The sequence below is a fragment of the Hippopotamus amphibius genome, chromosome 11, assembly GCF_030028045.1.
Source record: "Hippopotamus amphibius kiboko isolate mHipAmp2 chromosome 11, mHipAmp2.hap2, whole genome shotgun sequence".
Taxonomy (NCBI): domain Eukaryota; kingdom Metazoa; phylum Chordata; class Mammalia; order Artiodactyla; family Hippopotamidae; genus Hippopotamus; species Hippopotamus amphibius.
In genome coordinates this window covers 63,796,288-63,918,183 of record NC_080196.1, presented here as the reverse complement: position 1 = coordinate 63,918,183, position 121,896 = coordinate 63,796,288, and the positions used below count along the sequence as shown (strand labels likewise).

At 40.8% G+C, this 121,896-nt stretch overlaps 4 protein-coding genes and 1 pseudogene across 13 annotated transcripts; 2 read left to right on the top strand and 3 right to left on the bottom strand.

Moving 5' to 3' along the window:
- Positions 1-5,317: 5,317 nt before the first annotated feature.
- On the top strand, positions 5,318-6,206 carry LOC130831621 (thioredoxin-dependent peroxide reductase, mitochondrial-like; annotated as a pseudogene).
- Positions 6,207-20,972: 14,766 nt separating this feature from the next.
- On the top strand, positions 20,973-63,788 carry ZNF397 (zinc finger protein 397). 7 transcript variants are annotated; one of them, XM_057700234.1, is made up of 5 exons: positions 20,973-21,027; positions 22,116-22,160; positions 22,319-22,813; positions 23,083-23,224; positions 26,047-29,865. In XM_057700234.1, the coding sequence occupies exons 3-5, from the start codon at positions 22,400-22,402 to the stop codon at positions 27,093-27,095; spliced, it is 1,605 nt and encodes a 534-aa protein (XP_057556217.1). In that variant the 5' UTR covers positions 20,973-21,027; positions 22,116-22,160; positions 22,319-22,399; the 3' UTR covers positions 27,096-29,865. The 7 variants fall into 7 exon arrangements, with proteins under 7 accessions (XP_057556217.1, XP_057556218.1, XP_057556219.1 ...); XM_057700236.1 differs by lacking the exon at positions 20,973-21,027 and adding an exon at positions 61,090-63,788 and having other exon boundaries at positions 22,097-22,160; positions 26,047-27,087; XM_057700235.1 differs by lacking the exon at positions 22,116-22,160 and having other exon boundaries at positions 20,977-21,027.
- On the bottom strand, positions 37,625-45,206 carry LOC130831825 (zinc finger and SCAN domain-containing protein 30-like). Of its 2 annotated transcripts, XM_057700241.1 has the most exons (4): positions 45,151-45,206; positions 39,982-40,476; positions 39,568-39,706; positions 37,625-39,053 (listed from the first exon to the last, which is right to left on the bottom strand). In XM_057700241.1, the coding sequence occupies exons 2-4, from the start codon at positions 40,387-40,389 to the stop codon at positions 38,989-38,991; spliced, it is 612 nt and encodes a 203-aa protein (XP_057556224.1). In that variant the 5' UTR covers positions 40,390-40,476; positions 45,151-45,206; the 3' UTR covers positions 37,625-38,988. The 2 variants fall into 2 exon arrangements, with proteins under 2 accessions (XP_057556224.1, XP_057556225.1); XM_057700242.1 differs by lacking the exon at positions 37,625-39,053 and having other exon boundaries at positions 39,700-39,737.
- Positions 63,789-77,661: 13,873 nt separating the features above from the next.
- Positions 77,662-88,163, bottom strand: ZNF24 (zinc finger protein 24). Of its 2 annotated transcripts, none has more exons than XM_057700238.1 (4): positions 88,059-88,163; positions 85,675-86,177; positions 85,279-85,426; positions 77,662-83,226 (listed from the first exon to the last, which is right to left on the bottom strand). In XM_057700238.1, the coding sequence occupies exons 2-4, from the start codon at positions 86,092-86,094 to the stop codon at positions 82,688-82,690; spliced, it is 1,107 nt and encodes a 368-aa protein (XP_057556221.1). In that variant the 5' UTR covers positions 86,095-86,177; positions 88,059-88,163; the 3' UTR covers positions 77,662-82,687. The 2 variants fall into 2 exon arrangements, with proteins under 2 accessions (XP_057556221.1, XP_057556220.1); XM_057700237.1 differs by lacking the exon at positions 88,059-88,163 and adding an exon at positions 87,367-87,666.
- Positions 88,164-102,570: 14,407 nt separating this feature from the next.
- Positions 102,571-106,742, bottom strand: ZNF396 (zinc finger protein 396). 2 transcript variants are annotated; one of them, XM_057700240.1, is made up of 4 exons: positions 106,246-106,742; positions 105,839-105,983; positions 104,587-104,928; positions 102,571-103,864 (listed from the first exon to the last, which is right to left on the bottom strand). In XM_057700240.1, exons 1-4 carry the CDS (start codon positions 106,663-106,665, stop codon positions 103,803-103,805), a joined length of 969 nt encoding a protein of 322 aa, XP_057556223.1. In that variant the 5' UTR covers positions 106,666-106,742; the 3' UTR covers positions 102,571-103,802. The 2 variants fall into 2 exon arrangements, with proteins under 2 accessions (XP_057556223.1, XP_057556222.1); XM_057700239.1 differs by having other exon boundaries at positions 103,761-104,928.
- Positions 106,743-121,896: the final 15,154 nt, after the last annotated feature.

The following is a 121,896-nucleotide window of genomic DNA, read 5'->3' as shown; positions in this document are numbered from 1 at the left end:
ACACAGAAAATAAATTTACGGTTACCGAAGGGGAAAGGGGTTGGGATAGGGATAAATTAGGAGTTTGGGATTAGCAGATACAAACTACTGTATACAAAACAGATAAAAAACAAGGTCCTACTGTATATCACAGGGAACTATATTCAATATCCTGTAAAATACCATAATAGAAAAGAATATAAAAAAGAATATGTGTGTGTCTGTGTATGTGTATATATATATACACACACACACCTGAATCACCTGAATCGCTTTGCTGTACACCAGAAACTAACACAACATTGTAAATCAACTATACTTCAACAACAACAAAAATACTTTATTGCTTAAAAATGCTAACCATCATCTGAGCCTTCAACGAGTTGTAATGTTTTGCTATAGTAACATCGAAGATTAGTGGTCACAGATCAATGTAACAAATATAATAATAATGGAAAAATCTGAAGTATTGCAAGAATTACCAAAATGTGACACAGGGACACCAAGTGAACAAATGCTATTGGGAAAATGGCACCAATAGACTTGCTCAATGCCGAGTTGCCACAAACCTTCAATTTGCTAAAAAAGAATAAAAAAGAAAAAAAAAATTTGCAAAACATAATAAAGGGAAGTATGCCTGTATCTAGTTTCCCCAGTGGTTATGTTACATATTGTGTAATCATTGGGGAAAACTGGGTAAAGTGTATACACAGGACCTCTCTGTACTATTTTGCAGATTCCTGTGAATCCTTAGTTATCCCCAAAACAAAACAAAGAAAAAACTCTGCCTAAGTTCACATCCAGGCTCCACCACCCTCTGTGTGAACTTGAGCTCATTTAACCAATCTGTGCCTTGGTTTTGTCATCCATAAACCACAATAAAAGTATCTACCAAAGTTATGGCAAGAAATAAGTGAAATAATACATTATAAGAAAAACTGTTCTATGAGTACTAAGTGATTATTCACATATTTCTGACTTTCCTTTGTTGTAGAGCTGGGCAAGATCAAGTCCTTTTTTTATCTTTGATTATTAACATGATCTACTTCATGTCCAAATCATACAGCTATTATCAGGGAACCTATATTGTGGTGTTTTAGATCACCGAGTGTACAGAAGAAAGAATTCAAACAAAATATTGCTGTTCTTCAGTTTTGTTTGTGGAATTTGAAATTACTCGAATTTAAAATAAATTACTGGACTGTGGGAAAGAAATAATAATAATAAAATGTTTTAAGCATCCCTTCAACACATCTAAGAAAACGTTGGCCTGAAGGATGAAAACAAGAGAACTAGACATGAGCATATCAAGGGTAGACATGGGCAGCTCTATTCTCTGACTTTATTCACACTCTACCTTGAGAATCAAAATATGATTCCCAAAGCACAGGATGTTTACTATCCATATTATTCACTGAACAAAAGCAAACAAAAATCATACTGTTTAATTAATCAAAAGCCAATTAGAGGGCTTCCTAGGTGGTGCAGTGGTTGAGAATCTGCCTGCAAATGCAGGGGACACAGGTTTGATCCCTGCTCCAGGAAGATCCCACATGCCGCAGAGCAACTAAGCCCGTGCACCACAACTATTGAGCCTGCGCTTTAGAGCCCGTGAGCCACAACTATTGAGCCCATGTGCTGCAACTACTGAAGCCCATGCGCCTAGAGCCTGTGCTCCACAACAAGAGAAGCCATGGCAATAAGGAGCCTGCGTACCACAGCAAAGAGTAGCCCCCACTCACTGCAACTAAAAAGGAAGCCTGCGCACAGCAAAAAAGACCCAACACAACCAATTAAATAAATAAATAAATAATAAATAAATAAATAAAAAAGCCAATTAGAAAACCTGACACATAGATAGCCAGACAAACCCAGAGGAACAGAATAGGAAACCAAGAAATACATCAAATACATATGAGAATTTAGTATATGAAAAGGGTGTTATCTGAAATTGGTCAGAGAAAGTTGGAATAGTCAATAAATTGTGTTGTAACAATTGGACAACCATCTGGAAATAAAGGTTAGATCCACATTTTACATCAGGATAAATTCTAAAGGGATCAAAGACTTAGGTGTGAAAACAAAGCAATGAAAGTACTAGAAGAAAACAGAAACTTTTTTTAAAATTTCTTTTTAACCTTGCAGGAAGGCAGGCTTTTCTTACCATGATAAAAAATAAAGAAGCCATAGAAGAAACAATTGACAAAACTGACTGTATAAAATCAAAAAGTTCTGCATAGCAAAACAAAAAACAAAAAACACCTCAAAAAAAAAAAAAAAGAAAAAGAAAAGCAAAAAAGCAAAGAATAAATGAGGAAAAATATTCACAGAAGACAATAAGATCAATAATACTATTTAAAAACTTATCTGCTTATTCCCCTAGCACTGTTTAAAACAGCAAAAAATTAGAAACAACCTAAATGTCCATCAGCAGGAAACTGATTGGTTATAGTTTAGTAAATTTTACATGATAGAATATTATACAGTTGTGAAAAATGGAAAAGTTCTTTAAGGCTAAATAATACAGAAAGATATCTACTAATATAAAACTATTATTAGTATTTTTAAAAAGTAAACTGAAAACAGAATATATGGTATGTTTCCTTTTGAGTAAAAGGGATAATTTAAGAAAAAAATATATATTGCTTATATGCATAAAGAAACTCTGTAATGATATATAAACAAACCACTTACATTGGCTATCCAGAGGGAAGGCAGGTAGTTGGGAAATGAGTAGATAAGAAATTTTTTTCATTTTATACTTCTCGCTTTTTTTTTTTGGAATCATTCAAAAATTTATCTGTTCAAAACATTGGATTAAAAACAACTTTTAAGCAGATTAGGAAAAGTGTATTTTATTAAATTTTTTTTCAAAGGGAGATCAATTCAATGATGGGTATTTTATTTATTTTAACCTCCATTAAAAGGTATCCCAAACAATTTGTATAGACTGGAAATGTTCTGATAAACACCTAGTCAGAGACTGGAAGTTCTTAAGATGCTACCAAGCGCCCCTGAGTCAAAACACTGAAAGATGACTTCCCACTTAACAGTCTGAGAAGTTAGTTTAAATTCACTTTAAAATAGGAATGATCATAAATATTTTAGCAAATTCTAGAAATGCCACACTATTTTAAAGAGACAAAATATATATATTTTAAAGACAACAGTGAAGGTGGGCAGTTGGCAGGGGTGGGGGAAGCAGCGTTTGCTGTAAGAAGATGACTAGTAGGAAACACCAAAGAGCTACAGTTTATTACAGCAGCAACCTAAAGTCGGAGAGAAATATTCCAACAGCTTATTGTCTGTGTTTATGTGTACTGTGTGTGTTTATCTACTTATTCATTTGTTTGTTTATTTACTTATTTTAGTCATTCATTCATTCACTCATTCATTCATTCCAGACTAGCAACTTTCATTTTATTTTTTTTAATTTTTTTTAATTAAAGTATAGTTGATTTACAACGTTGTGCCAATCTCTGCTGTACGGCAAAGTGACTCAGTTATATACATGTAGACATTCTTTTTTTTATATTCTTTTCCATTATGGTTTATCACAGGATATTGATTATAGTTCCCTGTGCTACATAGTGCTATACAGTTATTCATCAATCCTATATTTAATAGTTTACATCTGCTAATCCCACACTCCCAGTCCTTCCCTCTCCCATCCGTCTACCCCTTGGCAACCACAAGTCTGTTCTCTGTGTCTGTGAGACTGTTTTTGTTTCATAGATAAGTTCATTTGTGCCATATTTTAGATTCCACATATAAGTGATATATGATATTTGTCTTTCTCTTTCTGACTTACTTCACTTAGTATAATAATCTTTAGTTCCATCCACATTGCTGCAAATGGCATTATTTCATCCTTTTTTAAGGTTGAGTAGCATTCCATTGTATATATGTACCACATCTTCTTTATCCATTCATCTGTTGATGGACATTTAGGTTGTTTCCATGTTTTGGCTATTGTAAATGGTGCTGCTATGAACACAGGGGTGCATGTATCTTTCTGAATTATACTTGTGTCCAGGTATGTGCCCAGGAGTGGGATTGCTGGATCATATGGCAATTCTATTTTTAGTTTTCTGAGGAACCTCCACTCTGTTTTCCTTGTCCATCATTTTAAACAAAATAAATTTAAAAGCTGAAGGGAATTACATTCTTAAAGCTTTCAGACCTACAGAGCTAAAAATATTTAAAGGTAAAGGAGCAATTTTTTATAGAATATTAGCCTAAATTACAAAATGGGAGGGCAGCATAATTACAGCATTGGTAAGTGATCATAAAAAAGTAAAAGTTGTCATTCCTAAGACACTGAATATTAAACCCAGAGAGACTGTAAATATACACACTTTCATAGCCTCTAGTCATTTCTGTCTAAGCTTTAGTTATTAAATGACATATCTTGGGAATTCCCTGGTGGCACAGTGGTTAAGAATCCACCTGGAAATGCTGGGGACATGGGTTTGGTCCCTGGTCCAGGAAGATCCCACGTGCTGCGGAGCAACTAAGCCCATGCACCACAACTACCGAGCCTGCGCTCTAGAGCCTGCAAGCCACAACTACTGAGCCCACATGCCACAACTACTGAAGCCCGCATGCCTAGAACCCATGCTCTGCAACAAGAGAAACCACCACAATGAGAAGCCCATGCACCGCAAAGAGTAGCCCCCGCTCACCACAACTAGAGAAAGCCTGCGCAGCAATGAAGACTCAACACAGCCAAAAAAAAAATGACTTACATCTTATTTATGGAAAGAATACACAAATTTTCCTAATTTAAATACTATACCTTGAGAGAAGAAAAAGAAGGAAAGTTTACAATGAATAATAATACACTTTGGATAGAAACCTGACAATATAAAACTGGGGCGTAAGTTTTTATGGGAGACATAAATGTAAGTCTATTTGTCAGCTGCAAACTGGTGTGCCTATTAAAGAATATTTACATTAATTTGCTTTCTTTTATTTTCCATAAGCCAAGCTGGGGTTGAGAGTTCCTCCTCCATGCTCCCAAAGTACTCCATGCACAATACACCTTACTCTGTTCTAGAATCCTGTTGATGTCTCCATGACACCCTCTAGACAGGTTTCCAGAAGGCAGGACCCTGTGTCTTCTATTCAGTGTAATAGTCACATAACCTAGTAGAGTGTTTGGCTTATGATGATTAAAAAATATTGTGGATTTAATTAAACCTAGGCATTGTGGCACATATTTACTATATTAATGATATTTTTACATAGCCAACGTTTTCATTTAGGCCAAGGTTATTTGGTTTTTATGTATGTCATCACTTTTAAAAATAGAGGACAGGTCCCACGCACACTGAAGATGGCGGCCGCGGTGGGAAGGTTGCTCTGGGCTTCGCATGTCCGGCACGTGAGTGCCATTCCTTGGGGCATTTCTGCCTCTGCTGCTCTTAGGCCTGCTGCTTCTCGAAGAACGTGCTTGACAAATGCGTTGTAGTCTGGTTCTGGTCAAGCAAAATTCGCCTTTAGCACCAGTTCCTCGTACCATGCCCCGGCCATCACCCAGCACGCACCCTATTTTAAGGGTACAGCCGTTGTCAACGGAGAGTTCAGAGAAATAACCCTTGATGACTTTGAGGGGAAATATTTGGTGCTCTTCTTCTATCCTTTGGATTTCACCTTGGTGTGTCCTACAGAAATTATTGCTTTCAGTGACAAAGCCAATGAATTTCACGATGTGAACTGTGAAGTTGTTGCGATGTCAGTGGATTCCCACTTCACCCACCTGGCCTGGAAAGACACACCAAGGAAGAATGGCGGTGTGGGCTACGTGAACATCGCGCTCTTGTCAGATTTGACTAAACAAATTTCCCGAGACCACAGTGTGCTGTTAGAAGGTCCCGGCCTTGCACTACAAGGTCTCTTCATAATGGACCCCAACGGAGTCATCAGGCATTTGAGCATCAATGAGCTCCCAGTGGGCCGGAGCGTGGAAGAGACCCTCCGCTTGGTGAAGGCATTCCAGTTTGTGGAAACCCATGGAGAAGTCTGCCCAGCCAACCGGACACCAGATTCTCCTACAATCAAGCCCCATCCGACTGCTTCCAAAGAATACTTTGAGAAGGTAAATCAGTAGACCATCCCATGTGCACCTGCAGCTTCCCACACCAGAAAAGAACCACAGTTAGAACACACTTTTAGCATTTCAAGGATTATTATTTATAGAAGGCAAAAAAATAATTATGCTTGTATTTGTCAATATGACTCTAAATGTTTTGTTTTTGTAACATTGGCAAGGCTTTTAAAATGTGGTTAGTTACTAACGTAAGGAGTCCTTTATTGGCAAGCACGGCTGTTTGCTATAGAATGTGTAGTTCATCTATTTCTTGGATCATGTCTTCAAAGGGAGAAGGAAACAACTCTTCTTTCTCAGCCTTATTTGAACCTTGGTGCACACCAGAGTAGTATGACAGGCGTCAAAGGCTTCTGATCAAGGGTCCTGAAACTTTCTTCTTGAGTTTCTTTGTATTAAACAATTTTCCTTTACGATCAGAGTTTTAAGTTGTTAGCATCAGTAGTCTAATTTAACAGTTGCAGGACTTCCCTGGCAGTCCAGTGGTTAAGACTCTGTGCTTCCAATTCAGGGGGCATAGATCGATCCCTGGTTAGGGAACTAAGATCCTACATGCCTTGCAGTACAGCCAAGGAAAAAAAAAAAAAAACACTTGCAATGAATGTGTATGTGATTGAAGCAAATGTGCATCATGTTTTTTGAAAATAACACAGTGGCAAAGTGACTTAACTGATCATGCATGTTCCCCAGTCCTGAGATTTATACTTTATATAGTTATTTTACTTATTTTGTTAGCTGATTTAGTGTCTACACACATTTCTAATATTGATTGGGTATAATTATAAAGGATACTTATTGAATCCAGGGATTGCATTTTGAATTTGAATCATTCATGCATTTGAATCATTGTAATTATTTTCTTTCCTGAAGTGCTCAATGTAAAAAATATAATAAAAAATAAACATTTTAAAATACAAAAAAAAAAAAATAGAGGACAGGGACTTCCTAGGTGCCACAGTGGTTAAGAATCTGCCTGCCAATGCAGGGGACACAGGTTCAATCCCTGTGCTGGGAAGATTCCACATGCCGCAGAGCAACTAAGCCTGTGCGCCACAACTATTGAGCCCTTGTGCCACAACTACTGAAGCCTGCGCACCTAGAGCCTGTGCTCCACAACAAGAGAAGCCACCATGAGAAGCCTGTGCACCGCAATGGAGAGTAGCCCCATTCGCCACAACTACAGAAAGCCTGTGTGCAGCAATGAAGACCTAACACAGCCAATAAATAAATAAAAATAAATTTTTTGTTTCATTAAAAAATAATAATAATAAGTAAAAATAGAGGACAAACTTATAAGACTGAATAAGCATAAGAGAAATTGAACCTTAAGAGTTTCACTATAAAATTCTCCAAGGCTAATTTTCTTTCTGTTTTATACAACTCAAAATTAGCTGTAATAAGAGTTTACTCTTTTACAACATACTTGTATAACTCTGTGGAAAGTATTTCAGATTATTTGTTCCTTTGGCTGTTATATGATTTTTCTTTATAATTCAAATATGAATCCTCTAGATGTTGAAAATCCAAATTACTATGTTCGCAAAGTGTTACATGACAGTGGGAATGAGGAATTGCACTGCAGATTCCACTGTGATTCTAAAAAGTTGCCCTGCTTTATCTGGCCAGCAGGTGGCAGCATCCTCCACGAAAACGTCCCGAAAATCCTGAGACTGTTTCTCCTAAGTGTTTAGAACCACTAAAAGAACTGCTGGACTGTGGGACACAGAGTAAATGCAAATTTAGCTACTCTGTTGGTTCCAACCAAGCTGTATGTCCAAAGTAGTAGAGGTCATTGGATGGTTTCAACCATTTTACAGCTAGATGTACAGCTAGCACCACTGTTGCTAATTATCACCTGCTTGTTCATTCACAACAGGTGTAACACAACAGACACTAGCAAGGCTCCTGCCAAGCCAGAGAGGAGAGAGAGAAAGGAAAAAGGGGAGCTTGGGAATAAAAGAAACTGAAAAATGCGGCGGTGTTCTGGAACACCTCTTATATGCACATTTGATGACCTTTCAGTCTAATAAACATGATTCATATGTGATACATTTCTACAGTTTATAATACTAACCCTTTATATATAACTTTATTATTAACGTAGATACTAACAATAATAATACAATCAAATAACTACAAAAACTAGTGAGGGTTTTAAGGTCGATTAATTTACTTGTTCTTTGTACAAGTACATGATTTGGTAAAAATAGAAGAATTTAATTCCATGGCATAGGTACTTCTGCTTGACTGATGTTCAACATTTTCATATATTTTATTATACCTGTAGGATATTACTAGCATGTGATCCTTTTATAGAATAATAAAAATTATGGTAAAATATAGGGCAAGTTAGATATTAAAGATAAACAATTACTTGTTTGGGTTTATTTTGTTTGGTTTGGTTACCTTCAGCCATTAGCTGACTTTATTTCATTCTGCCATGTCATCATGCTTACCTACACAGGCTGTTAACAGTGTCCTTGCTTTCACAGACTTAAGAGATCCTGACATGCTCTTGATTTAAACGGTTATTATTTGAGTTCCTAGTTGCCATGCAGTTTCCTAGGAGACAGAAATCTGTTGCTATTTAAACACAAAACTAAACCAACTAGACTTGTTTAACTGCAAAATTGACTTGAGTCCTGTTTAAAATTACATAAGGGAGTAGCCACTAAGCTTTGAAATGTGTCAAGTGTGAGTCCGGTTAGACTTTGAATCTCAAATGAGACTTGGAGACGTATGTAGTAGATCACCTCCCGGTGCACAGTCTCAGTTAGGACTCACCACAGGCTGTGTGGTAGCACAGCACTGGAAAAAGCATTAACAATCACACATCACTCCAGGGTTACCGTGGAGCTGACTGAATTGGTGAATGCAAGACCAACTGGTAAATCCTGCACCCTACTTGCCTGCAAGCAGTCTAGACATCTGCTGAATGTTTCTCAGAGTGATGACAATGATTGATATTAATTTGGTTTGCTAAGAAATCGAACAAACGAAATTTACCAGATAAAGGACTAAGTGGTAGTAAACACTACCTTCCAACCATCGTTTCTAAAAATAAGGTCTTTTAATTCTAAAAAGAAGTTAATAGTATGCTCAAAGTGCTTTGCTAGATCCTAGGAATACTAACATATACGAGAGGAGCAACTCATAGCAGAGCCCTTCTTAGGGAGCTGAGGAAGGTTTCACAGGGAAAACAGTACCTAAGGCAGCCTTGAAGGATGCTTAGCATCCCATCCAAAAGCAAAAAGGTGATTAAAAACAATAGTCGGGGTAAAGGCAAAATGTTGAACAGAGCAGGATGAGAGAGATGATGCCTCAGGTTCGGTGCCCGAGTACACAGGGGACAATAGCGTTGAATGGCATGGTAAGGGTATCACCTTGTATTCTGAGAACACAGCAAGACAGCAAAGATTTATAAATAGCATGATCACATCATCAGATTCATGTTAAGACTCTGGCAGTAATCTGCAAGATGCACTGGAATAAAAGGGCAGATGTGAGTCAGGGAGATCAATTAAGAAGCCATTACCAGAAAGATAATAAAGGCTTGAATTAAAACAGTACAAAGGAAAAGAAGAGAAATTTCAGCCACTTCAGATGATGATTCAACACTAATCTTGGGTGGCCTCGGCCTGCAGCAGCTTGAAGCAGGATTTCAGTTCCAGCCAGCGACTGAAGTCAGGCCACAGCAGTGAGAGCACTGAACCCTAGCCACTAGACCAGTGGTCAGTGACAAGGCCCTGGCCTTTCGGCTTTGCAGAAATGAATTCCCACAAAGACACAGAAAGTAGTGAAACAAGTAAAGTGTTTATTAGGAGGAATAAGAGTACGTGTGGATAGACACGTGGGTGGGCTCAGAGAGTCGAGCTCTCATGGTAGTCTGAATCACTTTTATGGGGCATTTCTTCCAGGTTTCTCTTGGCCTGGTTCTGAGCCCGTATTTGGTATCTCTCAGGGTCCTCCCATGGATGTGTGAGCATCTCTTAGCCAAGATGGATTCTAGCAAAGAGGCCTACGGGTAGGTTGGCATCATTACTATGGGATGGTGCCGCCTCCTTTTTTGACCTCCAAGGAGCCTTTCTGTGCGTGGGTAGTCAGGAATGTCTCCTTGACTTGGAGAATGAGGAACATGTAGTCTTCTATCTCTTATCTGGGCAGGGCTCAACTTCTCTCCCTGCTGCTATTTTGGAGTACCCGTCCACAGGGAACGAAGAGCTCCGGCTGCTCAGCCTGGGGCCCATCCATCTCCTGCCTCAATAGGACCAAAGCTTTTAAATGACAATTTTTCCCAGTCCCTTCTACTGCCCCTAAAACTTCTACTTAGTCATGATGTGTGAGGGTAAAAAAGCAAGTTAATAAGTAATTATTCTATTAGAATAATTCCATAATATAACCCTTAATTATTAAGATTAAAAATTGAGGAAGGTAGTCAAATTGGGTTTGGCTGTGTGAATGTTGAAGCATTGGTGAACTCTCCAGGAGAGATGTCCTCACAGGCTGGAAATTAAGATTTGGGGCTTGGTAGATATAATATTGTGATATAATAAGAAGTACATATTTGGTCTTCATCCCCAGTTCCTGGCACAGAGCTCCTAAACCCCCAGGAATTTCCCGAGTGGTGGGGTGAGAGGAGTGTCTTTTGTTATTCATAATAATCCCCTTTCAACTTCACCTGAGTATGTGCTAAGGGAGTGACTCTTGGGAGAGCTGGTTGCCAGAGAAACCAACCACATGATTAGAGGATTGGAATTTTCAGCCTCTGTGACCTGCAGGGAGAGGAGAGGGACTAGGGATTAAGTTAATGGTTGATGATTTAATCAATCACGTCTATGTAATGGAACCTCCATAAAAACCCTAAATGATAAGTTCAGAAAGCTACCAGTAGGGTGGCACGACCCCAACTCTGTGGGAACAGAAGCTCCCACACTCAAGACCCTTCCTGACCTCACCCTATGTACATCTTCATCTGGCTGTTCATTTGTATCCTTTATAATAAACCAGTAATAAAAAATAAATAAAAATAAATAAAATAAACAAGTAATAGTAAGTAAAGTACGTCCCTGAGTTCTGTGAGCCATTAGAGCAAATTATCAAACCTGAGCAGGAGAGGTTCTGGGAACCTCCAATTTATAACCAAGTCAGACAGAAGTGTGGATTAGCTGGGAACCTACCACTAAAAATTGTTGTCTCATGCTGGGGGCAGTCTTGTGGGACTCAACCCTTAACCTGTGGGGTCTGTGCTGACTGGGTCGTTAGTGTCAGAACTGAATTAAATTGTAGGACACCTGGGCTTCCTAGGTGGCGCAGTGGTTAAGAATCCGCCTGCCAATGCAGGGGAAATGGTTTGATCCCTGCTTCAGGAAGATCCCACATGCCTCAGAGCAACTAAGCCCATGCGCCACAACTATTGAGCCTGCGCTTTAGAGCCCGTGAGCCACAACTATTGAGCCCATGTGCTGCAACTACTGAAGCCCACGCGCCTAGAGCCCATGCTCTGCAACAAGAGAAGCCACGGCAATAAGGAGCCCGCGCACCGCAATGAAGAGTAGCCCCCACTCACCACAACTAAAGAAAGCCTGTACACAGCAAAAAAAAAAGACCCAACACAGCCAATATAATTAATTCATTAATTAATTTAAAAAAATTTGTAGGACACCCAATTTGTTTCCACAGAGAAATGGAGAATTTCTTGGTGTGGAAAACCCACATACTTGGTGTCATCAGTGCCACGGGTAGAGAAATGGTCTTCCTTTAGTGAACAAGTCAGGAATGAAAATACAAATTGGGGGATTATTTATGTATGAGTAGAAGAGTGAAATCACTCCCCCAACAGAGGGAATATACATGGAGAGTGTTGAAAATGAGCTCAGCAGGAGCCTAAAGAAAGGAAGTAGGTGGCAAAGTGTGGCTGGAGTAGTAGAGAAAAAACAGTGCCCTAGAAACCAAAAAAAAAAAAAAAGGATAGGCTGTCAACAGTGACAAAATGCTCGCGTTCAGGAAGGATAAGGATTGAGAAGAGGATTCAGCAATCACAAGGTCACTATCTTCAAAGGTTCGACTTCAGCAGAATGGTAAGAGGAAATTGGATTGAGTGATAAGTAAGTATGTATTCTTATCTCCGCACTTCCGTAATTCCCCAAAATTGTACTTTCCATGTAAAAATAAATTGTAGCTTTAAGTTTTTTCAATATACTCTCTTTCAACAGGGATGGGAATGTGCAGCACATTTAGAATGTGCAAAACTGTGATAACTTTGGCTCTTGAAGAGGTAAGCATCAGCTGTCTTAAATGTCACTGGAAAGAACACCCCCTTTTCCCCAACAGTAACGTCCAAAATACTGTTTTTGTTTTTAATGTTTGTTTTTTGTACTGTACTTAAACACAAAAAGTAGAAAAAGCAGTAAACCACTACAACCAGTGTGAAATAAATCCAGAACCTGCAAATCAAAGGATAAAAACAGAACCATAAACAAAACAAAGACAACCCTCAGAATCGGAGAAGATATGTGCAAACAGAGCAACCGACAAGGGATCAAATTATACAAGCAGCTCATGTAGCTCTATGTCAAAAAAACAAACAACCCAATCAAAAAATGGGCAGAAGACCTAAATAGACATTTCTCCAAAGACATACAGATGGCCAAAAAGCACATGAAAAGATGCTCAGCATCACTAATTATCAGAGAAATGCAAATCAAAACTATAATGAGGTATCACCCCACACTGGTCAGAACTGCCGTTATCAAAAGGTCTGCAAACACTAAATGCTGGAGAGGGTGTGGAGAAAAGGGAACTCTCCTACACTGTTGGTGGGAATGTAAATTGCTACAACCACTATGGAGAACAGTATGGAGGTTCCTTAAAAAACTAAAAATAGAACTATGATATGACCCAGCAATCCCACTCCTGGGCACATATCTGGAGAAAACTATAATTCAAAAAGATACATGTACCCCAATGTTCACTGCAGCACTATTTATAATAGCCAAGACATTTAAGCAACCTAAACATCCATTGACAGAGGAATGGATAAAGAAGATGTGGTACATAATACAATGGAATATTACTCAGCCATAAAAAAATAACAAAATAATGCTAATTGCAGCAACATGGACTGACTTAGCAATTGTCATACTAAGTGAAATCAGACAGAGAAAGATAAATATCATATGTTATCACATATGTGGAATCTAATTTGTCTGATGATATAAATGAACTTATTTACAAAACAGAAACAGACTCACAGATTTCAAAAACGAACTTATGGTTACCAAAGGGGAAATGTGGTGGGGAGGGATGAATTAGGAGCTTGAGATTAACATACACACTCTACTATGTATAAAATAGATAACCAGCAAGGACCTACTGTAGAGCACAGGGAACTCTACTTAGTATTCTGTAACAACCTATATGGGAAAAGAATCTGAAAAAGAATGAATATATGTATAATTGAATCACTATGCTATACACCTGAAACTACCACAAGATTATAAATCAACTGTACTCCAATAAAATTTTTTAAAATTAATAATAAAAACAAAAACAAAAAGGATAAAGACAGAGACTCAAAAGATTCAAAGAAAGCAATATTTTGCCTTTAATACGTATTTTTTTTAACAGAAGTAAATTAAATAGCATTTCTACATCAGTTGTAACCCTAGTTTTCTTTAATTTTACTGAAAAACAAACTAAACAAAATAGAGTCCCCGCATTGTATTTGCTTTCCTGTGGTCAAGAGGCTCAATTTCTCGTTTAAGGGTAAAATCACTTGGACATCTTCACCCCCACCAAACCACCAATGCCACCACTTTTTTTCCTATTCTAAATTCTTTTACTTAATATGAACATCAGGCTTCTGGACACTAAGGCTTTCCCTCTCCACTGTGAGCTCACTGGGCTGTGGCTTATAATTTTTGACTTATTTTTTTTCTTTAATGGGCTCATAATGCTTTTGTGACAAGGGACAGAAAAGCTTTTATTGTTAAATTGTTCATTCAAGTCACTCAGACAGGCCCTGGCTGACATTTTAGAGTAGGAATCCCAGTAGACTAAGGTCTTAAAAGGACAAAAATGAGAGATTTTCATCGGTTTTAGTCTCTGCTGTATGCCCAGCAACTAAAACAGTTCCTGGTACATGTGGACATCTGGACACAATTGTTTAAGGAATGGACCAGAATCCACATCTGTCTGACTCTGAAGTCTACACTCAGTCTGCCATATCATAGTTTCCCAAACTAATCTGATAATAAGAATCATTTGGGGTATTTGTTAAAAACATAAATTCCTTGAATCTTGCCTAGGTGTTCTAATTGAAGGCCTAGCAACATGTATTTTTAACAAAGACCCTAAATAATTCTTACCGTCAGGCAAATCCAGACCTGCAGAAATGTTCCTTCTTCCAGCTTCCATATTCCTCATCCAGTCAATCCCTCCTTCCCCAAATACCAACCACACACATTCATTGAGCACTGTTCTAAATGTATTCCAACAGCCTTGTGAGGTAGGTACTATAACCACCCCTATTTTTCAGAAAAGGAAACAGAGGCACAGAAAATTTAAGAAGCTTGTGGGGAGTTCCCTGGTTGCCTAAAGGTTAGGGTTCCGGGCTTTCACTGCACTGGCCCAGGTTCAATCCCTGGTTGGGGAACTGAGATCCCACAAGCCATGCAGCATGGCACCACCTCCCCCCCGCCCCCTGCAAAAAAAAAAAAAGAGAGAGAAGCTTGTACAAGGTCACAGAGCTAGTCATTGAGAGAGCAGGGATTTGAACCCAGTCTTGCTCCAGAACCTGAATTTGTAACCATTAGATTATTTTGCATATACCCACTTGTCCCATCCTCTGCAAAGTGCTGCTTCCAAGCGTTCCCTTTGGGTAACACTTCCACATCTAGTAATGAAAGTCAACTTGTAGTCTGTATACGTGATCAGAAATTTCAAACTGGTAGGTTATATAAATAAAGGAAGTCCCATCAAAAGGCATTCAATTGGATCTTTTTAGTATAACCAAAAAAAAAAAAAATTGCCATTTATAAGAAAGTGTTACCTGCAGCAGAATAATCCCAGTCACAAAAACATGATATAAAATAAAGAATTTTTAAAAGCAAGACAAATCCAGAAAAAGTAAGCAAACTGGATTCCACCTGCTGAAAAATGTTTTTAAAATAAAAGTATATATTGGCATTTGGGAGGCTGGAGGTAATATTGGGTAGTATATAAATCAGTCATTTCCCACCATGTTGCCTAACAAGATTAAAAGAAATGAACTTCTCATTAGGTGTTGCCAAATAGAAACCCAATGAGTATTCAATAAGTTCACCGTTCGGTAAAAAATTCAATTAAAACCTCAATCTCCTTCTAGTAACGATTACTACAACAAAAGGAAATGTAGGCAAATCATACAAGTTCAAGACAACAAAATTAGATTTTTAAATATGTCCCGCTTACCACAAATAATAGTTACAATGAAATGACATGTCTTTTAACACCCAAGTCCTACAGCTTTAAAAAAAAAAAGCTTCCCCTCCACACTCTGTTTCCTACCCACAAAACCATTAGAAAATATTTCATTCAGCTTCTTTAGCAGAGTTCTTCTTTTCCTTACTCATAATCCATTCATTTAGAAAGTCACTGCCTCCCCCTCCACCCAAGGGATCTTAAAATGTATCTTTCTTTGTTGAATCACCCCTAAGGCAGAACAGAATCCTGGTGGAAGATCCTTCTGAAGTGGCTGGCAGGACTAAGATCTAGAATGAGATTTGTCATTGTGGTTAACCCATAATGGGGAAAAAAAAAGTAAAACAATAATAAGAGCCTGTCTGTAGCTTTAACTCTGTTTTAGGCATGGTACATGCAAGAATGCACTTCATGAGCAACCTCAAGGTCTTTCTTTGACATTGAGGCAGAGGAAACAACTCAGTAAATGAGGCCTTTGTTTACTGTCTTGGGTGTAACAAATGAGCATTGTCTTGTTCTGCTAATACATCTATTATCTGTCTCTAAAAAATACTGAATACAAAGCTAAGTTGGTGATGCAACAGTAACAGTAATAGAATTAATAATGTAATAATTAGTCTTGATATTTTGTAATCATGATTTGGCATCTTAGAGTCATGGAGCCATGCTAATGACCCAAGGTTTTTTACAAACACCTCCACCATCAGACACTCGGAAATCTACCACAAACCCTCCAATCACAAGCATCAGCTGTGTGTTTTGCTTCCCACTCAATAGGGGATATCCCCACCTAGATCTTCTCAGCACTAAACAAAGGTTTAGTCCCAGTTCTCTCTACTTCTCCCTATAAGTGACCCCATATGGCCCTGTGTGGCATGTGGTGTCTCCCACCCTCTGGGTTACTGGGAATAATCAACTCTTCTTTCAAAGGTTGTTGTCTGTGTGTCCGTCAAAACCTAATTAAAATAAATCTTGGGTTAAAATAAACAGTCTAAGTATATTATTCAAAATTTTCCTTTCTGAATATTCTACGTCTTTGAATCCTTCAATTACTATCCCTAGATTTGGTACTGTTAAAAGGTAAACCAAGGATCATGAAAATTTTGGAGAGTTTATTTGAGCAAACATCAAAGTAAATCAGGCAGCACCAAACTGAAAATGGCTAGGAGCACTCCACCAAGGTGCTAAAGGCTTTATAGAGCAGACATGGAAGCAAAGCAAGGAAATTGTTTGACTGACTATACCTTAAGTGATAGTCTCATTTGAGAAAGGCTAGTTGGCTGTTTGTGATTAGTTGTTCTTAAGTTTCAGTTTCTTAACCTTGAAGCATTTACAGGAATCAACTCTGGCTTAGGTTCTGGTTTGCTTATATGGGCTGCCAAGATATTAGAGCCACCTCAGTCAAACGACCTCCCTGTTTAATCACTTTAACAGCATCAATAGTCTCTCTTGCATATATCTGTATGATAGTCATACTGGAGAGACAACAACAGAAAAACAAAACTCTTGTCCTCATGAAATTGATACTCTAGGAGTTATAGTTGTAAGTGAAGTGAAGAAGTTTATCTTCTATTTCATTTGAATCCCTCACTCTTCTTACCAGTGTTTCACATATACTAATATTCAATAATATTTGCTGGGGACTTCCCTGGTGGTACAGTGGTTAAGAAACCACCTGCCAATGTAGGGGACAGGAGTTCGATCCCTAGTCCGAGAAGATCCCACATGCCATGGAGCAACTAAGCCCATGTGCCACAACGACTGAGCCTGCACTATAGAGCCCACAAACCACAACTACGGAGCCCACATGCTGCAACTACTGAAGCCCTCACACCTACAGCCCGTGCTCCACAACAAGAGAAGCTATGGCAATGAGAAGCCCGTGCAGCGCAATGAAGAATAGCCCCCACAACTAGAGAAAGCCCATGCGCAGCAACGAAGACCCAACGCAGCCAAAAATAAGAATAATAACAATTGCTGAATGAAAGAATGATCCATTTTCCATGAAGCATCAGAAGCCATTTTCTTTATCTTTATGACTGAATAGTGGTTTACAGTTAAGTTTCTCTCACTTGATGAAGACCACGAAGTATAGCACTGTTAAATGATACATAATTCAAGCAGTTGGACTTTACTGAATGGCGTTACTCACCAATCACTAGTTTATGAATGAGTAAGGGGGTCCTCACCAGACACTGAATCTGCTGATGCCTTGATCATAACTTCCCAACCTCCAGAACTGTAAGAAATAAATTTATGTTGTTTATAAGCCACCGAGTCTATGGTATTTTTGTTATAGCAAAATGGACTAAAATACTATGTAAGTGGAAATTGTCGACTAAGCCTCTTAAAAGTAATCAGTTGCTATCCCACTAGGAATTGAAACCAAGTCCTAGAAATTTGCTATAAATCTCTGGTCTACGTCTCTTGAAACTAAGTAATTGGTTTTTTTTAAATATCTGTACCATCTTGTAAGGAATGATAGGAATCTGAATTTTTTCCCTAGTGTCTCACTTTCTTACTCATACAGACTTATTACCTATAATAAGATTACCTACTGAAGTAGATGCTACTCTTACACACTCATCACTCCTCTATCTATCCCATTTTTCTGTCTTTTAACATAACGCTAATTTCACTCACCTTCCCCAAACTGTGTCTTTCAGGAGAGGCTGGGATATGAATCGCAATCAGCCAAGCCTATCTTGGAGGCCTCTCCCCCTTGTCAGGGAAAGGCATAGACAGGTGAAACAATTTTAACTAACGAGACGAGGGAAAACCTGGAGGGAAAGATTGTCCTCCTTCTTAAAAAAAGACAGAATATAAGGGTGTCCCCCTTTTCTTGCCTCTGGATATTATCTGCAATTGTAACCAAAAGTGGGGTCTGGCTGCTCGGTGCTCAAACACCAATAAAGAGGTCAGGTTGGTGGAAAGAAAAGTTTGCTTTATCTTGGATGCCGGCAACCAGGAGGGAGGGCAGATGCCTGTCCAAAGGCCGACTTCCCCCCTACAATCAGGGGGCAAGAGCTTTTATAGACAGAGGGAGGGGGCTACGTGCAGAAACAGCACAGTCAGCTCTGACAGGCATCTTGAAATTGGTCATCGGTGGTCTGACCAGCGTCATCTTGATTGTTTTAGGTACAGTTAATCTTCAGTTCCAGGGTCGGTTTGTTCCCATTTCTTTGAGGCCAGTTCCCAGAATTGTGGCAGCTTATGTCATGGCTACAGCCTGGTCATCACGTAGTTAACTGCTCCATCTGGAGGGGTTTTTAGTATCTATAAGGCAGCTCACAAGATATGGCTCAGAATATTGTCTGTAGCCCTCGAGAAGGAACTAAAGGTCCTTAACTAGGCTTAATGACTAAACTATTATTATTTGATCTCCTTTGACTGTTTTCCTTTGTTTCTGCATTTTCTCACTTCTCTGATTAAACTTATTCTTTGGCTAAAGTTTTTCCACAGACAAAAGGCAGGCTGAGGACATGGCGGGGGAGGGTCATAGGGTTCTGTTCCGTTTCACAATCTGGACCTGAGACCACTTTAGGACCATAAGGGAAGCCAGACTGGAGAACAAGCCAACACACTTAAAGATGGAGGAGCAAAAAGAGGGAAGGGACCTGGGCCCTTGACAACATTGTCAATTCATTGAATTAACCAACCCTGGGGATGGCGTGACCTCCGCACAACCTAGCTATGTTAGACAACAAAAAGGCTTAAACATTAAGGACATTTAGTAAGGTATTCTACCACTGCAACTGAAAGCATTTCTTCTCTCTCTCTCAATAGCTCCACTCCTACTAAATAGTAGGCTTCCCAATATGACAAGATGTGGTAGGTTGAATTCAATGATAACTGCCTAAATTTCCGATGTTAAAGCAGCTCTTCCTATTAAAAGGTAGAGTCTACTTCAAGACCCTCCCATGAGACTAGTCCTGCCAACAGAATACAGAAGTATTATGTATATATAAATATAATGCCAGTTCCAGACCTAGGTCTTAAGAGAGCAAGCATCTTCCCTTCCTCCTTCACTCTATTGGAAACCAGGACCACACGAGAAAGCCTAGGCTAATTCCCAAATGATGGGCCACTACATGGAGAGAAACTTTATGGAGGAGAATCAAGTAACTCCAGCCAAAAGGCAGCACCAAGACCACAACAATGTGAGTGATACCATCTTGGACCTTCCAGTCCCAATTCAGCCAAGTGGGCTGACACCTCATGAAGAATCTGCGCTAAGCGCCATCTGAATTCCTGACCACAGAATTGTGGACAATAAAACACCAGCTGTTTTTAGTCACTAACTACCGGAGTGGTTTGTTAGGTAGCCACAGCTGAAAAACAAGGTTGTGTTATTTGTTCTCTTGCTTTATAAAATTGCCATGGTCCGTGCACAGCTTAGTGAGCCACTCTGAATGCTAATGAATATTTTTTTCCCAAATATGTTTCAATTGTCTTAGCTCACAAAGGAGAATTTGTTTCTAAGCATGCATCACCTTGTACTAACATTTACAAAATAAAAAAGAAAATGTTTGTAACAAATGAGTTGATATCCTCAGCAAGTAAAAACCTCTCAAATGCAAAAGAAAAATAGTCATACCTCAATTTAAAAAACGGGAAAAGCCATTTCCTTGAAGAACCATAAATGGTCAATAAACATGTGAGAAAAATACCGTAACTCAAGCTCACTAATTTAAAAGATACTAGTTAAAACAACACAAGGCATCATTTTAAAATCTACTGAGTGGCCAAAGAAAAATTTAAACACTAAGACTTAAAGCCAGCGAAGTTCCAGTGAAAAATGGAAAAATCCTACATTAGAGGCGCAGAGTCTGGGACAGCAGCGTGTCCTTGAACTACGGCGACTTCGGAGTCTCTGGTCATTAGCTGCCTGACTCTGGGCAGAGTCTATGGCTGTAAAATGGGCATAAACAGCTACTGCACTGAGCAGTTTGTAAGGCTCAAACGATGCGCATAGGGAAAAGCAACATAAGCGGTTGTTACTTTTTGTTCAGCCCGTTCATCCACGCGTTTACTTCAGTCGACAGTACTGGAAATGAACAGAAATTACAGGAAAATCTGTATTATTTGCTGGGAAACTGGAGGTGAGATGACTCGGGAGTGACAGAACACAAAGTACGGTGGGTGGCGGTGGAAGAAAGCCAGGGTAGGAGGTGGTCGAGACGGGCAGCGGTGGTCGAGACGGGCAGCAGTGCCCTAGGAGAGCGCCGCCTTCCCACAGGGACCCCGGCCTCTAGAGCATCCTCGCTCCGGTGTCGACGCTCCGCGGGGCCCGCAGCCACCCTGGGAAGACGGTGGGAGGGCCAGGTCCACGCGCTGATTGGCTGCCAGTGAGCACAGGGCGGGGCGGATGGAGGCTTGGGGGCACTCTGGAGCGGAAGGCCTCCGGCGCGCACTTCCGGTCTTTGTGGCTGGCTGCTGCAGGTCCGGGGCTCCCGCTCTGGCCGCTCGTGAGCTTGGTGGTGAGGGACGCGGGGCCCGCGGCGGAGGTGGGGCGGGGAGGGCGCGCGGCCCGGGCGGTGGGCGCGGGGTGGAGGAGCTCTGCTCCTCGGCCTGCCCATCCCCGGGTCTCGGCACCTTGTCTGGGCGGCGTCTCCGTGCGTCCTGGGGACGCAGAAGAGGCCAGCGCTCAAGCCCCTGCCTTCCAGCGGGCAGGGCAGCTATTCCCCCACCGCCGCGATTTCGCAGATGCTGCAGTTTAGCCGGGATATAAAAATAGAAAGGCTAGTGCGGCAGGGCTGGTTAACAAACCACAGATTTGTAGGCTAAATATTCTGTTCTCTAAAGTTAACTGTAGTGTTAGGGTTAAATTGTAGTGATCTGTCTCGAAATTCAAGGGCATACCCTTCTGTCGATATTCTCCCATCCAAAAATCAGATCGTGATCCATCTGTATTACAAAATTCAAAGCACAATTGTTTGTTGCCATATTTCACTTTTTAAAATGTTTACTCCCCTATAGTCTAAGCTTTTTGAGAGTTGAGGTTGACGTTTTTGCTTTTGTGTCTCTATAAAATCTGACATGTTTTTATGCACATGGTAAGCATTTAACAAATAGTTCTTAGTTAATTCCTCGGTAGACTCATTTATTCACGAGCAAAAACCTTTGTATCCTAATACCTGGCTCAGGACAGACCCCATAACAAGTGCCTCAGTGTTTGTTGAAGAAGCGCATTAAATACTAAATTTGATCAAGTGACAAATGTCCAACAATGTATTTTAAATCGACTCGTGTTTAATATGGATTTTTAAAAATGTTTTATTACTACCTAAATGAAAAGCACTATTATTTGCCATAGGTTAAAGGTAACTAAAGATAAACTTTTAAAAACTAGCATATCAAATCCTAGCTAGATACTGTTACTCATAGAAGTCTGAGGCCTATACTGTATTTAAAAGGGAATTATGTAAGTAACATCTTCAGTGGATGTTAAAGACAGACTATTCTCCTTGATGCAAACAGGGTTGAAAGAGAATTGAAAAGGAAATTCCTCAATATGTGATTCATGTTAATATCGCATTCTTCTTTTGCCTCAAATAATTTCTCATAGCATAAATGTGGTAGGAATTCTACAAAATGAGAGACATTGAATGAGGTGAGTGATTTTTAGTTTTGTCACTTGATTATTACTTAGTTACAGTCTCAAACCTGATTCCCTTTCCATATATTACTCTGATGACTGGTCTTTATTATTATAAGTTCTTAGAGGTTTTTTTCATTGCTGTAAGTTAACAGTGCTTTTATATTCTTCAGGAAAGAAGAGATTACTCAAAGAAACTCTGAAGTACAGGACCCAGTTTTAGTGAGCTTTTTGCTAAGCTGTTTCAGCCCAGTATGGCTGTGGAATCCAGAGCAGTTTTAACCCCGGTACCTCAGAATTCTCAGGAACAAGAGCTAATACTAGTGAAAGTAGAAGAAAGCCTTTCTTGGGGTCAGAAACTGAAGCAGAATGGGAGTACCCGATCCTGCCAAGAATTGTTTCGCCAGCAGTTCAGAAAGTTTTGCTACCAGGAGACACCTGGGCCCCGGGAGGCTCTGGGCCGACTCCAGGAGCTTTGCTGTCAGTGGCTGAGGCCGGAAGTGCATACGAAGGAGCAGATCCTGGAGCTACTGGTGCTGGAGCAGTTCCTGAGCATCCTGCCTGAGGAGCTGCAGGTCTGGGTTCAGCAACATAGTCCGAAAAGTGGCGAGGAAGCTGTGACTCTGTTGGAGGATTTAGAGAGGGAATTTGATGAGCCAGGGCAGCAGGTGAGAACAAGGAGATGTCATGTGTTTTGGGAAAAGGAATTTACAGACCAGAGTATGTGGCGGCATCATAAGAATGGGATGAGAATTTGTCTCTACTGAACCATAACCCTGAAGTGACTACTAGGGCCATACCTTTCTCTGTCTTTAAATAGCTCTTTTGTTCCTGTCCCTCATCCCTGGAGATGGCTTTGTTGACCTCTTGGAGATTGTTACTAAGCATTTTTCCTAGGGATCTTCTCACAAAGCTAACCATATTTTACTGATTTCAGGTCCCAGCTAGTCCACAGGGACCAGCAGTGCCATGGAAGGATCTGACACGCCTTGGAACATCCCAGGAGTTAACAAGCATCCAACTCCACCCTTTAAAGACACAACTTAAACCGTGGGAACCTTGCCTTTCCACCAGGAGTGGTAAGAAATGGAAACTCATCTGGGAACTGTTAGCAGGCCTCTGGTCTTGAGGATAGAGCATTGACTACATTTTACAGCATGCCCCACGTGAGCCTCACGTGTATTATTCTAGAGCAGAGGTACTCGCTTCAGTAACTCTGTATTCAGCAATCCTGATGAATTGTAGTCAGCCCTCCTTGTGTCAGTTTTTCAGTCATTTATTCACTTACTTCTTCATTACACAGCTTAATAGGTGCTAGTATATGTCCGTACTGTGGTGGGCACTGGGTCTCTACCTTCAAGGAGTTTCAAGTCTAGATGGCGTGCTGGACGAGCAGAAAGGCAATTACAGTACAGTGTAGGGTAGTAAATTATAGACTAAAAGTAGGTACTGTGTAAACAGGGGCACATATAAAAGCACGCAACTCAACCTTAGAGGTTCAAGGAGTACTTCCTGGAGGGAGAGACATCTAAGCTAAGACTTGAACTCTGAGTAGAAGAAAGCCAGGTAAGTAGGTGGGAGGAGGAGCTTCCCAAGCTAAAGGGAAAAACTGTTTCTCTGCTCATACTTGTGACACTGTATATGTGGGGTTTTTCCTCCCATTAAGCAATTCTGACGTGAACTACCCAGAACCAGTGCAGACCCCACAGGTTAAAGTTTCAGTCCCACAAGACTGCCTCCCTACCCACACTTCTGTCTAATTTGACTGCAAATTGGACATTCCATGACCCCCTTCTCAGGGTTCATAATTTGCTAAAATGGCTCACAGAACTCAGGAAAATATCTTACTTAACCATTACAGGTTCATTATAAAGGATACAAATGAACAGCCAGATGAAGAGTCCATAGGGCAAGGTCCAGGAGGGTCCTGAGCACAGGAGCTTCTGTCTCTCTGGAGTTTGGGCTGCGCCCGTCTCCTGGGTTGCATTCACCATCCCTGAAGTTCTCTGAACCCTTTAGTTTAAGGTTTTTATGGAGGTTTCATTGGGTAGGCACGATTAATTAAGTCACTGGCCATTGGTGACTAATTAACTCAATCTCTGGCCCTTCTCCATGGAGCAGGGAGGTCAGAGGGTGGGACCAAAAGTTTTGACCCTCTAACAGTTGGTTCCTTTGGCAACCAGCCCCTCCACCCTCCGAGAGGCAACTCATTACTGTAAACTCCAGTATCCACTCATCTCTACCACAGAGGAAATTGCAGCGTTTTTAAAAGCTCTGCCAGGAACTGGGGATAAGGTCAGACATATATTTCCCATATTACAGTATCACACAAGCAAAGGCCACAGAGTCCTGAGGGTGAGAGAATACAATCCATTCTGGGAATTGCAGGTAATTCAATTTAACTTGAAGAGAGAATTCCTAGGGGAAGGATGGTGGGTTAGAAACTGCAGAGGGGGCTTCCTAGGTGGCGCAGTGGTTAAGAGTCCGCCTGCCAGTGCAGAGGTCACGGGTTCGATCCCAGCTCCAGGAAGATCCCACATGCCGCGGAGCAACTAAGCCCGTGTGCCAAAAAAATAAATAAATAAATAAATAAAAAAAGAAACTGCAGAGGAAGCTGGGACGCAGGTTGTGAAAATGTGTCTGTCGTCCTCATTCGTTTGTACAGTGCAATGGGGTACAGTTGAAGGGTTTTAGATGAGGCAATGACATCATCAGATTTGTGTTTTAGGACTTAGTTGCAGAACAGAGAACGGATTTGAAGAAGGCACAATTAGAGTCCAGTTAGAGACAGTTGTAATCCAAGCAGCCACAGTGCATAAATCAAGATGTACTGTGAGAGGTGGGGAAGATCACAGCTGACTCCTGTTGATCAGCATTTAAGCTGCATTGCAGTAGCTGGTCATTGTTAAATGTGGAGCATGTGGGAGAGGAGCTGAGAATGATACTTAGGTTTCAGTCTTAAACAGTTTGGTTAATGGTGGTTAATTCATATAAATGGGAAAACATAAGGGAAAAAATACATCTAATGATGTGTTTGGTTTAGGACATTTTGGTCCTTGTCAAATATTTACAGGTAATATGGCCAATTAGCATTGGGTATGAGAGTCTACAGCTTAATAGAACTGGGATAGGACTGGGGATCTGGGGAGACATTAACATATAGCATAAGTAATGACTGAAGCTTAGGAGGTAGAGAGTTGGTGGAGTGAGGATACATGAGAGCTCAGGGCAAATCCCGGAGGAACTCGTGTTCGAGTGATTGACCTTGAATCTAAGAAGGAACAGCCATAGAAATCAGGCTAATGTATTTGGAAGAGAATGTCTCTGGAAGGAAGGTATGGTCCCAAATGTCAGTGCTACGGAGAGGCCAACTAAGTAAGATCCAGAAAATAGCCATTGGATTTAGCAGCTAAGAAGCTGGTGATTTTGATGAGAGTGGTATGGGGGGTGGAGGATGCACAGGTAAGGCAGAAACCCAATTACAGAATGGGGATGAGTACAGACAGCTGTTTGAAGAAGGTTTACTCTGAGTAGGAGTGAAGTTGCATGAGGGAGAGGTGTAGGCAAGGAGTTTGATTTAAAAAGATGAGAGAGACTTGAATTTATTTAAATGCCAATGAACAGGAGTCAGTGGAGAAAGAGATTGAAAACAATAAGAAAGGAATAGTAGGTAATTGATCAACTGAAGTCTCAGAGGAGGCAGGAAAGGATAAATTTCAAACTGTAGATGTAGGCCTTAGTATTAGAAAGGAGATGGGACCCTATTTTGACCAGGTAAAGAAAAGATACATGCAGGCAGCTATATCTCTGTGGGTAGAAGCGTCTGTTTCTCTCACATAGAAAGTAAGTACTGAAAGTGACTGGAGAAGTAAAACATTGTTTTTGGCTGTTATCATTTCAGACCGTGAGAACAATGAATCAGCAACTAAAAAGGACATTTCAGGAGAGAAATCGCAAAGACTTCCCCAGGAGCCTTCATTTGGAGGAAGTAGTGAACACAAAAGCAGTTTAGAGTGGCAGCAAGGAAGTGTTACAGGGGAGAAATTAAGAAGATCCCCTTCCCAAGGGGGCAGTTTTAGTCAAATAATCTTCACACACAAACCTCTAGGAAGCAGAGACCATCCTGAGTCCCAGAGAAGTTTGATTCTAAGTACAAACTCTATAACGTATCAGAAAGTTCCTACAGAAGAGAGACCTTACAGGTGTGACGTATGCGGGCACAGCTTCAAACAGCATTCTTCTCTAACACAACATCAGAGAATCCACACTGGAGAAAAGCCCTACAAATGTAACCAGTGTGGGAAGGCCTTTAGCTTGAGGTCCTATCTTATTATTCATCAGAGAATTCACAGCGGTGAGAAGGCGTATGAATGTAGCGAATGTGGGAAGGCCTTCAACCAGAGCTCAGCCCTCATTAGACATCGGAAAATCCATACCGGTGAGAAAGCTTGTAAATGTAATGAATGCGGCAAAGCGTTCAGTCAAAGTTCATATCTTATTATCCATCAAAGAATTCACACTGGTGAGAAACCCTATGAGTGTAATGAGTGTGGGAAAACCTTTAGCCAAAGCTCAAAGCTTATTAGACACCAGCGAATTCATACAGGAGAAAGACCTTACGAATGTAACGAGTGTGGGAAAGCTTTCAGGCAGAGTTCAGAGCTGATAACCCATCAGAGGATACACAGTGGAGAGAAACCCTATGAATGTAACGAGTGTGGAAAAGCCTTCAGTCTGAGCTCAAACCTCATCAGGCATCAGAGAATTCACAGTGGAGAGGAACCTTATCAGTGCAGTGAATGCGGCAAAACCTTCAAAAGGAGCTCAGCCCTTGTTCAGCATCAGAGAATCCATTCTGGGGACGAGGCTTACATATGTGGTGAATGCGGGAAGGCTTTTAGGCACAGGTCAGTCCTCATGCGCCACCAGAGAGTCCACACTGTAAAGTGACTTGTGAATATGCTGAATACTGTAAATACTTCAGTCAGGCTTCTCTCTGTTAGTCAGAAGAGTTTAGTGTACTTTGGAGTGAGACTCCATGGAGGCGGTTGTAAAGTACTAGGTCTCAAGTCAACCTGACTTTATACAGCACTTCCCGACACTAATGCACATTGTCCTCCAAAAGCTCTTCCTGTGACGACTCAGAACAGAAGACGGAAGAATCACTGCTTCCAGCTTTTCTCTTACCATTAAGAATACTCAGGAAATGTGAAACATGGGACTAACATTGAAACCTCATTTTCCATGAGAATGTCACGAAGAGGGCACAGCAACTATGTCACTGCATCAGATCGTCAGTGGGTCAGATTTGGGGGATGGTGTGGAGAATATGAGGGACATTTTGTTTCAGGAATGCAAAAATTTTACTGACCAGTTACAAACAGTGGCAGGGCAGCAATACATGGGAAAACAGTTTGACCGATGACTTACTGAGCCCAGGGCAGGCCAGAAGTGAGATAGTGAAAAGAAAGAATACAAGTGAAGTTATCCAACAGCTATTTTTGAGTGGCTGCTTTGTGTCAGGCGCCAGGAATACAGTGGAAAATAAGAGCATCTCTGCAATTTCATGGACAAAGCAAACAGGCAGTGGCACTGGTACCATCAGTGCTGTGTGACGTTGAGTACCTGATCTAGCCTGGTATCAGGGAAGGCTTCTGAGAAAAATGACCTGAAGGATGAGTGGGAGTTAGGCAGGGAGGTAGGCCAGCCAGGAAAAAAGTCTGGCACATCTGAGAAATTGAAAGGAAAAGGCCACCTGGCGTGGAGCCTTCCTGTTGAGTTCCTTTTGAAGTGGATTCATGTCTGTTAGAAAAGCATGGATGTAGCCAGAATCTCTGTTTACTACAGTGCCTGCAGTAAAATACCAGCCAGTGGAGAAGCTTGGTTGTAGACAAAGCCTGCAGTCCTTGGAACACAGGGTGGTGAGGAGCTTTGTCTTGATTTGTGTGACCGCAGGCTAAGGGTTAATATGTAGTTTCTTTGTCCACCCTGAAGGCTAGGCCTTCCATGTGGGTGAGGATGGGGGGTACGGGGGCCAGAAAGAGCCCAGCTTAGAAATTAAGTCTTAGGAGTTCCAGATCTCTCTCGCAGACGTAAGGACTCCCTTTGGTTCTTAAGAGTTGATTAGAGCTGCTGTCAGCTTCCTCCTAGCTCCCAAGGCTCTGGGTCAGAGGCTGCTATGGCTGCCATATCATTTGTTTCTGGGGCTGTGCCCCTATAGTTCCTAGTGCACGCCCCGAGGCTCAGGTGCTAAAAAGTGGCCATTGCTGGGCGTGTTATTCTCCAGGCACCTCACGTGTGTTCCATTTTGTCTTATATCAGCAGTATTTCACAGCCTTGGGAATTTTGTTAAAGACCATGCTGGAGGGAAATAACAGCAACAGTCAGAGTCCATCCGGAGAGACTCCTCTGCTGAGGGACTCAGCTGGAAAAGCAATGCTAGACTGGTGCTTCTCAGTGCAGGAAGGTGCATCGGTTACTCAGCAACAGAAAGACATGTTATTTAAAATACCTAACAGGTCAGAGTTAAGACACACCACATCTTACCAAAAATACAAACATTTGGGAATCTCGAATCCTGTACAAAGGAAGAGTTTTCATGAGGATAAATAGAAAAGTAATATTCCTGTTGGGGCATGAGCAGGTACTAACCCACGCTTGGAAAGAGAACGTACAAAAAGAAAGGGATAGGTTAAATGTAACAAAATAGCATGGTAAATCTGTTCAACTCTTATATTCCTCTTCCACAGAGGAAGACCCAGTCAAATTGAAAAGGGTAGAACAAACGTTAAGTAGGAATTGATATAACATGTTACAAAAGGCGGATGTACTTTATATAGGGATTTCTTACACATATTGGTAAGAAACATAATAGGTACTCGCAAAGGGCTTTGTATATATGTATTCCTTCTCAGACAGCCCATATTTTGCAGATGAGGAAATGAAGGCTTAGGATCATGGCTTACTCAAGGTCATGTACCTAAAATGTGATGAGGTCAGACTTTACACCCAGGCAGTAGGAATCCAGAATGTGTCTGTGGAGCCACTTCTCTATACTTTCTCCCCATGAAAAAGTCCCAGTAGAAAAAATAGTACTTAAATAGGCAAAGCACAAAAGAATAAATGCCAACGGACAATAAATGTTAGCCTTGCTAGAATTAAAAATGTGTATTAAGTCAAGAGTTGAGATAGCACTTTTTCCCCTTCATAAAACTAACAAAGATTCAGGAAAATTGGGACTCTGGTGAGAAGTGAATAGATGCTATCTGTGGCAATCAGTACCAGAAGCCTTAAACATTGCCTTTTGACTTTAAAATTCTACCTGGAAATGTATGCTTCAGAAACCATCATGAATGTATACAAAATCTTAAAAACTGTTAAAAGTGATGTTGATTAATATTAAATGACAGAAAAGGTTAAATGACAAAACATTCATATCTTAAGTAAAAATATAAGATATGTACAATACGATTTGTGTAAAAATTTATGCATTAAAAATATTGGAAATATATATAATCTTAATGTGCTATACTGGTTATATCTGAGTAGTAAGATTATAGGTAATTTAATTTTTTCATGTGTTTGCCTGTGTCTTCCAACTTTTCCTACAATAAATATCTAAAACTTCTAAAGTCAGAGAAAAAAGATTTAGAAGGGAATGGATAGTTGAGAAATATCAAGAAAAGCATGTGCTTTCTATAGCATCGCTGTGCCTTCTGAGTCCCAGGTAGTTAGCTAACTCGTTAACTGACCTGTTGCTTCCTCACTGATAAATAACAATGGCAGATGTACTCGTCTCACTAGTGTACAAAAAAGTCTGCAAATTATATATCTCTGTGCAAATATAAGTTATTTGCATGAAGGTGATTTATAATTGAGAAAAGCAATAGCCTTGAAGACTTCTGTTCTCAGTGCTTTTCCGTGAATTCTGCAGCCATAAGCAAGTGACCCCACAACTCTGGACCCTCGGTTTAAAGGAGCTGAAGTAGATGATCCCTTACAATTAAAGCTTCAACAGCCTATGTTTATGAAACAGGGGGTGCCAAATAAGGTAGATGTCAAAGGTAATTGTTTTTTCCTTCACCAGACTTGCTAGAGGAAAAGTAATCCATCCCTTTACTTTCTGCTCAGAGCCCTCATTTCTCTTGGTGTAGAGGCAGTCAGTCCACTATTTAACATAATAGGTCCTGTGCAGATTCATGGATTTTAAAAGATGTGGAATTTAGGCAAAGTGCTCAATACCAGTTTCCTACCTCTCCCCTCCTCCTTCCTCACTTCCACAGGCTACAGTTCACACTGTCCCGCTGAGAGGATTAGAAATTTAAACAAGTCTGACCTTGGTCTCTTCAAGCTCCCCTGTGAACAGCTTTACTTCTTTTGCCCTGTAACGTGAATCCTCAGAGCAAGGAGGCTTGCCAATCATTTCTATGCAAAAGGAACTGACCTGGAAAGCATTTCTGCAAAGTCAAGAGGAAGGGTGAGCGGGGGACGCAGACCTACGCCCTGCTTCCTGATGGGCCAGGACCAGATACTGCTGCTCAGTAACTTTATTGTTCACAGCTGTCTTGTTGGCAGGCGCAAATGATGGCAGATCTAAAGGGTCATGGGCGTTTCCTGCACATGTGTTTCTATTAAGGACCTGCTGAGAGGAGAGGGGAAGGCTGTGGCATCCTCCCAGGCTCTTGCTCCCAAGGCGGGGGAAGCGTCCTGATTCTGATGGACACAATGCGTGTGTGTTTATAGAGGCTACTTGCTGTCATTCCCATGTTCTTTCAACCATAGTGCAACCCCAGATGTCCCCTCAGTGTTGTGACTTCACCTGGTGAACTGCAGCGCCAGGCACTCGCTATCGTTTCCAGACACGTTTTGGCCCAGGAATCGAAGCTAAGACCACCAGTCCCCTGCCTTCTCCCCACAACTCCTTCCTCTGTTCTCCCAGCACATCGCCACTTGTGTTGTGATGCTCCCTATTACCGAATGAGTAATTTCAAATCAAAACTTAAAACTCAAATTTTATTACAAGACATCTTGCATTACATTCTAATACTAAATAGTTGAAGTATAAACAAGATGCTGCTGTATAGCACAGCGAACTATATTCAATATCCTGAGATAAATCATAATGGAAAAGAATATTTTTAAAAAAGAATATATGTATGTATAACTGAATACTTTGCCGTACAGCAGATATTAATACAACATTGTAAGTCAACTATACTTCAAAATTTTTTTTTAAATAAACAGTTGAAGCATATACTCAAAAGTATGTGTTAAAATCAGTTACTAAAAATGACTTACCAAATGGGATTTTTACAAAAAAAAAAAAATCATATATATATAGGGTTGGGGGTTAAAAAAAACTAATAGAAGTACTCCAAAATGTTAACATTGTTTCTATGGATGGTGGGATCGTGGGTGATTTTACTTCCTCATTTTCTGTACTGTCCACATTTACAATTAATTCACAATCAGGAAAAAAAATTAAATGGTATTAAAAACATGAAATCAGATGATTGTCACCTACAGGGAAAAGCAACTCTCTATCCATTTGAAAGATCCTCTTAGATTTCTGATTGACCTCACTAATAATCCTACAACCTCTGGACACAAAGGCTGTCCCCCCAGTTTCACTTCCCCTATTACCCACAACAGCTTTGATCACCACGTCTTCTTCAGAAGTGACAGTATCCAGAAGGGAAATCAGGGCATCTTAGAAGAGGACTCAAAGTTTCTTTTAGGTGTTAACTGCCCTCAGCAATTAATCGTGAGTGAATTAAAACTGCCAAAATGAAAACTAGAGAAGGAGGTAATGTGAGGGGGTAATTCAACAAATATTCATTGCCCTCAAGTAGCTTAACATCTGTGAGTCTGCTGATGAGGGAAGGGAACAGGGAATGAGGAACAGTGGAGCCTAGGAAGACAGACCTCCCATTCCCGTGTTCCTGGGCCCTAGGGTCATGGGACACAAACACTCCAGTCCCCATTGTCCCTCTAGCCTCCAATATGTGTTCTTTCCTTGGTGTATAAACATGTGTTTTTCCATACAACGCAGCAAAGTCTTCCATCACACTAATTCTGAGTACTTAAAGGGACTGGGATAGGCCACCCAACTCAGTGACTAAATAGGAAGAGAGGAACCAGCACCTGTCCTGGCTTCTGAACCAAGGGCTACTAGAACAAATTCCTGCCAGAGAGAAGATTCCAGAGGAAGGGATGTCTCCAGACCCTCTCTACATGCCACTGCACGTGCTATAACCTTTGCCCATAATGTTCTTCTCTTCCTCTTGCCTTGATCTGGCTAACTTCTACCCAACTTTTATGTCTCAACTGAGATTTCATCACATCCAGGAAGCCTTTAATGACTCATGGACCAGAGTAGGTACCCCCTACCATCCATGCACTTCAACAGAAATTAGTCTTTAACTCTGGGAAGGCAATGGCCATGTCTGCCCCTGATGGCTTGCACATACCAGGTACTCAGTAAATAAGGAGACCTCAACTGACCTCAGCAGGAAGGCGAAGGCTAAGGCTGAGGAGAGAACTGATAAAGGAGCAGAATGAGCCACCATTCCCCAGATACTACTAAACTGATCCAGGGCGTAATTCAACATTTCACAACCTCACAATTCAACATTTCAGAGGACTGAGTATCAGCTCTCAGCATGTGCCTCCACCTGCCAAATGCACAGATGCTCTTGCTGGATAGAGATCTTTGCCACTGGAGGCATCACCTCCCTAGACCATCGTAAGGAGCTCTTTCAGGATCTCTTCCCCAATCCCAGATTCACTGTGAAGGTACCCATTCAACACTTCAACAAACATCTTTGTGTGCATCTAATCTTACAATACTTAATTGCACTGAAAGGACAGGAATTCTGCTCTCAGGAACCTCAATCTGTGGAATCTCACCCCTGAAGTGAATTCCTAGTATTTCACAATTGTACAACTCTTACCCAAAGAGTTAAACTCTGGTGTGAGTTCTCTGATGCTGCATAAGGCCTGATCTATGCCTAAATGTTTTCCTACATTCACTACATTCATAAGGCTTCTCTCCAGTGTGGATTCTCTGGTGCTGGGTGAGGGCTGAGCTCTGATTGAAGGACTTGCCACATTCATTACATTCATAAGGTTTCTCTCCAGTGTGAATTCTTTGATGCTCAATAAGGATAGAACTTCTACCAAAAGCCTTACCACATTCAATACACTCATAGCCTTTGTCTCCAGTGTGAATTTTCTTATGCTGAATAAGGGCTGAGCTCCGGCTGAAAGCTCTCCCACATTCACTGCATTCATAAGGTTTCTCTCCAGTGTGAATTCTCCGATGTCGAATGAGCTCTGAGCTGCCCCTGAAAGCTCTTCCACATTCACAACATTCATAGGGTTTTTCACCACTATGAATTCTCTGATGTCTAACAAGGTCTGAGCTCAGAGTAAAGGCTTTGCCACATTCTTTACATGGATAAGGTCTCTCTCCAGTATGAATTCTCTGATGTCTAATCAGCTTTGAGCTCTGGCAAAAGGCTTTCCCACAGTCATAGCACTCGTAGAGCTTTCCCCCAGTGTGACTTCTCGGTTGTGTGACAACATTTGAGCTCAGACTGAGACTTCCTTCACTTTCATTACAGCCCAGGACACTCTCTTCTGTGGAGATTTCCTTGTTGAAGCTTGCCAGGCTAAAATGTCTTTCCTGGGAAGGGAGCTGACCCATTTTGTCCCCTGAAGCACTTCCTTTTGGCTTCTCAAAGTTGTCCAGACCTCCCAAAGCTTCTTCAACTATCTGTCCTGAAGGAGTTCCCCCAGGGAGTTGTCTTGGGGATATCATGGCTGCTGATGCCACACATTCAATAATTTCTTGCTTTGCTGTCAGTACTTTGTCAGCCACCAGCTTGCCATCTAAAAAATGCAAACAAAATGCAAGTGTCATTTGTTCCCCATGTTGGAAGAAAAGAATTTATTGTAGCAGAAACAGAAAATAAGCCAAATGAAATAGGTATTTACCAATTAGAAGGAAACTCTTAAAAACTAGCTTCCCAACCTAGAATTTAGAAGTGGCCTGGGGTAGTGAGAGGTGGTATGCTCAGAGAGTAATATAGACTAGAATGAGAGTCAGCACTGGAAAGGCGGGAGAGTGAACAGGGAAAGACATTAGTTAAAGGAGATGGTGATAAACAGTAGCAGTGAGAGACCAGGAAGCTGGGAGATGACCCTGGGTTAGAGGAGAAGATGTGTTTTTAGGTAATGAGGGAAAGGAAAAGAGGAGATAAGGAGTAATTAGAATAAAGAAAGATGTCTCAGAATCTTGAATCAGCAGTGCTTCTAGAAAAATAGAAGAGCAGAAGATACAATTAGGAAATGCTTTAGGGGTTAGAAATGTACAGAGGTAGGTGGTGCAAAGGTAAATTACAGATTCTGGACGGTTCTAAGTTGATCAAATGATTACAAGCAAATAGAATAAGCCATGCAGAGCATAAGAAAAAGAATATCGTGAGTCCCTGACTCATTCTGGGGTCAGGTGGGGGTCTTATATGTTGACTTTTCTATGGATAAATGGTCAAAGAAGGTGGACAGAAACAAGAGGCAGATGTGACTGCCTGGTGCCAAACCTTCAGCTCTCACACAACACACCCCTCTCATTTCTAGATTTCTAGTAACTCAGAACAAGAGACTACTAGATGATGTCTCAGGTAACTTGAATTATTTTGAATGGGGAAAATCTGAAAAACTAAGTTACTTTCATCCTTCCCAAAGTCCTCTAAACTTATATGCATTTTACAGATCAGGAAATGAAGGCTCAGAGAGGCTATGTCACCAATGTAAGGGCACAGAATTAATAACAGGTCTGGATTCAAACAAAGATGCTTAACATCAAGGCTTGCAGATTCCTCCTATGTCATCTGTCTTCCCTATTGGAAGGAAGCAGGGCTGTAGCTGCACTGAGGAGAAAAAAAATTTAAAAACTACTTACCTTCGGAAAAGTCATGTTTTTATATGAAAATAAATCTTTCTGATACCCTTGGAGTTCATCACACTTCAAACACAATAAAGTCTCACAATGATTACCTTACCAGCTGCCCTTTTCCTCATTCCTTACCAGAAATCACAGAGAGACAATAGTGCCTCTTAGATGAGGACAGAACACTGAAATTCACATTGTTTTTGGATCTTAAATAGAAATTTAAATTATTCAAGGCTGTGCTTGTTGAAAAAGGGAAAATTTATGAATAAAAGCATAATATATAATAAAGGCAGAAGAATAATAAGCACCAACTTGGTCAAAGTCAGAAACTTGACAACCTAATGAGAAATTTTCTGAAAGTAGTAAATAGGTCTAATTATAAAGAGTATAGATTATAAAGGGTATAACGTGGCAATAAAATTGTGTAGGGACAAATTTAGGGCTGTAAAAATTAGAACAGCAATGTAATTTAGAGGATTTAAAATACCTCTTCAAATTCTCTAATCACATGAAGACAAATTATGAGACCAGAGAAAAACTTTGACCTTAGATGTACAGATCAGGAAAATATCAAGACTCTTATTCTTTCAACTATATATGTATATTATACAGAAAAATATTAGGATAAACAGTTAACTAGAGTAATTCCTGGAAATGACAAACAGAGATTAAAAGTAGAATAAGGGACTTCCCTGGTGGCAAAGTGCTTAAGAAACCACCTGCCAATGCAGGGGACACGGGTTCAATCCCTGGGCTGAGAAGATCCCACATGCCGTGGAGCAACTAAGCCCGTGTGCCACCACTACTGAGCCTGCACTCTAGAGCCTGTGAGCCACAACTACTGAAGCCCGAGCTCCTAGAGCCCATGCTCTGCAACAAGAGAAGCCACCACAATAAGAAGCCTGCCTACTGCAACAAAGACTACCCCCTGCTTGCTGAAACTAGAGAAAGCCCACATGCAGCAACAAAGACCCAATGCAGCCAAAACTTTTTTAAAAATAAAAGAAAATAAAAGTAGAATAAGATGATTACTTGAATATTTAGAAATATTGGTTCAAAATTAATGCAAATAAATTCATACCTTCCAAGAATGAATGATAATTTATAATCAAGCCCAAAGTCCAGATGCTGGAGGGCGGAGTAGAGATTATAGGAGGCACTTTGGAAGAGAAATAAGCCATAGGTTCCTCTGCAGTAGAGCTCTTCTATGTAATATCCTCCCATCCCAGCCCACTACTTCCCTACCTTTTCAGTAACCTATATAATCTAAAACCCTCTTAACTAGGGACTTGGCCTTTAATTGCACATGGACAAATATGCTTTTAGCCTTAATAGTACATAGATGATGCTCCACTGCCCACCGAGGTCCCTTGCACCAACACGGTGCCCCTGTCCCCCAGCTGCTGTGAGTGTTGGCTCCTAATGACCCACGGCTGCCCCTTCTCTGGAGCGTTGCGTCTCTGATGAAAGCTACCCAGCCTAGGAAATTACTTCCACCCTCACTGCCCCCCCACCCCGCCTCAAGAAGGGACAACTCAGCAGTGCAATTATGCTCCGGGAGGTCCCCCCAAAACCCCATCACATGGATTAAGCCAAGGCTAGGTTTTACCCAAGACCATATCATTGCTTGATCTTTTCCCTTCCTAACCCTACGTCTCATACTCCATCACAGAGTTCTCCTTAAGAGCGTACCCTCAGTAAAGCACCTGCACGCAAATCTCCATCTCAGGCTCTTCTTCTAGCAAAACATACCGCTAGGCTAGTGAAGAAGCTTCAGGAAAATTATATATTATTCAATATAGTATATATTGTATAACCAAGAGTGTAAGGTTGTAAAAATGACATGATGACTCTTACAATCTTATCAAGGTGGATCCCTCCAATGATTTAAACCTTATGACCTAGGTAAAAGATGTGAAATGATTTACATTAATTCTTCACTGGTGGAGCTAAGGAGCTCAAGACTAAAAAGAGATCAGCATAACAAGACTTATCAGGAACCCAGTCAAGGCCACTCAAGACCATATACTTAGGGATGAGGCATAAATGGAGGATGAGGACATTTTGCTAAGGTGAAGGAAGGCTGGAAGATGAGTCAACAACATAATACCACTGTGAGGAGCAAACAAATAAAAAGATATAGCCTGCCACAAATAAGAGTTGGGGGGGGGTATGGATATACCTTGTAAATTAACTAGGTCTTCATTAGAGTATTTTTTTTACCCCTGTATTTCAAATGAATGTGGAGAAACTGAAGCATGTCCAGAGGAATGAGCTACGATGACCGGAGAGATGGAACACAGATGGAATCAGAGGCAGTGAGATGCTTAAAACAAAGTCAAAGGGCAGAGTACCCACTACCTTCAAGAAAAGGTTGTGTTTTATTTGGACTCTGCTAAACAAATAAAATAAAATGAAATTAAAGCTGGAAGCATTTCATATGGACACAGAGAAGAAGTTTAATACCGTTTTAGTTTGCTGGTCTGCCTGCTATAACAAAATACCGTACACTGAATGGCTTAAACAACAGAAATTTATTTTCTCACAATTTTGGGGGCTGGAGGTCCAAGATCAAGGTGTTGGCAGATTTGGTTTCGTTTGAGATCTATCTCTCCTTGGCTTGCAGTGGCTCCTTCCCTCTGTGTCCTTATATGGTGGTCCCTCAATTTGTGTTATGTCCAGTCTTCTCTTCTTATAAGGACACCAGTCATACTGGATCAGGGCTCACCCTAACAATCCCCTGTTAACTGATTTACTTCCTTAAAGACCCTACCTCAAATACAGTCACATTCTGAGGTACTGGGGGCTAGGGCTTCAACACAGAAATTTCAGGAAAATTCAGCCCACAACAAATATCAATATGAAAAAAGCCCAAGAAAGACTTAAAAAATTACAGCATAGTCTCTGTTCCTCAAGACCTTAAAAGAAGGAAATAGAAATAATCTACCCTAACTGATTTAGATACTTACCTACTTTAAGGCAGCAGGTTTGAGGAGATGATTCTTTAAAATCCACTTGAATGTAGATCCTGCTTGATGCAGAAGATATTTAAGTGGGCTCTCTTGGCTAATGATGTGTGGGGGAAGGCTGGGAGAGAGTTTCCCAGGAGGTCTCAGTGTACAGATGCATGGATTCCTTTGGTAAATTGCCAAGGTCTGAGATATAGCCCTTGACCTTGTGGCCTCATAAATCTAACTTTATCATCATACAATGAATAGATTTACCTCTTGGGGTTAAGTCTCATTAACCAAGATCATGATACTGAGGAACAGAACCATAATAAGAATTAATGAGTAATGTAACTGTCACACAGACCAGACTAGACTAATGCACTTTTTTATTATAGCTAAACTTCACGGGAATTTAAGAAGATTGCTTGGTAAAGATGAAATCAGAAGGGCAGTTGCGTGTAACAAACTTGTTAATGAGAACAAGTTAATAAGCCTGATGTATGTGCTGCCCATAGGCATGATTTTGCCAATAACAAAATCAAAGCCCTTTTGGTCAGCTTCAAATCCACCCTTCAGCGCCCAGCCTGTGCTACACTTCTCCCTGGCCAGCTGACGCAATGTGAGCTTTAACAATAGGGGGGCTGAACAGACACTGGAGAAGGAAGGGGCTTTTCTTCCTGGTTCTGGGGTGCTCTCTTTTTCCCTGCAACATGTGGGGCATCCAGCAGTGCCAATCACTTTCAGGGGCACCATCCCTGATGATGGCTTTCCAGCAAGTTCTGTGTCATGGTACCTCCCCATGGGGGGCTCGTGGCATCCCAGAGGGTGGCTTCTCAATGAGCTCTGCCCCCTAGAACACACACTTTCCGCCCACCCGTGAATGGCTTTCCTTCGTATCCCAAAGAGCAGTTTCCCAGCAAGTCTGCCAGCAAGCACTTCAGGGAACATCTCCATCCAGTGAGCCACAGCTGTGTCCTCTCCAACAACATCTGGATCTCAGCTCTGCCAGGGGAGGGGGAAGATGTGACATCCTCTTGCAGATTTGTTCCATTCTTGGGCACTCCGCCTCAACCCTAGAGATTCCCTATATATGTTATTTCCGTATACTTTATGGGGGTTTTAAAAACTAATTAGTAATTAATCCCCCGTCATAGTTAATAATTCTTAATACTAAACTTTCCCTGCTCAAGTTACTATGTGGTTTCTCTTACTGATACGTTATTCATCTCCATCTTAGGAACTGCCTTGTCAGTAGGACCATAATATTAAAAAAACAGAATACTAGTCTTTGAATGTTATAGATATTATTAGAGAATTTTATGAGAGACCTTAATTCTTAACCCAAAATTAGAAATCATATTGGAATTTCAGATTCTAAGAAGAGCCAATGGAAGAATATTTCTAGGCAAGGCGGCTTTTCCACAATACTTAATGACAGTTGCAAGAAGCAATCATTAAGAAAATGACCCCAGCCCTCACCTCTGTCGTCAACCCCAAATGGACTGTGGCTCCTCACCTCTCTTACAGAAAGTCTGAGGCTCCTGAGGCTCATTTTTGCCCTGATTCTCCAAGGGCTGGAGCTGGATACTCAGTGACTTCAGTGCTCCAATAGATGTCATTTCCTTCCAGATCATACCTTGGCCATGAGCTGTGTCCTAGGAGTAATCAAGTACCAACACTATGATCCTGAGGACACACAAGAGGTAAACCCCTAAAGTAACAGGGCAGGGCAGCCAGAGGCAGAAACTCATTCAGATCATTAGATAGAAAATAATAAGACTAAAAGCTCTAGTGACTTGATCCCAGTGGACAAATAATAACCCAAAAGACAACAATGTTATAGTTCTCTGGTAGCCCAGTCAAGCCCACTCAGAATGGCTCCCTCATTAACTTACAATCAGTAAAACAAGCAAACAACACACCTACTCACCTGTTGTCTTGGCTCGTCAAGCTCTTTCTCCAGCTCTTCCAGCATCAGCACGGCCTCCTCTCCATTCTCTGGCCGGTTCTCTCGAAGCCAGGTCTGCAGCTCCTCTGGCAGGATGGCCAGGAACTGCTCCAGCACCAGCAGCTCCAGGATCTGCTCCTTGCTGTGCACCTCTGGCCTCAGCCACTGACAGCAAAGCTCGCGGAGCCGGCTCAGAGCCTCCCGGGGCCCCGCGGAGTCAGAGTAGCCAAACTGCCTGAACTGCTGGCGGAAGGCCTCCTGGCTGCAGGCATTTCCCTGAAGGCCAAAGTCCTGCCCCCAAACGTAATTTTCTTCTTCGACCTTCACAATTATGAGTCCTTCCTGCTCTTTTGGAGCATGGTAGGCCAAGGCTGTAGACTTTCCTGCCATTCTGGGCAGAGATAGTCTGAAGAGGTCTGTGTCTGAGAGATTCTTTCTGAATTCCGATTCTCCAGGGAGCTCCTGAGGTGGACAATGCTAACGTCACACAGGGGAAAAAATGTGTTTAGAATGTAAATTCAGGTGTTTGAAGACCAGCTGCCACAGAGCATAGCACTGTAAAGAAAACTGACTAAAAGGGAGCATCCGTAAATGATACATTTATAGATGATTCAGGATCCTTCTCAGGATGTGAAACAGAAAATTTAAGTATCACTGAAATAAATTCCACTTTTGGTACACAACACTAGGAATAATAAATAATGCTTATCATGGAAAGCAGGGAAAACACTATAGTATATTATTACCTCTCAGAATAATAACCACCATTTTACTGAGCACCTACTAGATGCTAACATAACATACTTAACATAAATTTAATATAATTTCCCTCATAATTCTATAAGGAGAATCATAATTACTCCCACTTTCCAAATGAGGCTACTGAGAATCATACGGGGACCAAAGACACACAGCCAGTAAGCAGCAGGCCTGCACTCTGCAGCCAGAGTATTTATTAGCTCTATTAAGCCATGAAGAAGGGAATTTGCACTTAATAAACATAGTATGGGGGACCTCCCTGGTGGTGCAGTGGTTGAGAATCCGCCTGCCAATGCAGGGGACGTGGGTTCAATCCCTGATCCGGGGAGATCCCACATGCCGAGAAGCAACTAAGCTCGTGTACCACAACTACTGAGCCTGCACTCTAGAGCCCATGAGCCACAACTATTGAGCCCACGTGCCACAACTACTGAAGGCTGCGCACCTAGAGTCAGTGCTCCACAACAAGAAAAGCCACTGCAATGAGAAGCCTGTGCACCACAACAAAGAGTAGCCCATGCTTGCCGCAACTAGAGAAAGTCTGCGCGCAGCAACAAAGACCCAATGCAGCCAATTAATTAATTAATTAATATAAAAAAAGTAGTATGGGCCAGGCACTTTACAAATACAATTTTATTGAGGCCTATTAGTGTAAATAACACTAATAGGTATGCATTATCATCTCCAGCTTACAGATGAGGAAACTGAGGTTCTTGAAAGTTAAGTAATTTGCCCAAGGTCCCAAACTAGTATACAGCAGAGTCAAGACATGAACCTACAGTAGCCCAACTCTAAAGCACTTGCTTTTTAATTTTTTTTGTTTTTTTAAATTAATTAACTAATTTATTTGTTGGCAGTGTTGGGTCTTTGTTGCTGCACGTGGGCTTTCTTTAGTTGTGGTGAGCAGTGGCTAATCTTCGCTGTGGTGCGCGGGCTCCTCATTGCCATGGCTTCTCTTGTTGCAGACCACGGGCTCTAGGCACGTGGGCTTCAGTAGTTGCGGCACATGGGCTCAATAGTTGTGCCTCACGGACTCTAGAGCACAGGCTCAATAGTTGTGGCGCACGGGCTTAGTTGCTCCGTGGCATGTGGGATCTTCCTGGAGCAAGGATCGAACCCATGTCCCCTGCATTGGAAGGCGGATTCTTAACCACTGCACCACCTAGGAAGCCCCAGCACTTGCTTTTTTAAATTACAGAATGGGTTAATGCCCAGGACAATCCTGGCTGATATTATAAATTAAGAATGAGGGTGAAAATGTTAGGAAAAGGTCATGGAAAATGGCCAGGGTGAATGTACCAAAAAAGAAGAATTATTCTTGACTTTGAGTCACAAGGTTCTGAGACAGCACAAAGGAAAAAGGGATAGATTCCTTCATCCATTATCTCAACATTACCTGAGCTATGTGCTAGGCAGTATACTGAATAGGACTCTCAGGATTCAAAAGTCCATCCTCAAGGACTCCTAATTCAGTATGAGAAAGTGACAGGGAAACAGGCAAACACAGTGCAATACATTCAAGGATGGAGGGAAGCACACAAGTTAGCCTGGAAAGATGACTGAGACCAGGAAGAACTTCCTGCCTGGGGAAACCATCTCAGCATAGTCTGGTACGAGTGAGCTGGGTGAAGCTGTAGAGGAAGGTCATTCAGGCAAGGAGCAGTGGATATGACAGGATGCGGCCCATTGAGGAAACTGCAGATGATTCAGAAACTCCAGACTCAAGGAGCACGGCCCTCAGGACAGACTTGCTGAATCAGAATCTCTATGGTGGGACTTCGATAAGTGCCACAAATGCTTCTGCTACGCAGCCAGGGTGAAAAACCCTGTGCCAGAGCCTCGGCAGAGTTAAGGAACAGAGAGAGTAGGGACCTAAACAGAGAGAAACTTGAGGATATTTTTCTTAATTTTGTGGTATTTTGGAAAAAACTAAATACATTTCTTTAGTTATTATGACACTTGACATTTAAGAAATCCCATGACAATGCACTGTCAGATCTGTGCATCAACATAAACATTATGCCTCAGCAACTTGTCCTCCATTGGGTGGCTGAACAATTATCACTGTTCCTGCTCCATCTCCTTCACAAGTCCACCCTCCTCAACATCAGAGTTCCACAGGTCAGCCCTAAGTCCACCACTGTTTTCACTCTCTCCCAAGCAATCTCATCCTTACCTTTGGTTACCAACCATCTCTAGTCCATCTCTAGTCAGGACATCCCATCTAAGCTCCAGCCCTATTTACCCATTGTGACTCACATCCATCATAACTCTTCTTGAATTCTCAAAAGGACTTCAAACAGCACATTCATGATCAACTGATGATTCCTCCCACCCCAACCTGCTCCTCTCCCAGCGATCCCCTCTTGAAAGTAGGAACAACCATCTGCTACACTGCCAGAAACCTGGAAGCATTCCTAACACCTCCTTCTTGTATTTAATGCAAATTAAGTCCAATTGATTCCATTTCCTATTTCCAGAATCTGCCCCTTCCCATCTCTGCCAGCACCTTCTTCATTCCAGCAACTAGCCGTTCTGTCATACTGTACAATAACCCACAGTCTGTTTATAGTATAACCACAGTGACTTCTTTAAATTGCAAATCTGATCCCATTCCTCTGACTAGTTTTTAAAAAGCAAACACAAAAACAATGGATAATCAAGAAGGACCTACTGTATAGCACAGGAAACTCTGTTCAATATTCTGTAATAACCTAAGTAGGAAAAGAATTTGAAAAAGAATAGATACATGTAAAACTGAATCACTGTGCTGTACATCTGAAACTAACACATTGTTAATCAACTATACTCCGACATAAATTAGAAATTTTGAAAGACAAAAAAAAAAGAAAAAGAAAAAAGAAAACAAAATCCTTTAGCCAATGTGAGGCCTTCTTTGACTGCAGTCTTCTCACTTTACAGATGCCTGGGCCACACCCCAGCCTGGGCTGGAACCCTACAGGTGGGGTTTTAGAAAAGTAAAACATTCCGCAAGTGATTCTGATGTGTAGGCAGGCTTAAGAACCCTGGGCCAGTCAAGGAGTCATGAGAGACACCATAAAAGAGTACTGCATTCCTTTCCCTCAGAGCACCTCTCTCATTTTGTCAGTATATATACTTCAGTGGTACTACTGGGGTAATACATGTCTTCTCCATGATAGATTGCAAGCTACATCAACATTTTTGCTCACCACCGTATCTCCATCACCCAATCCAACGTGAGGCATAAGTTGACTGCTTTGGACCATAAGCGTGGATTTAAGTGTCAGTTGTTTATGGAGTTGTCTAGCGAACCCAGGTTGGGGGAGGGAGGGGCGGGGGAAGCACCTCTGGGAGATAGAATGCTGGTCCCAGTTAGCTCTTAGTCCAAGCAACCCAAGAACCTCCAGGGCACTTTTGGAAAATCCTGCTTACTGCAGCATAATGTATCTGCATTGTTCGCTTACTTAATTGTAAAGGAAAACACTAGTTGAGCTTTTATTATAGTCAAGCACTGTTTATCTGTTTTAAGTGTCTTCGTTCATTTCACCTTCACAGAACTCTGTGCTCTAGTTTTACAGAAGAGAAGCAGAGAAGTTCTGTAATTTGTCTCAGGTCACATCGCTAGTAAGTGATGTAAACTGGACTGTTTTGAAACCAAATGATCTGACTCCAGTCCATACTCTTAGATGTGCATTCTGCTGAATTGCCCTCCCACATCTGCCTTCCCCACCAAATCAAGAGTACTTTTGAGGACAGCCTGTGTTTTTCGCACATTTCTCTAACAAAATTTATTGAGTGTCTACTTTGTGCTGGCACTGTGCTAGGCACTGAGCGAAGAGTTATAAACAAGACAGTGTCCTTGCATTACAGAACTTTAAAATAGTAGGGCGAGGCAGATGCTAAACAAACATCACATGGAATTACCTGATTTAATGATGACAAGAACTCCAAAGGGGAGAGTAAAAACTGCTCTGAGAGTGGCTGGTAAAAAAAAAAAAATCTAACCTAGACTGGGGAAGTCAAGGAGGACGGCTGAGACCAGACTCAAGAGCGAGCTCTGGGTGCATGAACTGGAAGGAAAGATTCCATCAGTGCTCCTCCGACTCTGCTAGCGGCCTGGCACACAGGAGGCGCCCGGTAAGTGCTTGCGGCGTCAGTGGATGCAAGGGCGGCGGGGAGGGGGGGAGATGAACCGGCAAGCGGACAAATCCATGAAAGGATGGACTGGCTGACTGATGGCTGATGGACGGATGGGCGGGCGGACGGTAGCGTCGAGGGGCGGCCACCTGACACAGCCCCAGGCTCTGCCCGGGGCCGAGGCAGGCCGAGGCGAGGCGGCGGGAAGGGCCGAGGCCCGACACGGGCGGTTTGGGAAACCCCAGGGCCGCGCTGCCAGACCACCTCACTCACCCTTCGCTCCGCGGGCTGCGGGGACAGACCCCAGGCGGAGAGCAGAACGGCTTCGGGCCGCGCGCGCCGGAAGTGGGGGCGACGCGCCCCTCTAGGCCGCCCGGAGGACTGCAGCTCTGTGGCGGGCGCGCGGCAAGGTTTGGAGGGCCCGTGAGCGGTCGGGGAGAAGGAGCGCGTCTCTGGGTGGGACCTAGTGGGGACGGCCCCAGATCGAAAACGGTTGACAGGCGACTGAAAGAGGAAAAAAGAGTTAGAGACGGAGGTTAGCATAGCATCAAGGAGATAAAAAAGAGAACCCACCATCTGTGCATCTGGGGAGGAGGACCAGATCACATTCACACAGCACAAACACGTTGACTGTATGCAGTGACAGTTCTAGAAGTTACGGGAATGAGTGTAGGGGAAGGGGCTCTACCCCCGCATGGCGCGGGTGCAAGGCGGAGATCGACCCTACGGTCGACTGCAAGGGCGTGGGGGGCCACGGCTGAGCAGAAGGTCAATCATTTTCTCCTAGGATGCGCTACTCAAGCTGAGCCTTGTCTTCTGAGTAAAATGGAGATTTGGAGGAGCACCGTGTTTCTCATGTGGGTAGGCGGCGGCAGGAGCGAGAGCACAGGGGTGGGAGGTTCAGGGCACCCTGGGGAGTTAGCCCAGCATCTTGGTTGGCCGGAACATAGGCTAAGGGATGGGTTGGGGTCAGATTTGGAGAGTTTCAAGTGGCAGGCTAAGGAGTTAGGAACGCATTTAGTAACAGTGCAGGCCATTTACATGTGAGATGGCTAGAACTGTACTTCAGAGCAGTATCTGGCAGTACTTTGTAGAGAGGGTTAAAGGGCAAAAGAGATTAGAGAAAGAGAACAGGCAGTTAAAAATGTGAACGTAGGGGACTTCCCTGGTGGCTCAGTGGTTAAGAATCCGCCTGCCAACGCAGGGGACACGAGTTCAGGCCCTGGTCTGAGATGATTCCACATGCCGTGCAACAACTAAGCCTGTATGCCACAACTACTGAGCCTGCACTCTAGAGCCCACAAGCCACAACCACTGAGCGCAGAGTTCTGCAACTACCGAAGCCAGCCGGCCTGGAGCCCATGCTCAGCAACAAGGTGCCACCGCCATGAGAAGCCTACGCAGCACAACAAAGAGTAGTCCCTGCTCGCCACAACTAGAAAAACCCTGAGCACAGCAGCAAAGATCCAACGCAGCCAAAGAAAAAAAAAATTTAGCAGGTTTTGCTAGTGTCTGAAAAATATGATTGAAGATGGGGAAGGGAATGACATTACCAAGGAAGAGAATACAGAAAATAAACAGGGAATTATAAAATACTAGTATCTGGAGGTGGGAAGAAGAAGAGCTGGTAAAGAAGAGGAGCTTCTCAGAGAAGTTGGGCCCAGCTGGTTCAAACATCATAAAAGCCGGGAGAACCTCTCAGGAGAAGGAACAGGTGACTAGGAGATGTGCCAGGGAGCTGGAGATGATGAGAACTAAGGTGATGCTAGAATTAAGGCAAAGGGCAGAAGGGCCAGAGAGAGATGTTACCTGTGGGCTGTCCTTGCCGGGGGTTAAGAAGTGTATGGTAAGGTCCTAAGAATAGATAATAATTCTTTGAGGGACTTCCCTGGTGGCACAGTGGTTAAGAATCTACCTGCCAATGAGCCCTGGTCCGGGAAGATCCTACATGCAGAGGAGTCACTAAGCCTGTGCAGCACAACTACTGAGCCTGTTCTCTAGAGCCTGCGAGCCACAACTACTGAGCCTGCATGCCACAACTACTGAAGCCCATGCATCTAGGGCCTGTGCTCTGCGACAAGAGAAAACACTGCAGTGAGAAGCCCACGCATCACAACAAAGAGTAGCCACTGCTCGCCACAACTAGAGAAAGCCCGTGTGCAGCAAGGAAGACCCAACGCAGGCAATAAATAAATAAATAAATTTATTTTTAAAAATAATAATAATTCCTTTCGAGAAATGTGGCAATGCAGGAAGGAAAAAGAGAGGACACTGGTTGGTTTAGGCAACAGGATTAAAAGGTGTTTATTTGTTTTCTAAGGAGAGTAGAGACCTAATTATATTTGTAGAAAAAATGTAAAGTGTGAGTGGGGAGAAAAATTGAAGATAGAAGAGAGGAATGGCTGACAGGGAGAGAATAAGACAAGATAGGTCTCAGAAAATAAGATGAAGTATTATAATTAAAAATGGTGCATTTGGTCTATGTTGTCATGCTTTGAATGCAGACCAGCCAAGTAGTATCAGTTAGTAATGCTGATTTTACAAGTAAATATATGCACGTACCGTTTGTTGAATTGTCACAAACTAAACACACTTATGTTACTAGCGCTCAGATAAAGAAACAGAATGTTATCAGTCCTCAGAAGTCCCCCTGTGCTCTCCTCAAGCCACTACCCTCCTATAGCCCTGAAAGATAGACTACACTGAACCTTGAACATGATAGGTTGGTCTTGCCTATTTTTGTATTTTATATAAATGGAACTCAGTATGCATTCAAATCAGACTTCATTCAACATTACTTGTGAAATTCCTTCATATTGTTTTGTGTAGATGTACACTGTACATTCTCATTTCTAATAACATTATATTGTGTGATTCTGCCAACACCTAGACATTTTATTATTGCTAAACATTATTAAGAGTGAAGAATTTAAGTCTCTAAATACATTAATTTACTTTTGGATATTAAATCAACCTTGTGTTACTAAGATGAATTCCACTTGATTATGGTGTATAATTTTTTAACATATTAATGAATTTAATTTACTAATTTACCACTGTCCTTTTCACTTCCTTCTGAGCCCCTGCCAGAGTCACCTTTAATGTCCATATTTCCACCAACAGTCTCTTCAAGGCAACCTAGACTTTTTGTATCATGAGCCTCAAAACTCTTCCAGCTTCTAGCCGTTACCCAATTCTAAAGCCACATCTACATTTTTAGGTATTTGTTAAAGCAGCACCCCATTTCTGGTACCACAAACAGAGTGGTTTAATACAACAAAAATTTATTCTGTCACAGTCTGAGGGTTAGAAATCCAAAATCGAAGGTGGTGGCAAGGGCCCTGCTCCTCGGAAGGCTCTAGGGAAGGGCTGGTCCCGTGCCTGTCTCCTAACTTCAGGTGGCTGCTGTGGTCCTTGGCATTCTTTCCCTTGTGGATCACTTCAGTCTCTGCCTCCACATTCACATAGCATTCTCTTCTCTCTGTGAGTTTCCTCTGTGTCTGAATTTATCTCTTCTTATTCAAATACCAGTCATTGGATTAGAGCCTACCTTCAACCAGTATGACCTCATCTTTACTTGATTATATCTGCAAAGACCCTATTTGCACATATAGTCACATTCATAGGTACCAGAGGTTAGGAGTTGAACATATCTTTTGAAGGGCGAGGCACAATGCAAACCACAACAATGTGATAAGTACAAACTAAGAGTTGTTTAAACCACTGTGACTTGGTTTTGAAGTTGAAGACTCTTCAGATTGCTGCCAATAACCTCATTTGACTGAAGACGAAAGAAATTATTTGATCTGTAGTCAACACTAAAGGTCTTGGAGAATTCTGGTGTTTCTGATACAAGCATATCCATCTCTGCAAAGTGAACCTAGGGAACGCTGATTATATTGGCCATTATTTCCCTTCCTGAATCTGAGTTTTCAGCACTCGTTCTGTTTTTGAAAAGTCAAAGTCAATTGGATATGCACATTAACATGTCAAAGGTGTTGTATTGTTGGGACATCCCTGGTGGTGCAGTGGTTAAGAATCCGCCTGCCAATGCAGGGGACATGGGTTCGATCCCTGGTCTGGGAAGATCCCACATGCCATGGAGCAACTAAGCCCATGAACCACAAATACTGAGCCAGAGCTCTGGAGCCCACCAGGCACAACTACTGAGCCCGCGTGCTGCAACTACTGAAGCCTGTGTGCCTAGAGCCTGTGCTCTGCAACAAAAGAAGCCATTGCAATGAGAAGCACTGCAATGAGAAGCCCGCGCATCACAATGAAGAGTAGCCCCTGCTAGCCACAACTAGAGAAAGCCCATGCGCAGCAACAAAGACCCAGTACAGCCAACAAATAAACAAATAAATAAATAACCTTTTTTAAAAAAGGTGTTGTCTTGTACGTAATTCAGGTGTCTTATTCAAACCAAACAGCAGCAGCCTACTCGTTTAATATTTACTTGATCAAAAGGAAAGTTAATTTTTTTAAATATGGCTTCACAATTTGGATTTATATCCCTTTTTTACCTGAACCTAGAGGTTGATTTTTAAATTGAAGTTCATACTTTGTGAAGATTGTCTATATAGTCTAAGTATCAAAGGAAATTAATTTCCAATACAATATAATGCATGATAAGCAAAAGTTCTCATGTAGGTCTTCATGTCCAACTTTCTGAGGAAGAGGTCCATAGTTTTCATCAGATTCTCAAAGGAATTATATTATCTCAAAGAACCACTGCTCTACAGTCTATGCCTAAATCAGATATATGTTAGGTTGGCCTAGTTTCTCCCAAAAGGAAATGGAATAGGAAATAGAAATCAGGTAGAATGTTGGGGGGTAACATATCAGTTTCATTCTTGACGCGCTGATATCATTTTCATGCCTGTATTACCACCCCTGAGCTCGCTGGAAACCTCTGAATTTCTTTTACCTTACTGAGAGGAACCTCTTCAGCGTCAGCTGGAGTGGCCCACAGTTGGATCTAGGTTTGTTTTGGCCAGTCCATCGAACTGTTGAACTCCAAGCTGGCTTCTCAGACTCACTCACAGAATGTAACATCTCTGGTAAGACTCCACAAAGCAATAAATCTAGCATAATGTTAAAGAATAGTTTGGTTTCCTTGGTTGAACACCCAGAAAATTTATGTTCACTTCATCACTTCTGGGTAAAGGATTAACAAAACCCTTACATTTGTATGTGAGAATTAACCTTAGTTAGTGTTCCAGTTCTCTTTTACTGGAAACCTGTTACAAGCTGCATGTCAACTATGGCATCTCATACACTGCTGGTGGGAACACACAATGATTCAGACACTCTGAAAAGCAGTACAGCAGTTTCTTAAAATGTTAAACATACACTTAACCAGGAAAAAGAAAAAAGCATATATCCATATAAAGACTTGTACATGAATGTTCATAGCACCTTTATTCATAATAGTGAAAAAACTATAAATAAGCCAAATGCCCATCAACTGGTGAATGGATAAACAAATTGTAGTGTGTACATCCAATGGAATATATTTCAGCAACAAACAGGAGAAGGCGTGCACTATTGATACACACAGCATATAGATAAATCTCAAAATAATAATGCTCAGAAAGAAGTCAGTGCAAAAAAGAGTGCATTATATTTAATTCCATTTAAATAACTCTCTAGGAAATGCTAACTAATCTATAGTAACAGAAAGCAGAACAGCGGTTTGGGGGCTGTGGTAGGAAAGGGAGGGATTACCAAGGGAAGGAGGAAACTTTTGGGGAATGTGTTCACAATTTTTATTGTGGTGATGCTTTCACAGTTGTATACATATGACAAAATTTAGCAAACTGTATACTTTAAATATTTGGTGATTACTGTAGGCCTGTTATACCTCAGTAAAGCTGTTTTCAAAAAGCATCTGCACTCCCCACTGGGGAGGGCCGGACCCAAACAAGCTCCATACATTTTATCAGGGTCTCATTCACATATCCCTAAGATTTCATAAATTGCAACAGGGTCTTAGGCTGGAACAGAAAACCCTCTTCCTGTACCTCAATGATCACTTCTGCCAGCCACCATTTTCTCAAACCTATACCTTTTCTTCCAACATCTTAACCCAAGTCACATGTCTCACCGGTCTCAATACTTCTATTATTTCCTATTTCTATATACCCCCCCCATCCCCACCCTTATTTCCCAAGATATTTCCAAGGACACAGCAATATCCTTTCCTACCCTGATGCCCTCCCCTGCCCCCTTTCGGGTCCTTCTCACCCTGATCCTTTAGCCACAATGAGGATTGTACTGGCAAGCAAACATTTTAGAAAGCGACCCCATGGCCTTTCTTAACAGCAAAGTAGATGAAAATCCAGCTTCCCAGCAATTCGGGGGTTAATCCCTGAGCATTATTTATTTTTAGGGCAGTGGTTCTCAAAGTTTGGTCCCAGGACAAGCAGATTCAGCATCACCTGAGAACCTGGGCTCCCACGACAGACCTACTGAGTCGGAAACTGGCGTGGGGCCCCGCAATCAGTATTTTAATAGAAGCATGCCCCTGTTCTGAGGGAAACCAGAGAGGACAGAAAGAAAGGTAGAATGGAAGCACGCCTGTGAATCTGATCGACAGATTTGGGGGCGGGAGTGGGGGGGTGGGGGACAACGGATTTAAAAAAGAGAGAGATAAGGGAGAACTCATTATGTAGTCAGAAAACCTACCCTGCCCCAGAGAGCTTTCTCAAAAGATGCTTTCCAACAACATTCACGTCAAGAATGGGTAGACAGGGCCAGCCAGACCCCTCACTACGGCTCGGCTGAAGCCAGCTCCGCGGATGCTCAGGGGTTAAATCGCGGCAACTCCCGGTCCCCACCTCACCTCGCCGCCTCCGCCGCGCGCGCGCGCGCTGGTGCGAGGCCGAGAGCCATAGAGCTGAGCGATCCTCCCAGATTCCTAGAACGGACGGCGTGATGGCCGGCTTACCGGGTGTGCGTGTTGACAGTGACCTGGAGAAGACATCGAGGTATGGGTGATGTCGGCTCACGGAAGGCGGAGGAACTCGGGTGATCTGACCTCCCGAGCGGCCTCGCAGCGCCGCCGGGAAACCGTGTGCGGTTTCTTGAGTCCGTGGGGAATCGAGGCCGCCGCCGTGGCCCCCAGGCGCGGCTCCTGGGCGCTGCGAGCTGGTCGGTTCTTGGCCTGGTGTGCTTTTGGTACCCGGTCAGCCCTTGACTGGCCTTAGGTTCAATTGAATGAACACCAGAAATTTGGGGGCGGGTGGAATCCAGAGCTTGGATGCGTTCACACGAATCAGCCGACAAATGTGTGACTGGGAGAAGAACGGAAGGAGGGAGAGACAGATCACGATGATGGATCAGAGTGCCATTTTGGTATAGGAAAGGCTGCGAATAACATAGAGCTCAGCGCTAGGGCAAAATTCTGAAATTCCCTCCCCTGCCGTATCTTTCCAGTTATATCCTTATTTTGGTAGGATTAATCCTCGGATTATCTTTGAAGATCTCTAGATTTGGAATGGAGAATACATGTCCAAGAGGGGTGATGCCTGACTCCTGGATGATGAGGGAAGAAGCGTTGTAAATTTGAAAGAAAAGCGCTTGAAAGTTAAATGAGATTTTGTTTTCTCTTTAACTTCTTTGCTATCTAGAGGATGTTTCTGGCGGTCTAGTCTCAGAAATTATATCTCCAGTCTCCACAATGATTTCCTTCCAAGTTCAGTGGTGCCCAGTTGCCTCCAGGTCTCAGACTCCTACGTGGACAAGAAAATCTTACTGAGGAAATGGTAATTCTCCAGTTGCTCCCTGAGGTGTCAGGTGTCCAGTTGCAGTCCATGGATAGCCAATTCAATTATGAAGCTCAAGAACACCTTCTGTCAGGTGAGAAGCACTGTGTATCTTTCTTAGTGGTTTGGGTGGGTTGGGGGGTGACGCTGTGATACTTCGCTTTGTTAGTGTCTTCACGTGCTGTTGGTATTCCTCATTGCCTACCCCCCACTATATTAGGCAGTACCATTTATTTTGTGCTCCAAGCCCATGGCTTTATTGTACATTCTAGTAATCAGATTCTCTTAGATTTCCTTCCTCTCCTTAAGTCCCCGGTGTCATCCATTTTTTTCCCATTATAATCAGCTTATCACCAATCTGTCAGTGTTTGGTATTTGCCCTTTAAAGTCTTTTCAAGTCATCTTTCTCATGTACTATGGGGGCATAGTTAAAAGTTTTGGAGTCTTGACACCTCGATTCAAATACTAGCTTTGTTGTTTATTAGGTTTGTTAAGTTACTTACATTTTTTAAAATAATTCTGTTTCCTCACTTTATAAGTGTATGATGACTCATACCTTGGAAGTTATTTTGAGGATTGTGTCTCTCTATTACTCCATAATAAAGAACCCCAAAACTTATTGACCTAAAACATCAGACATTTTTCAACCGTGTATTTTCTTATGGTTCTGTAGGTCATCAGCTTGGGCTGGGTTCAGCTGGGCAGTTTTTTCCTGGAATCACTCATGTTCAACTAGGGTCAGGGACTAAGTTGGTATCAATCATATATGTCTGGCTGTTGGTGCTGGCTCTGGCTTGGGTCACGTATCTCCAGCAGGCTAACCTAGACTTTTTCACAGGGCAGCTAGTTTTTAAAATCAGGGAGAGGGCAAGCCCTGGGATGGATAAGTACTTTTCTAACCTATGTTTGTGTTACATTTGTTATTATCTCATTGACCAAAGCAAGTCACATGACCAATTCCAGAGTCATTGTGAGAGAAAGCTACACAAGGATATAGATATTGGGAGATAGGCTCATTGGGGTCCATTACTACTATAACAGACACAACAAGCACTAGATGAGATTCCATATATAAGGCTCTGAGCACATACCTGGCTGGTAGTAAATTCTTTACGAATGGCAGTCACTGTTACTTTTAGTAAGATAATTTTGATCTTGACTTTGTTGAGATGTTCTGTAGGCTCTCATTTCCACATCATATTTTGCTGCTTTTTGATTTTGGTCTTCCCATTACTGCTGTTTTGCCCATGAAATTCACCTTCTATTGTCCCCTTTTTTTTTTAACCCTAAATCTTTTGCCTGTCTTTAGTTTTGGAGTATCTTTATTTTATTTTACTTTACTTTATTTTATTTTATTTCTCCTATATTTAGAATTTGTCTTACCTTAAGAGTCTATTCTAAAGCACCTAGCTCTCTTCTCTCCTGAGAATCACTGCAGAATTGAGAATCACTGAGAATCACTGCCTCCTCCTTGTTGTTTTACATAAATTGACATACATACTATGTATGTTTGTGTCTCTTAGAGTGTGTATAAAATAACATTGTTATGATAAAGCAAGATAATTTTATTAAAGTGCATTTATAAAATATAGAAAGGCATAAAATAGAAATTTTAATAACCTACAACTCCACCCTTTAGAGATAGTCACTGCTAATATTAATATAGCCGTCAAGTCAATTAACTATTCAACAAATACTTATTGTTGATACGTGTTTATTAGTTAATAATATCATAGCTTATTAATGATTATTAACCATATAATATTATTAGTGACTGAGCGTTTACTTTGTGCCAGCAACTGTTTAAGTTCTGGGGATGTAGCAGTGAACTAATCAGCGAAGCTTTTGCCCTCAAGGAGTTTACATTCTAGTAGGGGAGACAGGAAATATGCAGATATACAGTATAGTATCAGATAGTGATAATGGTTATAGAGGATATATCAGTCAGGATTCTGGTAGGAAACAGATGGCTCATTCACATTGGGTAATTCCAAGTTTCATGAAGAGGATGGGAAGGATTACAGAAATCAACAAGGGATGGAGAACAGCCTACACAAAGTCTAAGCTGATAGTCATAACTATCTTCTTCCATCACCCATTCCATATTGCCCTTACCTTCTACCAGAATCTCAGTGGCAGAGTTTTTTGTTTAGTCAAATAACATAAACCTTCTTTCCTAGATGATCTGAGTCCTTGGTGATCCTGTCTCTTTCAGGTTACTTCAGTGTACCATTGACTGGGCCTATTAAATATGAGAGAACTAAGAGGCACCCCACTGAGTCCTCTGAGTTCCAGTAGCAGCAACCATTTCCCCATTGGTAATTGGTATCAGTCATTCTGGCCAGTAGAGTGACCCCATCTCTGCCTGCTGCTTTGGCAGTTTGAGGAGCCCAAAATGCTGAAGCAGGAAGCAGTCTCAATTTCGAACTTAACGAAATTATGACTTTGTCCCATGGTAGAAGTATTTTTCCTTTGAGAATAAGAACCCTAAACTCACCAAGCCCAAGATTATAGGGATAGAAAGCAAAAATAATATAAGTGGATTATGAGGTATATAGTAAGAAGAGACATTATTACTTTCTCTGCCACCTTGGCTCCTATACCCATTTATTATGGCCATGGGGAAGACAACGCTATTATCATCCTCTAGTTTAATGCATGTATTGCATACTGTACGACAGCACCCCAAACTTATCAAGCTGTTGTTTCCTAGTTGGTATTGTAACTAAGCCTTCATTTAATCATTCCACCATTATCATAATTCACTTACTTCTGAATGATGGAACATGTGGTAAGACTCATGAATTATATGTGTGTGAGCTCGTTGCTGAACTTCCTTCCCTGTAAAATGACTCCTCTGGAGGTAATATTGTATACAATACCATGATAATAAATACAGCAGTCTCTTAAGTCAATGCAAATTTATATCTAGACTGTGTATTTAGTCCTTTGAAAATAAATTGCTGTCCTCTCCATAATAAAAGGGGTCAGGTGTAATGAATCTGTCCCCAGATGGCTAGCTAGATCCTCTCTAGGAAATGGTACCTTATTAGGGCCTTAGCGGTTGGCTCCTTGGGCACCTAGCAGTGGTTATAGGCATATCCATCTTGATAAGTGGAGGTCCTTATTGTTGAGCCCATGTATAGCCTCCATCCCTGCTTCCATAACCTCTTTGTACATGAGTCCATTGGGCAAACATTGGTAAAAAGGCTGATTGACATTCATAATATGGAGCACCGTGTCCATCTGATTAAGAAGCTTCTCCATGGTGGATGCCCTTTGGTAAGGATTCACATAGGCCACAAACCTATTCAGCCTTTGGTTCATCCTCTTACTTTTCCTCCAGAATTCTTATTTTTCCTCTTCCAATCTTGTTCTTTCCAGGTTCCTAACTAATCAGATAACCCACTAGTCACTACCCATGAATCAGTACATACATGTATCTTAGGTTATATTGCCTTCCATGGAAAGTAGCCAGCCAGCTATATACCTGAAATACTGCCCACTGGAAGGATTTGCTTTTACCAGTGTGTTTGAGGCCACCCCTGAGTAGGGATGTAAGTGAAAGCTACTCACTTTTAGCTGGTGTCCACACACTGGGCAGGCCCACCTCTAAACCAATTCTGTACATTTTCCTCCTCTGTTAACTGATAAGGGAATTCCCATGGGGCCATGAATATAGGTTGAGGGGGAGCAGTAGTGAAGCAATAGGAACAAGTGCTATGGGAATCTGAGTCACTAGCACATGGACTTTACTTGGCTTCCACATTAGCTTTTATAATGGAATACTGGTTTGTATGTTCAGTTTTATAAATTGATGGGTCAAATAACAACTAGTACACAATGGTCAGTTTGTGATAGTTATTTGGTGCCCTATGGGCAAACATTAAGTCTCTATTAGTGCCCAAAAGCAAGCCAGGATCTCCTTTCACTTAGAAAATTGTTGGCAGAAGAGAATATGGCCTTACTCCACTGTGGTTCTCTTATAGATACTTGCAGGAGGCTTCATACAGCAACCATGACTGCTGTAGACACTTCCATTACCATTGGTTATCCTGGTTAATAAAGTCCTCTGACAGGACAGCTTGCATTGCAACATGGTCCTACTGCAGAACCTTTTTTCACTCTAAGCCTCACTCAAAAGAAGCAACCTTACAAGTTACTCAAATTGGTCATTTCAGCACATTTACTATGGTATCTGTTGACTCAAAAATGTAGGGTCCACCAAGCATTGTGCCTCTCTGAGGTGGTAACAGTTGGTTAGCGATATAACCGAAGTGAAAGAGTAAGCCATGCAACCATCTGAGAAAGGAGTCTTCTAGGTGGAAGGAATAGCAAAAGTCAGAGGGCTGTAGATACATCAGGAACAGAGTCAGCCGAGGGTAGACAGGTAATAGGGATGGTGTAGAAAGAAATGAGGGCAGAGAGAAAGACAGGAACCAGATCATATGGAACCTTCTAAGCCACAGTAAGGACTTAGAATTTATTCCCAGTGAAATGGGAAACCATTGAAACTCTTCACACAGGATAACATGTAAAGATCACTCTGTTATATGGAGAATAGGAAAAAGGTAACTTATCAGAAAGAAAGCAAATGATTTAAGAGAGTAATCAACACTGTCAAATAAATCAAGAATAAGATCGAAAATTGACCACTGGATTTGTCAAGATAGAGCACGTTAGGGACTTATTAAAGTGCAGTTTTTATGGAGTTACAGAGATAAAAGCCTGATTGCAATGGGTTAAAAAGAGAATAGACTTGATTTTACTTAGACTATAGAGCAATGTGAACTATATACACCTGATGGAAGTGTGAATTGGCTTAACGACTTTGGAAAAGTCCAGTTGAAGACCCAACAATTCTGATCCTAAATTTATATAACCTAGAGAAACATATGGATATGTGTACCAAGATAGATGTACCAGCATATTCATATCAGGATTGTTTGAAATAGCAAAATGTTCTTCTCCATTGAAGAAGAATGGATAAATCACTTTTGGTATATGTAACACTATAGTAATGAACATGAATGGACTACAGCTACACACATGACTGTGGATGAATCTTCCAAACATAATGTTGAGTAAAAAAAAACAAGTCACAGAATACATGTGGTATGATTCCATAAATGTGTAAAGCTCAAAAACATGCTATATTTGCCTGCTAGGGCTGCCATAATAAAACCACAGACAGGGTGGCTTAAACAACACAAATTTATTTTCTCAGTTTTGTGCATTAATTTTGGTCATCTATGCTTTGCTTCCTTCTAGAAGTCTTATAATTTTAGCTTTTATATTTAGGTTTATATTACATTTCCAGTTAATTTTTGTGTATAGCATAAGGAAAGAGGCAGAGTTAATTTTTGCTATTATGATATCCAGTTGTAACACTTTTTTAAAAAAAGATACTACCCTTTTTTTAAATAAATTTATTGTATTTTTATTTTTTATTTTTGGCTGTGTTGGGTCTTTGTTGCTGTACGTGGGCTTTCTCTAGTTGTGGCAAGTGGGGACTACTCTTCATTGTGGTGTGTGGGCTCCTCAATGCAGTGGTTTCTTGTTGCGAAACATGGACTCTAGGCATGCAGGCTTCAGTATTTGTGGCATGTGGGCTCAGTAGTTGTGGCTCACGAGCTCTAGAGCTCAGGTTCAGTACTTGTGGCACACAGGCTTAGTTGCTCAGGGCTTGAACCCATGTCTCCTTCATTGGCAGGCAGACTCCTAGCCACTGCTCCACCAGGAAAGTCCGAGAATACCCTTTCAGCATTGAATTTTCTTGGTAACTTTGTGGAAGGTCATTTGTACATATGTGTTTGGATCTATTTATAGACTCTGTTCTATCCCATTAATGGATATATCTATCCTTTGCCAGTACCTCACTGCCTTGATTACTGTAGCTTTGTAGTAAAGCTTGAAATCAGGTAGTATAAGCTCCCCAATTTTGTTCTTCTTTTTCAAAATTGTTTAGACCCTTCTCTGCCCTTCTACACAAAGTTTAGAATCGGTTTGTCAGTTCCTGCGAAAAGGCCTGCTAAGATTTTGACTGGGGTTGCATTGAATCCATAGATCAGTTTGGGGAGAATTTCATCATTTTAACAATATTAAATCTTCCTCTCCATAAATGATGGCATATCTTTCTATTTATTAGGTCTTTAATTCTCTCAGGAACATTTTGTAGTTTTCATTATGCAAATATTGCACATATTTTGTTGAATTTGTTTCTAAGGATTTCATTTTTTGGTGCAGTTGAAAAAAAGTTTTAAATTTTAGGTTCTAATCATTGCTAGTATACAGAAATACAATCAGGTTTTGTGTATTGCACTAATAAAACCATTTACAAGTTCTAATAACTTTTTAAAGACACTTTGGGATTTTCTTTATACGTGATTACATAGTCTGTTAAGACAGTTTGACTTCTTTCTTGTATGTCTCATTTATTTTTCATGTTGTATTGCATTGTCTATGAATATTGAATAGAAGTTGTACAATGTTGAATAAAAGTAGTAAGAGAGCGCATCCTTGTTTTCCTCCCTTGTTCCTAGAAGAAAAGCATTTAATGTTTAACCGTTAAGTATGATATTAGCTGTTGGTTTTTCTTTGCTTTTTGTTGAAGTAGTTAATTTACATGTAATGTAATTAATGTTTGGATTTAAATATACCATCTTTTTGTTTTTATTTATTCCATCTTTTGTTTCTTTTTTGTTTTTCTTTTTTCTCCTTTTGTGCCTAATTTAATTATGTTATCAAGTTTTCTGTTTTTCCATTTTTTTCTCTATTAGCTTATTGTTTATACATCCTTTTATTGTTATTTAATTGGCACCTCATAGCTGCCTTTCTCAAATGTTATTCTGTGAGAGAATTAACCAAAATGCTCTAAGGCATCCACTGTAAATTATGTATTAATGTTTCTCCTATACATCTATTGATTTACTAGCTATCTACCATCTTTGGGAAAGTTAAGAAAATGGTCACTCACATTATTTTCTTTTTATTTTCTTGTGGAACCCTGGTTGAAAAAGACTGCCTTAGAAATTGCAACATACACATTTAATTTATTACAGTTTATCTTAATTTACTATTTCTAGGATAATCCAAAGACCTTGTAATATTTTAGTTCTATTTACCTCCCTCCTCTTGTGCTATTTTTGCCACATATTTTAATTCTACATATATATTATAAAGTCCATGAGACATTCATATTGCTTATATCATTCAGTATATACACATTTAGATTTACCCCAATACTTTACTTTTTCCACTACCCTTTGCCTCTGGCAAAGAGGATGAGCCTCCACTTGGAGGCTTGGGATTTTGTATTTTAGCCCTTGAAATTAATCTTTGTCATGTTTGCAGCTCTCTAAACCATTTGCAGTCTGAGAACCATGTGCCTTTTATAGTAAACACCACTTAACAATGGGCTGATCGTCTCAAGAATTTCAATGGAGCGCCCACGTAGTCTAACATTACAGGCCTCTGGTATTGTTGAGCATAGGAATAACCTCCTCAAAAAACAACTGAAAACAGATTTCTCATCCTACCTCCCTAATCTTTTTCTGGTCCACACACCTTAGTAAGGAAGTTTGGTCACTAAATATGGCCATTCCCAAAAGGATCATGTTTTCTTGGTCACTTCCTTCTAATAACCAGGGCAAAAGAGGTGGAGGACTATGTAGACCTATTTTTGGAAATTCAGGCTTCTTTCCTAACCATTCCTGGGCTTGATGCTTCTTTCTTACCCCTAATGACAGCATGTGACCAGCCTGGTTGGTATACACTCACAGTCACAGCCTGGCTGCCACTGCCTCCTCCGCCTCTCCCTCCCTTTCACCTCCTTCCCCACTCCCTCACCCAAGTATTCATTCATACTGCCTACTTTACATACGTCAGTAAGTTGCTTATGTATTAGCTCTAATATAGTCAGACTTTCCTAATCACTGTAATTAGGTTTGAGTATTCCCAGATTTCCTGTGAGAAACATACATAGAACATATCTGATAAGCCACTTTGATAAACGGTTATCCATTACTTGTTGATTCTTCTTAGTTTCCCTCTCGGAAGATAATTTTCAGTGTTTTAGAGCACTCCTATATTGTGACAACATTTCATAGGAAAATACTAATCTATTTCACCTGAAACTTTCTTACAGTATGGAGAACACATTCCATTTATATTTCACTTATTGTTCTAGATGGTGAGACTAAGGCCAAGGTTGGGGAGCTGGCTTCCAAGCAGGAAATTACAACAAAAGTTGAACAGTTGACTGAAGAATCTGGCAACCCCAGAAATGATATTCTCCAGGATTCTGAATGTGGAGAATCCTGTGGATTTGGGGATAAATTCAGTGAAAAGGATCAGAACCTCTTCAAAAGAAGACAACATAACTGTGTTGAATGTGGGCAAAGCTTTGCTTGTACTACAAGCTTTATTAGGCATCAAAGAACTCATTGCGAGAAACCCTATGAATGTGATAAGTGTGGCAAGGCCTTTAATGTGAGCTCAGCCCTGGTTCTGCATCAGAGAATTCATACTGGGGAGAAACCCTATCCTTGTAATTGGTGTATTAAAAGTTTCAGTCGGAGCTCAGACCTTATTAAACATCAAAGAGTCCACACTGGTGAAAAACCTTACAAATGTGATGAATGTGGGAAAGCCTTCAGTCAGAGCTCAGATCTTATTATACATCAAAGAATCCATACAGGAGAAAAACCCTATCAGTGCAGTCATTGTAGTAAAAGTTTTAGCCAGCGCTCAGACCTGGTTAAACATCAGAGAATCCATACTGGAGAGAAGCCTTATACATGTAACCAGTGTAACAAACATTTTAGTCAGAGTTCGGATGTTATAAAACATCAAAGAATCCACACTGGTGAGAAACCGTATAAATGTGATGTGTGTGGAAAAGCCTTCAGTCAGAGCTCGGATCTTATTCTACATCAGAGAATCCACACTGGAGAGAAACCATATCCGTGTAATCAGTGTAGCAGAAGTTTCAGTCAGAACTCAGACCTTATTAAACATAGAAGGATCCACACTGGAGAGAAACCCTATAAATGTAATGAATGTGGAAAAGCTTTTAATCAGAGCTCAGTCCTTATTCTGCATCAGAGAATCCACACTGGAGAGAAACCCTATCCATGTAATCAGTGTAGCAAAACCTTCAGTAGACTTTCAGATCTTATTAATCATCAAAGAATTCACACTGGAGAGAAGCCTTACCCATGTAATCAGTGCAGTAAAATGTTTAGTCGAAGATCAGACCTTATTAAACATCATAGAATTCATACAGGTGAGAAACCCTATGAATGTGATGAGTGTGGGAAAACTTTTAGTCAAAGCTCAAACCTTATTCTGCATCAGAGAATCCACACCGGAGAGAAACCCTATCCATGTAGCAATTGTACTAAAAGTTTTAGTCGTCGTTCAGACCTTGTGAAACATCAAAGAATACACACTGGAGAGAAACCATATGCATGTAATCAGTGCAGTAAAAGTTTTAGTCAAAGCTCAGACCTCACTAAACACCAGAGAGTGCACTCTGGGGAAAAACCCTATCATTGTGATTATTGTGAGAAAGCCTTCAGTCAGAGTTCTGACCTCATCCTTCATCAGAGAATTCACACTGGAGAAAAACCGTATCCGTGCACACAGTGCAGCAAAAGCTTCAGTCAGAACTCTGACCTTATCAAGCACCAGAGGATCCACACTGGGGAGAAACCATATAAATGTAATGAATGTGAGAAGGCTTTCAGTCAGTGCTCAGCTCTCGTCCTGCATCAGAGGACCCACACTGGGGAGAAGCCATATCCGTGTGATCAGTGTGGCAAAAGCTTCAGTCGGCGCTCTGATCTCATTAACCATCAAAGAGTCCACACTAGTGAAAGTCCATATAGATGTGAGATGTGTGGGAAAGCCTTTAGCACGTGCACTGATCTTATTGAACACCAGAGAATCCACACTAGAGAGAACCACCACAGGTGCGTCCAGTGCAGCAGAAGTTTTAGCCAACTCTCTGATCTTATTAGTCATGAGGAAGTCCATTCTGGGAAAGACACTCTAAACGTGATGCATATGGGGAAACCTTTAGTGTACACACCATCTTTATTCAGTACCAGAGACACTCTGCCAGAAAAAGATCTTGTGAGTGCTATGCATGATTATGAAAAAGGTTTTAATCAATGCTCAGCTCTTGTGCTACATTAAAAAAAACACAGAGAGAAAACAATTAATTCAATTTTTATAATGAAAGTTTAACTCAGAGCTCAGACATTACTAAAGAAAACTGAGGAGGAGGAATACTGTGAGTTGTTGGAAAACCTTCAATGTGAAAAAAGTTTTACTGAATGTCAGCAACAATGGAAAAAATTTCTATCTGCTATAGTGTAAGAAAAGCTCTAGCCTTTCATTCAAACACAATTCACAAAAGGAAAGTTTATCACTAAAAGAAATGTCAGACTATTAATGCATAATTTTATCAGATATTGTAAAACTCATTGTGGTGTTGTGTGCAATCAGAACTCAGAAGGAAATATATTAATGTTATAATCTCAAACCTTTAGTGAGCCCAGAGCACCTGTCGCATATCAGAGAAGTTATTTTAGAGAATGTAGGGAAAATTTAAACCCTTCCCACATCTTAATTGGCATTTGCTCTGATCATTGGCATACCATGTATCTCCTACCTTATGCAGACATTAGTTATTGAATTACCTGTGTGTGAACATGCTATGCTATTCTGGTATTAAACTTATTAACTATGTAACTCTAGTGCCCCACTTTCTGAAAGATCCTTTTTTTTTTTTTTTTTTTTTGGCCAAGTTTTGGTCTTCCTATTGAGTGTGAGTTTTCAGGTTCCTGTGATGTTCGCAGCAAACATGAGTTTATTTTGCTCTTAATAATGCAACCCATCCATAAACTTTAGTGGTCTGACATTACTTCTTCAACATGACCATTTAATTACAGTTTCTGAATATGTGAAACAACTTTTAAAAAAATAATTCCATATGTTAAAGTGTGAATATTTCTCTACTGCTCTGTTTATCCTGTCATCTATAGATTGAACAAAAATGTTAGCAACAGTAACACCCACATGACTAACTTATATAGCATATTGTCTAAAAATAAAAAGACCTATTGATCTTTTTTTAATGGCAACATTCATCAGACTTTGTTTTGTTTGTTGATTTCTGACATATGTGTTGATAATAGGCTATGTATACACAATGTTTTCAACTGAAAAACATTTTTTAAAAATAAGAAAAAATTGTCTTTCTGGTATTAACCATTTGTTAAAATCCTGCTACTGTCATTTACTTTGAATATTCGCCATAATTAACCAATTTTTAATTTAACATACATTGTTAAATTATTATGTGCAAGGCATTTTTTTAGGTTTTGTAGTATATGCAAAGAATATACTCCCCAAAATCATGTATTGTGTTGTGATAAAGGCTGATGTATACAGAAGACATATGGCTCCATACAATCATAGAAGTAGACAAGATGCTTATAAGAGCTCACAGGAGGTAGGGTTCAATTCTGATTGGAAAGAAAAGGAAAAGCTTTGTGGAGCTCTGAGATTTGAGTTTTGAAGGATGGAAGAAGCAGAAAGGCAGAAAGGGAATAATAGTCAACAAAGGCATGGAAACAAGAAAATACAAGAAATGATGTAGAGTATGGTGCTTAGTCATTATTCAATAAATGTTCAGTTCAGGCATTGTACTGAGTGGTGCTCAAGAAAAACTGATTCCTGCCCTCGTGCTCAAATGTTTAGGAAGATAATGAATGAAACATGTACTTAAAAGAGTAAGAATAAAGTGGAAATTAAAATGAAGTAGGAGAAAGGACAGTTAAGAAATGTGATGCTAGGCAGAACACTCTGTGACATACATCAAAGCAAGATCCTTTTGGACCTACCTCCTAGAATAATGGAAATAAAATTAACAATAAACAAATGGGACCTCATGAAACTTAAAAGCTTTAGCACAGCGAAAGAAACCATAAACAAGACAAGAAGGCAACCCTCAGAATGGGAGAAAATACTTGCCAATGAAGCAACGGACAGAGGATTAATCTCCAAAATATACAAGCAGCTCATGCAGCTTAATACCAAAAAAGCAAATAACCCAATCCACAAATGGGCGGAAGACCTAAATAGACATTTCTCCAAAGAAGACATACAGATGGCCAACAAATACATGAAAAGATGCTCAATATCACTAATCATTAGAAAAATGCAAGTCAAAGCCACAATGAGGTATCACCTCACACTGGTCAGAATGGCCATCATCAAAAAATCTAGAAACAACAAATGTTGGAGAGGGTGTGGAGAAAGGGAACTCTCCTGTACTGTTGGTGGGAATGTAAGTTGGTACAGCTGCTGTGGAAAACAGTTTGGAGGTTCCTTAAAAAACGAAAAATAGAACTACCATAAGATCCAGTAATCCCACTACTGGGCATATCCCCAGAGAAAACCATAATCCAAAAAGAAACATGTACCATAATGTTTATTGCAACACTCTTTACAATAGCCAGGACATGGAAGCAACCAAAATGCCCATCAACAAATGAATGGATAAAGAAGATGTGACATATATATACAATGGAATATTACTCAGCTATAAAAAGGAATGAAATAGAGCTATATGTAATGAGGTGGATAGACCTAGAGTCTGTCATACAGAGTGAAGTAAGCCAGAAAGAGAAAAACAAATATTGAATGCCTGCTCATATATACGGAATCTTAAAAAAATTGGTACTGATGAACCCAGTGACAGGACAAGAATAAGGATGCAGATGCAGAGAATGGACTGGAGGACATGGGGTTGGAGGGGTGGGGGGCGAAGGGGAGGCTGGGATGAAGTGAGAGAATATCATAGACATATATACACTACCAACTGTAAAATAGATAGCTAGTGGGAAGTTGCTGTATAACAAAGGGAGATCAACTCGATGGGTGATGCCTTAGAGGGCCGGGACGGGGAGGGTGGGGGGGAGTCACGGGAGGGAAGGGATATGGGGATATGTGTATAAATACAGCTGATTCACTTGAAAAAAAAAAAAAGATGTGATGCTAAACAAGCAGACACAAACTTTCTGGGGTTTTGTATCATATGTAAAACAGAAGAGTACTAGGTATTGTTGGAGAAAATTTCATGTTTCTGCATTTTATTCTCAAGGTAATTGGGAAGCCATTAAGATCTTTGAACCAGGGAATGGCATGGTCATCTTCCGGCTTTCAGAAGCATCTAAAAAGGAGGAGCAGACAGGAAAACTATTTCGGAAGTCTGGGAATAAAATCACGAGGTCCAGAAGTTGAAGAGCTAAAAGGCATAGACATGATGCTAGGTTGAGAAGTGAGTAGGGGAAAAAAGCATACAATCAGTTATCGTCTGTTTTGGGGGCAATTTTAAAAGTGAGGAAGAAAAATAAGATGATCAAATTTATATCTGACGGTTGGCCATTTTTCATGAGAATAAATATCAAGAGCCAACTGCTTACTGCACATTACTATCTAGTGTCCTACAGGTAAGCTCAAATTCATGAAGTTGACACACAGCCATGATACCTTCCTCCTGAATCCCCTACTAAACACCTTGCCATCCAGATAAAATAACTGGTGGCTGTCGCAGAGCAACTGACTAAGCCCACGCACCACAACTACTGAGTCTGCACACCACAACTACTGAAGCCTGTGCGCCTAAAGCCCATGCTCCACAAGAGAAGCCACCGCAATAAGTCCATGCACCACAACATAGAGTAACCCCCACTCGCCACAACTAAAGAATTCACACAGCAATGAAGACCCAACACAGCCAATAAAATTAATTAATTTTTAAAAACTGTCAGTTATCCTACACCCTTCACACTCCCCCAGTTTTCTAAATCTACTTGCTCACTACATCATTTCTGAGTTACAAAAATAACACTACTTACTGTAAAAATTTAAACAATACTGAAGTATGCAGAGTTAAAAGGGAAGGGAAACACAGAGAATTGGGCCTGACATTTTATGCCAGTTGATTTCCCCCAGGCATTTGCTGATTCTCAAACTGGCAGGGCAAAAGGCCAAGAAATCTAGCCAAAGGACATTAGAAAGTTAAGTGGAACTCAGCAGACTCACTGTGATAGTGGATAAAAATTGGAGTACAGAACATGCCAAGTAGAAGGTGTTCTTATAAGCACCCCACAATTTCAGGATAAACATTAAAAGTCTGTACCCTCGGAATAAAAATGAAATCTGTGTGGACCAAGTCTAAAAAAAGTCTGAAATGCAGTCTCAGGTCAGGTCAGCCTTTTATTAAGTTATCTGCTCCTAATCTAGCTGTCAATGTGACGAGAAAAGAGGGTGAGTCCCATCTGGAGAATGACAACCTCATCCAGAGACTATAACTTTTCAAGCAGAATGTCCAGTGTTCAATGAAAAGTTACCAGGGAACATTATTATAAGTTCACACACCCGCACAGATGGATAGACCAGAAAATTATAGAATGTGTGCATACATGGGTTAGTAAATACACACACATACACACCACACACACACACACACAACCTACGTCTGTTTACAAATAAAAGGAACTCCAGGGCTCCTTTGAGAAATGGCTGATTCTAGGGCTAGGGAAGGGAAAATATAAGATGAGCCTGGAGCATCTTATAGCACCAGAAAGTAAGCAAGAACTCAAGAAACAAAACACTGGGGGCAATTCAAAGGAACATAGAGGCCAACCTGAAAGTGTTCCCAAGGCCAAATAAATATACATGGGTCCATACTGATATAAATAAGTATGGGGGAAGAGACAAATCTTCCTTATGGAAGAATTCCAAGTAATATATGTAGATTTCTCCCATCAGGATGTGGAGTATAATCCCCACCTCCCACTCCTAGAAGAGGCAGGACCTGTTGACTTTCTTCCGAGGAACGGAGTACGAGAAGGGAAAAATAGTAACCACAGTGGAGAAACCTGGCAAAAACTACTTTAAGCTAAGGTTTCTTAACCTCAGTACTGTTGACATTTGGGGTCAGATAATTCTTTGTTGGGAGTGAGGGCTATTCTTACCATTTATAGGATTTTTAGTATCATTCCTGGTCTCTATCCACTAAATACCAGTAGCAATTCTCCCCCCAGTTACAACAACCAAAAACAGACATGCTAAATGTTCCCTGAGGGCAAAAAATTACACCTGCCAGAGCACTGCCTAAAGTTTAAAAGTACCAGTGATGTGTAGATATCATGAACCACTTCGTACGATGTGATAAAGAAGGTCACTTCAACTCTGTAGTATTCTTTTCAAAAACCTATAATCTCAAAATAAATTGAGAAATGAGAGAAGGCATATTACTGTGAATATTACAAAAATAAAAAGGATTATAAGAGAGTACTAGGAACAGTTGTACACCAACAAATTAGATGAAATGGAAAATTCCTAGAATTACACACCCTGCCAAGTGAATCATCAACAAATAGGAAACCTGAATTAGAACTATAGCTAGTACAGAGATTCCCAACAAAGAAAAGCCCAGGACCAGATGGCTCCACTGGTGAATTCTACCAAACATTTAAGGGAGAAACACCAATCCTTCTCAAGCTCCTTCAGAAAATTAAAGAGGAGGGAACAATTTCAAACTCATTTTATGAGGCCAGAATCAACCTGACACCAAACCCAGACAAAGGCACTACAAGAAAACTACAGACCAATATCTCCTATAAATATTGATGCAAAAACCCTCAACAAAATATTACCAAACAGAATTCGACAACATATTAACAGAATTATACACTGTGACCAAGTGGGATTTATTTATTTTTTAAAAATATTTATTATTTATTTTTTATTAGCTGTGTTGGGTCTTCGTTGCTGCACATGAGTCTCTCTAGTTGCAGCAAGTCGGGGCTACTCTTCGTTGTGGTGTGCAGGCTCCTTATTGTAGTGGCCTCTCTTGTGGAGCTCGGGCTCTAGGCGCATGGGCTTCAGTAGTTGCAGCACATGGGCTCAATAGTTGTGGCTAATGGGCTCTAGAGTGCAGGCTTAAGAGTTGTGGTGCACGGGCCTAGCTGCTCCGCGACATATGGTATCTTCCTGGGGCAGGGATCAAACCCATGTCCCCGGCATTGGCAGGTGGACTCCCAACTACTGCACCACCAGGGAAGCCCAAGGAATTTATTTCTGAAATGCTATGATGGTTCAATCAATGTAATACATCATATTAACAGAGTAAAGTATAAAAACCACATGATCATCTCGATGCAGGGAAAAAAATTTTTTTTGACAAAATTCAACATCTTTTCATGATTAAAAAAAAAACAAAAACACACTCAACAATCTAGGAATAGTACTTCAATATAATAAAGTACCTCAACATAATAAAGGCCATATATGTAAAACTCACAGTTAACATCTACTCAGTGGTGAAATACTGAAAACTTTTCCTCACAAGAATGCCTGCTTTCACCACTTTAACATAGTACTGGAATTCCTAGCCAGAGCAACTGGCAAGAAAAATAAATAAAAGACATTGAAATTGTAAAGGAGGAAGTAAAATTATCTCTCTTTGTAGGTAACATGATCTTATATGTATAAAATCTTTAAAATCTCTGTTTCTCTCTCTCTCTCTCTCACACACACACACACACACAACTTGTTAGAACTAATCAATTCAGCAGAGTTGTAGGATACAAAATCAACATGCGAAAATCAGTTGTGTTTTTATACACTAACAATAAACAACCTGAAAAATAAATTAAAAAAGCCATTCCATTTACAATAGCATCAAAAATAATAGAATACTTAAGAATAAATTTAACCAAGGAAACAAGAAACATTTACACTAAAACTACAAAACATTCTGAAAGAAATTAGACATCAATAAATGAAAACATCCCATGTTTAATACTACCCAAAGAAATCTACAGATTCAGTGAAATTCCTATCAAAACCCCAACAACAATTTTTTCAGAAACAGAAAAATCCATCCTGAAACTCATATGAAATATCAAGAATTTTCCAACACTCATGAATAATCAAGTTATACATTAAAGAGCACTACAGACATCAAAACTACAAACAAAAGTATACCCGGGACATCATAGTACCTAACAAGACCAAAGAAAAAGAGAAAATCTAAAAAGGGGGGAAAATATTACATTCAAATAAGCAATAAATAGATTGAGGTTTAACTTCTCAACATAAAGCCAGAAGGTAATGAAATATCTTGGAAGTATAACTTTCAAAAGTAAAGGCAATGTAAAGACATTTCCAGATAAACAAAAATGAGAGAATTCACTACCTACAGACTCAAACAAAAAAATACTAAAAGGAGTTCTTCAGGCACAAGGAAAAAACAGTTTAGGAAGAAATGAAGAGCCATGGAAAGTGTAAATCTGAAGGTAAATCTAAATGAATATTAACTGTAAGAAAAGATAATAATGCTGAAGTTAGGCCCTAAGTACATTCTCAGGGAAATGGTAGAAGTGCTAATTTATATTAGGTTCTAATAAACCAAGAATGCATGTTGTAATCTCTAGAGTAAAAGAGGAACATAACTAACAAATTAACGAAAAGTAAAATAGAGTAATAAAAATTATTGATTAATCTGAAAGAAGGCAAGGGAAGAAGAGTATAAATAGGCAAAACAAATAAATAACAAATAAGAACATGGCAGGTTAAGCCCAAATACACCAGCAATTATATTACATGCAAGTGGACACAAGACAGTTTCTTGACTAGAATTTTTTTAATTAATCATGCAGTACTTACTTGAGATACAATATAAATATCAGGATCCAGGAAATTTGAAATACAAGTATGGAAAAAGATACTCCATTCAAACACTAACCAAAAGAAAGGTGCTAATAGCTGTACAATATCAGACAAGACATAGGCTTTAAAGCAAAAGTCTTACTAGAGATAAAATTGGACATTCCTATTGATGAGTCAGTTTACCAAGAAAACAGAAATATTCTAAAAGCATATACATCGAATAATTTTGCTTCAAAGTATATGAAGCTAAAATTGACAAAACTAAAATGAGAAAGAGATAAATCTACAATCCTAGTAGGAGACTTATACACAAGTCTCTTAGTAAAAGAGGACAAGCATAAAAAATGTCTAAGAATATAGTATATGTGGACAATATGATTAACAAAATGACCTAGTGGACATGTTAGATAACAATACAACCAACAATGGCAGAAAACTGGATCCTTTTTAGGTGCACAGAGAACATTTCCCAAAACAGCATATGCATATTTGAAAAGCAAGCCTCAACAAATTTCACCAGATTGAAATCAAGAGTAGGGCTGTGCAATAGAATTTTCTATGTTCTATCTGTATTGTTCAATACAATGGACACCATAGACAATATTGATAATCCCCGAGCAAAACTGATCAAGAAACAAAGAGGGAGAAGTCCCATTTGTCAATGTAAGGAATGTGAGAGCGGCCATCAGCACAGATCTACAGCCACTGCAAATATAACATAAAGGATATGACTACTAATTTTACCTTAAAAATTAGAAAATTTACCCCAAATTAACACAAAAAGAAATATAAAATCTGAGTAGCTCTGTGTCTATTAAGGAAATTATCGGGAATTCCCTGGTGGTCCAGTGGTTAGGATTTGGCCCTTTCAATGCCAGGGCAGCCAGAAACAAAAACAAAAGCAAAAAAAGGAAATTATCTGTAATTTAAATTTTTCCCATAAAGAATATTCCAAGCCAGATATCTCAGTGGAGAATCCTTCCAGACATTAAAGGAATAAACCAATCTTACACAGTCTCTTCAAGGTAAAAGGAAAAGACAATACACTACCCAACTAATTTTCTGGAAGCTGTGGATTATGTTCCTTACAGAGGAAGATTTCCTTCCTGGAACTAGACCAGGAGGCATGGCTTCCCCAGGATTTCAGCACACCCATCTCTCCACATCTCCCTAGGATGCCCTTAAGGCCTTTGATCACTCCAGCTGTCAGGGAGCTGCACCTGAGCCTCCAGGGCACATTAAAAGGAATCTCTTTCCAACAGTTGGGATCCAGTTCTCTGGCAGGCAGACTGAATCTAACTGCAGTATCATACAATGCATATTTATCACTTACACTTCTCCAGACAAGGTGTTTGTTATTTGTTTATGCATGTGGTTCTGTTTAAATGCTTTCATTAAATTTTATTTAGTCTGCTTACTCAATGATGTAGCTAATTACAGGGAGCTAGTGGAATTCTCAGACTGTCAGTTGGTTAAGAGGGCCCTATAGAAAATTCCAGAGGAACGAGAATATTTCTTTCCTGTAAACCATGCTTTAGGGCAAAAGTACTTGTCTAAACCAGGGGTCTGCAAACTACTGCTGGAAGGCCAGCCAGCCACTGTTTTAATAGAACATACCCTCGTCCATTTGTGAGTTATATAGGGCTGCTTTCTGCTTTAAACGCAGAGTTGCATAGTTGCAGCAGAAACTGGCCCACAAAGCTGAAAATATATATTTACTATCTGGCCCGTTACAGAAAATGTTTGCTGACCCCTGATCTAAATGAGAATTTTTTTTAACTTTATTTTCTTTTTGCTGATTATAAACGTGCTGCTAGCTTGCTGTAAAAAAAAAAAAAAAAAAGGTAGCGACTTCCCTGCTGGCACAGTGGTTAAGAATCCGCTTGCCAATGCAGGGGACATTGTGTTTGATCCCTGGTCCAGGAAGATCCCACATGTCGTGGAGCAACAAAGCCCATGTGCCACAACTACTGAAGCCCTCACACTCCAGGGCCCACGTGCTACAACTACTGAGTCCGAGTGCTGCAACTACTGAAGCCCATGCACCTACAGCCCATGCTCCGCAACAGGAGAAGCCACCGCAATGAGAAGCCTGCCTGCCACAATGAAGAGTAGCCCCCACTCGTCACAACTAGAGAAAGCCTTTGCATAGCAACAAAGACCCAATGCAGCCAAAGAAAAACAACAAAAATGTAATATGCAAAAGAATTATTATAAAAGTCATTTATCTCCAGAAACCTGCTTAGCAAACTGAGTATTTTGGTGAGTACCACTCTACATATATATTTGTGTACTTTTTTCCAAATATGATATTGATAATGGCAAATGAAAAATTTCCCATTGTTGTATCATAAACATTTTACATGTCCATAAACATAGCTCTCCATCATCATTTTAAATGTGGCTGTAGAGGATATTCATAATTGCTTTCCCAATATTCCCTTCTCCCTCCCTGCCCCAAGCTTTCTCAATAACAGAAACTTAGCTGATTTTCCTTTAGTAGTTCACTCTCTCCCTTTCGGGGCCATTAAGTTTTCTTTAACTTTGAATTTTGAGATGATTTCAAACTTATAGAAAAATTGCAAGAATAGAACAAAGAATTCCTATATATGCTTCACCCAGATTCCCCAAATATTATTTTGTCACATTTGCTTTATAATTCTCTACCTACTCTGTATACCTAGTATATTTAATCTATATCTATCTATGTCTATATATATGTTATTTTTTCCTGAATTGTTTAAGTTGCAGACACAATGCCTCTTTGTCATTCAAACAGAGTGAGGAGGAAGAGGATATTGAGCAGAGAAGTGACAGTCTGACTTATATGTATATCTGGCTGCTGTGTGGAGACTGAGTGGAGCAGGGCAATCAGGGAAGCAGGGAGGCTATGGCCTGAGCAACTGGGTGGACAAAATTGCCACTTTCTAAGATGAAGAAGACTACAAGAAGAACATGTTTGGGGAGAAATTAAAAGTTTGATTGGGGCATGTTGGGTTTAAGATGCCTAATTAGTCACTGTGCCAAGCCCAGTTTATAAGCCTCCTCCTATCTTCAGGGCCAGAGTTTCTGCTCTGTGATACTGATGACCCTCTAAGAAGACTGCCTGCACCATCCACCCTTGAGGTTGCAGGCCCACCAGGCTGCAGGTAGAGGGAGCAATGGACTCCCCTGGATCTCTGGCCCATCACTCCTCCTGTGCTACTGCGTTGTCTTGGAACTTGTCTTCCTAGTGGTGGCTGCTGGAGAGGCTGAATGGAGTTACCTGCAAGTGTGGAGTTGATGTCCTGTAGTGGAGGCTGATCAGAGGGCAATCGAGGGGAGCCTGCAGAAACTTCTTCTCCCTCCGCCTACCCCATGGTGAGGTGAGATGACGTAGTTCATGCCACTAGCACTCTGAAGACAGTCAGTGAGACTAAGCAAACAGCTGTGCCTTCACTGTAGACACTCAGTAACACCCACTTGCATTTGTTCTCTTTTTCCCTGCTTCACCGCCCATTTACCTTCAGTCATCCTGTTCTGGGATTGCATCACCCCAAGAAAGTATTAACAATAAGGTTTAATTTTAGGCTCTGTTTTCTAAGGAATTCAGATTAAAGCAGGTATCAAAGTGGAGATATCTGGTAGGCAAAGGGATATATGAGCCTATAGTTCAGAGAAGAGATCTAGGCTGAAATACAGATTTTGGAGTCCTAGGTAGTAAAGATCTAAGACTAGATGAGATCACCTAGGAAGCAAACATAGGTAGAAGACAGAAGAGATTTGAACGCTGAGCCCTCAGGCACTCCAACATGCTGAAGTCCAGAGAGATGAGGAAATGTCCCACGAGGTAGAGAAAAATCAAACATGTTTTTTCTTGAACCCAAATGAATATATCAATTATGCAAAATACTGCTCACAGTCCAAGCAATGTGAGTAATAAATGAATATTGAAATCAGCAATATAGAGGTTAGCAAATTTGATTAGCACTCTTTTTTGTTTGTTTTGTTTTGTTTGGCCAAGCCATGCAGCTTGCATGCGGGATCTCAGTTCCCTAACCAGGGATTGAACCAGGGTCACGGCAGTGAAAGCGCAGAGTCCTAACCACAGGACCTCCAGGGAACTCCCATTAGCACTCTTTATGTGGAGAAGAATTCATGTAATGTACAGTAATGTCATACCTCTCGTTCCTGTTATAATTTGTATCTTCTATTTTTTTTCCTGATCAGTCTGACTAGAAGTTTATCAATTTTATTAATCTTTTTTAAAAGTTAGCTTTTGGTTTAGAGTATAGAAATTGATTTTTCTCTTGTTTTTCTGTTTCATTGATTTCCAATCATCTTTATTTCTTTTCTTCTTTACTTTGGGTTTAATTTATTCTTATTCTGGTTTCTTACGGTGGAAGCTGAAGTAATTTGAGTTTTTTTTTTCTAATATAAGTATCTCATTGCTAAAAATTTACCTGTAAGAGCTGCATCCCAGATATTATTTTTTCAAGTATTTCTCTATTCCTCCTCCCTCCCCTCGCCTTCAGGAACTCTAATTACTCTTACACATATTAGGCTGTTTGAAGTTGTACCACAGCTCTGTTCAATTTTTCTGTTTTTTTTTTTTTTCCTGTTTTTCATTTTGGATGGTTGCTTTTGCTGTCTTATCTACCATAATTTTTAAATTCTTCTGTTATGTTTAATCCACAGTTAATCCCATCTGTACATTTTTTTAAAAAATATCTCAATGTTTTAATCTCTAAAAGCCTCATGTGGCTGCTTTTTTTATAGCTTTCATGTCACTACTGAGCATGTTCGATACTTCCACTAGCTTCTTGATCATATGGAATACACTTTAGTAATTGTCTTAATGAGCTTGTCTAATTTGTCATTTCTGGGTCAATTTGATTGAGTGGTTTTTTTATGGGTTGTATTTTCCTGCTTCTTTGCATGACTTGTGAGTTATCCAATTTTTGATTGGATGCCATTCATTGTGTATTGTATGTTGTCGGGTGCTGAATATTTTTAATATATATATTCTTGAGCTTTGTTCTGGGATGTGTTTAAATTACTTAGACAGTTTTATGCTTTTAGGTCTTGCTAAGTATCTTTCAGGCAGTGTTTAAGTCTAGGGTTCATTTTTTTCTCCTATGGAGGCAAGACGACTATTGGAACCCAGAGTTTCTCAGCCTAAGCTGGATAATTCGTTGTAGGATGTTTTGCAGCATCTCTGGTCTCTACCCACTAGATGCCAGTAGAGCCCATCTCCTCTGGTTGTGAAAACCAAAACTGTCTCCAGATACTACAATTGTCCCCTGGCCGGGCGGGGGTTGGTGTGTGAAGGGGAGGCGCAAAACTGCCGGCGTTTCAGAGCCACTGCTCTAACTGATGTCCTGTGACTTAGGAGGCTTTCTGCTCTGGCTGAGAGTACTATTTCTGGCCCTTTGTGAGTTCCGGTGACTTTCACCCTAATCCTTCTGGATGATTCTTTCCCCCACCTCAGGTAGTTTCTTTACACACGTGTTCATCAGGACTCAACTGAACACTTGAAGGACCCTCTGCAGATCTCCAGCGTTTAGCTCTCTCCTTTTTGGTACTCTGCCCTGCAAATCTAGTCACTTGGCCTCTCAGAGCCCCCTGCTCCATCTTCTCAACTTAAGGAGATTGTCAGGCTCTGCTTGAGTTCTCCCTCTCTTGAGTTCTCCCTCTCTGTGCTGTAGCCTAGAAACTCTCTACAATCAGTAAACTGAGGGAACCCACGTTTGCTCCATGTTTCCCATTTCAGGGATCACGTCTCTCAGCCTTCGCTTCTGTTTGATGTATTTTGTCGGATATTAGGGCAGGTTAGTCATGTTGGTCTGAAGGATTTGTGATTTTTCAAAAAGTATATTTGCATGCTTATCTAAAAAATTCGAGAGGAAAAATTGATAATGCAAGAGGTGAGGATTATTGGAGTATGCCTTTGACTAGGTGTGAGAGAGTGGCTTAGATCCAGTGGAGGCTAGCCTCAGGCAGAAGCACAGTTGATCCGAAGAGGAAAGAGGCACTAAGATGAACAAACCAAGATATGGACACTTTGTTTACTGTTTTCTAGATTTTTCTTTCCATTGTAAACATGGTATAATAGGTACAGATGGGGACAGATACACAGAGAATATTTATATAGGTGTAGAGAGAACATAAAAATGTTAATGGGATGTTACTAGGACTGTGGATTCATGGGTGACTTTTGGGGTGATTTTTATTTCTAAACTTTTCCTATTATATAACTACATTATATATTAGTTTATATATTAAAAGTATATTATAGAATTATATAATACATATTATATAAAGAAAATATGTAAAGAAACGTTTTAAGAATTTAAGAGAGATAGTTGAACACTTTGTTCTGTTCTCAGCACCTGCTCATTACACTCTTCTGCCCAAAACCTCTAATACTTTCCCATCTCATTCAAAGCAAAAGTCATAGTCCTCACCAATGGCTAACCAGGTCTTCCATGATCCTGCCCTACCCTCCACCTTTACCTCAATCCTCTGGCTTCATCCACTGCTTTCCCTCAAGTTCATTCTGCTCCAGCCACACTGGCCTCCTTGCTGTCCCTTAAACAAATCAGGCATTGCTCCTACACCAAGTTCTTCGCACCTGCTGTTCCCATGCCTGGAACACCTTTCCTCCAGAGTCTCACGGCTTGCTTCCTTATGCTCTTACCTTTTCTCAAACTTTACTATCAGGGAACTCCTTGAATGCTTATCTAAGTTGCAATACTTTTCCTCCTTGTTTTGTGATCCCTCCTTCCCCAACATATTTTCTCTTTACCATTCGTCATGACAAGCAATATGCTTTCCTTTTTTCCCACCGCCATCTGTGGTTTCCAAAATCAATAGATGTAAACCCCAGAACAGTCTTGGACCTGAGCAACTTCAAATTCACAGGCCTGAACATTTTAAAAAGAGGGCTCCAGAGAACCATGCTGGGGGGAAGAGCAGGAGTGGAGGCTATGGGCAGGAGTGCCAAGGGTCATATACAGGGATGCTTAAGGTGAACACCCCAAGAGCAATGGTTGGAGGTGGGTACAGCATAGACTCAACAGTGTAATCCCCAGTCTGAGTCCCAAGTTAATGAACCTGCAGGAAGGATGGAAGAGAAAGGCCAAAGACATGACTGTGTGAAGCTTTTCATCTACAGACATTCCCAACATCAACGTTCAGTTACTGCTGGAGTTTAAAGTACATGTGTGCTGTGTGGTGTAGAGAGTAGAGTAACAAATGGCAGAGGTTGACAGAGGCCAAATCATGGAAGGCCGTGCTAATTTTATTAACCTATGTAGTGCATAAAGTGTACGTCTAGAATTTAAAATTACAAAGGTTTTCTACAAATTAATAAGAAAATACAAATAACCTGTATTAATCAGGACAGAAACCCAATTCAATTATCTTAAACAAGAAAGGGACTTTATTGGCTCACAAAACGTTAAAGTCCAGAGGTAGGGCAGGCTTTAGGCACAGCTGGATCTAGGGCCTCCGGAAAATTGACATCAGAACTTAGTTCTCATTCCTTTCTGCTAGCCTCTGAGTTTCCCCTCAGACTCTATCCACATGATACAAATTTTCAGGCTTACACAGTCCTTAGTTCGTGGGATCTCTGTTGAGCGTTCTTTCCAAGAGTTCCAGCAGAAGTTCTGTTGAGGGCTTTCTTTAGCCTGGCTTGAGTTACATGCCCATTCTTTAATCACTGTGGCTAAGGAGCTGTGGGACTCAGGAAGGCCAGGCTGGTCATGTACTCACCTAAGCCACAGGGAATGGGTTCCCCACAATAAATAAGGATTCTGTTATCACAAGATGGGGGAAAAGAGATGAACAAAAACAACATATATCCACATATAACCCAACAGAAAAGCATGTAAAGGATACAAACAAACCATCCATGATAAAACTACAAATGGCCAATAAATACATATAAATGCAAAATGATCCTTTTTTCTTTTTTGCCCGTCAGATAAAAGTTATAAAGTGTAGGTAAGGCTATATGGGGAACTGAGCAGAAAGTTATGAAGGCCTTTGGGAAGGCTAAGGTGGGTCTACCAGAGAGCACACCCTTTGACCCAACAATCTACCTTATACTCCACTCTAAAGAAATACTCACACTCATGCACAAAGAGATATGAAAGAGATGTTTACTTTGGCAATGTAATAGCAAAAGAAAAAAATAAGGGAATAGTTAAATAATGGTATTTTCATAGTATTGAATACTATTCAACCATTAGAGAAATTTAAAGACCTCAGGATCCATTTTTTAGACCAAAAAAAAAAAAAAGAAAAAAGAAAAAGCAAGCTGCACAACAATACATATATATAATCCTATTTATGTAAAAACAGCATTTACGTGTGTATGTATATTCACATGGAGTTTATGGAGAGGAGACCAGATGACTGTATACTAAACTGTGGGCAGTAGAATGTGAGGAGAGGCTGCAGAGAAAGGTCTCCCTTCACTCTTGTGTAAAAGTTTCGTACATTGAAATGGTACTCAGACTTTTATAATTTAAAAAAAAAAGGGGGAAATGCAATTCACAATAGGAAATGCAAATGGCCAATAAATATGAAGTTCCCCCCTTATTAACAAAGAAAAGAAAGATAAATTTTTGCCTATCAGAGTGGCAAAAATATTGAAGGATTCAGGGTTGGTGGGAGTGTAAGCAAAGAGGCACTCTAACTACTGATGGAGATGTAAAGTGGTACAATCTTTTTGATGGTATTTCTCAAAATGTTAAACGTGCATGTTTTCTGACCCAGTAATTCCACTTATAGCTATTTATCCTACAGAAATACCCACAAAGGTAGCAAAATATATACGGATGTTAACTCTACCTTTATCTATAATAAAAAATTGGAAATAACCAAATTACCTACCAATAGGGGTTGGCTAAATAAGTTACAGCATATTGATGCAATGGAGTAGTATGTAACCATAAAAAAAAATAATGTCCACATCAAAGTGGGAGGGAGAGGAGGCAATTTTCAGTGCAGTACATGTGAAATGGGGATATGCACCTACCTCATATGGTCGCTGTGAGGATTAAGAGTTAATCCATGGTTAAAGCGCTTCCAACAGTGCCTGTATAGTGACAAGTGTCAGCTATTAACACATTTTTGCTTAATTATGTATATGCCTATGTTTGGAAGACGAGCAAACCAAATAATTATTACTTCTGTGTTAGGACCGTGAAAAGGAATGTCCTTTTTCATTTTACATTTCTGTACTGTAGAAAAATCAAACGAGCATGTTTTACTAGCTTTTACATTTGTTAGCCATAAGATAAAAGCATGAAATTGATCAATCAAGGTTTAATAGCCATCATTCATTGCATTGTGAAAAAATATACATCCCTGGAGTTCACAGAACTAGATTTGAATTTTAGCTCTAATTGGCCACATGCAAATCACACGATCTCTAAATCTTGCTTTCCTAGTCTAAAAATCTAAGTGAGATAGGTATAGTGTCTAATCCAATGCCTGGCATGCAGATTATTTCAGTACATAGAACCGTCCCTTCAACTTACACAAATGTGATAGACATATTGCTAAATGCTCAAGTGCTAACTGGGTATGAATGTGGGGAGTTCAACCTCCAAGAAAATCAAAAGAAAACTTAGCAGTAATGAGCAAATGCTCAGTGGCTATTGGACAGGCATCTGCAGTCTGCAGGCCGTTAACGACTGCTCATTTGATACCCAACAGATGCCCCTGCTTGGCAACTGCCAGATCACTGCTTCATCAGAGGCTGGGCACCCCCCAGAATCACCTGTGTGAACATAAATGAATGTCTGGATGAAATCAAAAATCACTAAATAGTTATTTAAAATCAACTTGTCCAGTGGGAACTTAGACTAACCAGAGATGGCGAGACCATTACTTCCTTTTCATGTGTATCGTCATCCAGTTTTTTTGGGTCCAATCCATTTTCCCCACAGAGCCTTGCCTTAGTTTCAGAATTCTTTCTAAACAACACAAAGGTATCAGAGATGGCAAGACAAACTCCTATTTGCCAACTCTAATACCTTCTCACATTATACCAAACATCTTTGGCATTTATGACAAATGTACCACAGAGAAGCTTCTTTGTATATAGGAAAAGATATAAGATTTAAAAAAGCATGAAATTCTAGCCACTAAGAGGTTACTCCCTTCTTACCTACTCTGATAAAAGAATTCTGTCATCCCAGCAGCATTCCAAATATGCCACCTCAAAACCTACTTGGAAAGAAGCCAGTTATAAATAAATAAATCAATCAACCCAAGACCGTTTTATCTTAAAGCAGAGGAATTTATAGCTTTATTGGACATTGACTTGTTTCCTCTTAGCCACAAAAAGACCCAAACAAAAGTCCCTACATATTCTTGTATAACTTAAAATACATTATATCATTACTACATATTTGTACTTCAATAAATCTTAATCTATAAAGCACATTTCTTATAATTAATTGTTATCAGAAAATCTATAAACAAGCTCCATTATGCCTCACTTCTCCACCAGCTGGCCTCGCATTTATTACTATGCTTTTTAACAGGCTCATGCAAATCTCACCTTCCATTTTCTAATTTGATCCAAGCACCAGATGTAATCAAATCTCTGGAACTACGAAATATTTTTATTCACATGGGTCATTTTCCACACAATTATGCCCACTAAGAAAGCTTTTTCTCATATCTATATTTTAACTTCCAGAGTTTCCCACTAAACAGAACCACAGTACTTGGGATTCTCAGCCAAGGAGTATATAATCCTACTATTACAATGTATTACTTTTATACATTAAAAAAAATGTGTTAAGACTTAAAATTAGAAAAAAAAAGGTCCACCAACTCTGACAGTTAATAAACTAGTTAACCTAGTTCTTTTTTTTTTTTTTAAATAGAACAATCCATTTGACTTAACATGTAAGTACAACCTCAATGCTACTAGAGATTGATTAGTTTTTTTAATAAAAGACCCACAAACCTCCAAACTGTGATAGTTACCTTAGACTCACCTCTGAAGACTGCTGGAGAGCTGGCTAGCTCTTTGAGCTGAGTCTTCCTTTCCCCAAATACAACGCCCTGGTAAGAGAACTATGGCTCTAGATATCTCAGAGGTGACCTCCTCCAGGACTATTCAGACAGGGAGAAGAGGCTAACTTACATGAAACAGCTTTGTACCAACCCCCAATGATTTACAGTGGAAGATATACCTACCTAGTTATGGCAGGGTTACAGTACCTAGCACAGTGCCTTATCGGTATAAAGTTTAATAAATGCATGGCTGCTTTGTTAGCCTGGTGTTCAACCCTTTTGTACCAAAGGAATAAAATCGCAAACCTGATACTTGTTGCCCACCTGTCAGGGATTTTTTTTATCCTCAACAAAAATGAAGCAAAAATAATAATGACTTAGATCTTCAACTCTTGTTTTCTAAAAGCCAAGACAGACCATCGCTCTTGTTTACATTTGCCCTTCAACACTGCCATTCACTACAAATCCTTCCCTAGTGTTATAATTTCTACCTTCATAGTTTTACAACTGTTTATCGTTTAGACTGTCCACTTTCTAATGATACAAGAGAGGACATTATTTTCATTAGTGGGATGCTTCCCAATTACAGGTAAGATGAGCTATTTTTGAGTTTTCCTGCAGGTAGATGATTATACCTAGATAAATTCTTGATATACTTCAATTCTTGGATCAAAGTATTTGTCAATCTTCCCCAATCTAGATGTCCCATTCACTTTTTGATGTTTTATCACCGTAACTTCTTATTTGAGTTTTAAGGCTCATTTCACTTTGAGGTTTTTGGTCATCCTTTATCTTCTATTTTCTGAAATGCATATTCAAATTAAGTAAAAGGAAACTGGTAAATTTGGAAAAAATGGTTTCAGTTTTCAGATTTTATAATTCCTATGTTGCTTTTCAATACAGAAAGGAATGTATCCTTGTAAATAACATTTCAATGATCAACACAAATAACGTATCTGTCTAGGAAGGAAAGTTTTAACAAAGGGACAAAGAATCAGGTAGTTCATCATTTGGAAAAATAATAATATAAACATCACATGGAAGATTTAGGCATTAACACCTGAATTAAGTTTAAAATTTCAGTTTCTAGGCAGGTATGACACCATCTTTTTCAAGAAAAGATAATAATAGTGGGTGAAGATTTTCTACATTTCCCAGTGGATTTTCTAACAGTCTATAGGAAAACTATTATGTATCATTTCATGTTTTTAATTTTGTCTTCATTTCAGAAGAAAAAGACCTGAGTGCTGATTTTTTTTTTAAATTTCTTAAACTTTCACAACATTGAGAAGTTTTTCTGCATTGTGTCTTCGCTGATGTCTAAAAAGATTTGAGCTTTGACTATAAGATTTCCCACACTGAACACATTCGTAAGGTTTCTCCCCAGTATGAATTCTCTGATGATTAATAAGCCCAGAATTCTGGCTAAAGGCTTTTCCACATTCAAGACATTTGTAAGGTTTTTCTCCAGTATGGACTCTCTGGTGTTGCACAAGGATGGAACTCCTGCTGAATGCTTTCCCACACTCAACACATCCGTAGGGTTTCTCCCCACTGTGGATTCTTTGATGAAGAATAAGGGCTGAGCCCTGACTGAAGTGTTTTCCACATTCATCACATATGTGTTGTTTCTTTCGGGAGGGATTTCTCTTTCTTTCAAACCTGCCCTTAGGGAAACAGGTTTCTCCATATTTAAAAATTTGAGGAACACCTATATTGAGAGTGCCAGGAACTTCATGAGATTCTACTGCTGAAGGAATCTCCTGCTTTGGAGCTAGTGCTCCATTTTCAGTCCTAGTATCATCATCTGAAATAAACAGAAAATGTAAATATCACTCATTTCCTCTTCTGGGAGGAAAGAAACCTGAAGAAAATTTTTTTAAAAAAATGAACTAAAAGTAAATAGCTTGCATCTGTCTATAAACAGCACTATGAAAACTGGTGATAAGATTACCTACTCTCAAAAAAGAAAAAAAATGAAATGGCTGACTATGAGGTTAATGAGGTGAGAGCATGAGAACTTAGGAGAAAATAAAAGGCTGTACCCTAATAAAAGTGGTAACATAAGGGAGTAGGTTATACAATGGTAGTCAAAAACCAAAGGGCAGAAAAATGGCAGACTTTTTAGAGAGTCTAAGTTTGTTAGAGACAGTCAAAGTGATGCAGCTAGGTCTGGAGAAAAATAAAACTGGCCACTGGAAAACATTTTAATATTCTTTTACTTTGAAAAAAGGAGAAAGTACATCAAAATACAACGTGTAAAAAGTAACCAATCTGTCAGAAAATGACTATTTCTAAAATGAGGAAGACAAGGCAGGTCACAGCCAAGATCAGACTAAAAGGAGAACACAGGTGTCCTGACAAGAAGAAGCTGAAAGTAAGCTAAGAGTATCCTATGTTAACTCGGGACATGACACTCACAAATTCAATGCACCTTTAATAACTGAAAGTTTCCCTGTAAAAGCAGCTTGCCATATTTGGTATTTGCCATGGTATTTAGACAAGTTGTTATGAGGCCTCAGATAGATGTGTTCAGTGAAAGAACTGCCCGAATTACCGACAAGAAGTACCATCATCACCCACCTGTAGGCAGGCAGCGGTATGAGCAAGCCTCATTTTAATACCTTCCTGAAACTTCAAGCCTTAAAGTTACTAAAGGGTGAACAGCAGCGCTCAAAAAAGTTGTAAATAGTGAGCAAGTCTGCAACAAATGGTTAAGAAACGGACAGTCAGGAAAGAAGGCTGACAAAGAGACACTGCAGAGTGAGACGGGATTGCTGGGGTCTGGAGATGAAGAGCAGAGCAATGCGCGTGAAGGTGACAAATGGCACAAAAAGAATTGAGTTCCCAAGTGTGGTAGAGATCAGACTGCTAGAATGAGGCTAGTTGAAAAGAGGCGAGGATCATTCTACAGTCAGGCGGGGGAGAAATTTTCCACCGAGGAGGATGCCACCTCCAACAACCAAAGGCAGTGCTTCTCAAGCTTTACTGCACAGAAGATGCCCCATAATTCAGAGAGGAAGCCGGCTCAGCGCTCATTCTGAGGCACACCAGCATTACCTCTTACTACCTCAAGGAGAGATTCCCAAAGCAGCCTCAAACAAAATTTTTTAACTTTAATTCATATAACTATGAAACAGAAATCTAGCAGTTTTAGGAATATATGCGGTTGTATCAAAATAAATAAGACTTGCATTAACTGCCAAGATATTGGGAAAGAACAGCCTCAGTGAATTATGAGTTTTCTATTTAATTTTCCTGTACTTATATTTATTATAGCTAGGGGGCATACGTTTGCATAAATACTTAGAAAAGGTGAAGAACTTTCTCTAAGTATCACTTCTACAAAAGAAGCTCCTTAGAAAAAAAAAATTGACTTTAGGTAGGATGTTTGAAGAAAAAACAAAAAAGGCTAAAAATTCAGAAAAGGCTTCAGTGATAAACTATTAACAAAAAAACTAGCTTTGAAGAGGTATCAGGTAAGCTTATTGTACCCAGAAGACTAGGCAGAAGACTGAAAGGATGTGAAACAGAAGGCAAATTAGCAATACTGCAAGCAAAACGGAGGGACCTGGTCTACAGGTGGGTGCTGCCTCAGAGCAAGGCAATGGGTAGGCCTTCAAAGAAAAAGATAAAAGAGAAGAAAAGGAAAGGCTGGTGATTAATGTCAAGGAATAAAAGACTTGAAGTTAGCAAACCAACTGTTATTAGAAAAGAATCAAAATCCTAGTGTGTCTATGTCTAAGCAATTAGGTTAAGGTGATTACCCCCACCCACCCTAGTAAAAATAAGCAGAGTTCCAGAGAAAAGGACCGCACTCTCTTTCACCCACCAGCCCACATGGAATTCTGGTCCTTACCACAGTGCCTTAGGGAATGGAGCTCCCAGGATGCCCACTTGAGCTGGTTTTCCACAGCATCAAGCTCAGAACTTGGTAATCCCTGAGCTTCTTCTTGAGATACTATCTCCTCTACCAGCACTTCCCGTTTTCGACGACGAAGAGAAACCTGGAAATGATAAGGGCTGGTTCAGCTGAGAAGGAATTTGATAAAAATCAAAACTAAACCGCACACAAAAGAAACCATACAAAACATATGCTGCAGAGGCCTGGATGGCAAAGAAGCAGAGATAATAGGAAGAGGGGGAGGGGGACACAGAAACATAATTCTAACTTAGTTGAGTGGAATTAATTCAGCAGCTGCGCCTAGCACTATGCCAGTGCTCCTGACCCAGGAACGTGACGCGGCAGGCTTACCGGCTGTCCGGGGTCATCTAGCTCACTCTCTAAATCCTCCAGCACCGTCACTGCCTCCTCTCCATTCTCTGGATGATGCTCTCGAACCCAAGTCTGTAGCTCCTTGGGTAGGATGGCAACAAACTGCTCCAGTACTACCAGCTCCAAGATTTGTTCTTTTGTGTGTGTCTCTGGCCTGAGCCATAGACGGCAGAGTTCTCGAAGCTGGCTCACAGCTTCACGGGGCCCAGGTGAATCCTGGTATCCAAACTGCCTGAACCGCTGCCGGAAAACCTCCGGGTCAGGGAGATGGTTCCAGGGGATACTTGACCCCTCTTCGCCATCAGGATCCTCCTCCAACTTCACTCTCAGAATTTTTTCCTCTTCATCTGGAGTTGGGATGATAAGTATTGAATCCTCTTCCACTGACTGTGCGGACATCCTGATTTATAACACTTGAAGAAAAAACAATCAAGGTAGGATATAGGCCTCAGGGAAATACGCTGTTTTCTTCACAGGCACTCCTGAGGCACAAGAAATGAAAAATGTATATAAATGACCAAATACTCTAAGAAGTTCGATACACACTGATTACAGGAAATTAAAATGTATTCTCTTACTAGACTGAAAATTCCAATCAATAACCTAAACCAGAAGTTGGCAACCTACTGCTCATGGCCACATATAGCCTGCTCCCCATTTTTGTATAATGCTTGTTCTAAGAAGTTTTCACATTTTTACATGGTTGAAAAAAGTAAAAAGAACACGCCATGTGAAAATGATATGAAATTAAATTGTCTCCATAAATAATTTTATGTATTTGTTCACCCTACAATAGCAGAGTTGAGTAGCTGCAACAGACACTATAGGGCATGAAAAACCTAATATTTATTCTGGCCCTTTAGAGAAAAAGTTTGCCAATCTATGACTTACAAAACCTATTTCAACAATCAAAGGAATCCAAGTAAGCACCAGCCCACTTCGGTGTTATTTAAATGCATTTGACCCTTGAACACATTATTTGCAATTCAATACCGCTGTTCCCTGATACACTTAGGTCACCTCAAAAGCACGGTCTGCTTTTTTATTAACGGCTTAAAAATTTTTTTTTGACAGAATGTTTTTTAAGGGCTAAGAAATATTTTCAAAATGTTTAAGAACTCCCTGGACTTAAAATATACGTTAAAAAAAATACTCATTTGCTCAGTAACAGATACATCATGTTGATAAAAATTAACCACTATGTGCCATAAAATTTAAATGTTAGTCAGTCACCCACCACACCGGAAATACCTTTAAATCTGTAATGACAGGCAAATTCTACGAAAAAAAGGCACCCTCTCGTAACCTCCTGCAGTGGTGCAGACTCTCGTTCTTACATTGGATGACTCACAGTCTCCCCGGCTTCTACCTTCAGGGAAACCTTGTGCTATTTCTGATCCTTTCCTTAGTATTTGCACAGTCATGCCCATGCCATTGTTTACAACACCGATTTGGAATGAGCCCCGCAGCTACTCAATGTACCTATTCAGGGCCCGTAATCTGAAAGCCAGTAATTTCCAAAAAGCTTCCTGTAACCCTATCAACATCAGGAATCAGAAAAAAATCTTATCAATTAATATACAGATTTAATTAAATACTCTAGAGTGTGGCGGTCTTATAAACATGTAGGTTTGGCTTACAGATTCATTTGCTCCTATCCCAAGACCCTACCTTATCGGCGCCTCAAACATTCTACAGAAAAACAAATTTCTCTTCCTTTCACGTTCTCATACAGCAACCTGCCGGGGGCACGTGAGGAGGTGCGGGGAGCGCAGGCCTGCGGTCCCGACGTGTTTGCGCTGGAGCTCTGTTTCGGGTGACCTCCCCACTCACTCCTGCAGAGTGCCGCTGCGAACCCCGCCCCCGCCGCAACGACTCCAGCCCCTCTTCCCCTTACTCGCGGCGGCGGCGGCGGCAGCTTTCGTTAGACCAAAGGCTCCCCTGCCAAAACAGCGTCGGAGCCACGGTACTTCCTCCCGCAGCCGGCTGAACTACAAGTCCCGGCAGGCCCAGCGCGAGGCCCGCCCACTCCCACCTCCTCCCGAAAAGAATCCCAGAACTCTCCGCGAGACGCCAGGGCCTCAAAATAGAACAAAACCGACCGATGGGGGGAGGGGAAGGCGAGGGTCGCGGAGGACACAAGAGATGGAGGACTCTCTGAGGGTGCTGAAAGCCAGCTCTGGCTCTCCGTCCACCCCTCCCCGTCTCCCAGATGCCAGGCACGGAGACCGCGGCCTGCCCCCCGCGCCTCCCGGAAAGCCGAGAAAGGTCCCTGCCAGGCGTCTTCGCTGACTCTTGCCGAGCGGCCCGCAGCCCCCAACCCAGCGTTCCCCTCACACCCTTCCCCCCACTCTCACACAAACCTCGGGCTCGGCAGCCGCAGCTGCTTCGCTGTCCACGGCGGACGCAAAAACGCCACTCGCAAGCCGTTTCCCAGCAGCCCCCGGCGCGGACTGCTTCCGGTCTGTGGGCCCCAGGAGGCGGGGCGAGGCGAAGCCCCGCGTTGCCATGGAAATGCGCTCCGGGCCGGGGGGAAGGGCTGTCCGTCGACAATGACTGCTTTGAGGCTGCGCTTGGCCTCGCGCCTCTCTCACCCGATAGTCCAGCCTTCTGTGTTCCGCTTAAAAGGCAGGGAAAAGAAAGAATCCTGCCACTAAGATAGTCTTACGGTTTCCTAAGCCTTTTCACATGCATTATCTCATGTGATCCTCACAGTAATCCTCTGACAAAGTAATGAAAGCTTATATTTATGAATGCGAACTACATTGTACCAGGAACCGTCACCATGGTTTACATGTATTGTAACTTAATTTTCAGAACAACCGTAAGATAGTAAGAGCTTTTATTATCCCCATTTCACAGCTGAGATAATTGAGGCACAAGTAAATAGCTTGCCGAGAGCTCAAAACTAGTAAGTGGGAAGCAAGATTTGAAACCAAGGCAGGACTCTTTTTGCCTCCCACTTGTTATGCTATAGAGCTTTATTTTGACCAATTTACTTGTCAGGGAAACAAGATGAGACTCTTAACCAAGAGCTTTGGCGATGATCGCACGTTGGATTTGCAGAATGCGTGGTCATCTGACTTCAGGCTTGACATTTTATACTACAAAACAGCTGCCAAAGTGATCGTTTAAAAACGTAAATCAGATCATTTCATTCCCCTATTAAAAAGCCTTCAGTGGAGCCCTATTGCCTTAATTACGACATAAAAACCCCATACATTTGCCTGTAAGGCCCCCTGTAGTCTGTTCCTTACCCCCACTCCCATCTCCACCCCACCCCCAATCCCAGCTCTTAGGCTCTTTGTGGCCCAGGATCTCATATTTCCTCCTGGAAGCCTCCCCACTCTCATAGCACTGGGTAGAAGTGATCTCATTTATTCATTTCTTTGTTTTTTGTTTGGTTTTGTTTTTCTCCATAAGTCCCATAAGGGCAGGGACCTTGCTTATCTTGTTCACCACAGAATCCCCACCTAGTAGTCCCAGGATGTTGACTGCCTGGTACATAGAGATCTCGATAAATATTTGTGGAATAAATGAATGAAGCCCGGGCTGCTCAGATTGCTGCCTTTGCTAGGTCACATGTCAGGCCTCAGAAACCACACAAAAGAGCCCTGTTGTTTAAGGTCTGTGTTAGAAGTGCAGGTCCAGCCTGCCAGAAGCATTCCAGGTTCCTCAAAATTCAGCTTTCTACCTCTTTCAGGAAAGTGCCCTTTGTAGAGAGCCCTCAGTTTCTGCTGGGTTCATGAATGAGAAAGCAAGCGAGTTAGAAGCTGATGGTATAGCACTATTCTACTCTCTGACCAGAACTTTGCCTCCCTAGAACCCCTGCTATTTCTGATGCCTCTTCTGTCTTTTTTCATTTGGGAGGTTGCCGAAATCCAGACTTTTTTCTCTCCTGCTTGGCTATTGCCACCAACCTACTTGGCTGCTCTTCCCAACCTTTCTCTCTTTTGTGACTCTAAAAGCTAGCTCAAGGCATTTTTGTTTTGTTTCGTTTTGTTTTGCTTTAAGAGGGTTTTTGTGTTTTGTTTTGTTTTCACATCTAATTAATGTTGGAAAACTAAAAAAGATAAACATCAAACAGAAATATTTGGGGAGATTAACAATGTTACAAAATTTTACAAAACCCTTTGCCCAGGATTCATTCTATCATTCCTAATTCTTTCTGAGAGAGTAAATGGAAACCACAATGAAGTTTTCCTCTCTAATTTACTCCTTTCAGGGCAGGGACTACCAATCCCTGTTTTGAAACACCATGTTTCTGAGCCCCACTATGTGAGCTATTTCATGTATGGTGGCCCCTGTTGCTATCTTAAAGATCTAGTCAAGATAAAGCATCATGATTCTCTGGGCAACTGAGTGTAGGGGATAGCTCCACGCCAGTGCCTGGCACATGACTGCAGAGACCACAGAGACGAGGCTTGTGCTGCAGCTGATCTGAGTCTTGGCAGAATACCTGTGATCCTCCTGGAACACGAGAGGCTCATGAGTAGCTGCTACACGCCATTTGCCACTCAGCTCCCTGTCCTCCCAGGAGGCTTACAGCTTCTCCTGGCCTCCCATGCTGTGATGAAGCTTTCTGCCTCACGGCCTAGAGTAGGGCTGCAGACTCTATAAAGGCTTAGCTACAGTGTGGCATTAGCCCCTTAGCAACAAGAGGTCCCACAACTCTGGTTGCAGTCACCCAGCTCCTTTTTGTTCTGGTGTCATCCTTCTGGTTTGTGAGACAAAAGCTCATGGGAGCTGACACCTTTAGCTACTCATGCTTTAATTGTTTATATAAGTGAAAATCTGTCTAAATCTTAAAAGGGCTCATTGTTTCTTTACCAGCCAAACCTCTTAACCTTGCCTTGAAAGCATCTCATCCATTAATTAATGGTAAAAATCAGAATAAACAAACAAATTTAAAAAAACCCCAAACAGACAGATGCTACCTGGCTGAGTTCCAGAGACCTAGAGATTATTAAAATGAAGTCATGATCCACTCTTTTAACATTACCATTTAGTTCAGGAGATAGACAAAGAAAACAAGTATTAACAAGACAATGTAGAAGTGCTACAGTGAAAGAGTTTAAGAATGCCAGCAGGGGCACCTGAATGACAGCATGCTGAGGGGGAAGGGAGGCACCCTGAGATGGAAGAAGTGAAGTAAAAAAAAGTTTTCACACTGGAACAAAAACACAGACCTTCAGATTTGGTGTTATCATATTTCATCCGAAAGTAATCTTTTCTAGGATTTTCTCTAACAATTATTTTGGAGCTCTCATTCCTTCTTCTCAGCTCAAAAGCATCTCCCTCTGGACAGTTAAAATATAGTGGTTAAAGATTCCATTTTAGCTCATAAATGCGCTGCACCAGGAATCTTTTCATTGCAAATGACTAAAAGGCTAACTGTGGGAGGCATTGTTAGCTTCCTACTTAAAGCACTCCGCCTTACTTCTAAAAAACCCCTAATTTTTTGGATTTTGGGGGGCTAACACTGTGCCCAGCCATAGGTAATAAGTTGTGATTGAGCTAAGCCATCCATGACTTATCTGTTTCTCTTTGTCATGTACTCCCTTTGCCTCTCTAGCAGCTACGAATGGCCACGCGATTCAATTCTGGTCAATGAGATGTAAGGGAAAGTAGTCTGTGTCTTTCAAGAAATTTATCTAAGTCATGTAAGTTGTCAGATGTATTAGCATAAAATTGTTCATAATATTTCCTTAACATACTGTCTATAGGATCAGTAGCAATGTCCCCTTTTTCATTCCTGAAATTGATACTCTTGTTTCTTTTCCTTTATCAGTTTTGTTTGAAGTTTATTGATTTTATTAATCTTTCAAAGAGACAACTTTTGGCTTTATTTGCTCTATTATGTTGTTTTCTATTTCATGGTGTTCTGCTCCTTTAAAAAAAAATTAATATACAGTAAATTAGTTCTGTTTTTAGCATATAGCTCTAGGAGTTTTAACACATGTATAGATTGTGAAAATACCACCAAAATCATGATACAGGATAGTTCTATCATTCTTCAAAACTCCCTCAAGATGTACACACAACTTTCCTACTTCCTAACCCATGGCAGTCACTGATTTATTATCCATCAAAATAGCTTTGACTTTTACACAATGTAACATAAATGTAATCATAAAGTATTTAACATTTTACATAGCTTTCCTTAAGTATAACACTTTTGAGATTCATCTTTGTTGTTGCATGTCTCAATAGTTCATTTCATTTTGTTGCTGAATATTCCTGAGCAGTATTTTACTGTAGGTATCAGTTTGTTTATCCATTCAACCATTGAAAAACTTTTGGGTTGTTTCCAGATTTAGCTGATTTTGAATAGGCCTACTATAAATACTAATGGACAGGCTTTTGTGTGACCATAAGTTTTTATCTCTCTAGAGTAAATATCTAGAAGTGGAATTGCTGGGTCATATAGTATTATGGACTGAATATTTGTGCCTGCCTCTCAAACCCACACTCTGAAGCCCTAATCCACAGTGTGATGGTATTTGAAGATGGGTCCTTTGGGAGGTAATTAGGTTTAGATATGTTCCTGAGAGTGGGGCCCCAATGATGGAATTAGTTCCCTTATAAGAAGAGACACAGAGAGCTTGCTTCCTCCCTCTCTCTCACTCTCTCTCTCCCCACCATGTGAAGACAAGGCAAGAAGAAAACTGGCCATCTGCAAGCCAGGAAGAGAGCCCTCACTTGGGAACTAGATCAGCTGACACCTTGACCTTGGACTTCCCAACCTCCAGAACTGTAAGAATTAAATTCCTGTTATTTAAGTCATCCAGTCCATAATGTTTTGTTATAGCGGCTGGAGCTAATATACTATGATTTTTTTTTAGTTTGAATAAATTGAATTTTAAAAACTGAAAAAAAAAGAAGAATATTGAGCCAAAACCAATATTTGGTACATAAAGTATGAATCTAGAAAATCACTATTAAAAAGTATGTCTCTCTCTATATTTTCCTTTCTTTCTTTCTTTTTTTTTTTTCTGGCCATGCTGCATGGCATGTGGGATCTTAGTTCCCCAACCAGGGCTAGAACCCCTGCAGTGGAAGCACAGTCTTAACCACTGGACTGCCAGGGAAGTCCCTCTATATATTCTTTTAACAGTGTGGTTCACAGAGAAAAATGTTTAATTTTGATGAATTCCAATTTATCCATTTTAAAATTTTATGGCTGGTGCTTTTGGTGTCATAGCTAAGAATACCTAACAAGACATGAAGATCCTCCCGTGTTTTCTTTTAAAAGTTTTATATTTTTACATTTAATATTAGGTGTATGATTTATATTACATTAATTTTTATATAAGGTATGAATTATAGGTTGAGGGTTTGTGTGTGTGTGTGTTTCCATATAGATGTCCAATGGTTCTATTTGATAAAAAGTTTATTTTGTTTTTATTGAATTGCCTTTGCATCTTTATAAAAGAATCAATTAGCCATATTTGAGTGGATCTTTTTCTGAACTCTCTGATCTGTTACATTGACCTCTGTGTCTATCTCAACACCACATCCTTGATTAATGTAGCTTTATAATAATTGTTTAAAATCTGGTAGTGTGAGTTCTCCAACTTTGTTTTTCTTTTCAGAATTATATTAGCTATATAGTTTATTTAGCATCCTATAAAACTTTTAGAATTTGCTTGCCTATATCTACCAAAAATATCCTACTGGAATTCTGTCAGAATTGTATTAAATCTATTGATCAATTTATGGATGACTGACGTTAATCATATTGAGTCTACCAATCCATGGATACACATTATATCTCTCCGTTAAAATTTTCTTTGATTTTATTCATCAGCATTTTGTATATTTCAGTGTGCAGATCCTGCCCATGTTTTGTTCAGTTTTTTTTCTGAGCACTAACTGTTTTTTGGAGCTACTTAAAATGATATTTTAAAATATCTGGTTGTTCACTGCTGTATTTACAAATATAATTGATTTTTGTGTATTGACCTGTATCCTACAACCTTGATAAATTCTTGTATTAGTTAAGGTTCTCCAGAGAAACAGAACTAATAGGATATATATCCATATATCTCTATCTATCTATCTAATATTTTTTCTAGAAACTAGCTTACAATTATGGAGGCTGAGAAGTCCCATTGCTGTCTGTAAGCTGGGGAATCGGGAAAGTTGGAGATATAATTCAGTCTGGCTGATGTCTGAGAGGCAGGAGAAAATGGATGTCCTGGTTCAAGCAGAGAGAGTAAATAAGCCCATCTTTGCCTTTTCAGGCCCTCAAGAGATTGAATGATACCCACCCATATTGATGAGCATGAACTTCTTTTTTTTTTTTTTATTTAGTTTATTGAAGTATACTTGACCTCCAATGTTGTGTTAATTCTGTGTACAGCAAAGTGATTCAATTATACATATATACATTCTTTTTCATATTCTTTTCCATTGTGTCTTATCACTGAATACTGAATATAGTTCTCTGTGCTATACAGGAGGATCTTGTTGTTTCTCCATTCTATATACAATAGTTTGCCTCTGCTAATCCCAAACTCCCAATACAAAGGTGGACTTCTTTACTCAATTATTGATTCAAATGCAAATATCTTCTGGAAATACCTTCACAGACACACCCAGAAATAATGTTTACCACCTATCTAGGCATCCCTTAGCTCAATCAAGTTAACACATAAAATTAACCACCATAACTCCATCATTAGTATTGAAGCTTTTTTATAGAGTCAGTGAATTTTTCTATGTTGATAATCATGTTATCTGCAAACAGGGTAAATTTATTTCTTAATTTCCAATCTGTATTACTTTTATTTCTTTTTCTTACCTTATTGCATGGGCTAGGACTTCCAATTCAATTTTGAGTAGGAGAGGAAAGAGGAGATATCTCTTAGGGGAAAAAGTATTCAGTCTTTCACAATTAAGTATGATATTAACTCTAGGGGGGTTTTGTTTCTCTTTTTTGTTTTTCCTTTATGTAAGACTCTTTTTTAGAGAAGTTTTAGGTTTACAACAAAATTGAGAAGAAGATATCCCCTGTTCCCACACATGAACAGCCTCTCTCATTCTTACCATTACTCACCAGAATGGCAAACATTTTTTTTTTTCTTTTTTTAACCAAGGATGAACCTACATTGACACATCATAATCGCCCAAAGTCCATAGTCTACCTTAGGGTTCACTCTTGGTATTGTACATTCTGTGGATATGGACAAATATATAATGACCTATATCCATCATTGTGATATCATAAAGAGTATTTTCATTGCCCTAAAAATCCTCCATGCTCTACCTATTCATCTCTTCACCCTCCACAACCCCTGGCAACTTTTTTGGGGGGAGCTGTGTTGCATGGCATGTGGGATCTTAGTTCCCTGACCAGGGATCAAACCTGTGGCCCCTGCAGTGGAAGCATGAAGTTTTAACCACTGAACCACCAGGGAAGTCCCCCTGGAAACTTTTTTTTTTTTATTTATTTTTGGCTGTGTTGTGTCTTCATTGCTGCGTGTGGGCTTTCTCTAGTAGTGGCAAGCAGGGGCTACTCTTCATTGTGGTGCATGGGTTTCTCAGTGCGGTGGCTTCTCTTGTTGCGGAGCATGGTCTCTAGGCATGCAGGCCTCAGTAGTTGCGGCTCATGGGCTCAGTAGTTGTGGCTGGCGGGCTCTAGAGCTCAGGCTCATCAGTTGTGTTGCACGGGCTTAGCTGCTTCACAGCATACAGGATCCTCTAGGGCTTGAACCCGTGTCCCCTGCATTGGCAGGCAGATTCTTAACCACTGCGCCACCAGGGATGTCCCCCCTGGCAACTTTTTATTGTCTCCATAATTTTGCCTTGTCCAGAATGTCATGCAGTTGGAATCATACTGTATGTAGTCTTTTCAGATTGGCTTCTTTCACTTAGTAATATGAATTTACGGTTTCTCCATGCCTTTTCATGGCTTGATAGCTCATTTCTTTTTAGCACTGAATAGTATTCCATTGTCTGGATATACTGCAATTATCTTTTCGAATTAATGTTTTCATTTTTTTGGATATATACCCAGAAGTAGAATTGCTGGATCATATGGCAGTTCTATTTTTAGTTTTTTGAGAAACCTCCATACTGTTTTCTATGGTGACTGCACCAATTTACATTCCCTCCAATAGCGTAGAAATGTTCCCTTTTCTCCACATTCTGGCCAACATTTGCTATTTGTGTTCTTTTTGACAATAGCCATTCTGACAGATGTGAGGTGATATCTCATTGTGGTTTTAATTTGCCTGTCTCTAATGATTAATGATGTTGAACATTTTTTCATGCACTTGTTGGCCATCTGAATGTCCTCTTTGGAAAAATATCTACTCAGGTCTTATGCCCATTTTTTAAATGTGTTCATTTTTTTGATGTTGAGTTGTATGAGTTGTTTATATATTTTGGATATTTACCTCTTATCGGTCATATCATATGCAAGAGAATATGTTTAGTTCTGTAAGAAACTGCCAAACTCTCTTCCAAAGTATCTGTACAGTTTTGCATTTCCACCACCAATGAGTCAGAGTTCCAGTTGCTCCATATCCTCATCAGCACTTGGTGTTGTTTGGTGTTCCAGATTTTGACCATCCTAATAGGTGTGTAGTGAACTAGCTTTTTAATAGATGCCCTTTATCAGTCATTGATTTTGAGTCTTTTGTCTCTTCTAATATAAGTATATAAAAGAATGGTACCTCAGGGCTTCAGTCCTGGTTATCTGTAGTGTTCTTAGCTCCTCCCCAACGTGGGTCAGCTTCCTTTTCCAGCTGTTGGAGCACTGCCTGCTGTCATAACCAGTCACAACAACATCTGAAGATGGAAAAGTATCATCTCTTTTTTATGTCTCTTTTTTAGAAGACAACAAACTTTTCCAGAAGCCATGCAGCAGACTTCCCGTAATTTCTCATTGGCCCAAACTGAGTGATATGTCTGTTTCTAAATCAAAGTTACTTGCAGGTGGAATAGGATTATTGTAATTGGCTTAGACTAGTCATTTGCAGTTGAATGAATATTAAGAAATCAAACTGTAAAACAAGACTCCTAATAGCCAATGAATTAAAAGTAACATTTAACAGACCAATTCAGTTCTGATTCAGCCTCACTGACATGTCCAACTGGAAATGTTCTACCTGGAATCCTAACAACTCCTTCAATAGCCTGGAGCTAGCAGAGCTGCACAGGGAAAGATGGCAGATGTCTACCTGGCTGAGCATTACCTCTGACCGTAGAGTTCCTTTTTTTAGCTGCCACTCAATGTCATTGTAGCCGTTGAATAAAAACAATCCTTCATTTGAAGACAAACCAGTTAATCTTAGCTAAATTCAAACTCAAGTAAGATTGAGATCCAGATAATAAGATACATCCATTAGGTTAAAACATCAGGAATCAATAAAATAAATAATTTAGCATATAGCTTTATAAAGGCAAATATGTTGAATCCAAGATGGAAATTATAACTAATTTTAATATTATTTACTAGCCATCCAGGATTTATAGCCTATGTAGTCCATTCAAATCTTCTTCTAGGGCTGCTGGGATAATCTCATCAATGCCTGTCCTGTGTTAGTGATAAAGAAAATTATTCATCAGTCCCTTCACCAAACACTCGTCTGGATTTTATCTTCTGATCTTCTGCTTTTCAATATTCCATAGGGTTTTTTCTTCTCCTTTTTTTTTCTTCTAGAAAATCAATGTTATTAAGGCAGGATTATAGAAAAGTGATTTCTTTTGTGTTTCCGCCAATGCTCTTGTGGTAAAATATACATAAAGTTTACCATTTTAACCATTTTTAAGTGTACAATTAAGTGGCATTAAGTACATTTGTAATACTGTACAACCATCACAATTATCCATTTCCAGAGCTTTCTCATCACCCCAAACAGAAACTCTGAACCCATTAAACAGCTCCTCATTCCTCTCTCCCCCCAGCCCTGCTAACCACTATTCTACTTTGTCTCTATGAATTTGCCTGCTCTAGCTACCTCACATAAGTAGAATCAAACAATATTCATCTGTTTGTTTTTTGTTTTTTTTTTTTTGATCTGGCTTATTTCACTTAGCATGTTTTTAAGGTCCACCCATGTTGTAGCATGTACAAGTTTTCTCCACTATCCCAAAGCAGAGAGTTCCTATGAACCTTTCAGAAGCTGAAATGGTATAAAGCAAAGAAGCAATTACCTTAACGACACATCTTCCTAATGGATACACAAAATAAATCAAGATAAAGCACATATGTTCACAGACACTGTTCAAAGCTTTATGATAACCTGATGCTGAGATGCTGAGTGTAGTTCTGGCAAAGATGCTTGGCTGTGCCAGTCTTGCTGTTCAGGGTGTGTGCTGTCTGTATAACAGTGGGTTAAATCAGTACTAATGTAGGTCTTTCGTAAAAGTCAAGTAATGGAAAGCGAACTTTCAAAAAGCAGAGGATACCTGTACCTGTTTTCACTGACCAAAATAAATCTGAGGAGGATTTTCACTTTTAAGGGAAAAGGCAAAAAGCAATGATAACACTCAATGTCTGTTTTGCAGCAAGCTTTTATAAAGGCAGCAAGCAGCCCACGCAGTGAGAGTGGCACTGCCAACGCCTTCCTGGAGAACTACTCTCAGCATCTCAACATCAAGCCGCCATAGCTGTGAACTGTGTCTAAGGTAATTGCTTCTTTGCTTTACACCATTTTGGCTTACAAAAGGTTTCATAGGAACACTCTCCTTTCAGATAGTGGGAGAAACCTGTACTAGTGTAGGTCTTTTGTAAAAGCAAAGTGGTGTAAAGGGAACTTTTGAAAAGTAGGGGATACCTGTATCAGAATTTCATTGCATTTTAAGGCTCAGTGATATTCCATTGTATGTATATACCATATTTTTGCATATCCACTGATTTATTGATGAACATTTGGGTCGCTCCCACCTTTTGGCTATTGTGAATAATGCTGCTATGAACATGAGTGTGTGAGTATCTGTTTGAGTACATGCTTTCAACTCTTCTGGGTATCTACCAGGAGTGGAATTGCCAGATAGCATGGTAATTCTATGTTTAGCGTTTTGAGGAATCACCAAACTGTTTTCCACAGTGGCTGTACTGTTTTACACTCCCATCAGCAATGCACAAGAGCTCTAATTTCTCCACATCCTTCCCAACACTTGTTATTTTTTTGTATTTTTAATCAACCATTGTGATGGGTATGAGGTGGTATCTCATTGAGGTTTTGATTTGCATTTCCCAAATGATTAGGGATGTTGAACATCTTTTCCTGTACTTACTGGCCATTTATATATCTTCTTTGGAGAAATGTCTATTCATGTCTTTTACCCATTTTTGAAATGGGTTGTTTGGATTTTGGGGTTTTTTTTTTCTGTTGAGTTGTAGTTGTTCTTTATATATTCTGCATATTAATCCTTTATTAGATATATGATTTGTAAATATTTTCATTCTACAAATATTTGAGTGCCTATTATGGGCATGTACTGTGCCTGACACTTGAGAAACACCAGTGAATGAGGCAGCTCATGCTCTCAAGAAACATGAAATAGTAAAGTCAATACAGGAGCAGATATAGTGGATACAAAGCTATCAGAATGCAAAGAAAAATGGAGCTCATTTTTTATAACTGATGTTTTTGCTTCTTGAATCCCCACCTCGCTGGGTGGGAAGTGGTGGTGGTGAAAGAGTTGAAATACACTATTCAGTCCATTTTCAGTTCAACTCCCTATCATTTCTCCCTCTGCCCTTCTCTGCCATCTGGATGTCTGGGAAGAGAGTTTACATTCCCCGTGGTGAGGTAGTGCTGTGGATGGAGTCTCAGAAGGCCTTGTTATCCTCCTGATCCTCTCTGGTTTCTATTCCGGGCAGGTGGTCTGCTGTGGTGCTCTCTCACCAGACCTGCATCAGCAAGCGATCTGTTCTTCTGGTGAGGCAGGAGGCCAGTATCCCTTCCTTGATGATTTGCCTCGACCTTGGTTCTAGCCACCCTTCTAAGGTGTAGCTGAGACTGACAGTTTTGGCTACAAGTTCCACAAAGTTAACTTGTCCAGTGATCCCAACTCTCCAGGTGGTTCAGTCAGCTACTTTCCAAGGTCCCCATCAGGCATGGGGAACAGCTACTGTCTTCTAAATCACATGGTAGCTGGTAGACGCTTTACTAACTCTGTATTGCCATTTTTACAGTAGTCCAGTGTTGGAGCACAGGGAGTCTGTTCAGCAGTTGTTTTCCCAATCCACTCAATGACAAGTAAGCCCTGCTCTCTCCCCTTTCAAGTTCTCTCCCAACCCTCTCCAGCTTTTCTGCAGAGGTGAAATGACACCTGTGTCTGACCTTCTCTTTGTCTCACCATTCCCAGGATCAGAGGGGCTTTTTTTGTTTTCTTTTGCTATTTCATGGCTTCTTTCTTCTCAAAGTATCATTCACCCTCCTTTTCCTCGGACCATATTGCAGTTTGATATTTTATTTTTAAAAAATTATTGGAGTATAGTTGATTTACATTGTTGTGTTAGTTTCTGCTGTACAGCAAAGTGAATCAGTTATACATATACATATATCTACTCTTTTTTAGATTCTTTTCCCATATAGGTCATTACAGAGTACTGAGTAGAATTCCCTGTGCTATACAGTATGTCCTTATTAGTTATCTATTTTATATACAGTAGTGTGTATATGTCAATCCCCATCTCCCAATTTATCCCTCCCCCAATCTCCAGCCCCCGTAACCATGTTTGTTTTCTACATCGCAACTCTATTTCTGTTCTGTAAATAAGTTCATCTGTACCATTTTTTTTAGATTCTACATATAAACAGTATCATATGATATTTGTCTTTCCCTGTCTTCACTCAGTATGACAATCTCTAGGTCCATCCATGTTGCTGCAAATGGCATTATTTTGTTCTTTTCTATGGCTGAGTGCAGTTTAATATTTTAAAAATATCGTATTTCATGTGATAAATGTAATGCCAGGGTGGGAACAGATTGCTGTGGAATCAACAGAAGGGTGTGGAGGTGGTCCCAACCTACTCTTCAGGTGTTACAGTAGGCTTCCTGGAAGAGGTGGCATCTAAGCTAAACCCTGAAGAATACACAGGAGTTAGATGAAATGTAGAAGCTGGATAAGAGTTTAAAAGGAACACATACAAAGGCCTGGAGGTAGGAGGACTTCTAATTCAGAATGTCTTTGGCATAGAGTATTAAGAAGGCAGTAACAAGAGAGAAGGCTGAAATGGTAAGCTGTGGTCAGATCATGAAGAGCCTCAAAAGCCTTGTTTAGGAGTTCTGACTTTATATTAAAAGCAATAGGGGGAGCTCCCTGGCGGTCCAGTGGTTAGGACTCCATGCTTTCACTACAGAGGGCCTGGGTTCAATCCCTGGTCGGGGAACTAAGATTGTGCAAGCTGCGTGGCTTGGCCAAAGGGGGCGGGGTGGGGGAAGAGCAATGGGAGGCTTGTGTTTTAAGCAGGGAGGGTTCATGTCAAATTTATGTTTTAGAAAGATCACTGTGGCTGAAAGAGATGGATGCGTGTGAAGGAAGCAAAACTCAGGGCCATTTTGCTCCCCCCGACTCAGGGATTAGCCACCATCTTGAATTTTTAAGACTATGCTAGAAAAATATAGAGTTGGAGTGTGGGTCACATCAGCCTATTTGAATGTCGAAGAGATGGATCCTGAAGGCAGGCGAAAGCACAAAGAAATAAAAGGGAGAATAACTGAGGGCAGCCAACATCCTCCAGAGGTGGGAAGGGATGCTGAGGGACCAGAGAAGAGAAATCCCTCTTTCATTCTGAAAGAAGTGGGCAGGAAATGATGGGTAAGATGCGGATAAGCTGACAAACTTGGTGGAGTTATCTTTTTTTCTTTTTTTTTTTGGTAATGAAGGAGGCAAAATCAGCCATCTGCCAACGAAAAGGAAAGTGGCCAAGGAGAAGTGTGGCACACACTGCTGGCTGGTTCAGTGCGGTTCCCAAGCCCCATCTGCCCTGCTGCTTTCCCTCCAGGGGGTGAAAACACTTGCTTTCCTGAACACATCTGCAACAAGGAAACATAAGCAGAATTTTTCTGGGGTCTTTTGGAAAGCTTTCACTTTTCCTAGGAGAGGATACGGCCATGGCTGGAGTCCCTCTTCCTCTTTCTTCCTGACTTGACCCCAGATGCCATTCCTGGAGCTGGGACAGCTCTCTTGCATATCTGAGAAAATAAGTATGAGGGAAAGGTCCAAAGAAGTGCAGACACAGCAGCCAGACAAGTCATTGTTCAGCTGTTGATTGACAGCCAGCAGCAACTCGCCTCCAGATTTCTGGTTGCAAAGTGTAATTTGTTTAAGCCGCCAAAGATGGATTTTGTATCCAGAAGCATTCCTGATACAGGAAGTTTCAAGGACAGTGACAAACATCTGACCTGGTCTCTGAAAAGAATGGAAGAGGAAAAGCGGGAACATAGGATTATAGATAATAATAAAGGCTCAGATGAAATGAAATTCATTTAAAAAACACCAATTTCATTTTGGAGTATTTACTATCTGTGGAAATTAATCAATTTGACAGGGTGCTAATATGCTATTTTTATCAAGGTTAGCCCAAGTCATATTAATTCTCCAGTTAGATAAACTAGCACCTTCTACCTATTAGGAGACCTATGTAAGTGCAAGATAACTCAAAGCACCCAGCGACACCCTTTAAAGATTCCTTATTCTAAGATGATATGATTCACATCACTGTCTGTGGAGGAATTCAGATTATTCACAATGAAGACAATGTAATCTTGCAAAGTTTATAGCAGAACCAAGTGAAGAAAGACACTTCCCTCAGAATACTTGATTTAGATTCTGTCATTTTATTCACATAGTACAGAAAACTTTCCATGATTAAGCAATAATTCACAATACATGTATCTTTTGAGGCATTTGCTGCTTTAATAGATGGCTTGTTCCTCTCTTTAATTACAAAAAGAATGAGACCCAAACAAAAAGACTTGATAAATGAAAACATACAAAACTCAATATTTATTCATATTTACTAGAGCTAAAAAGTATAATCACTATCAGAAAATTCTAAAATTAAAATTTGTATTCACCTCTCCCCTTACTAATCTTATATTTATCAATATTCTAACTAAGTAGAGCATGTAATCCCACCTTTGTCTCAGGAGTTACTCCAAGCACTAGATATGACTGGATTTTCTGATAATGAAATGTTTACACTTCATGAGGAACAAAGAAGTTCACCAGGAGCCCTCTCTTCCCTTCTCCTTCTAAGGACTCTCATTTCTCATGGTTGTCTCCACACTGGGTAACTGTAGCACCAGTGGAAACACAACCACCCACCTGTTCCTGTAACACATACAGAGTTTTACCAAGAATCCCTGGAAAGGGGGACATTATGTTACACACTGTCAGAGTAATTAAAAAAACAAAACAAAACAGTCATTTATTTTTAAACAAGAGAATCTGATTGAATTAAATGCAGGTAAAACTCAATGGACTCTTTAAATTGAACTTTAGTGATTTCCTCATTTGTACAAGAGCAAATCGAAGGTCTTATCATGATAAATTGTCTAGAAACTTACCTTACTAAGAATGCCTAAGACCCTGAAAAGGTTGTCCCGTGATGCATGAAACATGTTCCCAGCTGACTTACGCCAGAACGGAGACCGTGAAGAACTCTGAAGGAGAGTCGGCAGCTGTTAAGGGTTCCCATGTCCAGGTAGGTACGCGTCTCCGTATGTGCTGCGCTTGCCAGGTAACATCAGTCTTGTTTGGACAGTGTTTTCTTCACCTCCCTTTTTTCTTTATGTGAAGGTGATCATCAGCTTCATATACGCATTCACAGATAACTGTGCATTATTAGAACACCCACTATGTTTAGGCTACTTCCTGAAGACATGTCAAGCAATCTTAATGCCTTCACTGAGATATTTCTAATATAAATTGTAAAGGAGATAATTTTTTTTTCCTATACAGGAAATTACTTAGTATCATCAACAGTATGTAGGCTTTTAATATCATACATCAACAACACCTCAATGTTAAAAACTGAAACAAAACAAAACAGTATGTAGGTTCTTGTGTTTTCATAAGAGATGGGTAAAGTCCCTTCACTCACCTGCTCCCTAACAATGACCCTGGACATTTCCACCTAGGTCTTGAGGTACATATTCTTTTGGGTCTCCTTAGTCCTATTCTTATATTTTGAATCTGGTAACAGAAAATAAAACAAGAAGTTTATTTTATTTTATTATTATTATTTTTGGCCACGCCATGTGGCTTGCGTGACCTTAGTTCCCTGATCAGGGATTGAACCCAGGGCCACAGCAGTGAAAGCGTGGAGTCCTAATCACTAGACTGCCAGGGAATTCCCAGGAAATTTTTTTGAAAAAACGGACTTAATCTTTGGTCTAAGCACTCCAATGTTCAAGTAATGACACGGAGAATACGCATTTATATACTAACTTACACATTGCTTCTCAACAGGGAAAATGTACTTGTCTAAAAAGGAACATACTAGTTCATTATTTGTGTTAATAATAGAAACAATAGCACCTGTCTGAGAGTATCTTTTCAAGAGCTGCGCTAGGGATAGAAATCTGATTTAAGCTTTACAGTCTCAAACATCTGAACTGACACTGTATTGAAAAGCAGAAAAGCAAACAATGCTGACAGAAAATATTCTACATTCTCTCCCGTGGCTTTTATAACCTCTGAAAGGAAACTAGTGCCCACTGAAACTACCGATTTATACTAAAGGAGTATTGGTGCCTTGTGTCTTCTCCCCTGTTGAAAAAGTTCTCAGCAAAGGCTTTGATTCCCTCACAACACTGATGCGACCTTTTCTTCAGCATGTTTTTTCCTATGTCTGAAGAGATTCGAGCTCTGACTAAAGGCTTTCCCACATTCGTGACATTTGAAGGGTTTCTCCCCAGTGTGGATTCTTCGATGCTGAATCAGGATTGCACTTCGGCTGAAAGCCTTTGCACACACATCACATGTATAAGGTTTCTCTCCACTGTGGATTCTCTGATGTAGACTAAGGGCTGAGTTCTGAGTAAAGACTTTGCCACATTCATCACACTTGTGTTGTTTTTTTTGAGGACTGTTTCCCTCTTTTCTTTCAAACTTTATATCTTGTTCACAGGCCCCTTTAAATGTGAAACTCTGGGAAGCATTCACTTGAAGAGTGTTAGAAACTTTGTAATGCGGTTCTTTGCCTGAAGAAGTCTTTTGCCTTGAAGCTGATTTCACATTTACAGTTCTGGTGTCTTTATCTGAAATAATACACAGAAAAGCAACTGTAACGAGTTCTCTGTTCAGAAGGCAGGAAAAGGAAATAGAATGACCCAACTGAAACATACATAAATTATTTTTTAGCTAGCATGTTTGTAATGTAGCATCACAATGTGGAGGATGGAGAGGGTAAGGCAGAAAACACCGAGAAGATCATAAGGTGAAAGAAAAGGTTTATATACTGATGAGGCAGCCAACTATAAAGAGGGAAAGCTCTGTGCAAAAGGCAGAATGGTGAGCAGGGGTAAAAAGATACACTAGAAACTGAGGAAGGTCTGGAAGAAAAGAAAGGGCCTAAAAGATGAGGAATTATTGGAGAAGCGGGGGAGCAACTGAAGGAGAAGAATTAAATGTGGTAGTGGGTAGCAATAAGCAAGATTTAGTACAAGAGTATCAATAAACAAAAGTTATAAAAGTAAATGAATCACAGTCTTTAGACTGTGACCTCTGGGTCCTTCAAAAGGGCCTCAGGGACTGCATGACGGCAGAAGAGGTAGGACTAAGGCTTAGTAGAAGCCCTTGTGGGCTGACACTGCTTGCTCCTCCTTTAGTCAGAGTAGCTGTGTTTTCATCTGTTTAATATATTGCAACTCCACATAAAATTTCATTGAGTAAAGGGTCACGCTGCTTTAAAAAGGTTTGAAAACCCCGATGGAGATGATGAAAAGGATTCAAAAATCTGAAAGATATTATAGGAATCTACAAGAAGGAAATAAGGACAAAATACTGAGAATGTGCATTGGCAGGATTTATAATGGTGGAAGTCCCTACAGGAATGGGGGTGGGAGGGGAGACTGGAGACCTCTTGCAGAAAGCAGCGGAGATGTGTGTGATGGGTGGGCTGAGAGGCCACCTCCCGGCCCCCACCATGATCTGAACCCTGCCCCTCACCATGTGGTCTTGAGGTCTGAAGCTCCTTCGATGCCCACTGCGGCTGCTTCTTCGTGGCCTTAAGCTGACTATGCAGCGTTTCCTGAGTGACTTCACAAGTTGGTCGCTTCTTTGCAAGCATGTCCTCATTTCGTCCAAAAAAGACCTAGAAACAGTGCGGTATACCTGAGGCTGAAGAAGGGAATCAGGTTGGGACTTGAAGATAAAATAGCAGAGAAGAAACTATCATGGGACACAGGGAAAGGGAGGCAAAAAAACAGAGGCACATTCTGTGTCCCAGCACAGCCGGGAGCCCACTCACCACACTTCACATCTAGTTGTGCTGAGCGGAAGTACAGTTTGGGAGCTCTGCCCCCGCTGAGTCAGGAGCTCAGCCTTGTCACTCATCCCCACGGCCACCTTCTCACCTGTTCAGCCGCCCTGTCATGCTCTATCTCCAGCTCCTCCAGCATCATCACGGCTTCCTCTCCACTCGCTGGTCGTTTCTCTTGAAACCAGACCTGAAGCTCCTCAGGCAACATGGCCAGGAACTGCTCCAGCACCAGCAGCTCCAGGATCTGCTCCTTCGTGTGCACCTCCGGCCTCAGCCACTGACAGCAAAGCTCGCGGAGCTGGCTCAGAGCCTCCCGGGGCCCAGGTGACTCCTGGTAGTCAAACTGCCTGAACCGATGGCGGTAGGTCTCTGAGCTGTAGTAGCTGCTCCAGTGGCGGCTGGAGACCATACTACGGGCCTGCCCTCCCTCTTCCACCTTCATTACCAGCATGCAGTTAGGGCCCCCTGAAGTTTGTGAAAGGAGTTTTGATGACTCTCTCAATTTTGCAGACATTTGGACTGGGAATAGCTCAGGACCGCTAGGCTTTAATCTTCAAGGAGGTGAAACTCTCCTGATGGGCACTCCTTAAATATGATTAAAGAGGCAGCTGGAAACAAGACAAAGACAAATGCTTCTTAGAACAATACAACTAAGATTAGAAACGTAGGACTGTTCAGAAAGTGCTTCCCTTAATCTTAACATAAACCATGCTTTCAAAGAGTACTTCCTTCTTTAAGAGAATCAAAGAAGTAAGAAGCATGAATTTATATGCATGAATAATTGGCAATTTATTCTGAAAATCGTGCCCATGAGGCTCACTAAATATCACAATAAGAGCTAAGCCAGTGCTGCAGAGGAGCTCCTAGAGAACAGAAATAAAGGCAGCCTGAGGAAAGTTACGACTCTGGGCAGCCTCAAAGAGCCAATTAACTTTTTCTAGCCTGCTGCAAGGAGTTCTAAGGAATAGTCTCACAAGAGAAGTACTTTGGCGTAGATTTTTTTTTCGATGTTTACTAATTTTTAAAGCAATATTACTTTGGCATTAAAGGAACCATTCAAAAGAAAAAAGCATATTCCTCCATCTTAATGTATTTCCATTTTTTCATGTTCGTGTCTACTGCTCACCTGTAACATCTATGTTATTTACTTAATTATCTCTTTATTGTAGAATATTTGGGTTGTTTCTATTTTTTATTATTATAAACAATGCTGGGAAACACATTTTCAGAAAATATACTATTTTTCTCCTTTAAAATTATTTCCTTCCAAGATGTCCCAAGGACTTGGCTTAATGGGGTCAAAGGAAGAGTGACAGATATCTTGCTTGTACTATCAAATAGATTATAGAAAACACTGTATCAAATCACAGTCACCAGCAACACAGTGATGTATGGGGCAACAATTTCTCCAAGTATCACTAGCTTGTTAGCAGAAAGGGGGTGGGAAGCCACTTTCCTTAGTACCATTTTAGTATATGTATCACTAGTAACTGATGACTAATTAAAAACGTTTTATGTGCCCTTATTTTTCCTCTTTATCATTTTCCCTGCCACTTCACCGAGAACTCTTCTAGACACTGAAGATAAGGCAGTGACCTGAACAAAGCCCGTGGCAGCATAAAGCTTATACTTTAGCAGGGGAGAGACAAGCAGATTACCAAATAAATGATACAACTTTATACAGTGCTGTGCTCCACCGCAAGGGGTAACAACTGACAGAGAATTTACTACGTGCCAAGCACTCGTCTAAGGATCTTAATAAACTCATTTAAATCCCCACAAAAGCCTTATAAAGTTCTTTTCATCCCCATGTTGTAGATGAGGAACCCGCTATGGCAAGCTCAGGTACGAGACCAAAGGCAAAGGAGCAGGCCTAGGGTCTGAGTTCAGGCCATCCACACTTTTCTACGGTGCTGCGCGGTCCAGGGCTGGTGGCCGGGGTCTCAGCGCAGAGAAGGAACAGCAGACACAGATGATCTTGGACCGGGACGGAATCTGGGATCTGTTCTCAGACCCGAGCGACAGGTGGGGTTTGAGGCCACGCGTCTGGAGCCGTCTAGCCGACTTACAGAGGGCCCCTAAGCTAAAGCATCCTCTGGAAGTCGCAGGCGTGGCCACCGGGACTCACTCTGCCTCTCCCGCACCAGGAGCCGAAAAGCTGTGCCGGGTCCACAACTGCTCGCAGCTCCACCGAAGAGACCAAACCCCCGACACCGCACGAGGGTCGGTAACGAATCCGGTCCCTGGTGGGGAGGTTTCGCCCAGAGCCCCACAACCGGGGCTCTCTCCCGAGGGGCCCGACTCTCACTTGGAAATACCTCCTCTAGTGAGCCGGCTCGCGACGGTCCCGGGACACCTTCCTCCACCACACGGCGCCGCGCCCGGACGGGGACCCGACTCGGCGAGACCACACGAGGCGAATGGGCCTGGGGGAGCGGGCGCGGGAGGCCAGGTAAGCGCGCGGAGGGTGATGGGAGGAGGTCCGGCTTGGGGGGCGGGGGCCAGGCGCCACGGGGTACCCGGGGAGGACCAGAAGAGGGGGTGCGCCGACACGCGGCGAGAGGCCAGGAGGTCCAGGGACGAGGTGAGGGCCGCAAGGAAGCGCCGGGGGGTGAAGAAGAGGTAGCCGGGGTGGGGGTGCGCGGGCGCGTGTTGGGAGGGGTAGGGGGGCGACGGGAGGTGGCCCCAGGCCCGCGGCCATCCCTTCCCCACCCCCCGGGTGACGGTCGCTTCCCCCCGAGGCCTAGCAGCGCGAAGAGACCTTAACTCTCACCTCCGGCCCAGGAAGGACGACCCCGCGTTTTGGGGGAGAAGCCGGGGAAGCGCCCGACTGGAAGCTGCTTCCGGTCCTCGCGGCGCGGAGGGGGCAGGGCTCGGGATGCCGGAGTGGTTGCCATGGAGACGAGCGACGGCCGCCGCCTCAGGCTTCCAGAAAGGTGGTTCTTGGACTGCGGGGAAGAGCGAAATTCCGACGGATGGGAATCCAGCTGCTAGGGATTCCCGTTCAAAGAAACCAGCATTATTATTTCTCAGAGTACTTTTACTTACATTATTTCGTTTGCTCTTTCAATAACCCAATGCGGTTATTCCCATTTACAGGGAATAAACCCAAAGTTTCTATGACTTGGCCAAGGTCATGGAGGAGACTGCGCTCTCTACAGCTACGCGCAACTTTCTCAGTAATACCATCCGCACTCCTGAGGTTGGCGACGCTCCGAGTATTGTCGTAAGGGATGGGTCTGACATATGGCACCAATATACACGTATATGTGTCCTCAGATAATCTTGAGTAAATTTAAAATAAATTTGAAAACAAAATCATGTCAATGTTGATAGGCTATTACTCTTAAATAGTAAACAAATTCTGGATATGTGCATATCCTTCAATTTCCATTAGATAATAACTAATTAATCTACACTAATATTGGGCAACTTTCCTATCTTAATAAACCCATGTAAATGAATTTTAATAAAAATAAATGAGTATAAAAAATAAAATAAAATAAATTTGAGGGTAAATGAGCTAGCTACAAGACCACAGCCTCACATATCGGCTCCCTCCTTCACCCACGTTCCCTCGGACCTCTTGGAAATATAGTTGTAGAGGGAAGTGAGAAATTAGGGAGAGAACAGCGATGCTTGAAAATTAATAAACGAAAATAGGAAGAAAAACCCTTTTGGTACGAGCAAACAAAGAGAGAGCTATATTAGTTCTGGAGTCTGAAGTGATGAAAGAAAAGGCTGGTTTATTCAGTCCATGGCAGACCTTGGGGATTAGTGGAGAAACTTGCATCCTAATTAACCTACAATGCCATTAAATTTGAAGAATTTTTTTTTTTTTTTTAAGAAAGTCTTGCTTCTACATGGGTATTTCACCGGAGAAGATTTTTCTGCTGAGGTAAATGCTAACACAAATAGCAAGACAACCCAGAAGTGTACAAGGGAATGTATTTATGGTGATGGTGGGTAGGTTAAATGACTCAACGCAATGAGGAATCTGAAACAGTTCCTCAAGGGCAGTGTTTGGCAGTGGTGCGAAGTCATAGAAGGTGGTTTAAGGAGAAAATGGATAGCAGTCAAAAACTGCAGGGAGAGGAAGGAACTGTGAAAAGCTATATGATTTGGCAGGAAGTCAGGGGTGAGTTCATCAGCTAGGATTCTACTAAATAGCTGGATCCAAAAAGCTAAAGTTAAAAAAAAAAAAGGCAAATGTAAAAGATTGCTTGTAATAGCTCACAGTACGCTTGATAAGGGGCAGGTTTTTGTTTGTTTGGGTGGAAAGAAATTAACAGGGACTGCCCTAGTGGTGCAGTGGTTAAAACTCTGGCTGCCAATGCAGGGGACACAGGTTCGATCCCTGGTTCAGAAAGATCCCACATGCCACGGAGCAACTAAGCCCGTGCGCTACAACTACTGAGCCTGAGCTCTGGAGCCTGAGTGCCACAACTACTGAGCCCACGTGCCACAACTACTGAAGCTCGGACACCTAGAGGCTGTGCTCCACAACAAGAGAAGCTAATGCAATGAGAAGCCCGTGCACCACAACAAAGAGTAGCCCCCACTCACTCGCTGCAGCTAGAGGAAGTGCCCGCACAGCAGTGAAGACCCAAGGCAGACAGAAAAAGAAAGAAAGAAAAAAAGTAACAGGAGCAAGGCCCTAGTAGAGCAAGCATCTAACTATATACCAGATGCATGGTAAACACTAGGAATTCAGATGTGAGATACAGATTCTTGCTCTTCAGGAGTTGATAGGCTAATTAAGGAGAAGAGTATATAAACTGACTATTCCAAACAACGTGGCAGATGTTCTGATGGCGCTATCTACAGGATGCTATACAAAAGCACCAAGAAAGGGAGGTGTTGGGGAGAGCTGTGTTGATACATTTCAGACTGAGGGACCAGATTAGAATGTTTAGATTTGCTGGACTGAAGGATGTCAGGCCATGAGTGGCAGAGGATGAGGGTGAAGAAGCAAGCAGCGGTCTAGTTTTTAAAGATTTGGCAGGCCAAGTAGAAGGCTGTGAACTAAAATTTTAAGCAGAGTCTTGAGTGAGTGGCTCAAGCATATCTGCAATTCAGATAGAATTCTAATGGCAATGTGAAGGATGGGTTTAAGGGGAGACCAAACCGAAGATAGGATGGCGAGCTCTGGAGCTATTGTAAGGATCCAGGCTGCCGCTGACCAAGGTCCGAACTAGTGCAGAGGGGGGAGAGGATGGAGGCAGAGTCAAGAAATATTTGGGAGGCTGGTGTTTGTTGGATGGTAGGCTGACCATTGGTTGGATAGTGTGTCATTAAAGAAGTTTAAAAAAAACAATATGAGTAGGTTTGACAGTGGCTTATGTGGATTTTTGAGGGGAGTTTTCAGTAGCCTGAATCTGAGGTTGAATGAGATGCTTTAAATGCATACAATCATACAACTCAAAATTGGACACTTTGTGAGATTATGTGAAATGTGCTCTGTATCTGAATGCGTCTCCTGGATAAGTATATTAAACTCCCTGTAAAATTCTTTTTCTTTTCTTTTTCTTTTTTTGGTTGTGTGGCACGGCTTGCGGGATCTTAGTTCCCTGACCAGGGATTGAACCTTGGCAGTGAAAGCTTGGAGTCAACTGCTTAACTGCCAGGGAATTCCCTCCCTGTAAACTTTATAAGCTACTTATAAATACAGTGAAGGAAGAGGGCAGTGACTTTATAATGACATTATAGAGACAGTCATTCCTCAACTTTCTATTCACCTTCATCACAACATTCCTTCGCCCCAGCATGTTTGATTTTCGCCTGGCTAGAGGTTTTTAGTGGTGTGGCTCTGTTTCCATCTGTACAGATACCCATTTTTTTCCTTGCCCAGGGTGTGTGAAGCAGGTGTGTTAGAGACGAGCTGCCATATTTCTATAAGGATAACAGGTTAGAAAATTAAGAAATTTAGCTTTAGACAGAAAAAGCAATTTGCCTGCAATGGAACTACGATTTCCAGAGGATGGTGGATAGAGTGTGTGTAGCAAGTCCAAGTGTGGATACACATTGAATGGCCATGAGAGTTTGGATGTGTCCCTTTGTGGAAGATATGAATGAAGTACCAAGTTAGGAAAACAACTAAGAAAGCACCCCAAACTGAGTTCATGTTATCCCCCTTATACTCTCAACTTGCCCCGCTCCCCCAGTTCCTTGCTTTGATAGTGAAAACTGCTGTTAACTCCATGTTCCAGGCAAAAGTCTTAGAATCCATCTTGGACATTTCCCTCTCCTTCATTCTACTATATCTGGTGGGTCCAGAAGTCAGCAGAGGGACCTGGTTCATTCCCTGACTCTGCCACAATCTAGCTGAGGGCAAATTCCTACAAATTCCTACCCCTCGTTTCCTCATTTATAAAATAGGGATCATAGTAGTCATCTCATTGGATGAAGATTAAATAAGATAACGTAGGTAGGTAAAGCTCCACAGGTGATTCCAGCGGGCAGCTGTATCAGTTTTCTAGGGCTTCTGTAACAAAGTACCACAGATTTTGTGCCTTAAAATAACGAATATTTATTCCCTCACAGTTCCGGAGGCCAGACATCCAAAATCAATTTCACTGGGGTGTCAGCAGGGCAGCACTGCCTCTGGAAGCTCTAGGGGAGAATCTGTTTCTTTCCTTTTCTGGCTTCTGGTGGCTGCCAGCATTCCTTGGCATGTGGCTGCATCACTTCAATTTTCAAGGCCAGTATCTTCAAGTCTCCCTTTTCCTCCCTCTTGTAAGGTTAGATGTGATTGCATTTAGGGTCTACCTACCCAGAAAATCAAGGATAATTTCCCTAGCTCGATTCTTAATTTAATCACCCCTGTAGAGACACCTTTGCCAAATGAGGTAACATGTACAGGTTCCAGGAATTAGGATCTGATATCTTGGGGGCCATTTTGGGGGGGTCTACCACAACAAACAAGGTTGAGAATCTCTATATTAGGTAGATAAGGAACTGCCCCAAAAGGAAAGCTTTGGAAAAACAAGCATTTAAGAGGAGAGTTCTAACCCATAGTCTATGGGCTCTCTATCTGTGTGCCTGATGTGGTACCCACTAATTACATGTGGCTAGTTAAGTTTAAATTTAAACTAATTAAAATTAAATAAAATTAGAAATTCAATTCCTTGGTCACATTTGCCAGTTTCAAGTGCTCTTGGCCTCATGTAGCTGGTGGCTACCATATTGGACAGCACAAATACAGAACATTTCCACAATCGCAGAAAGCTTTAATGAACATCATCGTATACCCCACCCTCGAAATACGTGTTTTTAGATGCATATGTTCACTTTTCTGGGGACAGGGTCTTACAAAAGACATAAGTTACCAACACTGACAAAGACTAACCTGTTGGTGTGTTTTTTTGGCTCATGGTTTTAAAATTGAATTGATTCCCAACATGGAAATTTTGATTCAATAAACATTAAAAAAAAATCCATACTACTCGCTTCTTTCAGAAAACTGAAATATCCAGGAATACTGATCCTGCATTCCCTCAGGGCAGACATTTCCTGGACGAAGTATCTGCTGCCTGCTTTAGACAGATCACGCTCTCCCTGGTTGCCAGTGTCCCCATCTGCCCCCTGCCATCTTTATCACTGGTCTAGCTCCTACAGGTAGTGGAGTTTGAGACTTCTGATCTTCATCTTCTGATCTCAAAGATGCTTCTCAAACGTGAATGTATCAATATCTTGCTGAAATGCAGATTCTAATTCAGTAAGTTTGAGGGGGGACCTGAGTTTCTGCATTACTTTTTTTTTTTTAATTCTACCATCTTTTTAAATTTATTTTTTAAATTTATTTTTATTTTTTGGCTGTGTCAGGTCTTAGTTGTGGCACGTCTGATGTTCATTGAGGCATGTGGGATCTTTTCGTTGTGGCGCAGACTCTTTGTTGGTGTGTGGGCTTCTCTCTAGTTGGGGCGAGCAGGCTCCAGAACGCGTGGGCTCTAGTTTGCGGCACGTGGGCTCTCCAGTTGAGGCTTGCAGGCTCAGTAGTTGTGGCACGCAGGCTTAGTTGCCCCGAGGCACGTGGGATCTTAGTTCTGCGACCAGGGATTGAACCCACATCCCCTGCACTGGAAGGCAGATTCTTTACCACTGGACCACCAGGGAAGTCCTGCAAGTTTCTGCATTTCTAACACATTCCCAGGTGATGGTAATGTTTGAATAGCAAGACTCTGATGGAATCTAGGAGCTAGTTTATGATGCCTATAAGCAAAAAAGCCAAGGCAGTATCTGTTTCCTATCAATAGAATAACTTAGTGGAGAGCCAAATTCACGCTGCCAGAGACATGTTCCAAATATCAGAAAAGTCACAGCACTAGTAGCAGTACTGGACAATTGGTAAATGAGACTTCTTCCCCCGTCTTTAAAATGGCTTCTTTGGTATTTAATAGTGAATTTCTACCAATTAAAACCTAGTTTAATTATTGCACAGATATGGGTGGAGATTTTTTAATTGCTCACTCAGCAGGTGTTTTTTAGGTAAAGGCTGCCGAGACACTTAGCATAAATCATTTTACCAAAACATCTGAAGAGGGAGTTCCCTGGCAGTCCAGTGGTTAGGACTTGGAGCTTTTGCTGCCAAGGGCCTGGGTTGGGTCCCTAGTCATGGAACTAAGATCCTGCAAACCCTGAGGCACAGCCAAAATAGAAAAAGACAAAATCTGAAGGTGATCAAACAACCTGAAAATGATACATAACTCCCCAGTGTGGATTCTTTGATGATCAATTAGGGGTGAGTTCTGACTGATGGTTCTTATGTCTGTTATGATAGTCATAGGGCTTGTCCCCAGTGTGGATGCTCTGAGGCTGAATAAAGGTTGAGCTTTGAGGGGCTTCCCTGGTGGTCCAGTGGTTAAGACTCCACATTCCAACGCAGGGGGTGAGTGCTCGATCCCTGATTGGGGAACTAAGATCCTATATGCCGCACCGTGTGGCCAAAAAAACACCAAAAAAACAAAAAACAAAGGTTGAGCTTTGAGTAAAGGTTTGTCAAGAAAATGTCCCCGAACTGAAAGACAAGAATTCACAGATCAAAAGGGCCAACCCTTCGTGTACTCAACACATGGAATGAAAAGCTATATCATTATGGAATTTTTCAAAATTTGGGAGAAATTTAAGATCCTAAAAGCTTCCAAAATTTAACAGGCCACAAACTAAAAATTGAAAAAAAAGGTGGTATTAGACTTCTCAGTCTAGAAGGCTTAGGTATGGATAATATTTATATAGTCATAATAATGTAAACACTGAATTCTGATCTAATCAGATTATGTGAGAAGTACATTGAGAGGATTGAGGTTGAGGGGAGGAGAATTCTGGGTGATGAAAGTGCTTGTGGATGTATAAGAGAGCTAAATCATCATCTTCCACAATATGAACTTAATAATACTTAAAGTCCGCCCTAGAGGGAGGACTTCCAGCAAGACGCACTGCCCGTGGCACGACAGCGACTCCTCTCTCCATGAGCCGCACCTGCCCTGCAGAGGAGGCTCCTAGTGATCAAGTGGACACACTGCGTGTGTCAGGCGGTCTCTCACCCCAGTCACTCCAGTGCTTGCTCCACGCCATAAACAGAGGGGCCACAGTGGCAGGGATGGAGGCTACGCGTGGGCTCACACCCAGGGACTTTACCTACCCAGGACTGGCCTGGCAAGCGCTACTGCTGAGCGTCTAACCTGTGGACAGCAGAGGCCACGCTAAGCCTCTCAAATGGCACCACTCCCTGTGGGGACCAGCCGGCCACCGGGGCAGCTTGATGGCATTGGACCTCTTTCTCCATAGAGGAGGCAGAGATGCATCCTCACTGGAACACACATACTTCTGAATATGAATTTCATTTCCTGAAGGTAACACTGCGGCCCCCATCAGTGTACTTAGGGAATGCTTCACCCATCATCTCGGTATTCTGCACAGCGTTGCTTCTCATCAAAGAGCTCATTTCACAGCAGAGGAAATAGAGCAATCGGCTTATGCCCGTGGAATCAGCTGGTCTGACCACATACCCCATCACCCAGAGCGGGTGGCCGAATTGAAAGTTGGAATGGAAGATTCAATTGTAGTGCCAGCTGGGAGACACCCATCTCCCCCTCCCCCCAGAACAATGGGATTCTGTCTTCCAGGGTAGCGTATAGGCTCTTAATCAGTGACTGTTAGGTGATGGTCTCTCCCATCGCCAGAACACATGGATGTGGGCATCAAGAGGAGGAAGTGGGAGGGGCTCCTTTCACTCTTAAACTCAATAAGAAGAAATGTTCTTCCTTCCCCAGAAATTTTGAGCAATGCTGGTTTGGAAGTGATAGTCCCCAAGGGAGGAATGTTTCCACCAGCAGACACAATGGCTCAATTGAATTGGAAAGAGAGAATGCCTCCTGGACAGTTTGGCCCTCTTACACTATTCACCAGCTGGCCACACACAAAAAATGAGTAACTCTAGATGAGGTGCTTGAACTTGGGCTGCTGCTACACAATGCAGGCAAAGAGGACTATGTCTGAAACCCAGGGAGTTATCTGAGGGTGCTTCTTAGTACTTGCATGCCTAATAGTGAAAGTTATTGGAAAACTACAGAAACCAGGAAAGGCAGGACTGAAGACTCAAGCCCTCTGGGAGTCAAGGTTTGGGTCACTCTAGTAGGTAATGAACCCCAACCAGCTGAATTTCTGGCCGAGGATGGGGAAAATGTGATGTGGACTGGGCAGTGGAAGAAGGAAGAGATGGGTACCATTGACAGCCTCATAACAAAGCACAGAAAAAACGGCAGTAGTAGCTTCACATGTATTCTCATTACATCTATGTGTGTTTATTGAATATAGTAACCATGTTCTTCTCCTATCTCCTCCCTATTTTTATTTTACATACATGTAGTTGAAAATTAACTTTACAGTTTATTCTTTAGGTAACAGAATATTCAGTGGGACTCAGCCTGCATTTGAGGAGTGATTAATATAACCAGCGATGGGTACGGTGTCTGTTGGAACATATATGTTGAGGAAAAGGTGAGAACTTTACTTTTAATACAGAAAGTTGTATTTTGTTATGGGAAAAATTAGGGTTGTTTTATTGATGTAGAGAAGTTCAAAGCTGTGTAGAAGGCTGCACGTGGAAGCTGAAGAGCCAGAGGGCTCTCCTCACTGGCACTGCTGTGCTACTGCTCCGGCTGTTCTTTGAACCTTTGAGTGTATCTTTTTGTCCTCTCAAATTTGAGACACAGCTTGTATCACCATGAAGTTTCTTCCAGTTTCCCTAATTATAGTGAATTTTTTCATCTGTGTCCCTGAACAGTTTGACTACGTCACACACGTAGCACCTAATTGTAACCTGGCTGTTGTTGTCCTCTCATTGTCTGGTGCACGACCTGCTCCTCCCCCAGCCCCAGTCCCCTTGATCTTCAGCTCTTTTAGGACAATGTGTCATTCCTTTTTTGCATCATCCACGAAAAATACACACATGAATACACACGCAATGAATATCTCTTAATTAAATAACTGCCCTTACTCACTTGCTGCACAGATTGTCTGCCTCTTGCTCCAAATTTAGTGTTTCAGCTAATACAGTGATTCCCACTCTAATCTGACGAGAGATCACCTTTGACATTAACATGTCAGATTTACTCAAAATTACTTGGAAATTTAAAAAAATTCATCAAGTTTTGCTTGATGTAGAGCAGGGATTTATGTAAAATATTTTATTTTGGATTAATATATTATATCATAAAATTATTTTAAGATATACTCTATAATATTTATGACTTTTCCCCATTACTTAAAAATAATTGTATAAGAATTAAAATGACATACTGTAGTTCCAAAAAAATTTAAAAATAGAATTGCTATATGATACAGCAATTCCACTTCTGGATATATACCCCAAAGAATGGAAAACAGAGTCTTAAAAAGGTATTTGTATATCCATGTTTATAGGAGCGTTATTCACAGAAGATGGAAGCCAAACAAGTGTCCATCAACAGATGAATAGATTAGTAAAATGTGGCATAAACATACAATGCAAGGTTATTCAGCCTTAAAATGGAGGGAATTCTTTTTTTTTAATTGGGGTATAGTTGCTTTACAATGTTGTGCTAGTTTCCGCTGTACAGCAAGGTGAATCAGCTATATGTATACAGATAGCCCCTCTTTTCTGGATTCCCTTCCCATTTAGATCACCAGAGAGCATTGAGTAGAGTTCTCTGTGCTATACAGCAGGTTCTCATTAGTTATCTATTTTATACGTATTAGTGTATATATGTCAATCCCAATCTCCCAATTCATCCCCCTTTCTCTCCTTGGTGTCCACACATTTGTTCTCTATGTCTGTGTATCTATTTCTGCCTTGCAAACAGTTTTGTCTGTACCATTTTTCTAAATTCCACATATATGCACTAATATACGATATTTGTTTTTCTCTTTCTGACTTACTTCACTCTGTATAACAGTCTCTAGGTCCATCCACACCTCTCCAAATGACCCCATTTTGTTCCTTTCTATGGCTGTGTAATATTCCATTGTATATATGTACCACATCTTCTTTATCCATTTATCTGTCGATGGGCATTTATGTTGCCTCCATGACCTGGCTATTGTACACAGTGAACATTGGGGTGCACCTGTCTTTTTGAATTATGGTTTTCTCAGAGTATATGTCCAGTAGTGGGATTGGGGAATGTATGGTAATTGTATTTTTAGTTTTTTTAAAAATAAATAAATAAATAAATAAATTTGGGACTGCTTTGGGACTTCATTGCCGTACATGGGCTTTCTCTAGTTGCAGTGAGCAGGGGCTACTCTTCGCTGCAGTGTGTGGGCTTCTCATTTCGGTGGCTTCTTTTGTTGCAGAACATGGCTCATGGGCTTCAGTAGTTGCAGCATGCAGGCTCGGTAGTTGTGGCACACAGGCTTACTTGCTCCGCGGCATGTGGAATCTTCCCTGAGCAGGGCTCGAACCCGTGTCCCCTGCATTGGCAGGAAGATTCTTAACCACTGTGCCACCAGGGAAGTCCTATTTTTAGTTTTTTAAGGAACCTCCCTACTGGTCTCTACAGGGCTGTAGCAATTTACATTCCCACCAACAGCACAAGAGGGTTAAAAATGGAGGGAATTCTGACACGTGCTACAACATGGATGAATGTTGGGGATATAATGCTAAGTGAAATAAGCCAGTCACAAAAAGATGAATGCTGTATGATGCGACTTATATGAGTGTAATCAATAGAGTAGTCAAATTCATAGAGACAGAAAGTAGAATGGTGGTTTCCAGGGGCTGGGGGAGGGGGATGGGGAGTAGTTGTTTAATAGATACACAGTTTCAGTTTTGCAATATGAAAAGAGTTCTGGAGATTGGTTGCAGAGTAACATGACTGTACTTAACACCACTGAACTGTGCGCTTAAAAATGGTTAAGATGGTAAATTTTGCTGTGTATTGTTTACAACAATTTAAAAAATCCAAGAGTCCATAAAATAAAATTTATAGATGAGATTGTTTAGGAACCAGTGGAAAAATTATTGAGAGAAATTAAAGACAAATAAATGGAGTGACATCCTGTGTTCGTGGATTAGAAGACCTGACATTGTAAAAATGACAGTTCTTTCTAAAATTATCTGTAGATTTCATGCCATCCCAATAAAAGTTTCAACACTTTTTCTGTTAATTAAAAAAAGTGATACTAACACTTATATGGAAATGCAAAGAGTTAAGAAGAGCCAAGGCACTCTTCTTTTTTTTCAATTGAAGTACAGTTGATGTACAATACTATATAAGTTACAGGTGTACAATATAGTGATTCATATTTTTAAAGGTTATATTCCTTTTATAGTTATTATAAAGTACTGGCTGTATTCCCCATTTTGTACAATATGTCCTTGTAGCTTATTTGATACATAATAGTTTGTACCTCTTAATACCTAACCCCTTTAGTGCTCCTCTCCCCTTTCCTCTCCCAACTGGTAACCACTGGTTTGTTCTCTATATCTGTGAGTCTGTTTCTTTCTTGTTATATCCACTAGTTTGTTGTATTTTTTAGATTCCACATATAAATGCTATCATACAGTATTTGTCTTTCTCTGTATGACTTATTTCACTTAGCATAATACCCTCTAAGTCCATCCATGTTGCTGCAAATGTCAAAATTTAATTCTTGTTTATGGCTGAATGGTATTCCACTGTATATGTATGTGTGTGTATATGTATATATATATGTATATATATTATGTATATACCATATCTTTTTTATCCATTCATCTGTTGATGGATACTGAAGTTGGTTTCATATCTTGGCAATTGTAAATAATGCTGCTATGAACATTGGGGTGCATGTACCTTTTTGAATTAGTGTTTTTGTTTTTTTCAGATATATACCCAGGAGTGGACTCGCTGGGTCATATGGTAGTTTTATTTTTAGTTTTTTGAGAAACTTCCATACTATTTTCCACAGTGGCTGTACCAATTTACATTCCCACCAACAGTGTACGAGGGTTCCCTTTTCTCTACATCCTGGTCAACATTTGTTATTTGTGTTCTTTTTAAAAATAATTAATTAATTTATGGCTGCGTTGGGTCTTCTTGCTGCACACTGGCTTTCTCTAGTTGCAGCAAGCAGGGGCTACTCTTCATTGTGGCGCGCTGGCTCCTCATTGTGGTGGCTTCTCTTGTTGCAGCGCACGGGCTCTAGGCATGTGGTCTTCAGTAGTTGCAACACAAGGGCTCAATAGTTGTAGCGCACAGACTAAGTTGCTTTGCAGCATGTGGGATCTTCATGGAGCAGAGATCAAACCCATGTCCCCTGCATTGGCAGGCAGATTCTTAAACATTGTGCCACCTAGGAAGTCCTGTGTTCTTTTTGATGATGGCCACTCTGACAGGTGTGAGGTGATATCTCACTGTGGTTTTGATTTGCATTTTCTTGATGATTAGTGATGTTGAGCATCTTTTTTTGTCCCTGTTGGCCATCTGATGTTCTCTTTGGAAAAATATTCAGGTCTTCTGCCCATTTTTTAATTGGGTTCTTTGTTTTTTGATGTTGAATTGTATGAAGAAGAGCTAAGACACTCTTAAAGGAGAAGAATGAGGTGGTGAGACTTGCTCTGTCAGCTGTAAAGACATATTAAAAGTCTGCAGTAACTAAAAAAGTGTGGTATTAATGTAAGAATAAGTAGACATACCAATGGAAGAGATTAAAGTTTCACACATACATGGTTACTTGATGAGTGACACAAATAGCACTGGAGGATAGTGGGTGAAGGTGGTCTTTACAATAAATGATGTTGGATCAATTAATTATCTATGTAGAAAAAGTAAAATAAAATTTTATCCCTATCTCACACCATACACAAAAATAATTTCCAAGTCACTTTTAGACCTAAATGTGCAAAGCAAAACAATAAAGATTTTGGAATGTAACATAGGAAAACATCTTCAAGGTATTAGGATGGGAGAGATTTTAAAAACTGGACACTAAAGCACTAACCAAAAAAGGAAAAAAAAATACCAAATTTGTCTTATTAAAAATCAGAACTTCTATTCATCAAAGGACTGAAAAGGTAGGCAAGTGTGGGATCTCAGGATTTTAGCTGTGCATCAAGTGAGGGGGTAAATAACTAGTTTCATTTAAGTGGTAGCATTGAAGATAGCTCCAGTCATTTTCATTTTTAAAAAATTTAATTTAAAGGATATAGTGTATAGCATAGGTTACACCCATTATCTTGTAATAACCTATAATGGAATATAATCCACAAAGATACTTAATCTCT

Coding starts and splice junctions, on each gene's coding strand:
- ZNF396 (XM_057700239.1), bottom strand. CDS start 106,665: ATGTCTGCAAAATTGAGAGAGTCATCAAAACTCCTTTCACAAACTTCA. Junction 105,984..106,245: donor ATGACAGGGCGGCTGAACAG/GTGAGAAGGTGG, acceptor CACTGTTTCTAG/GTCTTTTTTGGACGAAATGA. Junction 104,929..105,838: donor TCAGACCTCAAGACCACATG/GTGAGGGGCAGG, acceptor GTATTATTTCAG/ATAAAGACACCAGAACTGTA.
- LOC130831825 (XM_057700241.1), bottom strand. CDS start 40,389: ATGGCAGGAAAGTCTACAGCCTTGGCCTACCATGCTCCAAAAGAGCAG. Junction 39,707..39,981: donor TTGACGAGCCAAGACAACAG/GTGAGTAGGTGT, acceptor GATTACTCCTAG/GACACAGCTCATGGCCAAGG. Junction 39,054..39,567: donor TCAGACTTTCTGTAAGAGAG/GTGAGGAGCCAC, acceptor CTCCCCTGGCAG/AGCTGAGATCCAGATGTTGT.
- ZNF397 (XM_057700236.1), top strand. CDS start 22,400: ATGGCTGTGGAATCCAGAGCAGTTTTAACCCCGGTACCTCAGAATTCT. Junction 22,814..23,082: donor TTGATGAGCCAGGGCAGCAG/GTGAGAACAAGG, acceptor TACTGATTTCAG/GTCCCAGCTAGTCCACAGGG. Junction 27,088..61,089: donor CCACCAGAGAGTCCACACTG/TAAAGTGACTTG, acceptor AAAGAACTCATT/GCGAGAAACCCTATGAATGT.
- ZNF24 (XM_057700238.1), bottom strand. CDS start 86,094: ATGTCCGCACAGTCAGTGGAAGAGGATTCAATACTTATCATCCCAACT. Junction 85,427..85,674: donor TAGATGACCCCGGACAGCCG/GTAAGCCTGCCG, acceptor TATCATTTCCAG/GTTTCTCTTCGTCGTCGAAA. Junction 83,227..85,278: donor CCATTCCCTAAGGCACTGTG/GTAAGGACCAGA, acceptor TGTTTATTTCAG/ATGATGATACTAGGACTGAA.